General features: G+C 39.4%; 3 protein-coding genes across 4 annotated transcripts; all 3 read right to left on the minus strand.

Moving 5' to 3' along the window:
* Positions 1 to 1,603: 1,603 nt before the first annotated feature.
* LOC141800922 (CCN family member 3-like) lies at positions 1,604 to 11,014 on the minus strand. Its single transcript, XM_074683780.1, has 6 exons — positions 10,855 to 11,014; positions 4,641 to 4,914; positions 3,930 to 4,158; positions 3,538 to 3,792; positions 2,809 to 3,038; positions 1,604 to 2,671 (listed from the first exon to the last, which is right to left on the minus strand). Exons 2-6 carry the CDS (start codon positions 4,686 to 4,688, stop codon positions 2,372 to 2,374), a joined length of 1,062 nt encoding a protein of 353 aa, XP_074539881.1. The 5' UTR covers positions 4,689 to 4,914; positions 10,855 to 11,014; the 3' UTR covers positions 1,604 to 2,371.
* Positions 11,015 to 16,272: 5,258 nt separating this feature from the next.
* scgn (secretagogin, EF-hand calcium binding protein) lies at positions 16,273 to 26,997 on the minus strand. The gene is made up of 11 exons (XM_074683933.1): positions 26,817 to 26,997; positions 26,366 to 26,436; positions 24,487 to 24,579; positions 21,083 to 21,172; positions 19,739 to 19,795; positions 19,346 to 19,423; positions 18,857 to 18,912; positions 18,326 to 18,371; positions 18,153 to 18,212; positions 17,287 to 17,355; positions 16,273 to 16,817 (listed from the first exon to the last, which is right to left on the minus strand). The coding sequence occupies exons 1-11, from the start codon at positions 26,884 to 26,886 to the stop codon at positions 16,689 to 16,691; spliced, it is 819 nt and encodes a 272-aa protein (XP_074540034.1). The 5' UTR covers positions 26,887 to 26,997; the 3' UTR covers positions 16,273 to 16,688.
* A 164-nt stretch (positions 26,998 to 27,161) lies between these two features.
* LOC141800471 (F-actin-uncapping protein LRRC16A-like) lies at positions 27,162 to 100,530 on the minus strand. Of its 2 annotated transcripts, XM_074683012.1 has the most exons (39): positions 100,071 to 100,530; positions 93,876 to 93,973; positions 69,611 to 69,661; positions 63,213 to 63,272; positions 62,357 to 62,478; positions 61,611 to 61,708; positions 61,419 to 61,489; positions 61,040 to 61,113; positions 60,794 to 60,869; positions 55,982 to 56,070; positions 55,628 to 55,722; positions 54,845 to 54,931; positions 53,338 to 53,441; positions 52,537 to 52,614; positions 51,797 to 51,873; positions 49,005 to 49,109; positions 48,603 to 48,672; positions 46,526 to 46,607; positions 46,284 to 46,383; positions 45,851 to 45,905; positions 41,951 to 42,123; positions 41,214 to 41,282; positions 39,026 to 39,119; positions 38,747 to 38,845; positions 38,448 to 38,576; positions 38,187 to 38,318; positions 37,824 to 37,999; positions 37,640 to 37,727; positions 37,275 to 37,415; positions 36,648 to 36,665; positions 35,447 to 35,513; positions 35,083 to 35,303; positions 34,841 to 34,950; positions 34,490 to 34,711; positions 34,192 to 34,402; positions 32,114 to 32,150; positions 31,651 to 31,929; positions 30,771 to 30,899; positions 27,162 to 30,282 (listed from the first exon to the last, which is right to left on the minus strand). In XM_074683012.1, the coding sequence occupies exons 1-39, from the start codon at positions 100,108 to 100,110 to the stop codon at positions 30,104 to 30,106; spliced, it is 4,206 nt and encodes a 1,401-aa protein (XP_074539113.1). In that variant the 5' UTR covers positions 100,111 to 100,530; the 3' UTR covers positions 27,162 to 30,103. The 2 variants fall into 2 exon arrangements, with proteins under 2 accessions (XP_074539113.1, XP_074539114.1); XM_074683013.1 differs by lacking the exon at positions 36,648 to 36,665 and having other exon boundaries at positions 100,071 to 100,528.
* Between the last annotated feature and the right edge of the window lie 844 nt (positions 100,531 to 101,374).

The following is a 101,374-nucleotide window of genomic DNA, read 5'->3' on the forward strand; positions in this document are numbered from 1 at the left end:
TGTGTGTGTGTGTGTGTGTGTGTGTGTGTGTGTGTGTGTGTGTGTGTGTGTGTGTGTGTGTGTGAGTGTGTGTGTGTGTGAGAAAGGTTTTTCTGTCTCTGTGTTTCATTCCTGTGACTGACTGGTGACCTGTCCAGGGTGCGCACACCCCCACCTGGAGACAGCTGGGATACACTCCAGCCACCAGTGACCCTGAACAGAATTAGCGTCAAAAGATGGATGGCTGGCTGGATGAAAAGTAAGTGCAATTTCATCTCCATAAACCCTCTGTGTATAATTATTATTTAGACGTGTACATTTTATATTACTCATAACTTTCATTCCTTAGTATCTTGAACTTGACACCATAATATTTTCTGTGATCAAAACAATTCGTCGAGCACTGAAAATATTTCGGAATTGCAATTCATTTCCATTTCACCAAACTATTTGAACTCTATCTGCTTTTCTTTCACCTGGCAGACTGGATTCAGGCAGGCCAGAATTGGCCCGCGGACCTTATGTTAGGCATGTCTGCTCTAGACAGTCAACAGAAATATTAGTATCCATCCTACTGAACATGTTTGTTTTGGAAAAGTGTCAGTGTGGACGAGTAAATAGATGGATAAGCAGACAGACGGTCCATAGCCATGCCCCTGTTATGGATGTTTTGTTTCACATTCATCTTCTAATTATTTAATTACTTTCTTTCTCTTTACTTCTAAGTATTTCAAGAGAGTGAAAACGTTGATTTAGCACAAAATCTTAGATCCACAAACAGCCAAGATGAGTCATTGCCACACACTCTGCTCAGCAGATGCGTTAACAGAGCTGTCACCACATGTGGACCACAGTGTCAGGCTCCCCCTGAATCCAGCTTCTGATGAGCTCAACTTTCCACTCAGTAGCTATTTTAGGAAGGAGCAGCAGTCCCACAGGGGATAACACAGTTTTCCAATGTGACCTCCCAGGTTGGGTTCAGGAGGAGAGGTCAAAGGTCATTACTCGCTGCTAGGGAAGATTTGAGTCCCACGTGATAACATGAGTACAGTGAACCATTGAAAGGGGATTCAGAGAGATGAGTCTTAAACAAATACAGATGTGTAAAGGTTCCAAGATGTATGCTTTTTTTTCTCAACAAAGGAAAAAATGTGTCCTTGATTTTTAATGACACAGCCTTTATTTCTTGGAGTCACCTTTTCTGATTGGTGTAGAGCAGCCATCTTTTTGAAATTAGATCAAATTTGGCCATAAACCTTATTCACTCTTTTTTTTTTCCTTCAGCTGGACTTTTGGGGCTCCCATGTTTGTACTTCCATCTGTAATCCTCTTCTTTATTTTCTACATCCAACAAAATCAGCCTTAAGCTTCTTCTCATGTAACCAAAAATCATCATCTCCTTTTCCACGCTGTAAAGTGACTCTCTCCTCCTTAACAAATATCAAAGATTATTGCTGTAGTATAGAGTTTAATAAAAACCAGTTTTGAAATTAAAAAAACAAACAAATTTATTTTGAAATACTGATTTTTGCCATAAAATACAGAGACATGAACAAGCAGTTTGAACTTTGTTTCAAGTAGTAAGCAAAATTATACCACATTCCAATATATACAGATTCATGTTTATATAATAATTATCAAACTTGTGTATTTGATACACAGTCAAAGTATACTGCAAGTATTCACAAAACTTTTGTCATCATAAAACCGTTTGTTTCTGATATGAACTACATATAAAAACAGTAAAAAAAAACATTTAGTGATGGGAGCAGACATAATGTATTTCACCACAGGGGTAAGCTCCCGGGCAGGTGTTAAAAATGACACTTAGTCACCACAGTGACCTCTCTTTCATTGGCCGAGCCTTTTGTTTGGACCGGGTCAAAGTACATAGTCCAGCTATTTCAGGAACGTGTCCCACAGTAGAAAAAAATCCACAGCAGTCCTCATGAAAGGATAGCTTATACAAAGACAACTGTGAAAACAGGTTTATTGTATTCTGGTTATAGTATTCTATTTGATTGATGATTTAGGCTGAAAACAACATATGAGGTTTAAGTGCTTTGGTTGTACCTACTAATACTGCAGATGACACTTTTTTGTCCACAGGAAGTTACACAATAAAAACTCTCTCCAGGAGAGACACACTGAGCTGTTTAATTCTCTACTATCTTAACCTCAAAAGAGGGATCTCGTCTTATCAAAAATCTGACCAATGACAACTTCCACTTCAGGTATGCTGTAAATTAAAGGCATGTAGATTTCACTGCCTTGTGATCTTAAAATTAAGAGTTAATGTAACTCGTGTTTTCCTGCGTTTACAGAAACAGTCATCAATTTGACTCTTGATCGACTGTTCATTGTAACCTCTTGTTCAGAGCTGTTTCATGGTCTATAACCTCATGTCGCTCATGCCCGGCTCTGACGGCAGCCACACAGCGTTGTCTCTGGGGCAGTGGCTATGACAGGCACAGGTAAGGATTGCCATTACTGGCTTACGAGTGGTTTTACTGGTACTGGTGCCACACTGAAACTCCACCAAGACAGTCTTGGTTCTGTGGGGGGTACAGCAGCGTCCGTCTGTGCAGGAGCCACAGTAGCGAGGCTTGTAGGCCTGGACACTGGTGCAGTTCTTATAGGAGAGGTGAACGGCTTTTTCACTCCTCACCATCCTCTGGCACTTACTGCCTCTCTGCAGGGACACAATGAAAAATGCATTTAACAAATGTGTACTTAAATATTCTCAGAGATAACCAGAAATCAACAAGTCTTGAAAAAAGGGTCTCAAAGGGAAGATGTATATTGCTCCTAAAGCAACCTCACTGGTACCTTTGGAGCAAGCTGAGTCAGCTGAGTCTGGCTCTGCTGGTCATCACAGGGTCTGATCATACACAGTCGGCTCTGCTTCACCATCTCACAGCGACTGTTCTTATTGGTGACTCTGGTGGAAACCCCCATGCCGCAGGTTTGGGAGCAGGAGCCCCACTCTGTGGTCTGCTCAATGCAGTTTAGACTGGGGTCCCAGCCGTCGAAGCTCACGCTTTCCTCCTGACGATAAGCTAAAGAAACACAACAGACAGCAGATTATTTTTTAAAAATAAAAAAAACAAGAATTAATTATAAGTAAAAAAAATGTATGAGTCTTTGTTGGGAACTGCTTTAGTCCTGTACTCCTATTGTTAAGGAGACCCCTCCAAAATAAAAGCTTGAAACTAAATTGCAAAACTGGGGAAAACAGTCCTTGATTAAATTGAACTTCGAGTATGATGACATATCACATTTATGTGTGATAATCATGACGTATTCCTGACTTCATATTTAAAACACCAGACCCTTCCCCCTCTCTGTACCTCTTCATCTCTTTTCCCTCTTCTTTCCCTCCTTGCTTTCTCTCCCTTGTTCTAATCAGGTCAGACAAATATACATAACCTTTCAACTTTATGTCTCACACTGCAGCGTCACCAGCGTCAAAGAGGAGCGGGTGATTTAGTGTGTGTGCTTGTAAATATCACACACCTCATCCAGTCATTTTTTTCTTTTTTTTTGTGGTCTGCTCACCTGCCATGGCAAAGCCGCCCAGTGCACTGGCTTCAGCCTGTGGCTCACACACCCACTTCTCGCAGCATTCTCCTGGCACTTGAACCCTGCGTGGCATGGGGCAGTCTGGCCCAGGTAGCATCACCTCTAAATTGCACCTGGGCACACATGCGATCTGCCCATCACGGCATATGCACTGGTACTTGCAGCTGGGGAAGAATGTCTGGCCATTTTGGTAGACGGATCCATCCAAAACACACACATTTCCCCTGTGAGCTACAGGACAACACAAAGAAAAGGATCTCAATTATTCATTCAGATTTAAACAAATGAAAAGTTAATATTGTTTTTTATAATATAATTAACCCTCAGGATAGAATAAGTAACAAAAGGGAATCTCTTTTTCCACTTACCGACACACATGCCGGTCCTCTTGTGGATGTCAGTGCCGTATTGACACTGCAGGCCTCTCCGGGTGTCACAGGGGTTCATCTCAGAACACACCTGCCCCTTCTGACGGGCACACACCAGGCAGCAGACACAGTCATCCAGGATGAGGGGCACCCCAGGGGGGCACATGGGAGGCTCCTTGGGGCACTGGCACCTCCGCGGACACACCTGGGACAGAGCCAGTGTAAACACCTGAGAGGGAAGGATAAAACACTGTTTTATGTTGCTGATAGTCATACCTGAACCTATCAACGCAATAAGAGGTAGAACTTTGAAGAGTAATTTATATTACCTTGTGAAGAAAAGATATCATTAGTAAGACTGAAAAAAAACTTAAACCACAGTAACTTCATCACTAAAAAAGCAAGCCCACAGACCCACTGCACGCAACAAAACTATTTCAGACTTGGCAACTTTTATCTTAAATGCTGGTGTTTGATTTCTTTGTAGGCACCTGATAAGTGTGTAAATACTCTGAAAGAAGCCTAAACATATTTTTGTGCAAATTTACCAAATTTATGCTTTCTTAAAACACTTGCAACAGGAAAGTAACATCGTTTTCATCTCTTCATATTTTGAAATTATTAATAATCATAAATCTCATCTTGATAGAAACAACAATATCTGGATTGTGAAATGCTTTTACAATTAAAAGCACATTTAGGAATGCCTACCTGTGCAGTAAAAAGGAGAAGAAGAGCTCTCTCTGATGCATTAGTCATCTTTAAAGTTGAGCAGAATCAAAAATATCTGCAGTCTCAGAAAGCTGTGTTAAAAGAGTCCTTTGGTTCAGGTCCCTCCTCTCTACGGCTGTGGGGAAGCAGAAGGTTGTGATCTCTTTGTCGTTCTGGCTCAGGACTCCGGAGAGGAGGACCTTATATAGAGGAGCTGTCCTACTGGCACCATGACGACAAACAGGAAGGAATGCTGGAGAGTTTGCCCGCAGTGCTGGAGGAGGACGAGAGTCACATTTTATGTGAGATCCTTTCAGACCGGGGCCCATAAACATACAGAGTGAGGTTTCTGCCTTTGTATTCAACACTGCAAACATACATCAAGCAGTTTTCTTTAATGTACCCAGTTTTACATGCATCATTCATGGCACTGATTCAAAATGTTCATATTGGTGATTCCTTTTGTGGGTCTGCATGCTGAAGTCACTTAATTAGACCTGGGAGTTCTCTTTCTTTGCTCCCACTGACAGTGGGTGGTGACCCTTTGAGCTCTCTGAGCGAACTCCTGCTTGGAGGTCAAAGTGGAAAGCCCTCATATCCCCTGTGGTATTGTTAGAGCTTCCAAAAATAGTTACACGGTGGAAACTTTGGTTCATCAGTAGCTCGGATCAGTGGGGAACTGACACTGTGGGGGACACATCTGGTCTGAGATGTGTTTTGGTTTCTTTGAGCAGAGGTATGTGGATGAAGGGGGTGAAGATGGACAGATTCACAAAAGAGGAAGAGAGGGCTACAAAAACAAAACTGAATCATAGTTAAAGGGGGGTTATATAGCATGATTATGATGGAAAGATGAAGAAATAAAATAACATACTGCATAAGAGTTTCCATATTTAAACGTAAAAATTGCACAAATTTACAGGAATTTAATAAGTGAAAGCATACAAATACAGGTTTAGTGATAATAGTGATGATTAAAGGATTGTTCCGTATAATTATTGTATTGTATTTTATTTTTTATTCTAATTATGAGTTTTTACAACTTTTACAGTTTGGTTTTAGAAAGAAGAAAAAAAAATTAATAGAAATAAATTAAAAAAAATATATATAAAATATAATAAAATAAAATAAAAAATGTAAAAATGAAAAAAAGAAAGAAAGACGAAAAAAATAAAAATATGTAATTAAATTAGATTGACCTGAATTATCTCATAATCTCTTTTAGACATGAGAATAAAACTTACATAAAACAACAAAGTGCAGCTTGTGTTGCACTTTGTTCTGAATACCAAAGTATTCATTCTATTTAAATGAATGTGGCCAGGCTTAAGAAGATATGCTACCATGAAACTGAATGAGTCAAAGTAAGAAGAGGCATAGGTGATCAAACTGACTTGCTATTCTTGACAAAGTCTTACCTGTGCTGTGGATTTTGTCTGAGTCTGAATGTTAATCTGTCTGTACTATTGTCCAGAGGAGAGTCTTTAACCTGTTTGTTGTTAAATACCTTGTTTAAGTCCTAAATAGGCCTCTTCTCCCAGTGGTAGGAAATCTCTCTAAACTGTGGTTTGACACAGTCATTTCTAAACAGAGACTGATTTCATATTTCAGGCCTTTAAAAGCTGTCTGCTCTCAGCTGACTGTTGGTGTTGGACTCTGCTGTAGGGCCTTCAGCTCTCTGCCAAGTTGTGAGGCCACACAGTGGATGCAGCCACTGGGGTCATTGTGTTTCACTCAGAGTTTACACCTACAGCCCAAAGTCATTAATGTTTTGAAGGTTGTGCAGAAACAGGTGTGGCTAACATTGTGTGTGGCATCATATATATATATATATATGTATATATATATGTATATATATATGTATATATATATATATATATATATATATATGTGTGTGTGTGTGTGTGTGTGTGTGTGTGTGTGTGTGTGTGTGTGTGTGTGTAGTCTACCAAGCAGAGCTAATGTATCCTCACTCTTCATTTTATTAATGGACTCTCAAGTTTGAACAGACCGCTGCAGAATAACTGCTGACTGTGGGTCAGGATGAACATTATCACAAACAGTTAAGACCTTTTTACCTGTAGCCCGAGTACTATCACTGTCCCACACTGTCTGACAGTCAGGCACCCGTGTCCACCATCACTACAAAATCAGAGAAATCTTCTCACCACTTAACTTTGTCAGCCAGCGTGGAGTTGTCACCGAGACTTCAACATGTCATCAATCAATCCAGTCCTACTCGACCCATCACAGAAGCTGAGAAGTAGCATTTTGATGAAAATAACCTATATTGATTGTGCTGACAATCTAATTTTAAAGTGTGGATCTATAAGGGAGACTTTTTCAAGATCACTGAGAAACTCCTCACAGCCCCTTTAAAGCTGACTGTGTGGAAACAATGTATTGTCACCAGGCATTGAAGTGTACTTGATGAGGGCTCATCAAAAGCAAACTTGAATCAATATGTCATATTATAACACTGAGCTTAAAAAGAATTGCATTTTGTTCTAATATACATAATTTTTTCAGACTTTTAAACCTTTGGCTACCTGTTTGAGGATTTGTAGCTCTACAGAAAAATATTTCTGGCTCAAAATAACTGATAAATCCTGAAAAAGAACTAAGATCACTGCTGATCTGTGAGTGTTGGTGGATTTAAAGCTTCATGGGCTTTACAGCCAGTGAAGAGAAACATCACATATGTAGCTTCTGGGAAAAACACTTTGTGCCTCACTCAGAGTTCATATCAGGATGTTATATGGTTGATGTTTAATGGTCCTGAGGAAAGTGTCTCATTGTCAGCTAAAGAACCACATAATAAGAGAGCAGGTGAAAGCTGTGTGTACAGTAACAGTATACGTTTTAATAGCTCATTTCCTTTCTACTGCCTTTTATTTCTATTTTTTACATATCCGTTGCCCTGTTTTCTTTAATGCACACATTTTCAGTTTACATTACATCCCCCACATTTTGACAGATTAAAGTTACAAGGTTTTCATTATTTCAATTTGCTCACCAAGTGCCTGTCATGTGGTGGATTAAACAGCTTGGGAGGCCACCACAACTCTCACTCAGGGTTTATTTGATGTACGCCACTGTACATGAGCTGAGACATGGAGACAGAGGCAGATGTGTCCTATGGTGGGTGGCAGAGGTTGTACAAAATATGGACGGCACTATGGAAAAATCCCAGAATGCAATTTAAAATGCAGACACCTCATTTTCTTGCATGTAGAAAAGGATAGACAGGGCCAGTTTTTAAAGAAGATATTTTCAGGTTGTAATAAGAGATGTCTGTTGCATGAAATGAACAGCCAGAAGTGACCTGTCATGTATTCACTTTGATATTTTCAGTCATTAATCCATCTATCTTGAAATCAGATTATATTACATCTGTTTATGTGTGAGTTCTTTATTGCAGCAAAAAAACAAACACCTGACAACTTTTTTTAAATGACTGAACAAGGGAAAATCCAAATCTGCCCATTCCAGCTGTCACCTGAAAATCTTAAAATATGGCTAAAAGCCTTATCATCTGTGACTGGTGTGCTTGAAAATGGCATCTTTGGATTTCGATATGGATCTCCTTTTCCTACTTTTGTAAACTGTAACTTCAGAGAGTCTGCAGGATTTTCCTAAAAAAAAAAAAAGTCAACTTTTAAAGGAATAATCCTCAATCATCTCCTATGGGCCTCTATACAGTGTTGGCACTGACGTCATGACTTGGGTAGTTACCTGATTGGTAAAATATGATTTTAAGATGCCTAAATTACGCCTAATGAATGGGAGAGACTCATACGAGGATTTAGCATCCTTATCATCATCTCCCCAAAGGTATGAAAACAAAGATTTTACTACTGTAATTCTCATGGAAGAGAAGGTAAATGGAATACATAATGTTCATTGAGCTTTAAAAAAGCCCCTGAAAGACACTGAGTTTTACGTGTGTACTATTTATTGCCGTGAATTACCTCTTAATCAAAGTTATACTCTATCACAATATATTTACTTTTACTAAAGTGTGATTTTAGGATGCTATGGGCAGAAAACGTGACCTATCTAACAGGAAATGCTGTGAACAAACTCGAATGTTGGGATTAATGACAGAATATTGCCTTGGAAATCCTTATGGGGGTTATAGCCATGTTCTCTGTTCTTCGGACAACTGTTTGCAGCCTTCACCCTGATCTGTGGTAACTTTTGGTTGTTAAAATCTAGTGATTTTTGTTTCTCAGTTCAACGATTGGTGCAGCAAAAAATGCGGCAGTAATTTACCATTTTGAGCGACAAAAAATTTATATACCTGCGAGCTCAATGCCGTTCTGTGTGAGAGTGCCTCCAACATGGTTGAGCTCGAGTTGATTACGTCACGTGGAAACACTCTACACATGTATGTCATTGTCTGTATCTGCCTCAGCTCTCTCCTCTGCCTGTATGTTGATGTTTTAGTTGTATCGGGACGTTCATGTCAGAAAGTGAGCGTGGTTACATCAGCTGATAACAGCACGCCCAGTGCGCGAGTCGAGTCTGCGTGTTGATAATCAGTGACAGAAGCTATCCAGGGGGGTATTCCACGAAGCTGGCTAAAGAAGGCTGGGCTATCGCCGGTAAGCGTGGCTTGAATAAGCTGCCACTTCAATCTTAGCTGCAAGTCGTTCCACTAACGAGGCTCAGCTGATTTTCAGAGACGCTTATTCAAGCCAGGCTGATCCAAGCTGCGGCTAAGCGCGCGTCCGCGGTAGATAAAAAGCCCCGACGTGTCGATTGTCGAAATGACCAAATCATGTCAAAACCGAGAGCGGAGACGTTTCCCTCAGCGGAGAAAACACCCCTCATAGAGTCGTATCATGACTACAAGGTGAAAATCACATAAAAGGGTAACACGGTGGCAATAATTAAAGCCAGAGACGCTGCTGGTTCAAGAATATCATGCTTTTGTGTCGAATCAACACTGACTGTTTCTGCTGAGTTTGATGACCTTTTTCTTCTCACTCTGAAGCTCCTCACACTGCTGTGGCCCAGAGGAGATTCTTCTTGATTAAATTAAAGCTGTTCATATATATAGGCCTATATACTTCATGGGGTGATGTTTCATCAAACACTGACTAAAACAGCAGAAAAAGACATGTAGATGAGATGTCATTTTTTTTCATTAGAGATGATTCAGCTGTCAGATGAGATGTGTCAGTGATACAGTGCCCTATATTTAAATAAGGAGGAAGACACAAAGTTATCTCACCATGTGGAATCACCTTTACATTATCATCATGATCAGAACGGACTGCCGGTAAAGAAGGGTATTTCTATGGAAAATTGTGGCTGTTGTCACCTTTTATATCATAAGACAATTTCTGCCTTTATTCTGTTATATGTTGACTGTACTTCGAGAGAGACAGAAGAAAGAAAATCAATTATTTTCAAATAGTTACCACTGGTGGGATCGAACCCACGCCGCAAATAAAATGTGGATCACCGTGCGGCTGTGCCCTACTCTCTAACCTCTCAGCCACCAACTTTCTTACCATATAGACAGACAGTCTAGTATCTGACATGTCTTAACTCACGGTTATTCCAGTCTAGTATAACTGGGGGCGGTTCACCTGTCAAAGGATCACGCAGGTGTCCTAAAGCGAGCTCAGGGAGGACGGAAACCTCCCGTGGAGCTGAAGGACAAAAGCTCGCTTGATCTTGATTTTCAGTATGAATACGGACCGTGAAAGCGGAGCCTCACGATCCTTCTGACTTTTTGGGTTTTAAGCAGGTGTCAGAAAAGTTACCAAAAGGTCTCAGTTTATGGTTCTGAACAAAAACATCAAATATTACAGGTATAGATTAATTTAATGTGACACCTGCAGTTCACAAGGCGTCTTTTAGAAGCCGGTCAGACCTTCTCTGAGACGCAGCTAAGGTAAGCCTGACGTTTAGCCTGACCGGGACCAGGCTAGTCGCACTGGCTAATTTACCATGGTTACCAAGCTACGCTAGCCCTAAGCCTCGTTTGTGGAACCCAACTCTCGCTAAAGTTAGCGCGGCTAACCCAAATAAGCCAGGCTTTGAGCTAAGCCAGCTTCGTGGAATACCCCCCAGAGCGGCTACGATAGTGGACGTAGCGCGGGGGAAGAAAAACAAAGTCAAACAAAACGCCAAACAGATCTCCTCCCCCCCCCCCCCCCCCTCCCAAATGGGAGCGAAGCTTGGTTGGACTTTCACTTACTTTCGGGCACTTGGAGAGCAGCTCGGGACAGAGAGTGATGCTAGTTGGCTTTCTGCTAACCAGGTACGTGTCAAATGACCTAGTGAATGATTAGCATAAGCTAACATGCCAGGGCAGGTGCTCGGCTCTCGAGTGCCTCCCACGGAGAAACGCGATACTGCAGGTGGTTGCTGGGCTAGAGAATGTGTTCACCGGTCACGGTATAAGGCTGTGGGTGTCGTTGGTGCTGGCACGAGCCAAGGAGTGGGAGCCCAGTTGAATTTGTGATTATGAACAAGTAACAAAAAATCCTGCAGTCTCTTCGTCAAATGAAATAGATCTAAAATAATCCACATTGGATTATTCTTTGATGAGACTGAGACATTTTTTTAAATATCAGGAGACACAATGCTTTTTGTGAAGGATTATATAAATGTATCCATGTCTGCAGGTGACTGATTTGGCATACTGCTGTACATAGCTGTACATATTGGAACTATTGCTTATTGTATAATTTAAAAAAGATTCAATTAATTTAGATGCTACTCCTGCTGAAAGACATTCAAATTTCTAGTCTTCCATTCTGTTGGAGTGTTCAGACAGTTCAGGAGAATGAATAACCTTAAGGCCTTACTAGGTTGAAATGAAATGTGGAGTTGTATATTATCCTCGTGATGGACTTCACTAAATCTGTAACTGGATCATAGAGGCAGTAAACATACAGAGGAGCAAGTGCCTGAGGACAAAATCCAGCTGGACTCCACATGACAGTGAAGAGGACCGAAAAACAAAGTCCCAAAAAGAGAACAAAACTTCTGTTTGTTACAGGATGAAAACTAATCTAAATCAATGCCTAATACAAACACCTCTTACCCTGGCTGGCCTACTGTGCATTCAGAACTGATACCATGGAGTACAATTATGGATGTCCCAAATGTTTGACAGGAAAGAGAGTTTGAAGATTGGCCTGTAGTCCATGTGCTAAGCAGGATATCAGACTGACTCCTAGTCAGAAAGCATGGGAAAGTAGCCAAGGTAAAGGGCTGTTCCATCTCAGTGCAGGTCAGGACTTTATTCCCTCGGGGAAAATAACATTCTTAAATGAATTTAAGAATGTTGAATCTCAGCATCTCTGACAGGACACCCTGTTGTGCATCAGAGTCTGCGGCTGTGAGCGGGCTGCATCTGGTCCACAGTGATGTTTGGTTTAACAGCGTCTTGGTTGAAGAACTGAACACATGGCTGCCAGTTGGGGGAGAGATCTCAAATGTAAATAAACAAAAAATATTTAGATTTATGACCACATTTCTGCTGGTATTATTTTTAGCCTGGCACTGTCAGTATTGAAAACAGGGCACACCAAGGGAGGTCCAGCTGAGTGTATAATACAAGAATATTTCAACCTTAAAGAGGGATCAGCTCACAGCTGAGAGTCTGGCTTTGGAAATGTCAATTTCAAAGGCTTTTAGATGCTTAATTTAAGACTTGGAGCATGACGCCTCTTTCAAACATTATTTGCACAATAGTTAAACATTTAAACTTCTTAAAGGTCTGTTGAGTAAGTTGTTGCACTGCTGCTGATCCAGGTTTGTTTGGGACAATAGAAGTATTTACAGTGTTTGTCAACTGCAGTCCAATAGCCTGACCGGTAAAGAAATGACGCACTCTTAGAGACTTGCGTCACACTAAGACACTTTGACCCTGTTTTGCATTATTTACCTTTTTTAAACAGGTCTCTTTAAAAAATGTACATTTTTTTTTAGAGCCAAGTGACGTTACATGCACTTTATGATGTTTCTGTTTTTGGATTTAACACATACAGTGATCAGAGACTCAGAGAGAAATTTAGAAAACAAACTAATGACAGAACTCTTGAATCTTACTAAATAACTTTGGCAGATCTAAACTTAGCAGTTATTTTGAGAAGATGTTTGCAAACCCAACATCACATTTATTCCCCTCTCTCTTTATTCTGTACATTATTTCCTCTGATATAGGGTAAAAAAAAATGCTTGCACCAAAATATTTATGTTTTCTTCTGACCTTCTGTTGTGAAAGGCGCTGAGTGAGGCGCTCAGCAGAAACTATAACAACCAGTGACCTTGCTGATCCATACATTGTGAATTATGTTTACCATTTAGCTTACAGGTCCTGTGAACAGGGTTTTTCACTTACATTTCAGGAATGTGGCTGTTAGTTTTCACCAAGGAGAGGCACAGAAACGCAACTTAAAGAAGGGCAGAGGGTTAGGATTTACAGCACCTGTCTCATCTGATGTTTACTCACTGAAGAAAAAAAGAAAAGGCGCGAAATGGGTAAAGCGGGTCAGTTGTCCTTCCCTGTGTGGAGTCTGGTGCTTTAATAAATGATGCATCGGGTTCATGTCCTGGCTGAGTAAAAGAAAAATCAGTCATGTGGCATCACAGTTGTTAGTTTTTTAGGTTGAACAAGGGCATTGGCTGTTCAGCACTAATATTAGATGTACAGTATGTTTTCTGCAAAGAAAATAATGTTACATAAGATGACAAACACTTTGAAAGCATAGGACTTTTCTTTTTTGGGCATCCTATCTGGCCTCTTGCATATTCTTGTCAGCAATGTAAATACTGAAGCACATAAACAAGAGTGATCTGTCATCTGTTGATAAAATAAAGAAAAGAAACTCAAAAACATTCTTAAATCTTTAATGCACTTTTTTATTTTTGTTTGCACAAATGCAAAACATGTTTCAAGCAAACACTTGATTACATTTTTTTGCTTTTGGTTATGTGTAATTTTTTTTCCCCCAAATGAATGTAAAGAATTCAAGGACTTTAATATTTGAGCTTGACCACTAGAGGGCAGTGTTTAATAGAGTTTGCCTATAATGATGCTCTGCAGGAATTAGGTTTCCTGCTCTGTGATTAAAGTTTCTTTAAAGACACAAACTGAAGGATCATCCTCACAAAGGGATTACTGTGCACAGTCTGGATATAGCTTAAAAGCAATGGCCAAAAACAGCTTTAGCTTGTTCCTTCTTGTTTTGCTGCAGTCATGTTGTGTTGACAGACACAGTTACAAAATATCAGGAAACACAATAAACTGAAGTGAACTGATGCATCTGCTAGTTTGTTAAACCTTGGTTGTGGTTGCCTTGAAACAACTCATATTCTTGTTGATAAAGCAGACCATCCTCAAACGGCAGATTGTAAATGGACTGTGTGGTTATAAAGTTTTTTCTCCAGTGCTCTGACCACTCAGGGCTTTCTCAATGCATTCCATATTCACCCATTGACACCACATTAATGCACTGATAGCAGTGTCTTCTACCTAAAGTCATCAAACCATTTATTAACTCATCCCATTTACACACTGGCTCCACTAGAGGGCACTTCAGTACTTCAGGGTACGGTCTTGCCCATGGACTATAGACTGAGTGAACTGGAGCAGCAAACAGCTTTACAACCTCTTCAGAATATCATAGTGCTTTTCTAAGACTGCTTTGCTGCTGCTGAAGAATTTTGTCCACTGCGATTTAATAAAAAAGGAAAAATTAAAGATTTTCCTACTTTGTAACCATAATCCAACTCTTTTTATTATTATTAACTGTCCAATAAAACTTATAACCTGCACTATTGTAACATTTTACTCCTATGTGAGATCAAACTATATGTTTTTCCATTTGTGTTGCACAGACAGTTTCTAGGCCATTTCTTAGCAGACACTTGAAGCCAGTTTGTGCAGCAGTTTGAAGACATTGGGTAAAAAGAGCTCAAAGTTAAAGATGGAAATGTTAAAAAATAAATGTTACAGCTGTCCCCAGTCTCCCCTACATGTGCAGATTTTCAAACAGCTACATATTTCGACTGCTTAACACACCATGCTCAAGATCTTCGCATGAGACTTGAAAATGATGAGGTCATCACGTAACGATCTCCCAACTGGGTCTTTATACGTTGGAGGGGCAGACCTCAAACACCAAGGTCTGTTCATTGTTCTGCTCTTGCTCTCTGGCCTATCAGAGGGAAGGAGGTTTGTGGAATGGGGAGCCTTAAGGAGACAACAGCTAAAACAAAGTGTTTCAGACAGAGGCTGAAAAAAAGGCTTTTCTTAAACACCAGTATGAGGAGGGGGGAAAAGGGATTTATTTATTTTTTGCTTTAAATCATCGAAAGCTAGTACAGGGGTACCAGAAGGACAACATAAAGTCTAAAAATAATCCCCCCCCCCCCCCTATTTATTTTTGTTTAATTGGCAGTCAAAACAGAAAGAGAGAAATGTTGCTCAGAAAAAGCATCAAGCACATTTTGTATTCATAAAATTGGGCTTGATGCAACATTTGCTCAAGAAGAAGACAGAGAATGCTGTTCAGAAAAAAAATAAATTGCTAAATTACAAAGAACATATTGAATTGATTCTTTATTCATTGAAATACCTTAGTGTCAGAGGTGACAGTGATCAGATATAGTTCTACTGATGTTCTCAGCCAGTGTTGTCTAATAACCGTTAGATATTCAGTGAATTAGGCCCAGTTTTATTTGTCTGCTGCAGCTGTGTACTCAATCATGAGCTCTTTGAATCATAAGCTCTGTGTCATGCAGTTGCGATCACTCACACACAGCTGTACCTATTTACTGCAAAGTACATTTTAGTGTTAGCATTTGAGCCACTCCTTCCTCATAAAGACACTGGGTCACTATCAAACCACACTCTACAGCTTTGTTGAGCCGCAAAGGGCAATCAGACCATCAGGGGCCAGGCGGAGCTTTTATGTCTGCACTATTAGCTCCCTTTTAGTGGCTAAGAGGGTTTCCATCTACTTAACCCTGTTTGTTCATTTCTTTCCCTCTACTCTCACTGGGCAAACACAGACTTGTCCTATCAGCTTGATACATTCCACAGAAGAGGTGTAACAGAGACCTGAAAGGTGTTGGTCACGTAATACTTCAGTAAAATCTCTAAAGAGACTTTAAAACATGGATGAAGTTATGCTAGCTGCACATACAGCCGTTTGAGCAATCTGTGGTGCTGTGTATTTGATTCAATATGCCTTTGTTATTCTGATCAAAAAACAAATTGTGTTTCCTTTGTGAAATTTAGTTTCACACTGATTCAGTAATGGGTTTTTTAACAATACACTGAATAAGTTCTCTATAAATCTTTGTAGCTGGATAAAACCTGTGGGGATATAACATGTTATGAAACCCAGAATTCAAAAGATGCTGTAATTAGTTTTAAATCAAATTATAAGGCATTATAAGTCACACCTTCACACAGCATTATGTGCACTGCTTGTAATGCTTAATAAATGTTGCTATACGTTGGTATGAGTGCTTAAAACCGCTTCTAAGAACTGTTGTAAAGCCTTATAAATGCATTTATACGACTTCACAATCACTGCACCGTTATAAGTGGTGGTTTATAGAGAGTGTTTTAATAACAACTCACTTATCACTTTTCATTATTTTATTTCCTTTAACAAGCCATTACATCAAATTACATCAGTACACTTTACCATCACTCTCTGAGAATCATGCAAATAACAAGTCATTGAAACATGCTACATTTTCAACTAACATGGTCACAGACCAAAAAACTCATCAAATTCTTGAGCACAGGCGATTTAACATCTAATTCCATTCTGTCTGAGTGCAACATGCAGGAAACACTGATATTACCATCATGTGAGTCTTTTAATTTTTGCTGTACATTGTCACTATCTAAATGCTAAATGGTAGTTATTGAATGTTGACTTTCAATGAACCAATAATTAGACTGATCCAGATAAACTCAAACTTCTTAAGGAAAATACAACAAACACAAAGATGATTTTAGTGACACATGTAATACATAAAGTAAATATTACAGTTCTATACCTAAACTTTATGTTTAACTCCCAGACACAAAGCCAGCTCATTTCTCTGGATCTTTCCATCCTTATTGACATCACAGTGACGCAACATAACGGCCCGCAGCTTGTCCAGGTCAGGACCTGTGAGGTTAGGCTGACAGAGAGAAATTAACCACAGTTAAAGTTAAATAGAAAATGTGCTTTTTATCCCTCAGTGATGCTGTTTCTATTTCCCCTTGCTCTTTTAAAGTATCTTTTATTAGCAGTTATCAATAAGGACCTAATAAAATTCATTCAACAACTTTTCTACTGACTGATGTCTCCCTGAGATGTAATCAGCACTTTTAAAGAACTCAGTTAAAAAAACTGAAGAATATAAAACAGACCAGATTTTGAAATGATTCTTTTTTTTCCATCTAGTGCTAAACTAATCTACTAGATTTTTTTTGCCATTTTTTTTTCAAATTTATTTTATCAGTAACTGTAATTACCTGATCATAAAGTCAAGTTGTGTCAAAGGCACTAAGCTCCCTTTCTGAGCATCCCCTGTTGTGCTAAAAATCTTTGAGAACTTATCATTACAACAGATACATATCCCTGAGACACACAGGCTTTCATCTTACCCTAACCAGCTCCATCATGTCTTTAACAAAGCCGTCCACCTCAGGACCCTCAAGTGCCCCGGTCTTACTCTGAAGAAAGGAAAAGAAGAGATAGAGAGAAATAGGGAAATAATCCATGGCATACCACATCCCAGCATGTGTTGTGCTTGAAATTTAAGTTTAATCACCTTATTGCAAAATTCATACAAAATAACAACAATGGTAATAGGCAGTTTCACACATTGCAGGTGTGCAAATATGATACCCTCTCTTCACCTGGTTTTGCAAAGGTTCAGGTGAGGAGCACTTCTAAACAGTCAAAATGTTTCTTGGCATGATCAAAGCATATTTAATGTGTGTATTAAACCTCCTCAGAGACAAGTGGTGTGTAAGCCTGTGGTTGACATAAACAGTTTTGTGGAACTAGAAAAAGTTTCATTCGCTGAGCAGTTTGAGCCAGGATGTGAAAAAGCAGTTGTCACTTAATAATTCAGACTAATTCATGCATTTAGTTTTATAGAGGGACACTTATTAGAGCTGTCCTGTGGATATGGAATCAACATAGCTGCTATATTTCATGATGTTTCACTCCCGATAAAATAGATCTATTTGATTTCTATGTTACTCCACAGAGTGCTGCCTGGCCTCACTTGAGTGTCAGCGGGGTTTTGGTCTGGGAAGCTTCTATCAGTGTGAGCGGGAAGCCTTGTTTGACTTAGTTGCTTTGTCAAATGAAAGCTCAAAAGAAGTTCTGGGATAATGACCATACCTCAAAAATCAAATAACAGACAGATGATAATCTCTCAGAGTTTCCTGTAGGACATTACAGACCATGAGCTCTGATGAGATTTAGAAACAGCAGTCTGACTGTGCTGAACTGTACTCACAACATCATAATGGGAGAAGATCTTGTCAAAGTCTCTCTTTCTCTCCACTTTACTGCAGGCCTGAGAAACAAGGAAGGAGTTGATGAAATGTATTGACAAAAATAAAAATGACAAATTTTAAATATATGTCACCTTTATATTTAATCAGCTGTTTATGGAAGGAAAACACTTACATCCATGTGGAACTGGAGCAGGAAATTTTCCTCTAAAGCCAAGATCCTGTTTTGTTTTGTTTTTTTTTTTCAGAGAAGGAGAAAATGCAGCGTTAAAATTCATTATACTCCTTAGATATTGCTAAAACACTCAGAATAAGCCTATCACTAAGCTAAAATGAAACATTTCCTGAAACCTAACTCAACTGGAAAGCATAGACAACTTATTAAAACTGAGCCGAAATCCCAACTCATTCAAATCCAAGCAGCCATACCTGTTTTTGCACTTTGAATGCTTTTTTTTTGCACTTTCTGTCAAGATGGCTTTATTTTGGTGTTTGTGTTTCATTTGTCTGCAATCATAATGTTTTGTTTCAATCTGTGTTTCTTTCTTTCTATTGCTATGAGCTTTTCATTGAGCTGCCAGGGACTTTAGATAAAGCCTTATAGTGTCTGTAACTCTGGTATATTTACATGAATGCTACACTAAAATGATTATAAATATGAACTATCTACTGAATAACACATAAATTGAAAACTTAAAAAAATCACCTGGCCAGGTCGTTCAGATCCAAACAGCCGTCCTTGTTTTTGTCAAAGATTTTCATCTACGAGGAAAAATAAAATAATTACAGGAGGACATTAGATTCACTCCAGCTGCTGTTAATCTCTGTCTGTCTGGGTAATTGCTTTAAAGCACCACCTATGACCCTAGGGAAACCTAATCATCTGATCTGACTCATGAGCATGATCCATCTCTTCTCTGGTATTAAATATAAATCAGCTAATCAGCTACAGTGAGAACAGACTGTTCTGGGTTTTCAGTGTGCTCTTCTGTGTCCTGTTGCCTCTTGAAACTGCAGCCCAACAAGAAATCTCACAAGTCTCTTTGATCAGTAACTTCAGTTAGGAGAACAGATAACAACAGCATTTGAATCTAGAGATGCACGCTTATTGTACAATGAATCGCCAAACACTTGAGTACATAACACTGAAGGGTTATTTGAAAGATTGTGTATTTTAGAGTTATACTGCACCTACCATTGTGTCTGTGTACTCATCCAGTTTGTCAGATGGCACCTCCTTGTGATGCTGCATGAACAAGTCTTTCAGGAAAGCCTGCAAGACAAAGGTTTAACAAACACAACAGACAAAACGTGACAAATACAATACAGCGTCTGTGTTTGTCATCTTACAAAATAAGTGTAATTTAACCCTTTTGTAACCTAGAACTGTACGCCAGTCACTGAAGAACCTGCAGTGAGAGGCTGAGACAACGTGTCATTGTGTTACAGCACAGGAAACTGTGGCTGAGGGTGACTCTTATCCTCTACCTCTGCCAACAGTGACAGTGTTTCTTCGATCTAAAAAGAGATGAGTAATGGGTTCCGCTTTATGAAAAGATGTGCATTTGGTTCATGTTGATCAACAAACCTTGAGCTCCTGAGCTGATATGTAGCCGCTGCAGTCAACATCGTACTTCTTCCAAATCTACAGTAGGAGGGGAGAGGAGGTCATCAATCATTATCATAGATTCTCTGTTAAAACACATCACTGAGCTGGTTAAATAAGGTCTTTTTTAAGTTTTTGCACCGTTTAAAACTTTTCATAGTGCACAAATGTCTAGTTCTGATGTTTTGAAAAATTCTATTTTTAATTTCTTTACTTGAACTTTTTTTCTCTGTTGACCCTACATGTCAACAGAGTCGAATGACAAGATGGAATGGAAAGATTCAGAAGAGAAGCAACTCTTGAACAGGGTTTAGATCAGGGGTATAAAAGTGTATAATCAGGTAAATAATCATCTAAATGAGAAGTCTTTGTGTTTATAAATTTGTACATGTGATTTCTTAGTTTTTTATTTTTAACAAATTTGCAAATTTAAGAAAAAGAAAGAAATTTGTAATGTCATAGATTTTATAAATTTGCAAAATTTATAAAATTTCAATATGTTGGAAAAAAAACCCCCAAAATTTTCAAAATAAAAAATGAAATTAAAATTTTTTCAAAATTTCAAAAAATTACTGAAATGTCATAAATTTGCAAAAAAATTAATAAATAATGCAATTTAAAGATTTGGCTTAATTTCCAAAAATTCTAAAATTTTTCTAAAATTGCAAAACAGATGGATTTATATACAAAATTCAAGAATTTGCTTAATTTTCAAAAAAATGTGGAATTATTTTTCTTTATTTGCAAAAATGTCAAAAATTGAAATTAAAAAAATCCCCAGAAATAAAAAAAAAAACTGGAAAAAAATCACAAAAAAATTAGATCTTTGTTTCAAGAGGTGATGCATTTTATAGTCCAAATTTTATATTATGATTTTACTTAGTGTTTGTGTCATTATCATGAATACCCTCTGTAAGAAAAACATCAAAAGCCCTTTATTTTAGTAATATTTTTACAGCAGACCCATGGTTTAGATGTTGCTTATCTTACATGCTAGGAGTTTTTCTTTGAATTTATTCTTAGATCTGTTTCTTTCTCTAACTTACAGCCTGAAATAAACAAAAAGCTGGAACCAGGAAGTATAAAAATCTGTCTTAGTGTCTTACCTGCCATGTGTGCCATCATACAACATAACACTTCATTGTTATTGTTAGAAGACACCCAATAGTTACAATATAGTCCCCTGTAAAACATGTCTTTGACTTGTGCTTTACAGCCTACCTCTTGATGGTTTTATGCTAGTGTGACCTGCTTGTATATATTCCTGTTTGAGATAAGTCCCATGCAACAAAGTAGTTTTTTGGCAGTCTTTTTTAAAGATCTCACCCTCATGAAGTCAACACTGTTGTCCAGAGGAGCTTCTCTGCGGAAAATTAACAAGAAGTTCTCATCTTCAGGGAGTATCATGTTGGCCAGCTGAAAAAGGTCAGAGGTCAGAGCAGAGTTAGAGAGGTCTGTCTGGTTTTGTTCTTCTTATGAGTTCTGTGTTTTAATATGTCAGCAGAGGAAAGAAGAAGAGAAGTGAAAGTAAACGAACCCTGGGAAATGTCTCCAGGAAGAGACCTGTGGTTGAGATTTTTCATTAAATAAGCAGTTTTTCTGCTTTTTCTTTTTTTTTTTTTTGTATGAATGTGTGAGTTGTCTACTAGGCTGTAGGTATCAGTAAACCGGCTCAAACTGAAGCCCTCCTCATGCTCAGATACAGAAGGACAGAGGGGATTGCATGCTTGCATTCTGCAGCTTCTCCTGGCTTCACTCCAATCCATGTTGCTCTTCTCCTCTCTGTCCTTCTTTAATGGTATCAGCCCTACATTAGCAGATTAAACTGGACCCCGTCCTCAATTTAATCAAGATACAAGATGATACTGCAGCCGTTTGGATCAGAAAGCCGCAGAACAGCTCAGTCAGATTGAACGCACTGCACCAAGAACGAGCCAAGAGAAGCCCATGAAGAGTCAGAGGAGCACATAATGGAGTTAAAGCAATGATAAAATAATGGGTCCAGTTATCTCTTTACTGTTTAATTCTTTTCCTTTTTTTGTCCTGCGTGTACTGTGTAATATTTTTTTCAGATAGGGCTACCCAAATTGTAAAAAAAAAAAAAAATATGAATATTTTTCAAGCTGAAAACATTAAAATTAGTGGTTACTTGAAGAATCTTGAACAATCATTATCTAATCAACCATGCACCATGGATATTAAACTAACTGTGTTCTTTGTGGAGACACTGAGACACTGACTTGGAGTCATGATGAAGAAAATGTATTCAGAAAGCTGTTTCAATTTACAGACCAGCTCACAAACAAAGACAAAAACAGGCCCAAATATGAACATTTAGCTAGGTTTGAACCAGTCTAACAGATAACAGTTGATGGCAATGGATACATGTAAGGAGTCAGTAATTTACAAATACATAAGAGTAAAAAGCAAAGTCCAGCAACACAGACTTCTGTGAATGACATCAACGTATGAATGAAGGGTTAAAACCCTCTGTTTGAAGAGCACCCATGCCTTAGACTGTTAGGGGCCGTTTACACGACAACGGTTTTAGGGTGAAACGCAAAAGTTATGTTACGTTTCAGCCTCAGCCGACCTAAAATGCAAATTTTTGAAAACGACCTCCAGTGTAGGATTTTTTCTGAAAACGCTCCCGACACCGTTGCCATGTAATCAGTAAGCCGGCGTTTTCAGTGGAAACGGTGACGTCACACCCCGCCTCGCGCGCGCATACAACAGGACAACAGTACCGTCGGTACGATCGTCGCGAACTACAGTGTTGTGCTTGTGCTGCTCAATCTGCTGTAACTGCTGACTGTCTTCATTCAAAATGTGCATCTGTTGCTCCATTTTTAACGTAGTATTCCCCAATACACCAGATCAGAGCCCTCTGCACCAGATGACCGGCTCAACTCTACTTCGGTGGAGATCTCCCAAAAGCGGCTTCTGGACAAGGCAGTTATAGCACCACCTACAGGTCTGGCATGCTTACTACAGCGTTTTCAATCCATCAGCGTTTCCGTGTAAACACAGATTTTTTTTTCGCTGCGTTTTAGCATTTTCAGATGAAACGTTGTCGTGTAAACGGGGCCTAAGTTACTGAGAAGATGTTCTAACACTCATTCATGTCTGTCCCCTTATTAAAAATGCTAACCCAAAATAATGTTTAATCCTTCCACAAACAGTTTGAAATAATCAGAACAATGGAGTTGCCACTTTATTTGAGTTTACTGAAAACTGCTTTGGTGTAAAAACCCAAAAGCAGGTCCCCTGGTAGGAGATCATGTTTGGTAAACTACAGGAAATGTATGCTGAACTGCTTACCCATCAGCAGTTAAACAAATATTCAGTCACATCTCTTTTCAGCTATGAATCTGCCTCATGATAATACAGAGAAGGAGTACAAGCTTTTAATACTGATATCAAACAGGACGTGGTGGCTTCAGACGGATCTGCTAACTTCCTTTGCGAGGCTGCTGAGACTCTGCAGTAAAGAGGAAAATGAAACCACAAACAACTCTAAAGTGCTAAGTATGTACAAACTGAGCAGATGTATTTATTAGAGGAGACAGTCAGAACTTGGCACCAGCAGTCTTATTTTGGATCCGTCCCAAGTCTAATTCAGGGCTCACTGAATGGATCCACATTCAATAAAAAAAATCTTTCTGTACAATTTTGTTTAGAGACCTACTGTCTGCTTTCTTCTGCATTCTTTCTGTGCTAAAAGAACATAAAAAATCTGTCTATTTAAAAGTGAAAGTTATTTTGTTACATAAAAAGAGTGAAAATTAGATTAAGAATAGGAACAACTGGTGGATCCATCCAGGAGGGTGTGAAGCTTCTAAAGAAGCAGCTGGACAGAGAGGTTTCATCTCACTGTTCCTGCGTCAGCCACAGTGAATTATGGTCTCTGACTGGCCACTTATGGAACACATTTATTGATTTTTCCTCAGCTTTATGAGAAAAGGCTGGAGGATTTGAGGTCTATGGGTTCAGTACATTAATGGATGGGACTAATGAATGAAGACAAGTTCCTGTCTGAGAACGAATCACTCTGATGAAGAAATACACACAGAGTAAGAGAGCAAAGTCATCAGAGTACAGTTTGTGGGAAAGAGAAGAAATCTTTGAATGTATCAGTCAAAATTTAATTTGACTCATAAATTTCATTCAGACTGTTTCAAACCAGCTGAATTAAAAAGCCATTAAGAATAACACCTTTCAGGTGTTACGAGTGTGGTGTTTAGAAACTCAAAATGGTTAATCAGTTTAATGTACACCATACATTTAGTGTATCATACGTTAAATGGGTTGTTATGCTGTTGATTAGAGTTAATGCTTTGAATGCAGCTCTCCCAGCAACCCCCTGGAATGAGTTTTCCTATTTATTAAATGTAGAACAAGCTGACTCATTGTCATGGATACATGAGTTACACAAAAGATGAAGACAAGATGCAAAGAGAGGGATGGTGGATGAATATGTAAGAGCTTACTCTGTGAGCGACAGGGCAGAGGAAAGAGAAGAAACAAGTGTGCGAAGGTTTGCTGATGCACAGATAGAGATAAAAAAAAGAGGGGTGGTGTTTTATCTCCTCTTTAAACCAGAGAAAACATTCAGGCAGGGATGAAAATGTTTCTAAATTAAGTTATCAGTGCATCTCCTTTATTTACTCTAGATAACACAGCTCTTAGTCTGATGGTCTTAATGGTGGAGTGAAAAAGAGAGACTGTACCTCCTGAATCTGTAGTCGCCCATCAGCAGTGACATCATAGGCGGACATAAACCTCTGCTTCAGCCTCTGGACTCTCTCCTCAGTCACTTTCTCCTGCAAACACACAGGTCATTAAAAAACATCCATTATGGTTACTGATTTCCCCTTTCAGGGCCTGGGGCTGGAGCCTGTCCCAGCTGTCACAGTACACAAAGCAGGTAACAGCCTATCACAGGGCTAACTGTTAACATTCACACCTATAGTAATTTAATGACCAAATAAGCAGGTGAGCATGTTCTGTAAGCTGTGGTACCCTGAAAACCACAGGTGCATGGGGGAGCCACACAATCAAGCCAGGAACCTTTGTGCTGCGGGTAACTGTGCTAACCACTGCACCACCATACCACCCCATTAAAATCTGTTTTTTTTTTGTGTGTTTGTAAATACATGACATCATTAACCTGACTTTATCACAGCAAAAATGAAATCTTTTGCTTATTAAAATGTTGTAGACAACAATTGTTGATTTTCAGGCCTTCTTCTGCAGATGTGGACAAAAGCATGTCATAAACGTTGAATCATTGATTTCAAAGGACGAATTCAGTTCTGGCTGAGTCACATTTATTTTAAGCAATGTCACCATGGAGACTCCTTTGCGTGTGTGTATTCTGTTCTTTCAAGGTTATCCGTTTAATTCCTTGTGATAGTAGCTTTTTGTGCTTTCCTTAACACGTTCTTCCCCCAACAAATGTACTTAACATCGCACCGCATAGTGATCTGAGTTCATCATGACCACGTTTGCTCTTCTTGCGTAAGCATGCGCAGACAAAAGTGTTAACAGGTTGGATGAACAGTAGCTTCTAGTTCAAGGTCTCTTATGAATCATTTTCCTTGAAATATATAGAAACCTGTTGATCTATGGATGCAGGAGTCCAAAGCATGCTGTGCAGACTGAGCACACTCCGCAGGCTGCGACTCTCCTGTTGCTTAGCAGGTGTTTTTACATCACTGACACAAGACGTTCAGGAAGTGCCCATGTGTAAACATGACATTAGAATCTGGGGTAATTATATGATTAAAACAGTTAACGTCTGTATTTAAGTTTGTGTATTATGTACATAGGCACTAATTTGCATACAAGCATGGAATGGATTATTTCTCACGTTAGAAGTGGAAGAACAAGGAAAGAATTTGAAGGAAACCGTGAAGTCTTTTTTTTTCTTCAAAGCAGAGTATGATTTTAAATATAAGTAAATATACCAAACTGTACTTTACCTCTAGGCTAAAGTGATGGAAAACAAAGATCAGAGAGACAGAGTGACATGTGGTGCTGGAGTGTTTGTTTTAGCACAGGCCCATTAGTGCACACTCAGAGACAGACAAAAACACACCCACAGATGCAGACTGGAAGTGGACTATCAGCTGTAAGCTCATTCAGTTTCCGTTATGACAAATCATGACACAAATCGTTTTTCTTTTGACAGAGTCCAGAGCTCTTTAATCGTGTTGGGTTGTACATTTACCCCACCCATCCTGACAGCTGCAGCGAGGTCCAGCTGACCACACCAAACCACAAACATAAAGTGATCTGTGCATCTTCTGGAGAGTGTTTCAGGATTTCTGTTTGCAGTGGCTTCTCTTTTGACCAAACATGACAAAATAAATTACAACTGTCTGTTTAGAAACGTGTTGCATGATATAAATTCAGTAATGTATGCTTGTATATAACTGTTGATACATATTGATACATAGAAAGTTAGACAAGCATTTGTATCATAAGAGAAACACTGTTGCCACAGTTGCCATCTGTTGCTTTGTGCCCTTCAGAGTCCCCTTGGCACGCCATGTATTGAACTGCTGTCATCACACTCAATGAATCAATCCAAACACAATCACTCACCTGTGGACCCAGCCTCTTCAACATGTGACGGAAAAACTCATCCAGCTCTTTGCCTTCAATGTAGCCATTATCTGTAGAATGAAAAACAAATTTTGTTTTATTTTGTCAAGGGCGGCAAGTTTTAATTTTTCATGCACCACCTTTGATTGAATTTATCAGCTTTAAATTATCATATTTTTAGTGTTGGCTGCGACTTAGTTTTGCCGTTTTTTTTTTTACACAGAAATGTCCCTTTACACCAAGCCCCCATCAGACACGCAAGATTATGAAAAATGAAAAAAAAAATTCTCTCCTGTGCAAATGAAATTTGCTTTCTGCAGGCATACAAACACCACAAAATTGACTTATTTTCTTTCAGGGTCAAGAAATAGAGCCGGTAACATTAAAAAATATTTAATTGTATGTGTTTGAGATGGTATAGAGGCAGAAAAAAACTACTAACTGTTCTCACCATCTGCATCGAAGTGTTGCCAGATCTCCAGGAAACCAGCTGCATCCAGGTTGTCAAAAGCACTGTCCATCGTCTCAAAGGAAAGATAAACAAGCAGTCAACGTGAACATGTAACCCAGATGACAAACAATCTTCAGTTGCAGGACTGGTTGATATATGCTGCCCTGACTTTTTCTGAAGCCACACCCCCTCCTCCTCCTCCTCTTTACTCTCTCTGTCTGTATGTAGGTGCTGAAAAAGCAAAGACTACAGCAAATGTTCCACCTACTGGCTGTACTGTAACACTGCAGAAGACATGTGTCACAGCAGTTACAGAAGGAAACAGTGCACAGATTTGGAAGCCTGTAAAATTATTTTAATCAATATTAATATCTACATGAAGAAATGTCAAACACCAGCAGAATGTGTTGATCATGACAAAATGGAACAAATTATGAGAAACATGTCATTTGTTTCATTTTTTTTTTCCTGGCTCATGGAAAACAGTCGTGTTGCATCATGTTTCTTTTTTCATGTCTCATAATGACAGAAATAAAGTTGATTAAATAGAAAAACAAATTAATACATACAAAGAATTAAATTCTACATTTATGAACACAATGTACACGCGAGAGGAGAGAAGACAGAAAGTGAGACTTCACCTGCCGCAGTTTTTATTCCAAATAAGTTACAAACAAACCCCTAGTATAGTAGTGTACTTAGTACCAAAACAATATACACAGGATTTGCTGTCATCACATAGGCGTGTGATTAGTCACAGTGTGAATGTTACATGTGTGTATAATACACATACATATATACACACGCACACTCCTACGTGTATGAAAGCACATATATACATACAGTACAACTCACATCATGCAGTCACATACATACATGTAGACTCAGGAGTCTGGACTCAGGAGTCTGGACTGGTTAGTTTCACTTTCACCATTCCGTGCACCAACAGAGAGGAAGTGGACGCTCATTTTCAGGCTAAAACAGGAAGTCATGAGTCTTTTAAACATAGACAGAAACACAGCCAGCTGCTTCTGAAACCCCAGAGTGGAAGAAAACGGACCCAACCCAAATCTTTCCTGATGCAAAACAGCTAACAGAGTACAGCACCTAAGAGGAGTGTTTTTTTTCCTGCATCCTGGAGCTACTATCAAATCAAAATGAAGTCTAAATTCTGAGACTGAGACGACAAATCAAAGCAGTTGACATCAGACAAATTGACTTTGTACAGAAGAAAAGTGTTAGTCTTAAGCCATCATTAATGATCAGAGAGCAAAACACTGTTTTGTTTTTGTGTGTCATATAAAAAGATAATGATACTTTAGAAAAGGTGCACCAGTGAGACCTTTGGCCCTGACTTGAATCAGACTTATACAGTACAGGAAAGTTAAATTCAAGGTGTGCCCCTTCACACTGCAGGTGAAAAAGAGGGTTAGTGCAGATTTCAAGGTAATGTTGAAGCACTGACATCGACTACACAGTAAAAAGAGAATTCCACAGGTGATAATGTACTGAAATACTAGGCTGATGGGTGATCGAGCTGATCTTTTTTTTACAGTGATGATGGTATGACGGGGGAAGGTTTAGATTCTGTGTCCCTTGGTGAGAAAATCTTGTGTATGTCTTAAGTTTTTATCGTTTGAAAACTGTATTAACTGTACTTACATTACCCACTGTACACACAGAGAGGTACAGCATGTTCACGACAAGAGAAAATGATGCACTGGTTCAAAAAGTTTAGATCTAACACCAAGTAATCAATCTCAAATTCAAGAATAGTATTAGATTCTGTTTTAAGATTCGCAGCAATGTGAAAAGGGCACAACTTGCTCTTTTTAAAAAAACAAAAACAAACGAGAAACGAGGAGTTGGCCTGAGACCTGTGTTGTTGTATCACAATCAGCACCTGAAAATGCTACCCAAAAGTTAAAGCCACCCTCAGTTCACTTCCCCTCCAGGTCTTGTGTTTATATTTACGTCTCAGTTAATCTTTTTAATTTTTTAACAAATTTCTTGTTTTGCACAGAATGAAGGGAAAGTAGACTGAGTTAGAAAGCAATAAATCTGAGTCTGCTGACTGAGGAGGAGTGTTTGAAGGCTGGAGTTCCCTCAGTGTCCTGCTTTTACATTTACTGGATAATCCGTACACAAATTAATCCATGATCTGGGATCTGGTGAGCAGTTCAGTGTCTGTTACTGTAGCACACTCTCTCATCTTTTTTAACTATTACTTATAGATGTCAAACTGCCTGATTTCAATGTTTGGATCATGTTACATGTAACAGACTCCTTACCTCATGTGGCAGTGTGAGTAACATTGTCTGCACTTTAAAGGTTTCCTCAGATAAAAGTGTAAACACAGTGTGGGTTAACAGTGCTGAAGCCTTATTGATTGGTTATCAGTGAAGTTTACATGTACCACAGTCCTCTCAAAGCTACACTTCATATGGTCACTCCAACTCCCTCACACGCCGCCAAACTTCAGGCTCAGTATTCAGACCAGTTAGTCTCCTCACAGCAACCTGCTGTTTCACTGTTAGAAAGCTACATTGAGTGAGTGTGAGTGTGTGATTGGTGAAGGGCTGACAGTCTCAGCTGAACCTGTGTTTTCCTGAAAAGAAAAGAGGAATTGCATAACCGATTTCTTCTAGCTGAAGTCCAGAGAAAAGCTGCACATACTGAAAACAGTGAGTAGAAAAATCTCTACACATATATTGAGAAGGAAAAGAACGGGATCAATCTGATCTGAATCCACGTACAGTACAGTGATCCTGGTTTTACTGATCTGTGGTTTTGGTCCCTGGAAAACTAACAAGCTACTGAAACGTATGGCAACAAGACGTTAGATTTTTAAAGATTTTTAGATTTGCTCTCATATTTTCACAGTCTCTGTCTGTAGCACAAAAAGTCTGCTTTATCTGAAAAGCACTATGCCTCTTTAAAAAAAAACCCCTTTAACGCAAATCTAAACATTCAAATCCAGTTAATGTTTTCTGTTAGAGACATAATGTTTCACCTTACAGCAGGCATGTTACAAAAGGCTGTGTGTGAGAAGGAAGCTCTTAGGTTTGGTTTACTCTGTGGCATGTTATGAAATCAACGTTCATTTCTTACAGTGTATTTACCTGATACATCAGCTGATCTTTCTGCAAACCAAGCATGACTCGTACATTGTGGTCTGACAGGACAAACCTCCAGTAGAAATGAAGACATGCTGACAAGATCGACCTTTAGTTAATCTCAAAAAAAAAAAAAAAAAAAAATACATGAAGTTTGTTAACAAATTTATCTCATATCAAAATAAAGTCCTTTTCCGCCTCCTCCCCAGAGTCTGATGATTTTTTCTTCGCTGTCTTGTCTTTTTCTCGGTTTGGAGATTGGTCCTTGGTTTTGAGGGAGCTGTGATCCTCAGAGTTGGTACGAAAGAGACTGGGTCTCTGGACTGAGTCTGACACAGACCCTGCTCTCACTAAAAACAGGACAAAATAAAGAGGATTGAGAGGAGTTAAATGAGGAAAAGTGCTGTAATTGTTTGGTAAAGAAAAGCAGAAGAGAAGAAGATATAATGCTCATGAATAAATAAGATGTGATGCGTGATTAAAGGTACAGACATCTAAAAAGAGCCTGAGGGTGTTGCTAACACTGTCGCAAAAAATAGAAGAAATGATGGATTAAAACATAAGAGGAAAGAGAACAAACATTAAAAAGGATCTCCGAGCTGCCTGATCATTTGTTACATAACATATTGGTTTAAAGAGAAGAAAGAAGTGTGACCTGAATCTATCAGTGTCTCATATTATAAGTGTAGACAGACAGTCTGCCTCCACGAGAACAAAGCAAACATATAAATCCAAGCCTGAGTGAGTATGAGGGAAATTTGCTGTGGCTTCAGGTAACGAGCATAAAAAGGGCAGCTGAAAAAGAGTGCAGGGGAAATCTATTTATCAGCAGACCCACCATCCTGCGTGGTTTTGCTCGCTGTCTGTCCATCTTTGTCTTTTTCTGACTGCATCCTCTTCAGCGTGGGAGGAAGAGTTGATACTTTTGGAGACACGCTGCCACTGCTGGGGGAGTCTGGAGCCTCATCTGCAGATAAAATAACCCGGACACAAACTTAAAACACACAGTGTCCCATCTGATGTTCATCCATTTGTTAGATGTCATGCTCGAGCTTGTTAGTTTTCCATTTATCTGCTGGTTTCAGAGCCTTAAAGGAAAAAGACAGAAACCTGCTGAGCAACTGCAAAAATACTAATTACAGCATTAGCATCAAATAAAAGATTTTAATTCTTTTTTTAACCCTCAGATCTCTCAGATGGTTATTTTTTCTTTCTTTTGGACATGTAGGACTTTAACTCACCTCAGATCTTGCTGCCCAGCTATATCTCCTCATTGATAGCCTGTGTATGTGTGAGGGTGTGTGTATGTTTGTGTGTGCGGGTATATTTGTAGGGGTGGGAGGTTTGGGGTTTTTATGGTATTCCTTTGTTTCTTTCTTTTCTTGTATCTTTTTTCTGTTTGGCTTTGTTTTGTTTTGTTTTGTTTTTATCCACCGTGAGGCACTTTGTGTTGCTAAATTTAAGGAAAAGTGCCATAAATAACAAATAAAGTTAAAGTTATAGTTAAAGTTAAGGTTTCTGTCATCATCAGGACATTGTTTTATTTTGAGTGTGTTCACCTGCATAAAAATGGTTTTGAGTCTAATTCTTTACTGGCGTGCTCTCTGAAACATTAAAGCCCCATATCAGGCACTGCTGAAACTGCGTTACAGTTAAACTACAAGGGTAATATTAGCACATCTGAGTGAGAGTTAAAATGTTAAATGCTTTGACTCTACCTAAGCTCTTGGTGCTGCTGCTGCTGGTGCTCCTTGGTTTCTGGGGGATTGTGGGTCTTGCAGCCAGAGCAGGTTTTGCCCCTTGTGGCATCGGAGGTTTTGGACTCACTGGTCCACCAGGGGAAGATGAGGAGGATGTTGCCCTGAGACGAGGAGCTGGCTCAGGCTTAGTCTCGACACGAGGAGGGGTTTTCTCTGGAGATCCTGTTGGAGGGTCTGGTTTATTACCTGACCCACATGGAGGTCTGCTTTCTAAAGCAGTGGGCTGGGTGGACTTGGCTGTTGATGCATGAAACAAAAACAAACAGAAATCTATTTTAAAATTATGCCAAATAATAAGTGTCTACTTCATGAAGCTAGAGCCTCAATCAGGGACAGCTCGAGTCACACTTCATGACCAAGTGTGGGTCTAAATTAAGCATCAACAACTTTTTGTCTTTATTAAAACTAAAACAAAACTCACCTTTTGCATTGCTGTCAGGCCTGTCAGGGCTGGAAGACTGGTGGAGACACAGGGAAAACAATATAGATTTTAAGTATTTAAGTATAAAATCACCCTAAGATTAATAACTGAATAGCTCAAATCTTTTTTAAGGTAACATATCAAACATTTGACATCACAGAAACTACTTGGAAATAAAAAAAAATCCTTTTGAATAAATAGCTGGTACATTTCAGTCACTTTCTTTGTGTCAAGTTTTTATATAAACTAATTGTCTTATGTCACTTTATATACCTAAATTCTTAAACTTTAATTTATTTTATTTGTTGAATTTAGTTCATTGCAATTTGTTTTCACTTGCTCATATTGTAAGCTGCAATAAACTTATTTCCCTCTTGGATCAATAAATCTGTATCTTATCTTTTTTATACAAGTGATAGTGTTTGATATAGAATATATGCACAACATGCAAAACCACAGCTCACCAGAGGGGGGCGCTTTTGTGTTAGAAAACAAAAACACACAGGATAAAGATCACACTACAACTGTGTCCTTTTAAGACCTGCCTTGGAATAGCTGACCATTTCACCTCCACACAAAGACCTGAGAAGACACACACACACACACGAACACACACACCTGAAAAGTGGCCAGTATCAGCAGATGGCAGAAGAAGCTTTAGCGCCACTGATACAAGGTCAGAAAACCCCCTAATGCTTCAGACACCTTAAACCTCTTACTGCATGTTCACACACGCTCAAACACACACACCAACAGTTTCTATCCCAGTAACAAGACACTGAAATCTTGTAAAAACACAACCGCTGATGACAATACCAGGTCACACTTCACAGATTGACCAATGAACATAAATGCATTCAACAGTTTAATATGTTGCTTTTCTGACTCTGTTTTCTGTGGTATGCTGCCATACAAAGTCCTCTTTCACAAAAACTTCACGAAAAAAATGTAAGCTAATCAAGAAGAGAACTGATGATGTGTATGAACTGAGAGGACGGCATTTTGAGAAAGTGCATTTGATGAAATATTCCACACGCTTTTTTATCCTGCAGTGAGTCATGACAGAAAATTTGCATATCATCCCTCTTCTGTCCGTTTTCTGTTCATACTTTCATCTTTCCTCTGCGTTTCTCTCTACCCCTTCTTTCCTTACATCTTCTCCTCCTCCTCCCCACCTTGTCATCTTTGAGGAAACTGGGGGATGTTTGAGTTTGTACTTCAACATGTTGAGCGGTGCATCAACTGGCCTGGAGATATAAACAAGTCTCCCTGTCTGTTCATTCCTGTGTGTGTGAGATACTTCTAGCTGTGTTTTCTCCATGGCAGAACTGTTGAACATCAAACACTTGACAAGCTGAGAGCGAACACCTTTAATGCCTTGTGGCCAAAACCGAATCAATTTATCAGTATCAGAGTAAACATATATTTCACACTCCATCATGAATCCTTACATGTGTGGTTAGCATAAACTGAACATTTAAATCATTTTCAGTACTTTTTTCAACACAACACCTTGACTATACCAGATTGTTTTATATGAAAAAGCATATTCTTTACTCAGTATATTTCCTGTTTTTGTCCTGGATGAAAAAGTAAGTGTACCCTTCTGATCCAACTTTCCCAAATGTACAAATTAACTTTGTTTGTTTGTTTTTTTTCTATGAGAACAACTCTCTGATAATTTGTTTTTCATATTAAAATCTGATGTCTAAACTTAAATGTAATGTTTTTTGGCACTCTTCTTTCACGTCTGCTGGTTTTGTTTTGCAGGCACCTGAAGTGGTGCTTCGTGATAGAACAATTTCCACTCAAGATCCTCTTACCCTGAGCTTCTGACACTTGTAGCTCATCATCTGTTTTGACCTAAAGTACGCTTAAACGCTTCAAAGACGCTAGTTGCAAATTTGACCCCGGACTGAGCTTGAAACACAAACTAAAGGGGATAAATGCTGTACATTAGGACCTAGTGTTAAACTTGCAGGAGCAGGTTATTGTGTTTTTAATGTGATCAGATCCTGTCCTTTTAAGTTTTTCCCCTTTCTTGGAACCCCTAAGCTTACTTTGTTAAGCTTCCTAACCTTGTGAGCTCGCCTCTCCTGCTTGGCCTTCATTTCAGCCAGCAGGCCGCTTCCCATCATCTGCAGCCCTGGATACCGCCTGCCTCCCTGAGGGCTGCCCCGGCCGTCTGAAGTCTCCCAGGGCTCATCAATGGAGTCAGGCGTCCTCAGTTCCTCGGAGCGGTCAGAGCTGCTGCTGTAGTCTGTGGGCTGTGAGCGACTGGAGGCGTCTCTGCGGTGAACACGCAGGCTGTTAGAATCACCGGTTCAGTAAAAGTGAATCTGTTAATGACAATGCATTGCTCTGTAAGAGACGCACCTCGACTTTGGCTCAGGTGCTGGGCTCTTTGCGGCCACTTTTGGTGAGGAGGGTTCCTCTGGGATTGTAGAAGGTGGCATTGAAGTGGACGACAGAGGCGGCTGGTTTTTCTCAGACTTGTCTGATTTGTCGGACTTGGAGGAACGCTTGATGAGGTTGAGGAATCCTCCTTTACTTTTCTTCTTCTCTCCATCCTGAGATTCTGAACTCTTCAGGGAACGTCTGAGATGAAAAAGAAGAACAGAGATTAAAGAGAAAGGTTCAATAAACATTTGGAAAAACAAAGCTTTAACACATCTGTAGGGAAAAACATTGAATCCATCTTCTATAGAAAAGAAGCAAAATCATTACTTGGAATCCATCTTGGTGACTTTTGTAGAGAAGAACTCATCCACACCTTCATCCACCCTTCCCATGAGGCCATTCTGCTCCCCATCCTGAGACGGAGCCATGTTTATTTGCTGAAAGGTGAAATTAAAGAATGTCATACGGATAGTAACATGTGTTTAATGAAAATAAACCAAAGAAAGCCTCTCCTGATGACTGCCTGTGTTTTTTAACTAAACTTGAGCTTCCTCTGAAGTTTTACTCACAGGTACTTTGCTGGATTGCTTTTTTTTGTTTCGTTTGGGTCGCAGTTTGGTGAAATGCTGCAGCTTCTTTTCCTCTTCAGACGGCAGCTCCACCATCGCCCCTGGTGAACGTTGCTCCAGTTTCGGCGGGGTGTGAGATGGAGTGGGTGGAGTCCGAGAAGAGGTGTCCTCCACGTGGATAGGGACATCCTCCAGGGCCTTGTCCAGGTCAAACTCCATCTCTGCGGGATGTACAGGAAGTCTGAGGTTTGTAACTGATGGATATCTAATATGCATTAGCACTTCTATCTGTCAATAAGTCGGGTTTACATAGAGGATATTACCATGTTTAAAAATATAATAGAAAGTATGATAAACAGCTTACCAAAGGCACGAGACACAGGTCGAAGCATTCTGCTGTGGATGCTCTTCCTCTTGGATTTAGGAGTCATCTGAAAGAGGAGAAGATTATCATGAATGTTAATGACAGTAAGGTTTAACGCTAATAATTCAAAACGTTTTTTCCATTAAACTTCCATAACATTTAATACTGGCTGAACAGTTGACAGGCCATGATTTTCATGGAAAAAATCTGACTAAAACAGCTGACCAGCAAGAATCTAAATTTGTATCTGTTGGGTTAGAGCCTGTAGAACAAAGCATCTAATTTTATTTTGAATGTTGTAAATAATTATTCATCTGAAAATGAAAAGGAGAGACTAAATTTGGATTATGAAGGAACAAAATTGCAACTGTCTTGATCTGTTGGTTAAAGTTAAAACAGGAGCACCCTCAGACATGTTGTTAGGGATGGGTACCGAATTAGGTACTTTTATAGGTACCCACCAAATTCTGTCAAAAGTACCGAGTACTGATTCATGTAAAATCAAAAGGTACCATGATTAGGTACCTAAATGAATCCTTGTGACTGTGAGGGGGAGGAAGAGTAGGTGACTGTCCATGCTGGACATGAACACAGCATTGCAAGGTTACATATTGAAGAGTAAGTATGTTAAATAAAAAAAAAAACTATATTATTAAACAAATTAATATTTTTTGCTGCATAAACACATAAGGTACTGAAAATCAGTACCGTTGAGTACCGGTACCCATTTCCAGGTACCGGGCATTGGTACCATATCGTTTCAAATGTGAAAGGTACCCATCCCTACATGTTGTGTCTAATATTGCTGTGTAATCCACAGTATTTTGTTGTAATGACAAACATAGCAAAAGCAAATCAAATTTTCAGCAGATTTCATCCAGGTGTAAACATGAATAAAGTGCATTGGGTGGTGAAAAGCAGTGTAATATCAAGAAAACACAATATAGAATTTCCCACATTCTGTCATTTGAAATAGTACTGCATAAATAAACAATTTTGTCACCATTATACTCTCTTCTTACTAAAACTTTTTAATAATTCCAAAAATCAAAGTTGCAAATCAAAAAAGTGTGTGCTATGGAAAAGCTGCAGCAGAGGAGAGTACCACAGGCAGGTACAGTGAAGACAGGCAGAGGAACAGCCAGATGAAAAGATGACAGATGTAAAGAAGAGCAAAGAGACAGAGTCCTGGAGTACTCACACTGGTGCAGCACAAAGTCTCCATGAAGCAAAAGTGATAAGAGACGAAAGAAAAGAAGGAGAGAAGATTGAAGAGGGAGCAACACACAATAAGGTTCAGAGAAGACACAAATGAAAGAGATAGTTGAGAGGTAATGAACTCTACGGGCTCATTTAATGTCAAATCAAGAACAGGAGAGGTCAGTGAAACAAAGAGAAGATGGAACAGAAACAACCAGAGACAGAAGAACAAGCAGCTGCTAGAAATCAGAAGTCACATATATCGCCAGGTATTGATGCTTTTTCCGGCAAATCAACATAAAAATAAGCACACCTCATCTCAACCGCAATTTGAAAATAATGTGAACAACATTTTTTTCCTTCTATTTTCATCCTTTATGGGTTCACATTTTTTCAAAGCACTTCATTCTAGGAGAAATGTTAAGTACACATCATTCCCTTTAAATCACATATGAAGCCTGGTGCCATGGCTTGTAACTTATGTTACTGCTTAATTAACTGACTGTACTCAAGTCATAGAGAGCACCACTTCTTCTCAGAAGCCACTCTCAGCTACAGATACATGCTGAAATCTGACTGGCTGGGCTCTTTCTACTGTACACACATATGCAGGTGAACCTAAACCTACCATGCATGTCTCCAGGTCATCCAGCCTCTCAGCCTCCAGTATTTCAGTTGATGCTCGTTTGGGAATTTTCTCCTCTGGTACATCCAGGTCCACTGAATCCTGCTGCACCAAAGGGCGACCTCGCCGCACCAAATGATCAGCCTGAAAAAGGGATATCAAGAGATGAGAGAAGGGGGGGGGGGGGGGGGGGGGGGGGGGGGGGTTGTAATAGGTAAGAAAAATGGAAAGGTTTAAAAAAGGAAGTAAAAGAGTCGTCAGAAAGATCAACCCGTAATAAGCAGAAGACTTTTCTCCAAAAGATGAAACTACAGTTTAAAAGTTTTACATTACATAAAACATCACTTTCATGTTGGCCTGAGTCTTACCAAAGTTAGTTGTGAAGAGGAAAGAGCCTCCAAAATCTCATCCACAATGCGATCAGACAGGAAAGATGCTAAACTCAGCTTCACCTCACTGAGAAAGAGTCAATGAGAGAAGGAGAGGGTGAGGGATGGTCCAGCAGCAAAGCATCAGTCAGTGAAACGTCAAACCACACTTTTTAACACACACCTGATCTTATTGATGATGTCTACTCCAGTCTGCTCCAGGAGGGTTTTGGTCACAAAGCTCTTGGGCACGACCATTTTAGCTGAGCTGGCCTTCATGAGCTCAGAGCGAAGATTACTCCTCTTCATCACATGAGGACACAGAGACTCTGCAGCATCAACCATGGACTCTAACAGAGTCTGGAGGGGTGAAGATAGATAGTTGATCTGACTGGATTTAAAACTCAACCATAACTTAGTTTTATAATTTGTTGTTTTTTTAGCTGTCATGTGTGAGGAGCTTGTAGCAGGGACTTTAAAACTAATGTGTTAGTATTTTGTTGAATATAGTTCCCTGTAGTTCAACAAACCGTCTCTCCAACTGTACCTGCAGTTGTTGGTCCATCACAGTCGTCACCTCCCCGGCCATAGACTCCAGTTTCTCTTGGATGGGTCCTGCTGGTGAGCTGTTCACCTCCTCCCTGGCTGACGATCCCAGGTGGTACAGGTTAGGTAGAAGCTGAGAGACACAGAGGAGGACAAATAACCACATGAAAGACATTCAAAGCTTTAAGAAGACTGGTCCTGCTGATAAATCCGATCAGTTTTTACACACCAGTTGGGCTAATGTTAAGATGTGTCTCCTCACCGTTTTAGAGTTTCTGGCATCTTTGATGAGGTTCTCTGCTGCCCTGACATCCTCCAAGATGGCCTCTGTCTCTGAGTTCCTCAGGGAGTTTAGATGGTCCTGCACCTTCACACAAACCCTGTCAATCACCTGGGAGACAAAGACATGAAAAACTGAAATCCAAATCTAAAACTAACATGTTGATCAAATATTTGGCTAACATCATACAGTGTGATACAGACTTTCCTTCACACTAAGCTAAGATTATTTTAAATGTTGTATGTTTCTTTATTTTTTCTTTTCAAAGTAGTATAACTCACCTGTTGTGTCGTTGTTGTCACAATGCCTTGTTGCAGTCGATATGCCTGCTCCTGCAGGTATTTTCTGGTTTCATGGTTCCTGTACAGATAATTCTCTATCTGTGATGTAGAAACAAACATCCATCATCATGTTATTTTATAAAAGAGATGACTGTATTCATCAAGTTTTATTTTGTTTGATTTAGCCTTTAGATTTGGAATGCAACAGGATTTATATGCCACGAAAACACTGTAAAAGCAGCTGTAAACAGGAGAAACTGAAACAACTTTTGAAGTTACCCTTAGCAAGGCGTCTTCAGTTTTCTCTGGGCTGGCCTTCAAAGCCTGTGAAGCATCGATGATGGGGATGGGCATGAAACGAATGGTGAAATTCCTAATGGGCACACAGCCAGACATGTTAATATATTATACCATTATTATACCATGTACATTAAAGAGAAAGGAAAGAAAGCAGATATTTGTGATGTTCATGACTTTAAAATCAACAGACATCAGCATTTGCAAAACAGTATTCGACTTAACCCTCTCATGGCAGACGTAGCAAATTTGCAACCGCTAATTGCTAGTTACCTAATTACTCCACATCCACATTTACTGAGCCTTTTTTCCTCAGAAACACCACTGCAGAACTTAGCTGTGCATTAGCAACAAACAGTTTCCCACTACCCCACCAATTGGCAGAGCTGTGTCATTTCCAACATGGCTGCCTCCTTGGTTTCACAGGAACAGATTTTCAAGGCATCAATTTCATGTAAGCTTCACTACCAACCTCCATTAATTTAAAACCAAAACTGCATAAGATGAATCCTGAATATATACAAATACAATACATGCCAATGAGTAGATTTTATCTCCTTTGAGTTTGTCCCCAGGGTTGGCTTTATTTCAATGTTGCAACATCCCAGAATGCATTGCATGTGAAGGTCTCTCAAAAAAAGTCAAAATTGTATATAACTACCCCAAATGATTTTTCTGATTTTTTCTATTACTAAAGCTTAATTTGAGCCTGAGGGGGTTAAGATGAGAGAAATAAATAAAAACAGCTGAGGTTAAAAAATGAGCACAAGAACAACTTTACAATGGTGTAAGCATTAGACTTGGCTCCACCCTCTGCATTGGCAACAGAGCAATGAACTGACACCATTACAGAGTTTACTGACCTTGAAATAGGGTTCACCACACAGTGTTAAAAATCATTCTATCTATATTAAATTGGAGATGAGTAGGGAATAAGATGAAGATGAGAAAGCGAGTAAAATGTAGGTGCAGTAATGTGGAAAGGAGCACACATACTGACAAAAACGTTTTTCAACCTTAAAGTTTTCCTCAGATAGACCTGACATCTTAATAAAACACAAGCACACACACACGTGGGAAGCACCATGCAGCAACACGGGGCAATAACTAATGAAAACCTGACTTCTGTATGAACTCAGCTGCTTTCATCTCTCAGCCTCACAGATCTGCTGTTCAAACAGCCCAGGCATCCTTCAGCTTCCCTTAAACTCCCCCTCCATCGACAGACTTAGTGTGGACTCTTCTAATTTCTTACAGCAGAACAGCCTGAAACATTCTTTAAATTACTGCTTCAATAAATTACTATTTACTTACAATTATAACGCAGTTTATTGATCCACATCAATATGCCAACAAGTTTATGCAATGTCATGTCTTTTTAATGTAGAGTATGTCTGTAATGTTTAAGAAGCCTTTACACTGCTCTGTATCGCACTGGTGAATGCAGGAGACTTTGTTTTTTCTCTGCTCATACAGAAATTCCCCCTTGCACGCATTACCTGGAAGTAAAGTTTGAGAAAACATCTTAAGATTGAAACGTCAAACCTTATCCAAAGCATCCTAGCAAAGGAGGGACAGGAGTAATCGACCGAGACGAGTTAGAGCGCACTCACACAAAGACAAACACGCAGCAGCACCGCTGTACAGACTAAAGATCAGGAGAAAAGCAAAAAAGAGAAAATTGTCATTTCAATAATGCATTACAGAGACTCAGAGGGGAATTGGAAAGATGCTGCTAGGAGGACACGACGAACAGACAGAGGAGATGAGAGGGACGAGAGTTGTCTCTATAGATGAGTCCCGGATTTGGTGAGAAACACACAGTTTTATACCGACACAGAATGTTGAAAGCTGAGATCCACAAACAGGATCAACAGACGCCTAAAAACATTATCAGCCTCAAACTGCACTTCTTGCCTTTTCTGCTGTCTCCCATCTTTCCTCTGCCGCTGTTCTTTGTTGTTTTATTCCCTGTGTTTATCACTGCCTGGCTTCCTTCCTCTCATCCTCTCTACTTCTCTTCCTCTGTAAACACACCTGAAGGTTTCCTCCTGCTCAGCCCTGAGCCAACATCTGGGTTGCCACAGCGTACCGTTCATTCATCTGTTGAGCAGTGTGTCATCAACTTAGTCACTTAGACACACAGTTATCTACAGAAAAAAACACTTACTTCTCCAGAGCAGCTGCTACATCCTGGAGACCCTGAGGGCTGGTGTTGTTTTTATCCCAAATCACAGTCCTGCTCAGAGAAAAACACAAAGTGTGACACAAGCAAATTAGAACTGAGGATCATCCATAACAAGAAGATACAAGTCATACAAACTAACCTAACCTCTTTTAATGATCTTCAAATTATTTTTTTTAGCTTAAACTTCCACCTCTAAGTCTTTCTAAATTATTAGAAGTGCAAGTATATCTATTCCCTCTCACTGCCTTATTTGGTATTATGCCACAGGCTGTGCATCTAAATAACTCTAAGGATAATATGCTAGTCTTCTGTACTTTGATGGCCATGCACCTTATACTGTTTCAGTAGAAAGACCCTCTTCTTCTTAAATATTCTCACTAGATTAAAGAGATTACACAGTGTGTTAAGATTGAGAAAGTAAGAAACTCTCTTGAAGGGGTCTGCCTTAAGAATTAATGTAACCTGGAAGCCTTTCTTGATGTGTGTTGAGAAGTTAGGAGTGGAGAGTACAATCCCATAACTTATTGTACTTCTTTCTGTGTTAGCAAGTGCTAATGTAGGATGACTGACTAATACAGCAAATTATCTGTCCAGTGGGCAGGTTAATGGGTGGGTCTCTCTTTAATGGTTTTTTATATATTTTTTTCCATGTGCTTCTTTTTTTGAAAATTGCAAAAATTTTAATAAAGAGACCTTAATTAAAAAAAAAATACACTGACCTGAGTTTGGAGTTGATCTGAAGCGCCTTGGCCAGCATCTTGGCTCCCATGTCCCCCATGGCATTTCCACTGATGTCTAACCTGGTGAGTGACGAGTTGCTGCCGAGGGCATTCAGCACGATGGTCAGGTCACTCTTGAGTCGGGAGTCTGCGAGGGACAGAGAGGTGAGGGGCTGGGGAGGTCGGAAAGAGGGAGAGGGTAGAGCAAAGGTGAGTTTAAAAAAGAGTTTCAGTCCTAAGAACAAATCTTGAAAACAGCTTTGATTCAATTATCTGTTACACTGGCTGCATTTTCATGGAGAAACAGGAAAGTCTTTGTTTTATCTTCTGTCAGCACATTGAGTAGGGTTAAGTAGAGACAGAACTGATGATCTGCACATGATCAGCAGATTGATGGGGAATTCATTATCAGGATAAGATGTACAATAGCAGGTTGTGACAATCTTTCATTGTCCCCTGAAGTGCCTCTGTCTGTAAGCCTTCAAAATACTCCCAGAACACCACACAGCAGTTTTATTTGATAGAGAAATAAATCAGACCTGATATAGAAGGTTTCACTGTTTTGGTCCCTGTCTTTGAATTCAAGACTTGTTTTTTGTTATTAAATTGTGTATGTATGTACGCACGCGTGTGTATATGAACATATATATGTTTATTATTTATGATTAGCTAAAGGGGTGAGAGCTAACAAGCCATGCTTCTACTCACTCTATTCTTTTCCAACATGTGATTTACTTTTGTTCTTTTCCTTTGTTTTATTAGTATTTGGCTTCCTTAATTCTAATTTATATATTACCTCGTGTAAACAATAAGTTGGAAGTGGGAAGTTCTGTATTGCATATTGGAAGTAAATTAATAAATAAAATATATATATATATATATATATATATATATATATATATATATATATATATATATATATATATATATATATATATATATATATATATATATATATATATATATATATATATATATATACATATATATATATATATATATATATATATATATATATATATATATATATATATATATATATATATATATATATATATAATTTATTTTTTTAATTAATGTTTGTTTCTTTCATTCACTCAACCTTTGGCACTGCTACAGGATGATAGGGGCATGCACTGCAGCTCCAGACACTGCAATGCCCCTTATTTTTTCCATGTAATATATTTTATGATGCTTCAATTTAAACCATCTGTCAACCAAGACTGTCAAGTACAGATCTGTATTTTCTTATAAATACTTTATCTGAAATAGCTTCTTCTTTTAGTATGGAAAGCAGAAGTAGTATAACTCCGGGTTCATCCAGAAGCTGGTGACTCAAAAGGCCAAACCCAGATTAAACATTCATTAGGGGATCAAGCAAACTTGATAGAGATCAAAATGTCAGATATTATCATTCCAATCTCCACCGGGCAAAATGAAAAATTCAGCACTGGATCAAGTGGGTTTTAGTGATATGAGCCTGATATGAGGGTTTACAAATGTCCAGCAGTGCCTGGTACAGCTGAGCTGCTCTATGACGCGTGTCAGGCAGTTTTCACAAAACGTGCTGAGGCAATGAGGAGCTGCTGACTGGAAAACAAAAAAGAAAAAGGGAAATTTTGCAAATTTTGCATACCCTACTGGAAGATTGTTAAGTTATAACCACTAAGTATTTGAGGGGGATGAGAAATCCTGAAATGAAATGCTTGTCTTGACTTGTCAGGCCAACGTGGCTTGTATTCAGTCACAAAACTTCTTCTTTGTTTTACTAGAAAAACAACAGAAAAACTTTTTAGTTTTGAGTTTTTGCAGTGAGAAGAGGAAAAAAAAAAAAGAAATCTAAAGATCAAACCTGGTGTTTATGACTTTGTCTGCTCCACCATGAAAGGAAGGGTCAACATAGGTAGGACTGATGCGTGATTTATGAAATTAAAGAGCATTCGCTTAGTTTTTCAAGGGGTGAGGTTAAACTGAGATTACTTTGAGTATTTATGTTTGAACGTTTGAATGTTTACTGATGAGTGTGGGGAGGGGTAGCATCAACGTGGGTGTAAAGGCAGGGAATTATTTTTTAATGTCCTGTCTGAAGATGCAGAGAGAATTATTTACTGCCTGCATGTGCTCCTGTTCGGCACAGAGCAGACATTAAACATGCAAATTTGAATAGGCACACGTTTATGGGCCAAGGACACAAGAGCTTATTTTTTCTCTACCGGTATAAAGCTGAAACAAGATCCCTATATCTCAGTTCCTGCACATATTTATACAGCCCTGAAAAATAAACAAAAATCATCTGCTTGAAATATTCTAACCAGCACAGAAACCAAGAATACTAATTTTATCTGGCTGCAAAAATAGTCGTAGAAAAAGAGAAGTCAACAGCATCTATTTGTAACCATGTCCTCCCCCTCTCCGTGGCTAAAACAAATGACTTTCACCAGCTCAGGCTGTCCGCCCTTATTAATCACTCCAATTAAAACATTATTGCTCTGGGTGCACATTCACATCTTGTTTAATAAAACCAAGAAAATGAGAAACTGTGACCCTACACATGCAAATAAAAGTGACCTCATAACAGAGACAAATGATTTCCATCAAAGCTATCTCCATAAAATGATGAGGTGGGTTTAATATTCAGATGATACTTTGTTCACTTTACCCAACATTTCCCTCTTTCTAAGTCTGCTACAGCTTGACTGAGAAGGAAACTCAGGTTTTGCTCAAACACTTGAAGAGTTAATGTTGGCGACATTGAGTCAGATATAATATTTTTTAGACTGTTATTTTAAAAATCTATGATCCGTGGTCACAGCTTCATTTTGCAACAGATAAGCAAGCATGTATATCTTTCTCCCTAAAGCAGATCTTTTTTAATGAAGCAGATGTTTGCTGTCTCACTAATTAAACACAGTTTGTTTATCTGTTTACAGACTAGAAGCCAAAAGGTATCTCAGATCTACAAGCCTGGAACCAAGCCAGGACACAGAAACACAACAGGCTCAATGTGCCACCAGCAGGTGTGTAATTGTTCTCACTGTGAGTGTATGAGTTTTCTATTGTGTCAAACCCAAATATGTTGGCTACACACCTTTCTTACTAAAATGCACACCAAGACCAGCTCTGGAAATATATGAAATAGCAACATTCAGGTGAATATTTTATCCCCTATGACCAAACACAACCCTACATCACAGCTTCTGTAATAAAAAATACAAGTTGTCATTTACAATGCTCCATATTTGTGGTCCTCCATCCTTCCTGAGCCACGTTTGACCTCCCACCTTTACCCTCTTTCCAGCTTCCATTCATCAATGTTCTCCCCCCTTTTTCTCTCTCTTTGTATCCCACCTGCACAGCCAGATAACCAGCTGATATACAGCATCTTACACACACAGCCACAGCCTGCAACCAGTCCAGCACAGAGCAGCTCCAACCATCAATCTTATACATCTGACAATGTGGGAGGTAAAAAAAAAAAGGGCAGGCACTGGGGTAAAATTTGTTACAGCTCACATGATGGAGAGAGGGACAAAATAAATGACACGGATCAGGGGACAAGAGATAGCCAGAAGCTAGAGGAGAAAGTCATTAATGTAACCCTGATGTAAATAGAAACTGAAGTAACAGCTATATCGCTGCTGATCATTAGCAGACATTCGTACAATTACAGCAGTTTATCCAACTTTACACCCTCAAGTCTTTAAGAAGCTGAGCAAAATGAAGTAAGTGTTTCAGCATGTGTCATACACCACATGGCTTCAGTTAAAGCTGATACTTTATAGATCACTGTGGGGAATTTCTCTCACACCAGCATATAATGGAAAGGTTAGAGGTCAGGTGTGAGCAGCTGGTAGAGTTTAGGTGATTTGCACACACAGTGAAGTTCAATCAAAAACTCACCGACTCTTCTTCCTGAATCATGTGGACAAGGCTGTCCAACACTGGGGCGAGGTTTCTGAGTCGAGAAGAGAAAACAGAGTAAAACTTAAATTATCATTATGACAACCATCTTTAAATGCACAACAACACTGAAGACTAAAACAACACAACAAAGGAAAATAGAAAGGACATGAAGTGTCTAAATGTGTCCAACTTCTACTGCTTTTCTAGCTTTGGTCACTCTGATCCCTTGTTCCCTTAAGTGTGTGGTGCCACGTGGCAATTGTTGGATTCATCATGTGTTGGCGTCCGTAGTCTTTGGCTAACCCCAATAGACAAAGATTAGTCACACTTATCCACAACCAAACCAAACCCAGGCCTAACCACCAAGGTTTCTGTCACAGCCACATTCTGTACACGTCAGCTGTGCAGTCTTTTCCTCCTGTGACCTTACTTTGACTTGATGTTGTTGAAGTTTTTTCCCAGAGAGAGGTGTCTGATGGATCGGTTCTTGGCCAGCCACACCAGCAGAGTGGACAGATCCGAGTCCAAGCCTGGATGTAGAGATATAGTTTTAAAACATTTAGGTTCATTTATGTAAATACATGCAGATATAGATTTAGAGTTTGATTTTGGACAAGGTTGTCAAATTTTGGTGAGTGTGAGCTACAATAAGCATGGAAGCTGCCACCTCACCGTTGTCAGAAATGTCCAGACTGGAAATGTTCGGGATCTCTGCGATACAACCTTCAAGAATCTGAGAACCTCCTGACCGCAACTGAAAGCAGAGGAGCAGATTTTGCGAACATGAAGCTGAACATATTAACACAACTAGACTGTAAGTAGAAACAGTAATTTTCAAAATGCTCCAGATACTGTGTGAAATAAGTGATTAGCATCTGGAAGTACACCAGAGAGAAAAAATAAGTAAAGTCCTCTCTAACAGAAATCAATTATTCATCCACACTATAAGCCAACAAGTTGCACTGCTTATAGATATACTGCTAATTTGTGTTTTCAAACAGCAAAGAAAACTTTTTGCATGGTTAGTTACATTAATGTAGCCAAAAATTGTGTGGTAACCGCAAAAAATGTGAGGTCAGCTAGAAATAGAAAAATGTCAGCAGGTCTGAATTTTTTTACACTGCAAAACCCCAACATGAAAAGACGTCTGATGTATTCAAGGCTCTAGTCTATGGGTTCTGCCATCCATATCCAAATTTTAACCACACTTAAATTAGATCTTTCCTCAGAATCTGAAGATAAAACAGTTTCATTTAAATATCATCAAGTAGGAAATATTGTTTGAAACATCCCTTAATATACGCAGTTACTCAGCACGGATACTAAAACATGTACACATGGAAGATGGTTTTAAAAAACTAACGCAGTAATGGAAATTTTTAAATAATGAAAGTTACAAACAGATTATTTATAATATTTGCAAGTGAATGTTTTCATTTCATGACATTTTGATAGAAAAATGGAAACCCTCCCCCAGGAGAAAAGGATCAGCAGCAAATAAAAGTATCAGCCAAAAACAGACATGCAAACCCAAATGATGAGGCATGAGATGTTAATTATTAAGAGTGAGCTCAGTGGTACTTACACAATGGCCAAGCTAACAGAAGCATTAGAGTGAGAGAAAAGCATGTCAAAGCCAGCAATTACCAGCAACAAAACATGCAGATGCTTAATGATCATACTTTCATTCTCACACGTTTGCACAAACACACTTGAAGGAGACCAACACAGAGTTTATTTTGTGAACTGTCAGCCTATTCAGTGCACAGTCTCAGGCTGCCTCCACCAAACGGCTCATTAAGGCTTCAAAAAGAGGACAGAACGCATCATTTCCTCCTGCAGCTCCAGTTTGGGAGGATTTCCATGGAGGCCTGAATTGCATTTCCTGTGTAATTTGTGTTTGTGTGTTATCTTTGGCAGTCCCATTCAATCTGCAGCAAGCCGTCATCTGCTGTTCATGCAGGGGGAGGAGATGAAGGCAGGCAAGGTGCTGATGTGAGTGTGTTTTGGTGTGTGTGAGGATGAGAATTGTGATGAAACAATTAGAGACAGAGACTAACCCCACCACTTCCCCCGACTCAAGTATTTGACTCCCCCCTTCCACCCCCACGTGCTGTCTGCCAAGTACTCCATTAGACAGCCTCTTAATGGTGTCACTGGGCTGTCAAATGGTTTTGGAGTGGATCCTAAAAAGCTGATTGTATTGGACAAGTTTAACTTCAAAGCTATCAACACCACGCTTCACCAATCAGCAACTGATGAGAGTTGTTATATGAATGCAACAAATACTAGAAAAACAGGGGAAACAGATGCATATAATGAAGAAAATAAAGCAGATACGTCCAAAAGATGAACTTGAGGTTCTCTTTTCATTACTTATAATGTGATTCATTTCAGAAGCACTGCACTGAAAACCCTCAGAACACTCTTTCAACAGATTAACTCACATCATCATTAGTTTTAATGTGCCGCTCTTTTAATTCAACCACAGCCAGGGGAGCCAAGTCTCTGATTTGTGTTTAGGGCTTCCTCTCAGCAGTTGTTTCATCAAAATTTAAGTATGTAAGTAAATATTAAAAGGATTTATCACAAAGTGCATAAAAAATCCCAGTGTGCTCGCTTTGAACACACCTTGACAGGTGTGACTGCAGTGCAAATCTGGAGATGTTTTGATGAGGACATTAAGTATGCATGAAGACTTTCTTTAAATGAATGACTGAAACTTTACAGACACAAGTCTTAGTCTTACCTCACAGCAGCTGAGGTCCACAGACACGTCCTTCAGATTGAGATTACTAGCCAGGCCAAGTAGAAGAGCTCTAAAACAATGTTGTTATAGATGACGAATTAGAGATAAATAGGTTTAAAAATGACAACATCAAGCTTGTACAAAAACATCAAATAATGAATAGAAAATATGTCTAAACGTGTAAGCTGACATGTAATAACTGTTTTTTTTTTTTTCTAAGGTTTCAAGGTTTTGGAATAAAGTTTAGCAGATCATAACTCCTTTTCACTCTACTTCAAGGTCTAAAAGCTCAAAGTGGGGGTAATGGTCTTCATAGAGGGACAAAATGTGCAGTCACAGAGAATGTGGGGCAGAAGGAGCAGCTCCTCAGACACATTAAAAGTGAATGAGTTATTCTCTCACTTGAGGGCCTCTGGCGGCAGCTTGGTTCCTGACACGTTGATTGAGCTGAGAGACATGGCACTGCTGAAGAAGTGCTTGAATGATGGAGGCACCTCTTTGCCTTTCCTACAAAAAGGAAGGGGATAAAATCAAAAAAAAGTTTTCTTTGACAAAAACTTTCAGAGTCATATTTCAGTTTTTCTTTCATGAAATTTCTTCATCTGACCTGAAATACAGTCCAAAGTTAAGTTTTATAAACATTTCCCATCCATGCTCTTAACACTAGAAGTCCCACAGCCCAGCCATTTGGCTTTTCTACCTTCCATGCCCAAGGGGCAGCCAAGTGGCTGGATTAGTCTGGAATCAACATCTCTACTTTAGGTGTGAACAGCCATCTGATCACCATTGTTTTGTAAATGAGGCAATTACTTTCTCCTGAACTACTGAAAAAGGGAAAGATGTTGCTATGCCTTCACCTGAATAAACCAATGTGTTGTAATGTTATGAGAGAGAGGTAGAGGTTTAGAACTAGTATAAAATGTTAATGACTTCATTTTATGTTCAACAAGCTATAATTACTCCACTTTTGTGATCACGACAGAAAGTTATTTTCCCCTCCCTTCTCAGTATGAGGTCAACACAGTTTATGATTTTTATTTCTTGCTGAGATTTATTGCTGATGCACAGGTTGAGTACATGAACTATCATGGGCCATGAGTGAGCTTTTTATCCACCTTGGGTCCCTAGTTTAGTCATCGGTCACAGCCACACCCACCCTTCCACCATACATCCAGCTGGCCTGCTTTTACATTTTCCATCCATCTTTCTAACTATTTCTTTTCTTATTTTATTGTTTTTACCAGGATTTTCTGTGTTTCTCAGGAGTAAATGTCAAATATGGGTAGATGAAGATAAACTTTATCCAGGCTACTCAAGGCACCCCATGTCAACTTTGCATGCTTGAGACTCAACTCTCTGTTATAGTTAAAAAAAACACTGGATCATTTTCTTTTAATATGCATGTCTTCAAAGTTAGATCTTTGGGTGGCACCTGTGTGTGTGTGTGTGTGTGTGCGTGTGTGTGTGTGTGTGTGTGTGTGTGTGTGTGTGTGTGTGTGTGTGTGTGTGTGTGTGTGTGTGTGTGTGTGTGTGTGCATTTGTGAAATGTGAACCAACAGTTATACAAGCAGATATATTGTCAAAAAAAAAATAGCAGCCATTCAAACAGTGGACCTGACGGGAGCTTGTGACAGAGGCAGTCAGTTCAGTTTAGGTTTCCTTTATGTAGCAGCTTAGAGTGCTCACAGTCGCACAAAAGGCTGCATGCACATAATCAAAGTTCTATCAAGAAGAATATAGAGATAGTATAGCTATAAAAAAAAAAAACTTCAAAATAAATATAGTAAACTTAAACTAAACTGTCAACAGCTGTTTTGGACAGGGGAACTCTAATACGGGTTATGGAAGAAATATTTTTTCTAATTATATCAGAGATATTTACAGCTACACTTGCCTCACACTCCCATCAGCCCGATGCAAAAAGTTTCAGTAGATGTTGGAAGCTTCGAGGCTCTTTTCAGGCACACCCCTCCCCCCTGATCATGTATCACATCTGTGGACTGCCAATCTGTCAGGTAAAGGCTGCATTTGCAAAACAATGGTGGCTAATTGAAGGTCGTTCAGTTGTACATTCTAACTGAGCAGCCATTTGGCTGTCCTCTGGGCATTGCAGCAGGGGTAAGAAAACCCTGGGACTTCTAGTGTTAATGCTTGTGGCTTACCCATCTTTTCTTGGAGGGGGTTGATGTCAACAGAATAAGTTTTACCTCGGACCACAATTTTTTTTATTTTTTTTTAATCTTAGACAAATAAAGAGCTGAGAGTGATACATAAAAAAGGGAGAATCACTCAAAGTCTTAGGTGAAAGCCCTTCCTATCCATGACACATTAAACCCCTCCAACCCCCCCATGACGCCCTCAACTCCCAGGAGACAGACTGGAACAAGAGATAATGGTGGGAAGAAAACTCCTCCTACAGCCCATCTGTTACACTCAAAGTATAAACACACACTAAAGCAGATGCACACTTTATCAGTAACACACACACTCATATCAGAACACACTCAAACTGTGTATTTGTTGAGTCAACGACAAGCGTTTCCATACTTTTCATCAAATTTTGATCATGAAGCTTTTCTGTAATGTCACTTTGTCACCAGCAGGGGTCACACGACAGCACACAGACTGAGTTTGACTGAATACATCTTCAGCAAAATGTCACATCAGGTAAAATCTGTCTTTATATAGAAAAAATATACACATATATATATATATATCCCAGGTCCCCTTAAACTGTATAGTGGCGTTGAGATATAGCCTTTTATCCACTACATGCAGGATCACGTACACATTATCCTTTTGATTTTTTCCAACTATAAACAGGTTCAAACACATACTAACAGTAATTTCATCAAGACCTTGACTTTACAACAACAAGCTGTTTATATTAAATAATAACTTACTTCATTGTTGTTTTATGTCTTTAAAATGCAGTTACTAATGTTTCCATTTATCATTGAAAATCTGTTCTGCTGTATCCATGAGCAACCCAAATTGAAGATGTGCTCTTGGATGATAAAACCATAGACAAATGGCTATTTCTACTGGTAATTTTCTATTGTCCATGTATTACGTTATTCTTCCTGCTGTACTTGGGAAACCCTGCAAACCTACTCATGTTTTAAAAACCCTGGAAGAAACATCAGGAATTTCATTTTTCATCCGCTAAAAGTCAGCAGAGATTTTTTTTTTACCTGTGAGGGAAGACACTCTTTGACACATTAAGAACAGAGAGGTGCTGGACTGAACCTCGCAGCAGAGCTGAACAAACCTGAAAGAAAAAAATAAACAGCATCATAACACCAGTTCTGCATCAACTGCATTGAGGATCCCTTTTCTTTTATTTTTTCTAAAAAATAAATGAATAAAAATAAAGCTTGAAAAAGAACACTGATATGAAGCAGATAAGCTTGAGATAACTCTTTTCCTAATCACTTCCTAAACACTCTGATATACAGAAAGCAATGTGATTCTGTTGTGTTCAAATGTATTTGTATTTGGTTGGACTAGAAAGACAATATGATTCAGGAACAAATCAATATTTCTTGTGAGAAGCTGACAGCTGGCTACATCACAGACTAATCAATAAGATGTATTTGGCTCTTGCACCACCATCAATACATCACATACAGTACACTGAATACTGCACCCGCAGAAAACAGCCACGCAGACTGAGCGGCTGAGTAAAATTGAATTACTTTGCCGCAACACATATATTAATGTCAAGCACTTCATTTTACATTGCAGTTCATAATGAGGTACAACTCTAATGCATGTTGTTTGTTTACAGTGAGTGGTTCCCTGAGCTTGTAGGGCCTGTTTCATTTAAATGCACTACCCACGGTCATTTGTCTCTTCAACAAATTCTCAGGTCCTTTCTTTCTTTGAGTACAGAGCATATTGTCAAACAGCTTAGGTGTGTGTTCTGACTCACCTGGTCCAATGAGCAGTCAGTGTTAGAGAGGTCTAAGGTGGCCAGGCTGTTAGGTTGACCCAGGAAGTTGTAGAAATGCTAAACGTAGAAAAATGAGCACAGACAGTTAAAAAAGTATCATTCCTTCTCTTTTCTCTTTTCCTTCGACCATCTTTCATTATCTTCCATTGTGTCTGGTTCACCACACGCAATCTTTTCTTATTCATAAAATTACACATCATCACCTAAGTTACTCATAATGTCAGAGACATTTGGTTTGGTAGTAGAAATGTTTCCTTGGTAAGGCACGACAACTTCTTTTGCTTTGGAGGATGCCAGGCAACCAGAAGATATTCTGGTATATCAGAGAACTGACGTGTCTCGCTGTTTCATTTCCTTTGGCAATGCCAAGCCAACCTGCTGCAAGCACTAGCATTGTACAAACTAATGAGACATGAATGGAGTATCCATCATCTTGACTAATTCTTGGCGAGCATCATATTAGGACATATTCCAGGAATGTGAGTGCTTTTGTTCGTTACACTAGAGTCAGATTGGTCGCCTTACAAGAGAGGATTTGCACTGTATTCAGAGAGATGTAGAATTACGTTGTCGATGCTTCCTCCTTAAGAGGGATGTGCTGTCTGATTTATAAAAGCCTGACAAGACCTCCACACATGTGCAGTGCTAAACCATTTCAGTCAATTAAGTGTTATTGATACATGCTTTGAAATGGATTGAGATCCATCTGTGTGTGTGTGTGTGTGTGTGTGTGTGTGTGTGTGTGTGTGTGTGTGTGTGTGTGTGTGTGTGTGTGTGTACCTGCATGTCATCTCCTCGAAGGACATTCCCTGAGAGGTCTAGATGGACTAGGCTGCTGGGGATGGACGGGTTGGCACTCAGTGACTGGCAAAGGCTGTTCACCCCTTAAACACACAAACACAGACACACACAGAGTGCAGCGTCAGCATCGATGCACTGTTCACTTGATGTTTTGACAGAAAATTGAAGGAAATAGCAGAGGAAATGAAAGAGCAGCACTAGAATTTAGAGTGAAAGCATGGGAAGTGAAAAAAGTATCTCCTGTTGAAGTCATGCTACATTCAGGATGAGGTATTGTCCTTTTTTATTTGAGTCATTAATTTGTATTTTAATGAATCACTTAGTTTTCATTAGTCTAACAGATAAAAATAATAAATGAGTAATGGTGTCTTTCAAAAAGCAGCACATGTGGGCAACTGGGCATGCATGGCTTTGTACAAACGGATTTTCACTGCAGTGTGTTTGCCCTATTGAGACACTGTGAGTACGACCACTGGCCCATGTCGCATCAATCTCATGGCTGACACACTGAACCAGCACTTTCATAAAATCCTGACTTTGGCAATAACTCAAGGGTCAAGTCACAGAGTTCACAGAGCCGAGGAGAGGGACAGAGATAAACAAGAGTACTGTCAAGAAAAATGACAGAAATGATCACAAATAATACAGAAGTGAAGGAACATTTCCATTCCTCAAGACCGCGGGAGCAAACCGTGAATTTACATTATAAATCTCAAACCACACGTCTGCTGTTTTACCAGTATCATGAAACACGTTCTGTGCTAAACAAGAAACAAATCAAAAATCCTTCAACTTTTCACAGCTTTGAGGGCTTTGGGCCATAATCCAGACCAGCAGAGCTCAGTTTAAGCAGTGCAACCCTCTCAGTAACCCCACACTGAAATATGATCGCTCTTTATTGATCGACTGAAAGCAGAGCATGTTTACAGGATGTCTCTGAAGATGGTGTCTACTCCAGGAGCATTTACTCTGTTGGAAGAAAGATAAAAACCTAAACTTTACCTGCTGGTTATCATGGATCATGGCCACATTTATTTAAAATAGAAATTATGATGATTTAGAATCTCCAGATTATTGCAGAACAGGCTCTATGCAATCAGCCTCTGTATAGTATTAATCACAGAACATTATGGCAGAGGGATTTTCAGACACAGCATTAACGTTTTATAGCACTGAAAAGACAAATGTGTAATGCACACTCAGAATGTTACAAATACATCTTTTTCTTTGTCTTCCTCTCAAACGAAGAGTGTTAATGGGCCAGTAATTAAGTGTCACTTGCACCACAGCGGTATCTGGGATTGAATAAGTGGAAGATGTGACTTTCACTCGACCACAGGGGGTATGCAAATTAAATCACATCGCAGAGCCAGCTGTTTATCCCACTGTATTCACTCATTCTAGTTAACCATAGCGTAAATCTTTAAAATATTTTCACAAAACTCTTGTGTTGTGGGCGTATTCAAAGACTGGAGACAGCACTTACCTTTGGGTGATATTGAGGTTTTGGAGAAGTTTAAATGCTTGAGCCCGATGCGAAGTTTGGCAAACTGAGCACCCAAGGAGGAGACACCTGTGGGAAAATGTAAAAAAAAAAAAAAACTGGGTCAAAACTTTTTCTTCAGTCTTCTTTTCTTTACTGAGCTGCTTCTTTTTGGACAAAGTGATGGTAAAGCACATGTTTGTAGTACAAAAATGTTTCATGTCCACTCAAAAACTATGAGTTTCAGTTTCCTACTTAACTGTTCAACAACAGGAAAATAACTCAAAACATGAACCTGGGTGAAATAACACACAGTTTAGAATTCAAACACATAATGTGTTGATGGTATTTGTAACTACGAACAAATTCAAAGGTACCTTTAAAAAGTTTACAAAATGAGAATTACCCTGCAACAGACAGCAGAGCCCCAATAATCTGCTGTATGTTTACATGTCACTTCCTGGATATTTGGCGGAGTATATCTTTAATTCATGTGTCCTGGATAGACTGATAGGCCTTAGGACATGAGGGATAAAATATTAAAATCTTTGTCCTCACTGCACCATGACAAGCGAACCCAAACAAGCAGTCATTATTATACTCTAACTCTATACCTGTGACAGACTTTGAAGGTAAATGACAACTTTATATTTCACATTTATCATTTGGCTTTAGTACCAGAGATACCTTACCCACCTGAAGAAGAAGAGAGCACAGTATATAGTATAAAGGGTCAGTGATCATTACAGATTAGATTAGATTAAATTAGATTAGCAGGTATCTTACCTCTGTCCTCCAGCGGGTTGTTGGCAAGATTAATGGTGGTGAGTCCTGAGCTGGGGTTATTGGCCAGGGCAGCTGCAAGCTTCTGGGCAAAATCACTGCAGAGCAGGAAAAAGTTTACATTTAAGTGTATGAGACCTACATAAATAAAGATGAATCATATTTTTGAATTATATCAATGACTGCAGGACTCTATGAGCTGCTACCGTAACAAAACACTGGTGTTTTGCTTTGTTTTATGAGGCTTTTTAAAAATAAAGTCACATTAAATACAGTATAACTGTTAACAAAGTCCTCTTCATTACATCTCATATCATCATGCCATTAATAACTCATGAAATGATCACTATATCTCACGTTTTGAGTCCTGCGTTGTCCAAAACCAATTCTTCCAGTCGACTGGAGCGAGAAACCACCCGAAGGATCTGCTCACACACATCTGCAGACTGAAAACACACACAGCAGCATGTGAAGACAAGACTGATATCTGAAAGAGCTTGTCACTTAATGTCGCAAAATATGAAGAGACAAAAGTGTAACGCCTGTATAAATTCACAACAGTTTATAGGAAGTGAGCTTGATATTATCCGTGAGAAAAAGACATAAACGTATTACAGCCTCACGTTAGCAGCATAGCAGCAGCTCAGTGATCCATTAATAAAAAGATTAAAAAACATACTAATTAACTGAACCAGCTCCGAGGCCTGAAACGCACTTTAATCTAGAACAGCAAAGCTCGGAGTGAAACATTCAAGGTCACAGAAATAACCCAGAACTTTCTCTTGGGAGAATCATTCCCACAAGTGTTCAGCACTGAAATCTCTCCTGTAGGTTGTTCATTTTTGCTAATTAAAGCTGCAAAAAACCCAGCATGCAGAGGAATTCTGTCTTTCCCTCTTTAAGACCATTTATGCGTGACAAGGAGAAACCGGATGGCAGACTTGAGACACTGAAGAGAGAGAAAGTTGTCTCGCTTCTGTGGTCTTGAACATCACATGAGACAGAGTCGAGCGAGAGGGAGCACTCATATTTAGAGGAAATTAAAAATTCAGCAGTTTGACGTACATGCCCTACCTAGATGTTCACTGACCCAGTTCACTATTGAACTCAACATGTACTGTTTGTTTTTCTACAGTATTTCTAATTTCTGACACCAATTAGCTGAACAAACATTTTTCATCCTAATTATAGATCTTAACTGGACCATTGTTTTCTTGTTGTTCTCAGTCATTGTCATTCCTGTTTCTATCTGCTAGCAGCTTCAGTGTGGCCAAAACAGTGGGGACATTGTCCTGCACTGTTATCTACAACAAGGGGGAGAGAAAAAGAGAGGGATAAAGGCAAAAAAGAGAAGAAAGGAGCTGTTGTTCGCATGTTTACTGTGTGTAACTGTGAGTATTACAGAGGGGGGATAAGAAAAATGGAGGGCAGCGAGGGATGACACATGATACACAAAGAGGAGATATGAGGGTAGTGAGGGATGAAATAGAGAAAGAGAGGAGAGAGCAGTCGCAGAGAGAGTGAGAAAGAGAGGAGGGTGGGTACAAAGAGGCCTGTATTTTCCACTAGAGCCACAATAAAGCTGTTGGTGACAGCACAGTGTCACTGTCAGCATGTGCTCTGCACCATTTGCAACTCATTAAATAAGAGCCTTGTCATGCTGTGCTGCTCTGACCCAGCGTCCTGCTAAAATGTAACAAACAAACACACACACTGTGCGATTATGAGGTAAACAAAAGGCCAGCCGTCTTATCACTGCTTTCCTCTCCTCCTTTCTCATTTTCAGCTCAGCACCTAAATTAGAGAACAAAACAAGCAGCCTGATTGAACCGAGCAGCACAAGCTCTCGCTGTGAGAGCCGTCTGTGTGTGTGTGTGTGAGACAGTATTTGTGTTGTATTATCCTGTCCACTGCACCGAGAGATTCCTTATCAGTTTGATTGAGCCCAAGGGCAGCACATTTAGCGTTTCTCTGCCCACTTTTATCTCTGCGTCATGACGCAGGACAAATCTTTTTGATATCAGTAATTTCACAGAGTACAGTTCAAAATAAATGTGCAGGCTGACAGGCAGTCTCTGTCCTGGAGTTGAACTTTTGCATGTCAATAGGTTTGGCTGGAACATCATCCTGGAAATGTCCAGTTCCTCTCACTTTGGCTTCATGGTTTAAATGCTGATCTCTATTTCCTGATCGTTTCTGACTCATTTCCTAACTCATCTGGCATCTCTCCCTTTCACTCTGTTCCCTGACCCCTATGTTGACCTCTATTTTTGTCTCACAGCTCCACATTTGCTGCCATCACTTTGTCAACTTCACCCTCTGTTACTTATCCCTCTTTTCAAGTTGTTTTTTGTTTCCCCTGGCTCAGAATCAAAAACAATTCAGATACCACAGTCCAGAGCACATCCTCACCACCCTAGTTTCTACAGTCTCTCCTTTATCACTGTGTAAACATGGATGTGGAAGAAAAAGGGGACAAAAGAGTTTACCTAAGACTGAAACTTCCTTACAATACCCACTGGAGTTTCTGTTCCATTAAATGGTTATCAAATGAGCATACAAAATCCCTACAGCTTTACAAAAAACATTATTAACTCTGCTAACATGAGCAAATGGAAAACCAACACACTCACACATCTGAATAAAAAACCCATCTGTTATTATTCAGGCACAGAAAGGACACACGTTGGAACCAAAATACACATGTGCCCGCATGAATATTCCTGTCTAAATATGCTCACAGCAGGATGACAGGCCAAATCTAAAGATTCACTACAAAAGGAATCGTCTGTGACGGAGGCGTGAGATAATTGTTTGGACTGAGGAAGCTACGTGTGGTAATTGGTGAGACTGAGCAAAGCCTTGAGAAGGAGGCTAAGTGATGAAGTGCTGCAGGGGGGCAACAGCCTGAGACATTGAGCCTCTTTGTCTAGTTAGGATTAAGAGTCTTATCACACGAGAACACTGGACTGATCCTCCATCAACAGACAGGAGGGGCAGATCCAGGAAACAAAGAGGGGAAATTCTGTACAGGCAGATACTACATACCACTGAACACTGAGAGTGACACAAAATGAACTGTACATATTCAGTCAAACAGGGGATATGCAGTAAACTTGACATGTAAATTAGGAAGAGACAAAATAATCCGGGAAAGTCATTGAATTTTAATCAGTCTTCTAAAAAATATTTTGCAGCTTTTTAAATTGAAGCAAGATTCAGGCAGCTGTTGTAAATCCAGAAATTTTAAAGGTCCCATATTATGCAAAAATCACTGTATTAAGTCTTTCAGTGAAATTTATGGGTCTTTGGCTTTCCTCCCAGCCCAAAAAAATGTGATATTTGATGACAAAACCTGTACTTGGTGGTGCTTGTGAATGTAAAATCCTGACCTACAACTAGCTGTTTGGATTTTGGGATTTGCCGACATCAGTGATTCCCTTTTTTGACCAATCAGGAGCAAGTCTGACCTGATTAATCCACCGGGGCGAATACCCCCGAACCACCTCCCTGCCCACTCCTCTCCCCGCATCTGTGGAGAAATCTCTCTCTAGCAGCGAGTGTGGCTGTTTTTGGCTGTAAACAGCCACATGGTTCCATGCACAAGCTTCCCATCTTGGAAGAAGACAAGAGTAAGTGGCTAATGTTCATTTATGAGGGAAATGTGCCAGCTACACTCAGCAAAACTGTGCATGTGTGTGCTAGACACTTCATGGCTGACTGCTTTTCCAACTTTGGACAGTACAACAGAGGGCTAGTGAATAGACTGGTCCTGAATCCAGGCGCATTACCAACAATCCGCCAACAAACCTCGGACCCTGGAAATGTGAGTATTTTAAATGCTGTGTGCTGTGGAGCAGATATAAGAGCTTTTCCTCAGTGTCCCCCTGTCTCTGTGTTAGCTTCAGGATGCTAACTTTAGCTGCGGTTAGCCTGTTGTTTTAGCCTACAATGTTACAGTAAACGAGCTTCGCTGTTTCCTAAACATTGTGCACTCCGAGCTTGTGGCGCCGCTCTCAGTGACGCGGGAGAGCTGGGCGGTATCAGCAGTGGCTCATTTACATATGAGGGCCACGCCCACTAAATCAGATGGTTCTGAACAGAGGGGCTATGAGAGCCTGGAAACAAAGCTGCTGTGCTTGATTTATTGGCTTTTTGGACCAAAACATGTTACAACCATTTCATGAAGACATCAATAATCCATTTTAAACTGCAGAAAAGGAGCATAATGTGGGACCTGTAACATTCATATCCATTTATCACAGAATAACAAAGATAAACATTTCACACGTTTCATATTGGCCTCATCCATACTCTGCACTGAGCGCTCTTAATGTTTATCTGATGGACTAAATTAATCAACACTGCAAGCCTTGAGCAAAGCAGCACTAAACACAGTGCAAGCCTGTCAGCCTGCTGATGCCAGCATTCATCTCAAGGCACTGATGTGTAGGAACAGCCTCAAAGAGTAGTTAGCATGGCCGGAGACTGTCCTTTTACTCCACGACTCCCGATTTTCTGCCACATCAGCTGGTGTCTGTAGTAGCTTCGGTGTTATTTCTGATCTGGTATTTGACAGATGGGTGGACACAACGCTTTTTTTTCATATGCAAATATTCTAACAGACAAAGCAGAAACCGCAGCATCAGTGCTGTGAGTAGTACAGTAAGGAAATGAGAGCCAGGACCTTTACAACAAATTACAGGAACTGAACTGGAGAGACACATACTATTTTATGTGTCTTTCACCAATTTTCTGCAATATTTAAACTGATATAACACAAATATACTTGACATTAAAGGAAAGAGATATAATGTAGAGCATTGCTAAGCAAAAAATGGACCACAAGTACATAAATTGGAGATTAAAAACATATAAAGCCTCTGAAAATTATGTCTCAGTATTTTGGGATTCCACTAAAATGAAGTTAACTGAGGAAGGGAAAGAAAAAAGGACTTCATACACCTGAGTAAAGAGAGCAGATTATACAGAAACATGATGACATACTCATTTGTGCAGACATGGTATTGACTCCCTGAAATCTAAAACTGAAACACCATCACTGCTGAACTGAAGAACACATGGTTTATGACTCCCAATGACCTGTCACAACACCACAATAACTGTGTTTCAGATGAGAGGTGAACTTGGAATAAAGGGAGTACTGACCAGTTTATAGTCCTTGGTGGAGAGCTTGGTGAACCACTGATTAAACTCCAGGACTGCTATTATAGCCACCAGATCCCTGAGGAGGAGCAGGCAGAGAGGAAAGAAAAGGTCACAGCTGCAACTGTACGGTAGGTTTTCTTCATCTGCACCACCCAAAATCACACCACACCTAAAAACCTCTCGTTGTGTGTTTCTCCTGTCCAAATTAAGTTTTCAAACACATTAGCTCTGTTTGAAACTTCTCACCTGTTCTCCAGATGGCTGAAGTCCTGCAGGTTAAGCTCCCTGCTGTCTTGTGTTAAATAGATAGTGTCCACATCCTGAAAAACAGACAATTAATTAAGGCGAGCAACAACAAACTGTCCACTATAAAAAAAACATCTGCTGGATACTAGTGAGTCATACACAAACAAAAAGTCCCCTTTCCAAGAGAGTCCCTACATTTTGGCCTATACGGAAATAGAACATTAAAACTTAGTTTTCCATTTCCATGTTATGTAGCGGTTTTTCCATTTCAACATTTCAAAAGGGCTTAAAGCTGCTTCACGTCACTCAGCAAACAGCAGACAGACCAAATGAAGCAGGATGAGTCATTGGTGAAAGAAAGAGTGTAAATAACACTGACCCACTGCACTTCTTCTCTGTAAGGCAGACCCAACCAGTCACAAACACATCTGTACATCTGAGAAAACCCACCTAGACAGAGAAAGAGAGAGATAGCGTGTAACTAAAAGAGGTGGAGGAATGTGACAAGAATATAAAATGCAAAAATTTTTGATTCACAGTCCAATCCATATTTTTAAATCAGCGCTCGTACCGCAAGGTCCAGGTTCAGCCGGCTTGTTGTTCTCCCATAGAGTCTGCAGAGAGGTCAGCCTGTCCGGAGGCTCCATGCACAGCTTCTTCATTACTTTACTGAGAAAAAAAAAAAAAAGATAAACAGATTAAAACTAATTCTAGCCCCAGCTTAAAAAAATAAAGGTACCCTGTGAATTGTCAAAGGCCTGAAAATTTTGGAACAACTGAGCAAAAGGCAACTTCCTCACATCCTTACTTGTCTGCAGACATTTTCCAAGCAGGAAAATGTCAAACAGCTAATCTCAAAAATACCTTCAGTTAAAGTCTCAAGTGAGAACCAAACAAGCGAAGTGTTAGAGTCATCGCAGTTCAAAAGCAAAGTGTGAAATCACTCAGTCAAGAGGAAGACTTTGTCCTCTCTGGAAAATAAGCTGAAAAAAAGTTATGGTTTTACATCTGTGACCGTTTCTGCATTCATATTCATACTTCCTGTTCCCCAAAAAATCATATAAAATCAGATTCACTTCTGCAACAACATAGATGTGTTCAGTAAAGGTCTTCAAAAGAGGCTAACAGGAATCATATAAAAAAATATCCGTCCAAAGTTTAGCTGTTATATGGTGGAATAATTTAAGACAACACAAAAGTATTGTGTTACCACAATCCGTCTTTGTGAGAAACATTTTTCACTTACCAGTTAAAGAGGAATTTATCCCAAAATATCTAAGTTTGCTACAATCATACACACACAAATTCTATACTCACTTTGGTGGCAGACCAGGACATATCCTCAGGAGACAGTTTCCTATATGAGCCACCACCTCATTGACCTCCTCTGTGGAGAGCAGCTTCAGGGAGAAGGAGCCACGTTCATACTCTAAGATCAACTAAAAGAACAAATCAATGGTTAATGATCCATGCTGGTTTGTTTTGTTATACCCTCATCTCAATCATGTAGACTGAAACATGAATCAGTCATTGTCTTTCTTCATACAACTCCATCTTCCGAGTCATTTTGGTTTTAATAAACATTTTTGGAATGACTTGAAGAAAAAAAAAATCCATTCATCCACTCAACTACTTTTACATCCCACATCACAATGTTATGTTTGACTTCACACTTAATGACATTTACTGAGACTGGCTGTTCATCTCAGTCTCACTGTAATAATGAAAATGCCAACGTAAAGCGGTACGTGTCCCCTCTACTGGTCAAAATTTACATAATCCCAGCTGATGCTGATTAAACATGGGAGACCCTCAGTGATGATATGAAGGCGACAGACATCTCTAGAGATGAGTTGGAGAGAGGTTCAGCTGCAGGAGCCGACTGGTTAGTGACGGATTATCATATTTTGTAGGTAGATTTAACTGACTGACAGCGAGCCAGCTGTGGTCAAAAAGCCAAAGTGAAGCTCTTCTTAGATGGGCGACACATCTTCTGAGCAATCACTGCCAGGCTAAGACCTGTTTTCAGCATCTAAAACAGTATTTCAAAGTATTTCCAGTGTTTTGTTAGCTGTAAACCTTCCTCCTAAACAAAACCTGTAAAGACACTTTCCTTTTTCTCAAATGCAGAATGTTACTTAGGTGTTATGATGGGCACAGTTTTAGAGTTTACCTGTGTAGGCTTGTTGCAAGTAACCCCCTGGATCTCCAGATAATTTAAGGAGTGTTCCACCTAAGAAAAACAGAACAGAAGAGACATAACCATTTAAATGTGGACATCATAACACATCATGAAAAAATGTTACAGTTACGCTCCAGATGACCAAAGAGGAACAATGAATGTCTCCAGAGAATTTCAGAATGATTATTGATTACTGGACAGAAATATTGCTTACAGAGAAAAGGCAAAAAAACAAAGGGGAAAAAAGGCCACAAGGGTACAAGAAACTTGGCTTTTTATTAGAGCCCGACCGATTAATTGGTTGGGCCGATTAATCAGGCAGATTATGCCTGTCACCAATTATTCGACATCGGCCAAAATGTAGCCGATTATAAACATTTTTGCTCCACAGAGATTCTGTCGCTCCTGTTCCAGTGTGTCTGTGTGTTGGGCTGCACGCTGCCCGAGTGCCTGCCCCCTCCGTCCACCATTATGTATTGTAAGACTATAGAGTAACGTTTTAACATCGTGTTAGTTGCTTTTTTGTGAGATAAACAGAGATAAATGCTACTGTTAATTCACACGTCCACCATTATCTAATGTAAGACTATAATATGGCGTTTTAACGTTGTGTTAGTTGCTCATTTTGTCTTTACATTTTTTATTCTTTTTTATACTTACTGTGTTTTAAGTTTGACTTATTTATTCAAGGTGTTTACAGTTTGACTTCTTTATTTTGTTTACAGCTTGTTCTTATTTATCATTGGTTTACACTACAGTTCTTATATTGACAGTTTTATAATTAAAGTTCCTTGTTTTAATTTAATAGTGTTCTGTCTCTGTCTTGAATCATATGGGTATTATAATGATTTGTGTTTATATACAGTATATATCCTTTGTATATCAATGAATTTATTAAATACATCAGCCGATATATTGGATATCGTCTTTTTTTTGCCCCCAGTATCGGCATCGGCCCCAAAAATCCCATATCGGTCGGGCTCTACTTTTTATTTGTAATTTTCCCATTTTGGACCAAACTATGCATTACTGTCAGTCTAGCTGAGTGACCACCTGTCTGGGGAATGATGAACAACACAGTAATAAAAAAATGTCTTTTCTATAATTGACAATAAGGGATTGAGTCATTTCTATTTATTTTTTGGCCCTTATTCAGACATCATCACTCACCCTTGCATCGAAATGGTTCAAAGGAGCAACAGAAACATTTGTGGATAAGAGTCAGAGCTAAAACTGATAGATGAGTTAAGTCTGGGAACTGTTGAGCTAAATAAGCTCTTTAATCTCAAGGAGCCAGTATTTAATTTGAATTTAAAATGAAGCCATCCACTCAAGTACTGTTCACCTTCTCGGTTACTTGCGAGAAAGCCTTTTGCTCTAAATTACTCTTAGTAGCACACACTATAGGTTTGACACTGAGGGACTCTTCTACCTTTAATTTTGTTCAGTAGCTAAACAACATGCTTTCCAAGCTGTGAAGTAGTACAAGGGGCCATCCTTGCATTATTCAAAAAAAAGGCATTTCAGGACAATGAACAGCAGCAGTCTGTATTTATGTTCCTAAAATGTTGTAAAATAATGGATAAAACCAGTATATGAACAGGCCGCTACAGTATACAGAGCACAGAGTTTCCCTGCACACCCTCTCCATGTCTCTTTCTTCTTCATCGCTCTCACACAAACACAGACATACAGCGTAGCCTCGGGGTAGGCCAGGGAGCGAGGCCAGACTATTCCAGGTGGGCACCGTGTTCCTGAGGCTTGGCTGGGAGATGAGAGGAGGAAGAGGATAAACAGACGGTCTGTCTGCTGTCTGACAGCCTCTGCCTGTGGTTATTCACTCATATTGAGTCTAGGAGCTAGAAATAATACCACAACAAATTCAAGATCATTTTTCTATTTATAATACAGAGTAAACACAGTAACACACACAGACACACACACAAACACACAGGAAGAAGAAAGGAAATTAGTCTACAGATAGGTTTTCAGATAGCATGAAGCAGCAGACATATTAGCTCCTAGAAAGGACAGCTCTCTTAGACTTAATGTGTAAGACATTTTGACTGAAGAAATTAGAAATAAACAGTTCTTCTGAAAGAAATGTTTTTATTTTTATGACACAACACTAAAATCCTCTGAAGCCATGTCAAATGTAAAATTTGTGTTGCAGAACAGTATGTTATCTCTAGGATCTATATCTATAGGATAGCCTAAGACAGCAATAGCACAATTTTGTTCTTTACAAAATACTTGCCCATTCCCCATACTAATTCCAGACTAAGGGTGTAGAGGCACAGAAGCACAGTACAATACAAAAGGTTAGTCTGGTACAAGGTCCTTAAGGGCCATAAGTCATGAAATTATTTAAGATTCTAATAAAAGAAAAAAAAACTGCATCTGTTTCCTTTACTTTACTGAAAATGTACCAGCACTTGGACATATATAAAACAAGTTTCATCACCTATTGTGTTGATTTACGTTGTGTACATTTTTTCAACACTTAACCTTTCTTGAATGGGGTCAATTGACTGATCTACTTACAGAGCTTATAAATTAGTAGGGCCAATAAATGGCATGACAGTATACTTAATTAAGTGCCAGCCAATGCTATGTGCGTGCCAAACTTAAGCCAATGGGCCGATGTCATGCTGGGAGGAACCCAATGCTTGAGTAGTTGTGTTACTCTCATCTGTTCACTGTCTGTTTCTCACTTAAACCATTCTCCTCACAGTGACAAGTAGCTCAAGTAATTGGGAATTAGGGGGTTTTGTACTGAATTGGTTGATGGTTTGAAATCTCTAATACCTCTTCTTTTTTTCTGAGAGACAGTTTGCTGTAAATTAGATAAGGGACACTCAAAAAGGAGAAAGCAGGAAATAAATGAGTGTGTGTGTGTTTGTGAGCATGTGTGAGAGCAGACGCTAACAGACTGGAGGGCCCTGCAGGTTCTCAAGAGGAGCCAAACCATCAATCTGAGAGGCACACACAAGAAATCCCACTGAGAGGTGTTGTGAAGAGCTGGAAGGGGATCTCTGCTACAGCTGAGGAATAGAGAATCACACGGTGGAGCGTTTAACCAAGAGCTTTACTGATACTGCATACAGTAACTGAAATATAAAAGCCTCTGGCAACTCTAAGAAAAACATTACTGTCAAAATCTCCACTTACAGATTGAACCTGTATGCATCAAAGGTGCTATTCTGTTATTCTAGATAAAAAGCCTCTGAAAGATAAAAAACAGCACCTAGAAAATATTCAAATAGCCGGAAGGAGAGTCTGCACTATCCTTGTCTCACATTTTCATCAGATAATATCTGATATCAGGAAAAGAGAAAACTGAACCAACAAAGAAATGTATAAAGTCAATAGCTTGTGTTGGATGAGTGAGCACAGTCTTATCTTTATTTGCAGTTGAGCTATCTCTGCAGCTTTATAGATTTCACATCAAAAAAGTCTATACAAATACAACCATCAGCCTTTTTCTGTGTGAATTATGACAACCTTTTAGTACACAACAAGAACCTACCAGAACTTGCACTATGCCTTGGAGTTTGTAGGTAAGGCCATTTTGAAAAACTCAAAATTTTATTTTTTTGATCTCAATCATAGAATCAGGATTCATCATCGATGAATGGATCTGAACTTCGGCTGCTGGAACTATATTTAGGGGTTGAATATAATTTGAACAGCAGTAATTAAGATAGTTTTACTATTTCATAAGGCTGGAATCCGTTTTCAAGCATTGTTTCCTCAAATATTAATTTTGAGTGGTAGCATGCCAGACATACATCAACCGCAGCAGACCAAAAGAAAGACACAAAATACTCCATGGTATTCTTGTTCCTTTTGGGCTTTTATGCCTTTAGTGAGATAGGAGAGGACAGTGGACAGAGCGGGGAACAGGGCGAGAGTGGGGAGTGGCATGAGGGAATGAGGCCACAGACTGGATTCAAACCTGGTCCAGCCCCGCGAGGGTGAACCTCATGGAGCGCGACCTAGACCACTAGGCCATCTGCGCTCCATATCTATCAATTTTGAGACTGAATGCATGAAAACAAGTGACTGTTTTATTTTCTGTCTCAGGAAGTACCAGGTACATTCTATAAAACAGTATGTTAAAAAGTGCCAAAGATGTTGTTTACCTTAAACAAAATATTAATTACATTTAAGATAAAGCAGGAGTTGAAATTGGATTTAGGACACTGTGGGAATAACTGCTGACCTTTAGCACAGTGAGTGGGGGAGCAAAACAGATAAATAAAGGATAAAGACAAGACAGTAATCCGGATTGTTGAAAAAAAAAAAGTAGAGGATGATGGTGAGAAAGCTGAACAAGTAGCTTAAAGAAAAGGAGAGGAGGCCTGAGATGATCCATGGCTGTTAACAGGCTTAACACAAATGTAGGAGAAGGCCAGTAGACCAGGCCAGTAAATGAGTGATCCTACACTGGTGTGAAAGAACAACACAAAGACAGCAGAGAATGGTACCTTCCACATGTCTCATAGACCCCATGAGGGTGAACAATTGTTTTATATCATGTGACAATAAAGGAATAATGCATCAGAAAGAGTTACATCCAAAATAGAGAAAATATTGCAAATTAAAAGACAGAGAAGGAATGGGTAAAATGTTATAAGGGCGCAGGTGTCCGATCCCCTCTAGGTCAAAAGAGAGCAAACACACAGAAAACAGACCCAGAGCCAGCTAAAATAACAGATCCTCAGCATTGGAAACAAATGATGTCATGTTAACAGGGTCAGCTGGACTGTTCTTCATGGCCTTTTTTAACCTTCAGTTATCCAATAAATCAGTTTTTGAAGCACCAATCAATCACCTGAACTGTTCCCTGAGGCAACTTATTGACTGGAAAGTATACGGCAGATTGAATGGCTACTGTGAAGCACTTTCTGCATCTAGCATGGGATATGTTGTCACGCTTGGTCATGACCTGGAGAGGTTATACTTGTAAAAGTAACACACTGGGTTGAGATTACACTTCTTTTTTAATATTTTCTAAATCTATGAAACTGAGTGACACGTACTGATTTCCATCAATTTAAGATGCATGGTTTGTACTCCATCTCCTTTGCATAGTTTACGCATCTGCATATATTTATCTGCAGTTTCAAAGCTTTCAACCAGATCAAATGTCATTCACCCTCACTTTGAGATAACTCTGCGTGGTAATGCTAATGGTATTTCAAGAGCATTTTGAATACTGTTAGCTTAAGGGTTACATTAGTGGTAATGACTTTGTTGCATTCTTGAAATTCCTGAAAGTAAATCTGATAAATGAATCTCGTGATACGATTTTTTGCAGACTGATGTCTTCAAAGTCAACAATAAACCATAAAATTCCACCCAGAAGTTGATAAGTACTCAGTAAACAAGTTATTTTCACATTTCCAAGACAACACAGTAACACTGAAATCATGATCTTGCTTTCATATGAAAAGTTTTAACACAGCCACCAAGTTTGCAAATGAGGAGAGGCACTTTCATTGTTTTTTTTTTTCTTAAAGGAACATTATTTCATCACCAATCAACAAATCTACTGGTATCAAAGATATTTCTTTAGAAACATGCATTTGAAGCCCATTTTAATCTTCATACTTTTCAAGTTCAGAGTGGCAGATTTTTATTAGACATTTCATCCGTGCAAACAAACCCATTACTTAAGAGTACAAAGTGATTTCCATTCATCTGATGCCTGCCTTTAACACCAAGCAGACCAGGCTCAGTCAATGCTTCACAACACAGGAGCTTAAGTCTGATTTACAGTTTATAAAAGGCACAGATGGTATTCAACAAGTACTAGTGAAAGTGTTTGTGATTATCTGCACGTAAAGGGAGGTTTGCTTTTTTAATGTAGCAATGGCCACCAAGACACTGTGAGGATGGTGTCAGATGTTTTATAACTCATAATGGTGCTGATAGATGCTATCTGTGCTGTGTTACAGCTATTAAACATCTGTTCACCTGTGATGTAACTCAGCACACACAGTGCCAATAAATAAGCCTTAATCTCCTCTGGTGTTATCTAGATTAAAAAAATATTTTCAATGCCTTTTATAAAGCACGGCTGATTTTTTAAAAGTTAGTTTTATGTGCTATTAAAGGATTAAAGAAAGAACAATACAGCCAGGTCAACAAAAGTTTTGTCTCAACATGACAGGATAAGGACACACGATGCGTTCATTAGAGCTGTGCTATCAATCAAAGATCTTTCAACAATACAGGCTGTCAGTGATAATTATTTAGATGTTTTATTTAAAAAAAATATTTGATTATACTTTCTAACTTCATTATTTTTGTTTTTACGCTGTCTTGGTTTCTCTTGTAGTTCATATTAAAGTTGTAGAACCTCACTGAGCTACTAGTCTTACCTTGGCGGGAATGCGTGCTGTCAAGAGGTAGACGCGGTGAGATGCAAGAGCCTGAGAAAAAAAGAGAGAAATAATGAGCATGTAGCTGTAAATATACACTCTGTAGCTGTAACTATATGCTAAGCAAGAACAAGAAAACAACAAAGAACACAGAGAGTTCCCGTATGACTCATCAGGAAGAAAAGACTTCAGACTACAAAGTATGTCAGTCAGTGTAAAAAGAGAGGGATGACGAGGAGGAGAGAGATTCCTCTCAGCTTAAAAACAAACACATAAATATAAATTGTTGTTTGCACTGAGGTAGAACTACAAAGAGGATTTCAACACAGCACAACTCACTGAAATACTCATTAAAACTCGGATACCTTTGTTTGTTTTATTGGTTTTACGTCTTCCAGGGTAAGGCCATCAAAGGTCAGTATTATTTGTTAATTTGTTATTTGTGTTTTTTGTCCTGCTGTGTAAACAGGACACCAGCTGCCACTGTTATTAGAGCACATGCTGAGGGATCAGTTTGCTTCTGTTGCTGCTCAATAAAAAAAAATTGGCTTGATGAGGAATAACAGGAATGAACCAAATTGACATTCACACAACCAGGCAAGCAGCCTCGATGGGTCTTTTGGTCGTTCATGAATGGTTGCCACTGACTTAGATGTCGTTATAAAGACAATAAATACAACTTTTTGTTTGAACAAAAGGAGGAGCATGCGTAAAGGGTGAGCAGTGGCTCTGATTCTGGCAATAATAGCATTCAGTGTACAAAGTTCTGCTTTTATCTTCATGTGCTACAACACTGGAATTTCTCCTGTCAAATTATATCACCACACATCTGAGGCTGACCTTTAAAAAAAGTGAAGGGACACTACCACATACTTCAAAGACCAGATCACCCTGTAAGAGCTGACTTTATGTGAAGTAGGTATCTCGTAACCCTTTAAGCAAGCCATCTGCTTTGTATGCCACCACAAATAAACTGGTAACACATACTGACATCGAAGTAAAATATCAGAAGTGAAGGGAAACTAACAGACTCATGGCTCCAAAGATAAGCAGCTCAGGCCTGCTGGCTTTCAATGTTACCACAGAGAAGAGCTGGATAATAACCACAAAGGAAAAGAAATGCCAAAGGGTAAAGCAGGGGACATAAAGATAAATCGAAGACCGGAAAATGGTCATGGCTAAGATACGCTTTTAAGAGTGTGTAAAGGGAAATGAGAAGACGAAGAAGGACAAGCAAAGGGGAGCAGAAAGATTGATCAGAGGCAAGAATAAAAAGGTTTGAGAGCAAAAAAAAATAAAAAAGGGCCAACAAGGGAATGGGCAGAGAGATGAAAAGTTTTATTAACAAGCCAACGATTCATGGCATGAGGTGCAGGGAGAAAAATATAGCAGAGTGATACCTGAGAGAGCATGAAGTGAAAATGAGATCAAGGAACATCTATGAAGTGTCACTGTATTATTTTTTTCACCTCTTTCTAAAAAAGAGGGGTGAAAAAGAGACAGAAGGATGAGAGATAATGCTAAAAAAATGATGATCTCTGTGGCCCAGCTCCACAGGCAGACTCTGTGTGGTTTGATGTGGATGAAGGGAGACAGCTCGGCCTGTGTGACCAAAGATAACCTCTCCTAAAGAGCGCCAGTCACCACTGCTGCGTCCAGTTCACCCTCTCTTTGTGTCCGCTTCATGCTGTACAGTACCACACATCTTTTCAACAGGCTGTGTCCTCATGTGCTGCGATTGAGAAAAATAGTTACATTATTTGCACACTGACTACATAATGTGCAAATTAAGCTGATATCTGAAGACAGAGCATCAAGGAAACAAAGTCAGACCATAAAATAAAAATATTGTAATCACAGGCAAAAACTAGTCCCATAAGTTCCCTTTGATCTGCCATGGATGAATGCAGGACACATTTCAACATTGACGATGTGAACATTTGGTCTTTCTTATTATTAAATAAGTTTAGAGGTCTCCCTTCGACTTTATACAGCGGGCTCTGTTGCCTCATCAGTGCCATTAAGTCTATCAAAACACAAGTAGCCTGTAATGTTGTTTGAGGTTCTGAAGGGACTTTCCAAAGTTTTAAAATAAGCCTAATCATAGTCACTGTGAAGACATAACAGAAAATAAAAGTCAGGATATCAAAACCTTAAGTGCACATTTTTTGACTATTTATAAAACGTTTTTCAGAGACCCCTGTGGTGTAACAACAAATAAGAATTTATTTTCCTATGACTAGAAATAGCTTCCCCCATAGACTCTGAAGTCAGTGTGTTCCCAAATTCAAACAGTTCCCTTTTACACTGGCATACACTGAACAATGTCATCTAAGTAGAGGCAAACATTTCTTTTTTTTTTTTTGTATAAATCTGAAAGAAAGTTTAAACTCTTTTTTTTTGTTTGTTTTATTCATAACTCCCAAAGAAATAAGCTCTACCTTTTATTCTGATATCATTCAATGACTTTTAAGCTTCTATCACTCATAGCAGGCCAGATAGCTATGAATTTTTGTTCAGGTTTAAATCTGCTTAATATAAAAAACAAAGTCTGTTGTGGTCGACATGGATCACGTGTAAGTGGCTGGTTTGTGGTTATTAACAAAACATCAATCAACGAGAAATATTTCTTTACCATACAATCTGATATAAGGTCAGGAGCTCATGTATCATGTTTTATTTTGAAAATGAAGGGAAAGTAGATGCTGTTTGGTCGCTTTCTGTTCAGCTTAATGTTTGTCAGGTGCAGGCAACACAAAAAAACAGACCTGTCATGTACTTTGAGCAGCATGTAGAAGACTGACGGTCACAGATCGGCCCTGCAGTGTGTGGTGCTAACTGAGAAACTGGACATTGATATTAGGTTTCAACAAAATTATAAAGAGTACCAAACATCAGTGGATTTAATGAAACTACACTCTAAAAACTGTAACAACAGGTGATGATTAAAAATAGTTAACTGAGTAGACATTTAACTCTGTTCACCGAGAGTATTTTTTTCACTGCCAGCTCACACCAAAGACAATCGATTTAAAATCTAACTGTGCAACAAAACACAAAGGTATTTCTACAGCTTCCTGTCTGGATAAAACTTGTCCAAACTGTTTGAAATATGCTCCCCGAAAGACTGGCAACAAATACGTTGCCACACCCTCCTGATTTTTCATCCACTTTTTCATCCTCCCATCTTCCCCTTGTCAATGCACGCCCCCTCCCTTCTCTCCATCTGCCCTTTTAATGAACAAAGCCAGAACCCTCTGTTATATGACCTGCTCTTCTTTGAGACAGTCCTCCTACCCCTCTGTCCCTCCGTCTTTCTGTCCTTAAAGCTCAGAGTCTTCCCTCTCAGCCAACGATTTCACACTGACCACCATCCCGGCTTCAGCTTCACTCAGCCAACCAGACGGCAGCAGCACTGAAGCATGTCTGCAAGACCAGAGAGAGCATCTGCTAATACTCTCTCTATATATTACACACACACACATCCACACACCTACACACACACAGAGGAAAAGAAACTGGGGGAAATAACTGCCACTGGCTCTGGAGCACCATTTGTCCCCTTTTCATGCCGCACACACACACACACCAAACAAACCAAACACACACACACACTTCAGCATAAGCCAAATCTTTTAATTGTGGAAATCTGACACAAACTGTGTTGATACAAGAAGAATATCAATGAGGTTAGTTATTCTTCTAAAAAAAAAGACAGCCCACACAAGGCATGATTTTATTGCACATTCACACAAACACACGCACACAAATGTACACCAGTCAGACTGACTCAAACACACCATGAGAAAAAGCTGACAAGGTCTCAAATCCCATTAAAGGGTCAGAAATAGACTCACAAATTTGTGCGAAATGTGTGTATCCACTCACTGTATTACTATCCCAAGATTATCTTTTATCTGTCAAACTGTCAAACCCCCCCCACCACTACACCCCCCCCCCCTTCATTTGACCCAACACCAAATGTGCACAATCTCACACGCGCATTTGTTTCTATGGTAACAGCTAGCCCATGCTGCCACATACACATTTGTGAATACATAATAACAAACACACACACACAAACAAAAAAAACTGATAGACACTTTCTCAGACATGAAAGTAGCACACTGCAGTGCCAGGCCTCAGCTGAGCATGTCAATGAGTTCTCGGCCCCTAAACAACACTTATGCTGATCTACAGTAAAGCTGGGTCTCTGTAGGATCTGAAGCAAAACAGAGCTCTGTTTCATCAGCGCTCATTCAGCTGTGGCAGCACTCAGCCACAGGAAATCTACCCCCCTGAAATGCTTTTATTCACCCATCATGTCCTAGGGTTCTTTCATGCTCCATTATCACTATCCATCACACTTTTAAACATTTTTCTCCTTCAGTACTAGGTCCTCAAAAAAACTGTTGGCACCAAAAAAGCTTGCTTTATTGTTTAAAATGTGAGGGGAAAAAACAGAAAGTTGCACTTGCAGTCTTGCATAAAGTATATATCTTTGAAAAAGTTGGGTGACACGACAGAAAATACAGCTTCTTGCAGAATTTTTTTTTTACAGAATCTTAACATGGCATGAATAACGGAAAAGCTAAACTTTTCTAATCATTGTCATCACAAAATGCAACAAGTTGAATAGAATGGGAAAAACAAAAAAATTGCACCCTTATGCTTGGAGAGCTACAGACAGCTGTTAGTAGATCAGTCCAATTAATGGTCTCCTCTCCTTCATCAGGTCAGGTGATTGTGTTCATAGACTGACCCCCTGCTTGAAACAATGACCTTAAGAAAAACTACCACTTGACCATATGCACTTAAAAGTTTCATTTAGCATATGATGGACAATTAGCTTGCAACTGCTGATCAAACTGACCGGTTGTTTTGCTGTGTGGTGCTTGTGAAAGTACGCTGGCACTAACTCACACCATTGTCTCATGAAAAGTTCTGGACAAACATCGATACTCTCTTGCACGCTGAATTAAAGCTAACAATCACATTAGTCCTCTTAGTTAAACCTGGAGAGTCACTTCTTCATGTTTTGACCCAATAAAGGCTTATGCTATCTAGCACACATCAGCCAAAACATGTGTTGGAGAGGGAGAGCGAATGTGCTGGTGTGCAGGTGATCCACACTCATGCAATTCTCTGGCCATCTGTCCTGTTATCAACCATGCAAACAGTTGCAATGTGACACACAGGAGTATTGTGAACACTGAATTTGTGTGAAAAAGTGCAGCTAGAAACATCACTTAATGCAGTACTTGAACTGCATGTGTGTCGCTGAAGCTTTATTGCTGTAAAAGTGTTTTGTCTCATTTCTATTTACTAGCAGTAAAGTTGTCAACTCCTGCTCTGAGCTTTTAAGAGAAAAAGATAAGCTAGCTGCCTGCCAACTGTAGCTGTATATAAGGGCTCAAAAGATTATTTTCTTGTTGGACTGTTGCTAGAATAGTGAACAAACTAAACCAACTAACCAAATGTTCATCTAAGACTGGTTTATCCTAATCTAATAACTTTAATGCTGGACGATATCTGTGTCTTGCTTCTACAATGTGAATTGGCTGGTTTTGTCTGGTTCAAATCATTTGGAATGAAACACCATTGATGTGTAAACTTCAAGATTAAATCAACAAGAAAACTGAAATAAAATAACCTTGTTAGAAAATGCAAGAGTGGTTAACATCAGCATAGGTCTGGGCTGATAATAAATTTTGCTGGACTGATATAATTCCCCACAATAATTGATGATAAACAATATTACTGACAATATTATTTTAAGACAAAATTAACCATTTATAGATATATTTCTAGACATTTTTATAGACATTTAAATATATTAGACGATCCCCTCTCATCCATGAGGTTTCACCAGCTTCATCCCAAACTCTAAACATTCCAGTTGTCTCAGTTTTAAGCGTTCAGAATTGACTTTCTGTGAGCTCACACCATTTTGCGCGATTCTGTTTGTATTTACTTTGTCGCTCAAACGCCTCAGTGAGTGTTGACTGTGGGGATGAAAGCTCTGTATCTGCAGGTGCAGTTTCTTCCCCAGCTGAAAAAACTGGGTCAGGTTGTTGTGTTTTAAATGGGTATGGGAGTTTTTTGTGTTGCCTTTTTTTGTTGCTGCACACTGGCTGATGGGCTCACCTTGCTCATTCGGTTTGAAGCTCAATTTTTCTACTCTGGGGCTGTGGTATTTCACTTAACAATCAATCTTTTACAATCTTTTTTCCTCCTAATTTCTGCTACGTTAACCTGCGTTACCCCTTATGTGCTCACAAGGCTCACTTGCTGCCCTCTGTGCATTTAGGCTAGCCTGATGCTAGCAGCCCCGCTGCTCCCAAGAGACCAAGATTTTGGATAACTGGCAAGAGGGTTCACAGGGGCTGAGAGCGATGCACAGAGTGAACCCTCTTGATATATCCAGCCTGTCTTGAGGGAAGGAACGGAAACAACAAACAAGCATGCACATGGCGATATATTGAGGTCAGAAAAATTATTGAGTTAATTTCATTTATCATACGATTAATGATGATTCACTGACTATCGTCCCAGGCCTACTACAGCATTTTTGACATTCATCCGACTGAGCACCTAATCATCACACACCAGAGATTTATAGATGAGAGTACATAGTCATCTGTTGAATCACAGCAGACAGAACAGTGTAAAAAAGGGACCTTGCTAAAATTAAATTCAACCCCACACTGCTGCTGACACAGACTCTTTATTGCATAACTAATGCCAGCACTTCCTGTATGTGCATGAGTGTTACACTAATGAGTCATGATGTTCAAGAAGGAAAACTGTAAACGCAGCACGGTTAAATCAGCATATCTTGAGGCCTGGGCAGAAAAATAGGGAGAGGGAGATCAGAGGATGAGACAAGCCAAGTGGACACCAGAGACAGTGAGGGTGAAGGAGAGGAGATGGAAGGCCAAAGCAAGTGAAATGACCTAATAGATTTTAAGTGCTGTTCTGCTGATAAGGAGCCAAGACTTAAATCCAATCAGAGAGGAAGATATTTAATGAAGGGAAGTGTTTGAAAGCCTTTTCATCTCCATTAAAACTAATACTGCAGGGATGACCCTGTCTAACTGCAGCTTTCAGTACACAAACATCAATCAGGCAGCCCACAATTCAGTGCAGTAAAAGATGCTCTCTCTAATCTCCAGCCTCATCGAGCGACAAAAACAAAAACACAGTTTGATTATGGTTTAAATAATTAAAAACAGCAGCTGGTGTGTCAATCAAACACCAGTATCCTCTCTGCTTTTCTGCATGTGAGACTTTATGATGTGAAATGTGTCACTATTGGGTAAGTAAGCAAATGCTGCATTGAAAAAATCCATTCCAGGAAGGATGAAAAATACTTTCTTGCTCTCTCTCTCTGTCTTCCTTATCTGAAATTGGATACCAGATGGACTGCACCATGAAGAAAAATAAACTGAACACGAGAGACAGTCAACACAACACAGGAACATACTGTAACATGAAACCAGAAACATTTTTCTCATCTCTTTCTTGAAGCATTTCCGTCAATACCATATTCTGGTTATTGCTTCCTTATATCTCCAGAATATGAGTTTGTGTGTGTGCTGCATGTTCCTGTGTTTGTCACATGTGGGTGAATGTATAGGACGCATGCATATACTGAAAGAAAATAGAGCAGGAGGAAAATACACACAAACACAGACAGACACATAGACACACACACACACACACACACACACACACACACACAGTGCAGCTCTCACTTATGAATAATCAGGGATGGTGTAACACCGTGTAACAGATGAGCAAGACTCTCCGGGCTGCTGTTCAACAGGCAGCAGAAATAACACAGGGCAAAAGTAGTGCACGCTAAATTTGTAACATAGAGGTCTACAAAGGTTTATTCAGTACTGTAGGCTCTGTTTACAGCCAGAGGTTTAATGTCTGTGTCAAAATGTACTCGATGTCACTTCCGATCATGTCATCTCCACCGCATATTTTGAACCTATTCACCGCATGTGAAGCGTCTGTTAGGGCTGCAGCTATCAAATATTTTAGTATTCGAGTATTCTACTGAAAATCCCATCGATTAATCGAGTAATCGGATAAAATACATTTTTGTTTAGTTAAAGAGAAGTTATTTTTCAAATGAAATTTTTTCTCTTTAAGAAATAGAATTTTCTGATACAGCATGTCAATAAGAGCACTTGCTTTGGTAGCTCCAAAATTTGTAAACATACTTTGACACATTTTTTTGTGCCTTGTACATCTCATCAAATGTTGCGGACCCAAATGGCACCCGTTTCGTAGAATGACCCATTAGTCTCCAAACCCCAGAAAAGAAGCTAGATTTGTTGCTAGTTGCTATTTTGTATAAGAGGTAGCTTGAGGGGTCTGAAAACTATGTTAATATGGCCTCAGCTTTATTTGAAATACCACTCTTTGATCTTTCTTAAAATTAAATGATTCCTCGAGCCGGAGAAAATTACTCGAGTATTTTTTGTAATCGAGTACCTCGAATCATTCGAGGAATCGTTTCAGCTCTAGCGTCTGTGCTGCTGTTAAATAGACTTGAGATCACAAAATAAAAAAATAATCCTCCTGTTTTGTTTTCCTCCCATTTGGATGCAGTGGGAGTTTGCTCTGAAGCCAAAGATAACTGCTTATCTGTGATGATGGAGCAATAAAAACTGAGAAAGAACCTCAGCCAGGCAGACATAGGAGAGATCACTATCTTGGGACTTTCTTCTAAAGCCAACTCCCAGAAACAAAAAAGAAATATTTCAGACCCCTCTAAAGTGAAGCAGAGTTATCATTTGTTTTACAATACACTGACTCTTCACTGCCAAGTCAAGCTGCTGACAGTGCAGCTGAGGTCGGGTCCTGTGATGTCTGTAGACTCACACTGCACCAAAACCACAACATAAAACCCTTTTGTCTTTATTCCGCAGCATGGCTTAGTGACAACACAGCCAACATAATTCATAGTCTGATCTTCTTTCTGCAGTCCAAGATGAGACAAAACACACCTGGTTTCTCACAGTGCAACACTATGCAACACAGCAGAGACCAGTCTGAGTGGTCTGACTGCTGCATCCTGTCACCACAAGCAACATACTCCCATATATCTGTAACATGGTTTGTTGGATTCACAGAGTTGTAACAAAAACAACATAAAAATCACTCACTGCATCAGGCGAACATATGCTTAAAATTTAAAATTGTTTGGAACATTGGACGGACAAATTAATGATATCCCATTTTGGAAGAGAATCTTTTCTTTGTAGATCAAATCTGCAGCAGCTCCCAAGGACAGCATTTAGAGACAGAGACATCAATTTTATTTTATTGCCTCCCTGCTCATCATGATGTGTTTCACTGCTGAGGAGGGGAGCGTGGTGGGGAACAAAAGGCGACTGAGAGTGGTACTTCCTGGAAGGATTTGATTGGCTAGTCCCATCAGACCACAGCTGCAGAGAGATTAGGCGTGAATAAATGTGGAGTCTGATAATGATACATTTCATGCCGTGCTTTTTCTGTTTCCTTGTGTTGCTACTGGTGTGATGTGAAGGAGAATTCTTAACATGACAATTAGTTATTCTAATCTGTTAAATAATCAAAATGAAAACAGATGGAAACACTTCAACAGCAACAGAAATGGTAAAAATAGTTCCAATCAGTCAAAGCTATTCAATCGCTGAATGCTGCTTGTGTATCAGTGCCTCACTTAGGCGCACCCACCTTGAGTCAACACCTTCAAAATGAGTATTACAATAAAGACAGCCAAGCATTCAAAGGGCCAAGCAGAAGATTAAATGGTTGTGCTTTCAGATTAAGATTACAGTCCAAGTTGGCAGAGTGCCATCAGGAACTGGATTTAAAACTGGACTCTGGTGAAAGTGACTGAGGGGCCTCCTTTGGAACGGAGTCAGCCTGCAGCAGGGTGTCCTCTAAGAGCTCAGAGTGGGTGTGTTTAGGTTACAGAGATAAGGAATAATCACAAGGGCTCATTCATTCATCAGCATGCCAGCCAGCCAGACACAATGGAGAGGGGGGGTTGAAAGTGAGTGTGTGCATGCATGTGTTTGGGTGTGGATATGGGTGTGTAGCTATGTGATGGCAAGCCAAGGTTTCTGGGTAAACAGGATATCAGTACAGACCACAGAGAGATGAAAGAGTGAAAAACCAGAGAGAGAAACAGAGGACAGAGGTGGACAGATTATTATTATGACATCTGAGGCAACAAAGAAAGAGTGGAAAACCTCCTTAAACTGAAGTACAGTGCTTTGTCAGGGAGAAACACACGCATGCTCACACACATAAAAATGCACACACAGGTAAAACGGAGAAAGCACAGAAAGAAGAAAGGAATGACTGAGACAAAGGAGGTACAGGGAGTAAGAGGAGCGAGCAGGGAGGAGGGGGGATTTCGTTCTGGGCTGATGTTGGCATTACCCAGGGTTCCCTGATGAGGAAGACAGATATCAGGCGGCACTAATAACACACATACACACATTTAGTGTAAAACACTGATTGCAATGATAAAATTACAGTTAGTGTACTCAAGATGATGAGTATTTTCCCCTGAGGTTTAATAATGATCCTCTTATGCCACATAAGACAAAGAAAAAGAAGGAACTGCTTTTTCTATTCATGTTGTTTAGGTTACAAAAAACATCTGGTTCAACATGCTGTGTACTGCTGATCTTTCTAAATCACCCCTCATGATGAGCTAAGGCACATGGACACACATGACTGCGCACACAGACCCTCAACAGAACAAGGATAAAAGGCTGGGTGTGTCCGTAACACTATCTGATCTAAACAGGATTTTAACCTACATAGTAGTCAAGTAAACTATGAGTAATAATAAAAAAAAATGTCCAAGTTTATATAGAGATACATAAACAATACAATGAAATCATATAAAATAGAACAATTGATAGAAAAGGTGGAAGGTCGGCATTTTGCAGGCTGCGATAAAAACTGTAACGCACCATCAACTGCAAGGACACCATAAAAGGCAACCATGTGGCAAAAACATATGACAGCATTACCAGAGGAGTCAGGACAGTCGTTCTGCTGGAAAATACATGCTTACATATCAGCAAATGTCTCTGACAAAAGTCCTCAGACGGAGACACTGGCTTTATATCACATGTACACAAAACGTGCTGATCTGTATTGATCTGGGTTAATCTCCAAGATTAAAATGGAGACATATTCTCAATATGCAGGCTATAAAATGTCAGAAAAACCTCACTTAAAGAGGGAGTGTCTTACTCCTGAACGTGCAGACAGGAAACGTATTGACTAGTCTGGATTGTTTTTGTGTCTGTTTACTATGACATGGTGCTACAAATGTCATCAGATCAATGCTGACTGCTGCTGTGACCTATAAACCCCATTGTATTCAATCAAGAGAGAGTAGACTTACACTATATAAACCAAGCCTCATCAGTTTTACACCTTATGACCACTAAACTCAACACAGAAAGACCAAACAGGACTCACATGTTACAGAATTTATCTCTATGCAGCAATAAATAAAAAGAATAGACATTAATAATAGTAATTACATAGAGCTCTATGAAACAACTAGAGCTCATCTCCCCCATAAGATCCTGTGAAACCAAAGCAATAAACTGACAGATTATAAAAACCCTGCCTGTTAAACGACCTCAGGAAGAGGTCAATGATATTACAAAGACTTTCTGATTGACAATGACCCTGACCTGTGAGATAATAAAGATGAATGACTGTGGGAGGGGCTTGCATGGAGTCAGGCTACACAGCACTTTCATATCTTTCCAGGGCTTTTGTAGGGTATTATATGCTGGGAATACGCCAAGTCTTGTAATAATTAAAAAAAAAAAAAACCTTCCCCAATGGAGATAATTACAACACAGGGTGCGATCAAGTGATACTCGGAGACTAACGTGAATTGTAAAGGTTTTTATGGAAAAGATCAACCTCAGTCAAAAAATAGCCACATGGGGGATATTATCTCATTCTCCTATAGCACGCAGACAAAGAGGGAGTCAATATATGCGCAGCTGCGAAGCCATTCAGTAAGAAAAATGAAATACTTTAGCATCCCAAGGAAACTGATGTGCAGTGATAGTACCAAGTATGCAAGTGTTAATACACAGTACAAGTTTTTAACAAATTACAATGATATAATAATAATGTAAAGCTACAAAAGGGTTACCAGAGGAACAGTATAAGCCCTTAAAAAAAAACGATAACGACGAATGTATTGAAATTTCAATTAAGTGCAAGAAAATAGTATTTTCATCAAAAAGTAACCCTATGAATTCATTTTTATGAACCATAAAGTGCAGACTGACAATCTAAGCCTGCTCCTTCACCCCTGCACAACACAATGCAGTGAGAAAACCAACGCCACAGAAGATGACTACCAATTAACCAACTCTGAGTCAGTTCAACATTTCACCAAAACCAAAACCTTAAAAAAGACAAAAAGCTTTTGATGTGGATTCACTGTGTACTGAAATCACACTCCCTGGCTAGCCCTAACCCCACTACTCCCTGAAACACAGCTCTGGTTGAGTTGGTCACAGTATGACACAGCAAATCTGCCTCACATTAAAAGGAATCACTGAGGAGAGTATTTTTAGGCTCTTTTATCTTATTTCAAAGCATGAAGAGGTAGCGTGCTGCTATGTTTGAGGCAAGGCTAAGATGTGTAACAAATGAGATTATATCAGGCAGAGAACATTAAATTCTTAAAGATATGTCCAAATTTAGATCTCTGTAAGAGCAGAGAACCCAGTCACCGCTGATGTTTCACAGCTGGTCTGAACTAAATTTGACACTGTCTGCTCCAAGCAAGGAGGTGAATTAAATCCTCACCACAGCCAGCTGGGAATTTTCTGTGTGGCTGTTGGTATGTTTTCCTGTACAAGCTCCAAGAGACAAGCGTTTAAGAGATGTAAAATACATGTAAGATAAACCTCAGCAGTGAAGGTTTCCTTTAAAGTTAAAAAAAAACAGCAATACACAATTAAATATATGCAATTATTTCATACGGTAAACGACAAAACATATTTTGCTTATTGATAAATTGTTGGACACATCTACTGATTCCAGAGCATCAGATCTGAGGATTCACAGCAATTCTCTCTCCTATATTCATGCCATTCAGGGATGGGAACTGAAGGTTAACTCATGATACAACACAAAATCAGATACATTGTCCATGATAAGTGATAGCATCACTATACAGCAGAGATCATTAATGAATTCCAAGACAATAATAATTTTTTTAGATCAAAATTTCTCAACCTGAAAATTACAAAAACAACAGTAGTGACATTGTAAATCAAGTAAGAAGGAACATCAGTTTTTGTGCGCAGTGCAGTTTTGTAAATCAAGTATCAATATAAGGCTTTAATAATCATATAAATGCAGTGGGGAAAATAAGTATTGAAAGCATCAACTTTTTTCACATCACATTTATTTCCAAAGATGCAATTCAGTTGGATTTAAGTCAGGTGATTGACTAGGCCATTCTAAGAGATTGATTTTCTTTTTTTGAAACCATTTGATTGTCATCTTTGCCGTATGCTTTGGATCCTTGTCCCGCTGGAACGTCTCATCTTCATCATCCTGGTGGATGGCAGCAGAATCATAAGTTCAATTTTGGTCTCATCTGACTAAACAACATTCTTCCAGTATTCAACAGGCTTGTCAAGATGCTGTTTAGCAAGCTTTAAACCAGCTTCAACATGCCTTTTCTTGAGGAATGGAGTCTTGCGGGCTGAGTGTCCATAGAGGCCATGGCGGTGAAGTGCATTGATTATTGTTTTCTCTGTAACAATTGTACCTGCTGCCTCCAAGTCTTTCTGGAACACTTTCAGAGTGGTCCTTGGCTTGTTGAGTACCCTTCTGACTATCTTTCTGGCTCCCTGGCCAGAAATCATGCAAGAAGCTCCTGTGCGTGGCCTGTTGATGGTAAGGTGGTGCTTCTTCCACATGCAAATAACGGCCCCAATGGTGCTGACTGGAATATTCAGGTGCTTTGATATAAGTCTGTAACCAGTTCCATTCTGATGCTGAGCAACAATTAGGTGGCGAATGTCTTCAGAGAGCTCTTTGCCTTTACCCAACATGAGGTGTGTCGTATTTAACTTCTTGGTGAAAAAACAACCTTTTTTATAGGACCATCAATTCGCTCTAGCCCAGCTGATGTTGGTTTTCACTAATTGGAGATTTCAGGTGGTATGGTGCATTTCCTTGCCAAAGTATACAGCCTTTCCATGGTGTGTTTAATACTTTTTTTCCTGTGTTATCGTACTTACTTCCACAAAATCATTATTCATGGATTTGAATGTCATGATTTCTTTTCATGTGTGGATTATTTGAGTTCATACCAATGTCTGGTAGAAATTTTGTTTGAATTGCAGCTTTGGAAATAAATGTAATAAGAAAAAAGTTGACGTGTTCAATACTTATTTTCCCCACTGTATGTAAAGACTATTACTGAAACTCAAGACTTTTTTGCACCATGTCACCCTTGCTCTCACACGTTCATCATTTAATGAAAGTTTTTTGAAACACTTGTTTTGGCAGGGTGCTGGCCTTGTTCCACAATTACCAAGTAGTAGCATTTTAGTATAAAAAATAAACTATACCTCTCATCAGTTTTCTCTTTTTTTTATTTCATTTTGTGTCATAACCAGATAACATTAAAAATGTGTCATCTAGCTCACCCCATAAAACACAGACCATTTAAGACAGCTATAAGATTTACACTGAGAGGGGGAAACTGTGACCTGACTGATAGTTGTTTTGCCTGCCTAACTCTAAATGTCAACCTGATTATATTAATAATTACCACAGCATCATGTTTGATAATGGAAGACTTCGATGCATTGTTTAAAGATCAATAGACACAGTGATTACATGCTAAACAAGGTTACACTAGTATGAACTCCGGCTGAACTTTTGGTAAAGAACACAGAACAGTTTTTCTATGTTCATGTTTACTCAACCAAGCAAAGGTTAAAACACACACTGTAAATACAAAATGATTCCCAACCTCAGAAATGAAAGCAGCAAAGGGATGACTGAAAGGTCAGAGTGTTTTGTTTTTTTTTGGTCAGACCATTGTCTACCCACAAATCTGGAAAATAAACTGCCACTGAATAGTTTGAAGGGAGTAGAATTACCACCTCTCCATAGTATGTCCCAGCTGAACCAGGAAGGGTACAGTTTATTAAATCAATAAGAGTAACTTGGGTGGGGAGATATTTGAACAAACTTGTTCTCCAAGATACCAAACAAAGGCAAAAGCAAGCCAACACTTTAACAGGAAAGGTCAAACAACAATCATTTACAGGACACAAACAATACCAAAGGATCTCTTTCAGGTTTTTCCCCGTCTCTGCAGAGAATGTGATTTACAGTAATCCTGAAAACAACTTGATAAACCTTGAGGCAGGGGAAGGGCAAAATATTTTCCAGTTATGGCTATTTGATGTCTCTTCAACTAATCTAATTACAAAAACAAGATGCTACATATTTCTTCAAAGGAGTTTTGTTGCATGGTAGGTTAAAAAACCCAGGCGTTCTTTGATTAAGTTGGTTTGACAAAGCCTGAAGCTCCTCTTGGGGAAAACAAGTATCATGAGGCTGTTTACTGAATGACTTTTTAGACCCAGGCCACATTAAAAGGGGATGTTTGATGCAGAATTTGATGTGTCTTCTGCACAAAAAGAAAGAACTTCCAAAAAAAATTAAACTGGGGTTATGTAACCATCAACTATTTTTATCAACCCTGGCTGTTAATACTTAAAGATGTAAATGAGACTAAACTTCTGATGTATCTTTATCCCCTTCTGTTAAAGAAGTGCCCACTCTTTAAAAAACTTCAGCAGCTCACAGCAGAGACTGTTCACTATAGTCTTTTATCAAAGAGAATATAAAATGTGACAAATACTTCCTCTACAGCCTTCAAGGAAAAGTTTAGTACATGAGGAACAAAGGGTACTCGTGCTGGTTCCCAGGAGAGGACATTAAAGGTGATCATCAGGGAGACCAGAAGTGGGTCACTTCCATTTTCTCACTGCCCCTAATGACGGACCTCCAGGTTAAGGAAGAAAAGAGGAAGAAAGCAGGAAAAAATGCCTTCAAGTCTGTGATTTGGTCTCTTCTTTTATCAGAACTATCCCTCAGAAAACTTAAAGTACATCCAGTGCTGCTAAAGTGCCTGCGATTAGAAGTACACATTCATGTTCAGTTAACAAACAAGCACTATGTGAAAATACTGCAAATGATGACCTCATGTTGGATCATTCATTATAGACTCAGAAATGTCTGGGATTTAAGCTGGAATTCTGTTCAATTTATGCTCAGCAAAACGGACCAACATCCAATTTTCTTCCTGGCTGTTATCTGCAGAGTCATGTAAGGACAGGCTGCACGTTTAAAGGGATGAGACAGAAAGGAAAAGTACAGAAGGGTTTCTACAGTTTCTACTTCAAAAATATGCACTATTAGCTCACGTCTAAATTAGTTTTTGACTGACTTGATTTAGATTTATGGCTTTCATGAACTCACTCTAATCAGGCGGACATAGAATACATGCTCATAAATGTGTCCGTTATGTCCTTGATTTGTAAGTGGACAAGTAAAAAGATGCTTGGATAGACAGATGAATATACCTGCTATCTTTGGTTTTAATATCCAACCCACACAAAAAATTATAAGTTGAGTAAACAGCTACAGTCATGCTTTTATGCACTTTGTTACATGCTGTAATCCCTCTCGATACATCTACACTGATTTACAAGCAGGAGTCTCAGAAACTGTGTCATTGCTCAAATCCTGTGGTTGGGTTTTGGTCTGAGCTACACTCTGTTTCTTTAACATAACACGTTAGTTCAACCACTGTCATGTGGCACTACAAAGACTTCCAGTGGGAAACAAAACTATACATTAACACAATTAAATACAGAGCAACACAGATTTGCTGTATCAAATGACTGCATTAGTGCCACTCCTACCCACAAAACAAAAAATGAGAAGAGATAAAGCAGCAAACCATGGGTGGCAGGCACACACCCAACACTTTCCTGTATTCATACAAAGAGATCAAGAGGGAACCGCGCACAATGCCAACTCTCTTGTGCCACAGATGGAAATAGAAGCAACCAGTGAATGAGTAACACTGATTCATTAGAAATGACAGGACAGCAGATAGCATTATGATCCCTGAAGAAATGCTTTTGATTAGATAATGCTGTATTCCCTCAGTTTCATCTGTCAGTTATCAAACCATCGGTGTCACAAGGTTATTATCATGTGGCTCAGTTAGGCTGCCTTTTGTTCATGTTTTCATTTCGAATGTGTAATATGTTCATCTTATTATATAAGCACATGAAAATTAGCACCAAACAAAATATAACAGATAGGTTAGAGTGTCTTGAGTTTTTATGTATTTGTTAATTCACTAAAGTATCTGACAAAAAGGGGCTTAAATTAGGGGAGGGGTTAGTTAAGTATGATAATACCAGGGTTCGATGTGGGGATAAGTTGTGGTTCTTAAGGCCATAAAACCGGTCTAGATGAGGAAGAAGCAGCAGTAGAAAAAGAGCCACCATCCAGCTAGTTTGGCTTTACTGTATTGTGTTTTTTGCAGAGCAAAACTTGTTAAAGTAGATGGCAGATGAAACACTCAAAGAGAGTTTCCTCATCAGTTTGGATTTATTTTATCATTTTTGTTTGAGAAATAGGTAAATAAATTAATACATAAAAATGAAATAAACACAAAAAAACTGGGGTTTAGTTCAACCAAGTTTCTATCACTCGCCTGGGACCTAATGAAACCAAACACATCACATAATTCACTGGTTTGCATTTTCTGGGAACCATCAATATCAAACATCATCAAATTTTATTGCAACTTTTCCAGGGGTTTTTAAAATTACCCATTACCCCCCCCCCCCCCCCCCCCCCCTACAATAAATAAATAAATAAATAAATAAATAAAAATAAAATAATAATAAAAATAAAATGAAATAAATAAATGAAATAAAGTAAAATGAAATAAAATAAAATAAATAAATAAATAAATACATGTATACATAAATAATTGATAAAATTAAATAAAATAAATACAAAATAAATAAATAAATATATATGAGATATATGGTGACCCATCCTAAAGTTGAACAAATATTTAAATATTTTAATAATAATCAACAATGTTTTTTTACACCATTTCTGGTAGTCTCAATTCTCAGTATTAACATTCAAACCGTGAAATTTTCTTTAAAATTAATAAAAACACATAGTGTTAACTTCATAAAGTGTGCTCTGTCAAGCATCAAACTACTTTACTGTTAGTTTCTACCTGTCACACTGTTAAAGTTTTTAAGTGCACAGCTGTTTTTCTTTTTATGGCTCTTCCCCCAGCCCCTCTGCCCTGTACAGTCATGTCATTACTCAGTCTTCATCCCTTCTTCTTCTATCCTTTATCTTCCTCACCCTTCCCCTGGGTGGGTTTGATGGACTGATGTTATTATCTCTACCACCTTCATCCTTCCATCTTCAAAGGAGGTGGATGACTGTATCTATCAAGCTTTAGTGTGCTTAAGAGATGCCTGGGGCACTGTACTGCTTTCCTCCCAGTCAAAGAGAAGCTTGGTGGGAAGAAAGCGGGACAGCTTTGAGTATGTTTGACAGACAAGCAAACTGAAAAAAGACCATATTCCTCCCTTCGTTAGTTGTATAGTTTACAGTGTAGGAGCTGCCCTGTGCTGTCTGCAGTAAATCAGGTTCTTTATTGGATGTGGCTGTGGCCAGTTGACAAGAGAAGCTCAGTTAACATTCACTTAACAACATTACATTTGGATTATAAATCAGTGTTTTTGACTACTTACACGATTTAAATGTGCCTCTGTCTGTGTGGCCCATGTATGAGGCTGCTAGATGTCTAATAATAGACAATGCTGTAAGTTCACATCAGTGTCATCTTAAGCCTCTTTTTAAGCCTCTGACAAGAAGTTTGACAATTACAATGAAACTTTTTGATCAATATTTTGTGAGTCTGAATGTTTCAAATTTACAAAACAAAACACTGAATGTGCCTAGATTTCTTAGAAATAACATGTTAAGATTTAATGAAATTCTAAGGATTTAACTGACAACTCAAGTATTTTAATACTGCTAAAACTTAGCGTCCAAACCCAAGATGTGTGTTTTAACTTGCTGTGCCACAAGAAGCAGGAAGTAGAATAAATCATTCACTTTTAGTACTCTGTAAGTCACAGTGATTAATTTAGCTGTTCTCCCAACAGACAATGCTGAATAAGCTGCTTTAGGCAACAGGTGCGTCTCTTTCTGTCTACAAAACCTTTGCCAAAACAAACTTTTGATTTTTGCAGTTGTTCAAATATTGATTTCCATGTTTATTTGCTTTCCATCACACACAGTTCTCTTGTCTTCCAACAGCTTTACTGGCTGCCTGTCAAGTATTTCACTGACTTTAAGACTCTCCTTTTCAGACAGATGTCTCTTCATTACCTCCAACCTCCATACCTCTTCTCATCCTGGTTTATTATGAATTTTAGATCCAAAGGGCAGTGTGGTGCTGCAATTTGGATACATTTGTACAGCTTATGGCAGACTTGTTCAGACTTCTACCCCCTGAAACACTGGATCCTGACAAATGAATATGACCACAGAGATGGTTAAACTTCCTGACTGGTGAGCATCCAGCTCCATGCCTTCTGTATGTTCCTCATGTTTTTTCTTAAACATTTGAGGTTTCAAGCCAAGGCTGAAAATTTCACCAGGTTTATTTTAAAATATGAAAAGCTTTATCAACTACAACCCACAGTAAAGAGATCTCCATGTGTGAGATCTGTAGCGTGATCTTTTAATCTTAGTCAGAAACATACATTATTTACAGCCAACATTTCTTTCATTATGACATCCGATCTCAAATTACACAATAAATACAGATAATAGTAAATATATACAAAATTCTCCTTTCATTGTGTCTCACATGAGATACTACAACATTCGCAGACTAAAAGTCCCTGACATGTTTGTTTTCCCCCTCAGACATTTCCTCCATAATCGGTTACTCAAACCCTGTTTCTCTGCAGAACAACAAACAGAGGTTTATTTGTTCAGTGCGGTCAAGTGGAGCGTTGATACAAAGTCACCGAGTCATTCTCATGCTCTGCGTCTGGATGAAATACCAGAACCACTCCACTGGAATTCCTCACTCCCCAGTGCTGACTCCCACTTCTTTGCATTGTTTTATATGAATTGAATTTGTGCACTACTAGTCCCTGTTTCCAGCTCCGACATGGCGACATTGTTATCATAACCACAACAAGTGAACTGGTCCCAAACTGGGCAGAAAAAAAGATTTTTAGAAAATGGGAGAAAAGCATTCACCTTGACAAGAAACAATTACATCAAAGAAGCAAAGAACATTTCATCTGAATGCAACTTTAAACCATATTTCTAAGACCAAGATCGCAACTTCACTCTAAAGACTTTTCTTTTATATTTTACTGCAAAATCATGTTTTTTTCCAACCCATGTCTTCAAACATTCCTATAAATGTGGCTGTTCTAAATATGGATCATGTATAAGGAATACAGCATGCAGTGTGCTGGCATGAGGCCCAGAACAACATCCACATCACTTATTCGGAAGACATAAGAGGCTTACACAGCTTCCCCCTGTCTCTGCCAGAGTTTCAGTTCTGACATTTTTGAATACAGATGTTGCAAGAGCAATAAGAATAGTTAAAAAGTACTTTAATGTCCTCTTCCATCATTGGTTTGTATAATCATATTCAAATATAAGAGAAACAAACATTAAATAGTAACAGATGTGGTCGGATCAGGTGCAAATCAAGCACCTGATTGTCAGGACTTGAGGGTACCAAATGCTCAAAAAAAAGAGTCAATAGCAACAGCAAAGGAAGCTGTTTTGGCATTGGCAAAGAAGATTTAGCATTTTTTTTTATTTTTAAATCCACAAACTTAGTTCTGCTGCTCATCCCACAAATGTGGTACCATTTAAACGAGACATAAACAGACTTTCCAACAATATCAGATTTACCGATGTGTTCCTGTTGACTATGCTTTGTTACCACCTTAGAAATAAAAACCAACATTTCGAGCCAACACATTTCAGTCCTAGGTGTTTCTAGTGTTTTTGAACCGAAACCACTCTTGTCTCTTTGATAAAAGACAGAAACTGTCTTATGTTTCTGTTTTGTGACATAACTTAGGGGCTGTGTACACGACAACGGTTTTAAGGTGAAACGCAAAAGTTTTGTTGCGCTTCAGCTTTGCGTTTACACGGAAACGGCGTTTCAGCCGACCTAAAACGCAAACTTTTAAAACTGGCCTCCAGAGTGGAAATGCTGACGTCACAGTCTGCTTTGCGCATACAACATGACAACAGTACCGTTGTTACGATCGTCACGAACTACCGTGTTGTGCTTGTGCTGCTCAATCTGCTGTATCTGCTGACTGTCTTTCAACAAAATGTGCATCTATTGCTCCACCTTTGAACTTTGTATTCCCCAATACACCAAATAACCAGCACAACTCTAATTCGGTGGAGATCTCCCAAAAGCGGCTTCTGGACAAGACAGCACCACCTACAGGCCTGGCATGCTTACTACAGCGTTTTCAGTTCCTCTGGGTTTCCATGTAAACGCATATTTTTTCACTGCGTTTTAGCGTTTTCAGATAAAACCTTATGTAAACTGGGCCGCAGGCCATGTCCACACATAGCCTGGTATTTGGGAAACCGCATATATTTTTGCATGTATACACCTGTCGTTCACACGAAACTGCAGCTTTACGTCATTAAAAACGATGTTTTCTGAAAACTCCAGCCAAAGAGAAGATCTTAGAAAACTCTGGTTTCATGGTTCCGACGGTAAACAGAGTTTTCGGTTCTCAGACGTCACAGCTGAATGACGGGCCTCATTCTGATTGGCTGGCATGGGCTTTTTACATCAGGAAGAGCGGCACTCACCGGTGAATTTACCTGCTGCGTGTGGACAAAAGTATCTTTTCAAACGAACGTTTTTTGAAAATACTCGTTTTTAAAAAATACCCACCCTGATCCGGGGGCTGCAGCCATTCAGAGGAGCAAGACTATGAAGACTTACAAGTCAGGTACTCACCACTGATTAACTTTTGCAAATTAAGTAGGAAAAAAAGTCAATTTGTGCCCATAAAATTTGATTAATGTGTTCAGCCAGAGACAGTGAAGGAGGGGATGGAGCTATAGCTTCAGTAATATCCTGAATGATTCCTGGCTTTTAAGTGAACGTGCTGTAGCCAAAGCAGCATTCTGCACGGAAGAATCGAGGGGACTCCTTTGCTCTATAAACCCAGCCAATACCAATGTAAAGGTATAATTTCTTTCACAAAAAGTCGCTTTCTTCTTGCTTTCCACCTCTGAGTGCTCCCAGATCATTTAGAGATGCGACAGGAAAGCTCAACGTGCTGTCTCTCAGTCTCACCTCTCCTCTGCTTGTGATTTACTTAAGCACTTATAGTTACCACAAATGTCTGGAGATAAAAGTTAAACATGCCCACGGGCCAGGCTTATACATCTGTGAAAGTTCATTCACAAAAATCTTTAAACTTTTCTTTGGTCTATTCCTCACTGAGCAGTGGGGGTAAAAGCTTCATTCCACAGAGAGTTGTGTAAGTAAAAGGCTTCAGTCATTCTCACACATCACAGCATCATACAGATTCACTCACAGCAACTTTTGATTCAACCATCAAACTCGATAAACCCTGATGAGACACTCATTTAAACGAGAGACTGTCTGGCTCAGCTATCTACAGCCTCTGGTCTGTTTTAAGCCCAGAAAAAGCTCACATGTATTTTTAATGATCTACCAGGTATTAATAATTAAGCATTGGATGGATTTACTGCTCTGTGGCTGGAAGTTAATGATCTGAGCCGCTATTTCCACCTGGTCAGTCGACACGCCGTGAGAGATGACCGGATTGTTCACAAATGAGAGGAACTCAGTTTGGTGAATTTCCAAAAGAACATCAAAAATAACTCTTATCCTCACAGCTTAAAATTTCCTATGGTATATCAGTAATTTATATAATAGCAACCACTTTATCTATGGGCACACTTGGAATTTTTTTTGTTTGAGTTTTAACTTGAAACAGGGTGAAAGATGTTTCTCAAAACCTCACTTGTGTGGCACATATTTTTCTCTTGTGAGTGAGATTCATTTTCAAAACTTTTTGATCAATGTGCTTTGAAGTCTTAAGCTCGGCACAAATAAATAAACCCAATAAAAACAATCTTACTGCATTGATACTGTGAACAGGGATGGGTACCTTTCACATTTGAAACGATTGCCAGGTACCGATGCCCGGTACCTGGCAATCGGTACCAGTACTCAACGGTACCAAGTTTCGGTACTTTTTTGTGTTTATGTGGTAAAAAATATCAATTTGTTTAAAAATGAAATATTAAAAAAAAATCAATTTAACAAATGTATTCTTCAATATATAACCTTGCAATGCTGTGTTCATGTCCAGCATGGAAAATCGCCTACTCTTCAACTCCCTCACAGTCACAAGGATGCATTTAGGTACCTAAACATGGTACCTTTTGGTTTTACATGAATCGATACCCAGTAATTTTGACAGAATTCGGTCGGTACCTATAAAAGTACCTAATTCAGTACCCATCCCTAACTGTGAGCACTTGGACAACCATTAATTAAGTCCTCTTCAAAAAAGTCACAGTTGTACGAAGTTGAACGTGCCCACGGCCTAATCTGTGAATCGGAGCTCCTTAAAAATGAAAGAGAGCAGCAGAGCTCAGTGATAATGATGCTTTCTGTAAAAAGTTAGAGACGTCCCTGATAGGACAGATTGTGCCGTGCCACTGTTTGCTCAGCTGACCTCCTTCAGAGAGCTTAGACTTAATGAGACAAGAACAGGGTGGTTTTCCTCCCATTTGTCACCATCTTTTTTTCTCTTTCATTTGCAGCTTTTTCAAAAATTAAAGTGAGAGTGAATGGAAAAGGAATGGTGGCGTGATCTTCACTCTCCACGTTAAACTAATGGCTGTCTTTTAAAAACAGAAGATAAGAAAGAGGAGCACGGAGGGTTTGATCTTAGAACTTGTAAATTTCAAGTGGAGAAATGTGGGACAAAAAGACTGACAGATCACATTCTTCTTTAATGAAGCAGTAGCTTGAAAACAACAGGAGTTGACTCACCAGCACTCTGTTCTCCGTCTTGTCTCCTTTGATCTCCAGTTTGACTCTTTTCCTCAACGACAGCTTCGCCTTCCTCCCCACTGCATCCCTCACACTCTCTGCACACGGAACAGGAAAAGGGGGATTAAGAAATGAGAGCATTTCAGAAAATACCTGTAAATTGAACTGAAAGAGTTTCATGCAGTAGTTCCATTTTCATTTCATTATCAATTATGAATATTCACACATGACTATGCTTTGAATTTGATTACCTAATTTTTCTCTCAATCCCCTAGTACCCCTCACCCCCAGCACCTGCAGCTGTTCATCTTATTACAGCTGCAGGTCACACCTTTAAATGGCAAAGACTACCTGCTGAAGTTCAAATCAAGCATCAGAATGGAGAAGAAAGGTGATTTAAGTGACTTTGAAGGTGGCATGGTTATTGGTGCCAGGCTGGTCTGAGGATTTCACAGACTGCTGATCTTCTGGGATTTTCCACACTGAACTATTTACAGAGGTTTACGGTTTATAGAGAACAGTCCAAAAGAGAGAAAATGTCCAGTGAGCAGCAGTTTTCTGAGACAAAAAGTCCTGTTGATGCCAAATGTCAGAAGAGAATAAACTCACTGGTTGGAGAGAGAAAGGCAACTGTGACTCAAATAACCACTTGTTACAACCAAGGACTGTCTCTGAACATGCAACACGTTTAACCTTGAAGCAGATGGGCTACAGCAGCACAAGACCTTTCCAGGTGAAGCTCCTGTCAGCTAAGGACAGGAAGCTAAGGCTACAATTCACACTGGCTCAACAAAACTGGATAGTAGAAGATTGAAGAACTGGTCTGATAAGTCAAGATTTCAACTTCACATTCAGATTGTAGGCTCAGAATTTGGGGTATATGGGCTCTAATTTCGTAAACCAGGTGCAAGCACAGGCGCACCTGCCCTGCGCCGGCCTTCGCCGTGCAGACAGGGTGTGACCGGCACACCTTGCAAGTTTTCTGCAGTGCCAAGAGAGGTGCAGTCAAGGCGCAGAGGAGCGCAGAGGAGCGCAGAGGAGCGCAGAGGAGCGCAGAGGTGCACGTCCACATCTCCCCCCGCGCAAATGGCAGAGAGGGAGGAGAAAAGCCATGAGTGGGTTTGACACAGCCGAGCGCTGTTTTCACCAATCAAATGAGCGCCTCTCCTCACCTTTAAATGCCCTGCGGCTGAGGCGCAGCGTCTGATTGGTCTGAGTGATCTCCAGCACCGCGGAAACAGTGCTGGTAGCGGAAACGGTCAGAGCCACTGTCCCTGCAGCAGGAAAATGGACAGCAGGGCCCATCGAAGGACATGAAGCACGTCACCGTGTGGGCCACCTCCTGGGCCACCTCCTGGGACAGATTTAATTCGTTCCTTTGTCATTAATAGGAGTACAAAATTAAGAGACAGTTACACAGCTGGCTTATCCATTCAGAATACTTTTGATCTACCTGCAATCCTGGTTTGTCATCACCAAATAGCAGAACCTTTGGTGATTCACTGTATACTCTCCCAGTGTCTCCACCTCATCCTCCTCACAATAATGTACTCCATCTTTTTAGATCACGTTAAAAATAAAGACTAAAACAGAGAAATATGGGAAATCACAGGTAAATCCTGAGTGACACACATTTATTTTGTCTCATTTTTCTTTGTCTTTTCTCTCCCTCTTTTCTTTGAATTAAATAAAATGAGAGAAGCCAGATATATACTCAGTATCAGATGTTATGGCTGTTAATTGTTTAATCGTAAAATATGCATTAAACTTCCAGCTACAGTCAGGTTAACTTTCCATTATGACAAACGGCTTTAATCTGACAGATGTGTCGGGACAGTTAATTTAGATATAAATGTATATGCTGGTTCAGACAGTTACATTAAATAGTGATTGCTGTGATTGTTTATTGCACTAAAATGTGCCTGACACTCTGGAAACCTTCCTCTGAAGCTTTGTTGACACGTACGCACATGTGCCCCAGTCACCAAATTGCAGCTGCGGAGGGTGTGCTCCGCTTTGCACCAAGAATAGACCAGGTTGGAGCTGGCGAGCTTTCAGCACACTTTCTGCGCTGTTTTTGGCACCATAATGTCACTGCGCCAACATGAATCTGCCAACACCTTCCCCTGGTGCGCCGTCAACTCCCCCTGGCGCGCAGTCACACCCATCTCTGCGCAGACGGTCTACCAAATTGGCAAATTGGCAGCGCACAGCGGTGCGCCACACGAAATTAGCACTGCACAGGATGCGCCAGGCTTACGCCCCATGCGCTGCGCCCCATGCGCTGCGCCACGAAATTAGAGCCCAAAAAGTCTTTTATTGTAACATGAACTTCATACCAGCTCAAAGTTAAAACTATAATTGCAGTGACTTTGAAGAGCTCGCTGGAAAAGGAAATGTTGATGTCTTACCTCAGAATATTTGGGTTGTGATTGCCTTTTTTTCTGTATTTTTAACACGAGTTAAAGGTGAAAACTATCCTTTGCTGATATGCTGACTGTGTTTTGCTGTTCAGATCAATTGTTCACACTAGAAGGTGGCTCCCCTGCCAGGAAACTGGTTTATGGAACAAATTTGGGTCAGCCACCTCGCCATGCTCCTCATTCACCACCACACAGAGGCTGATACAGTCTGTGCACATGTGTAAGAGACAGAGAGGGATTCTCTGTGTGAGTGCATCTGCACTGGCATGCATGCACACTTGCCAACAGGCTTCCTTAAACCTTTAAAAGATCAAAGTGAAACTAGTAGCCAGGGAAAGTGAAAAACGGTTCTTCTGCCAGCATTACTAAAAGAAAAACTCCAGTATAAAAAAATGGCACTGTATCTGTAACGTTTCTGAAACGCTTTGATTTTATAAACCCAATAAATCTCTGGTGGGATTCTGCAAGAAAGGAAGCCATGTGTTTTAAACAAGCCTTGCTAGTTTTTGGTCTAAGACTGAAAAACCTTCTGACTGACTTTTGTGTATCATAGTCGACAAAGGAAGTCCAGATCCTGATCTCAAGCACCAGATCTGAGCTGGTATGTTCATTTTTAAAATGCACAGTGATCTGCATTTGAGCTGATTATCTCATCTGATCATTTTTGTCAGCTTTTTTGAACATAATTTACAGCTGAACACAAATGCATATATAAAAAAAACACTCTAAGTTTGTCTGCCTTTATATACCTCATAACTAAATGATAAACATGACACTAATGTGAAACTCCAGCCATGGTTTTCATTGCTTATTGCAGATCATATGGGCACAGCCATTCATATTACAGCAGTAAAAAACTGTTTTACAGCATCTTAAAGTATCTTTCCGGGAACACATGTTTCAAAGAGGCGAAAACATATTCCAAGCCTGCTACATTAGCATTAGCAACCCCTGTGGCTTGAATGCTGTGTGGATACAGCCCAAAAGCCACCTGCAATATATGCAGCAGTACAACCATTTCAAATGGAAGTAGCAGTAGTCATGGATTTTTTAATTTCTAACAGAGAAGGTGGTTGAATATAATGCTCAGGACAACCAGCTAATCTCTGTGGCAGACATTGCTCCACAAGGTGATTTTAAGCATGATATGACTGCTGTTAGTTTTACAACAGACATTTGGAGCTTGGAAACTTATCCCATGTTGTCACTGACTTCCACTGTGCTCTGAATTGATTCTACTGTCCAGATGAAGGTAATCCAGGTCAGCTGACATTGCAATCCAGTTTGTAAGCAAAAAAATACAAATAGCGATGAAAAGGAGAAAATAATGGAGGAAAGCCATGCTAAATGTCCAATATTTACATTCTTGAAGCCAGGAGCTGCTATTATGAATCACACACCGTCTCATGAGAGCTGCATTCAATGCAGCATTGTCTCTAGTTTAAAAAGGATATTTCAGTCTCACTGAATTCAGTGAGAAACTGCCAGGAGGAACAGCAAGGCTAAGCTACAGTGTTTTGCAAAGAGGATGATTCTGCCACATAATTGAGCCCTTTTTGAGAGATTTCAACCCAAGCACTTAAGGTGTACTCTCCTGAGAATTTTTCAACACTCAGCCCTGCCATCAGACAGCTTGTTTGTTTTTGCACAATTTACTGATGCAACACAGACACACTCTTCATATTTCCTTTCTTTTTACAAAGCACAAAGAAAGAAACAGCTTTTCCCACCCGATAACGTTGACATTTCTGTAAAACACTGAGATTAGATATCACTTTGTGTTTATCATCAGCACAAAAACAGGTAGATTCAGAAAAGCATTTTTCAGAATAGCACAATAAAGCACCTCTGACTTGCAGGTAGGGCTGAACAATTAATCGAATTTAAACCGACATCGAATTGTAATAGGATGCAATTTTCAAATCGCAAAGGCTACTATTTTTTTTTTTTTTTAAAGGTTTTCAAGTGCATTTTAAAGCAATGCCAAAGTTTACATATTTTAGTAGCTGAGCCACAACTTTTTATTTACATTTCTGCAATTTGGATTTTGTTTTGTTACTGATGAGAGCTCAGTAAGATTTTGATACATTTGATATTTATGTTCACACAGTGTTTCTTTTCATTTTGTAAAACAGTGCATGCCACATGTTGACATATTACAATGGTTAAGCCAGAGATTTGGTCTTATTTACATTTTTGCAGTTTGTTTAGTGTGAGATTCATAGAAGGAAGGATTAATATTTACTTTTTAGATTACCATTCATACCAGGCCTCTTGTTCTGCTTGAAGTTCAATCAATCAGTCAATATTCTACTGTGGTTGTAATAGTTAAATACGTTGTTCATATCAATTCATGCATCGATTCATCTCATTACAGGAAAGACTTGTTTATATGTTGACAGTATCCTTTGTTGTGTTGGTCATACTATAGAAAAGTTTATTGCTTGTGTTAAATAAATAATGTAGAGGATAAACACCGCCAGAAAAATCGCATGCTAAATCGCAATCGCAATATTGGTCCAAAATAATCGCAATTACATTATTTACCAAAATCGTTCAGCCCTACTTGCAGGGAATAATTGATGTTGTTGGTAAAGTTCATTATAAGATATTTGACTGACCAGAGAAAAAGAGCAAACCAAAGTGGTCTTGTATGACTGATTCCTCAACAACAGCATTTATCCAGGACAGAGTATACAGCAGGGGCCACATGACAAAATCCAGCAAGTTTAGTGTAAAAGGTTGAGTAAACTTGTATGCAGCTTAAAGAAACATTGTTGAGGACATGCGATGAAGATCCTGAAAAAGTCTTGTTTCAATTTTTTAACCATGTTTGGCAGAAAATGAATGAAGGAAACCCAGGATACTTAAAAATAAGCAGCTGATCAGCTGAGAAATTCCATGACTCAGTGGATACATGGATGTCAGACCATGTGACCACATGACCAGGCATTTTCCTTTAAGCCTTATCTACATTCTGCTGCTGTCTCTGTGTCTCTCATATGGGAGTTACTGAGCCAAAAAGACACCTTTGTTTTGAGTGTGTCCACAAAGAGCTTGTGCTTATCCAACATTGCACTTCAGTGTCAAGAACTGAGCTACTTTGCCGAACATAAAATCCCTGGGCTTTAGTCAAACAGCCAGCAGGACTATATGGTTTGTCTAAGTCCACAATCAGTGCAAACAAACCACAAGGAAAAGGGCACCCCTCAGCAAAAAGGAGAAGACAGAGTGAAGCTACCAGACCAAGTTGGAGTGGGGGAAATATTCCTGTAAGCTACATGCAGGAGGATGACTGGTTGGCCACTCACATCTAAACTATTTCGCTTTTCTTCGGAGTCTGGGCTGGGGTCTGCATTACATTTACAGTAATGGCACCTTGTTAGATAACAGCATGGCTTAATATAAACAGCTTTATGCTCTACTGCAGCCCCAGCATTAAGGGTTTGGGTGAAATGTAAACAATGTAAAGCCAAGTCGGCTTTTTATCCATCGTCAGAAATTCATTTGGGAATGCTACTGAAGGAGCCTAACTTTTGCTACAAAAATATAAAATAGAGACGCTCTAGTGGATCTGGACACCCCCAGTGCTACAGCCATAAGATCTTGTGTGCAAGCCAGAACAATGTGGTTTTTTAAAAAAAGCTAATTTATGTACATGCTCAGTGCGGCTACCAGACACTCAATAAAGAGCTCGTGCAGACTACACAGATACAGTCTGTGTTTGTTCCACTCCGCACACATGGCTACAAATGATTCATTTTGTCCTTACCAAGCAGCTCTTTGGGGACCTCGGACACTTCTTCGCTCATTTTGCTGAGGATAATATCCAAAATTAAGAGCAGAATCCAGTCAACACATCCAGAAACCTCAAATCAAGAGGGAACGAGGTGCGCGCGAGGGAGAAGTCAGGTGGTGCCGCCGCCGGTGCGAGTCTCCCGGTTACATGCTCCTCTCCTGCTCTCGCGGTGTCCGCACAATGTATCCGCGTGCATTCGGGCGCATCTATTTTCTGTTCAAAGGACGCGCTGTTTATGAGGCTCGTTTTTAACAGTAACAGTGGAGAAAAAACGTTTCCCTTCAAAAAACGAGTCCCTTCAAAATCATGATGGAAAGCAAACAGATTTAGCGCTTCATGGAGATAAAAAGAACGCCGCTCGCATACATCCTCTCTGGCCGCTGCCCTACCGTAAAGCTGTCGGTAATACAGTAGCAGCCAATGGTGAGAACCAGGGCCCCTCCCAGCTCGGTGATGCGACAGCCAAGGAGCCGGTACGATGCCAGGGCGGTGTGGCGTGGCACGAGGGGGCGTTGTTGTAGTGTCAGCTAGTTATCAATAAGCAGAATGCACTGGAGATTCAAAACTCTGGGAGTAAGGGACCTCTAGCGGCTCCAACATTTCCAAGACAGTCAATTTGAACGTCTTTTTTCTTTTGAGTAACTTTGAAGGAATCAGTGAAGCTGCAAAATCCCGACAGTATCTAAAATTTTGTATTTCTTTTAATCATCATTGCAACCACATTTTTTGAGAATTCTTCATGATTTTTATGTCAGTTAGTGGTCGTCACACTTCACCTGGTCTTTTGTCATCGCTTTTTTCCCCTGATTTTGCGTCATACTTTCTCAATGAATTGTGGTTATGGGTAAAAATTATTGGCTGTACCCATGACTTTGGCAACAGGATAGTGGTGAGTACTTTTTATGGCTCTGACTTCGGTTCATAGTCATTACATGGGGCATGATTTTGGCATCAGTTCCGTGGTCATCATTATCTCATGATCTTTTGCTTTTTTTTTTTTTGCTTTTTTTTGAGTCAGGTTTTACAGTCATCAATATTTTGTTTTGTTGTGCGTGTGTGTCAGGGTCGCCTTTTTAATGTGTGGTCTCTGTTTTAGAAGTTACGTTTGAAAGTGTGGCAATCACTCATTTCGGCCTACTTGATTTTAGTCAGGTCTGCAGTCAGTGGCCTACTTTTTCGTGATTTTTGAGTGATGTTAGCACCTTTATATATTTATTTACTCACTTACTTACTTAATTACTTACTTACTTACCTACTTATTTATTTGGGTAAGTTCC

Source organism: Halichoeres trimaculatus, unplaced genomic scaffold (genome assembly GCF_033239565.1).
Source record: "Halichoeres trimaculatus isolate MK-OKI-2021-1 unplaced genomic scaffold, fHalTri1.1 fHalTri1_scaffold_12, whole genome shotgun sequence".
Taxonomy (NCBI): Eukaryota; Metazoa; Chordata; class Actinopteri; order Labriformes; family Labridae; genus Halichoeres; species Halichoeres trimaculatus.

Bases quoted from the DNA above. Each gene is read 5' to 3' on its own strand.
- LOC141800922 (XM_074683780.1), bottom strand. From the start codon at position 4,688: ATGACTAATGCATCAGAGAGAGCTCTTCTTCTCCTTTTTACTGCACAG. The intron at 4,159-4,640 runs GTAGGCATTCCT...CTTCCCTCTCAG, and splicing joins TTCTCCTTTTTACTGCACAG to GTGTTTACACTGGCTCTGTC. The intron at 3,793-3,929 runs GTAAGTGGAAAA...GTTGTCCTGTAG, and splicing joins GAGGACCGGCATGTGTGTCG to CTCACAGGGGAAATGTGTGT.
- LOC141800471 (XM_074683012.1), bottom strand. From the start codon at position 100,110: ATGAGCGAAGAAGTGTCCGAGGTCCCCAAAGAGCTGCTTG. The intron at 38,846-39,025 runs GTAACTTCAAAA...TCTACATCACAG, and splicing joins CTGAAGACGCCTTGCTAAGG to ATAGAGAATTATCTGTACAG. The intron at 34,951-35,082 runs GTGAGTAAAACT...TTCACCTTTCAG, and splicing joins AGCAATCCAGCAAAGTACCT to CAAATAAACATGGCTCCGTC.
- scgn (XM_074683933.1), bottom strand. From the start codon at position 26,886: ATGGACAGTGCTTTTGACAACCTGGATGCAGCTGGTTTCCTGGAGATC. The intron at 21,173-24,486 runs GTACAGTCTCTC...GACCTTTTTCAG, and splicing joins GGCGACTACAGATTCAGGAG to CTGGCCAACATGATACTCCC. The intron at 16,818-17,286 runs GTAAGATGAAAG...TCTCTCTGTCAG, and splicing joins ACATGATGGAGCTGGTTAGG to CCTAACCTCACAGGTCCTGA.